The 136,618-nt window shown below is 41.2% G+C and overlaps 1 protein-coding gene across 6 annotated transcripts; it reads right to left on the bottom strand.

The window, feature by feature from the left end:
• Positions 1–22,886: 22,886 nt before the first annotated feature.
• TNRC6A (trinucleotide repeat containing adaptor 6A) lies at positions 22,887–119,226 on the bottom strand. Of its 6 annotated transcripts, none has more exons than XM_043914538.1 (25): positions 118,794–119,223; positions 118,360–118,407; positions 95,000–95,087; positions 87,069–87,090; positions 68,171–68,563; positions 55,709–58,285; positions 54,308–54,484; positions 53,430–53,605; positions 52,287–52,319; positions 50,691–50,771; positions 50,297–50,348; positions 45,724–45,866; positions 45,185–45,331; positions 44,882–45,019; positions 44,280–44,408; positions 43,749–43,826; positions 43,271–43,481; positions 40,245–40,376; positions 32,482–32,640; positions 31,703–31,843; positions 30,263–30,370; positions 28,961–29,182; positions 27,089–27,159; positions 26,182–26,321; positions 22,887–25,713 (listed from the first exon to the last, which is right to left on the bottom strand). In XM_043914538.1, the coding sequence occupies exons 1-25, from the start codon at positions 118,796–118,798 to the stop codon at positions 25,338–25,340; spliced, it is 5,847 nt and encodes a 1,948-aa protein (XP_043770473.1). In that variant the 5' UTR covers positions 118,799–119,223; the 3' UTR covers positions 22,887–25,337. The 6 variants fall into 6 exon arrangements, 5 of the variants coding, with proteins under 5 accessions (XP_043770473.1, XP_043770474.1, XP_043770476.1 ...); XR_006343093.1 differs by lacking the exon at positions 22,887–25,713 and adding an exon at positions 26,517–26,644 and having other exon boundaries at positions 26,222–26,321; positions 118,794–119,226; XM_043914539.1 differs by lacking the exon at positions 52,287–52,319.
• Positions 119,227–136,618: the final 17,392 nt, after the last annotated feature.

The following is a 136,618-nucleotide window of genomic DNA, read 5'->3' as shown; positions in this document are numbered from 1 at the left end:
CTCTATGGCCACCCCCTGGGAGTGGGGGGATAGGAAGGGAAGGGCTGGAGCTTGATTCAGTTGCCAATAGCCAATGACTTAGTCAATCATGTTGTTCACTTGCTCAGTCGTGTCCACCTCTTTGTGACCCCAAAGGGTACCATTTCCTTCTCCAGGGAATCTTTCTGACCCAGGCCCCGAACCTGAGTCTCTTGCATTGGCAGGCAGGTTCTTTACTGCTGAGCCAGTGGGGAAGCCCAAATCAACTATGTCGTTATTCAGTCCCTCAGTCGTGTCTGACTCTTTTCGACCTCATGCACTGCAGCACGCCAGGCTTCCCTGTCCTTCACCATCTCCTGGAGCTTGCTCAAACTCACGTCAATTGAGTTGGTGATGCCATCCAACCATCTCATCCTCTGTCATCCCCTGATGCTACTTCTAGGTAGACAGAGTCTGGTGCAGGTGTCAGGTCATTGTGTGGTGGCCAGGAGAGCGGTCTGGGGAGAGGGACCCACAGGTTGATATTGGTCCCACAGTCTTACCCAGTTTCTCCCAGTCACATCCCCTGCTAGTCTGGAGTCCAGGCTGAGCTCCGTGTGAGGTCATATTTCCTTCCTGTATTTTTTACAGCCTTTTGGAAACACACCTCACCCACTCACACACTATACTCCAATATTGCTGTTTATAGTAACAACTGAAAAGATCAAACCTTAAAAACCCTGAAATAGGTAAGCTATCCTGACAAACAGGCAAGGGTAGTGCAGTGAGCCCAGTTGGGGGATAAAACGAGATACCTTTTTGAAGTTAGAAACTGTGAGACCTGGAATCAAGCAATGTTCACGGCCCCTGCTTGGCAGGAGATGAGATGCGGATGAAACGAGATGCCACTGAGAAGCTCTGGGCAGCAGAAGGTGCTCAGTCCACGCTGGCTCCTTCCCTCTTCCCAGACATAACCCCAGTTACCTGTGTGCTGTCTGCCTTGCATCGTTGCCACTGCGAATTTCAAGCCTTGTACATTCTCTTTCTGATGGCTTCAACCAGTCAACACTGCGTTCTCTCTCTCTCTCTGGCTTTGTTTGTTCCTTCCTCCCAGAATCACGTTTCCTACAAATCTGGGACGTGGCTGGCCTTTCACTCACAGTGGCTGCAGGACAGTGTGCAGGTTAAGAGCCCAGAGACGGGGTCAGGCAGACCCCAACCTCCTTCTGGTTCCTCTGCTCCCAGCTGTGTGTTCTCATGTAAGTGACTCAAGGGCTCTGAACCCAGATTTTCTCATCTGAAAAGGGGGATGTCATAATAGTAATACAGAACCATTTTATCAGAAAGACTCAACAAACTAAACCGTATCACGTTCTTTATAGTTGTTGTTCAGTTGCTAAGTTGAGTCCAACTTTTGGTGACCCCATGGACTGCACACGCCAGGCTTCCCCGTCCTTTGCTGTCTCCCTGAGTTTGCTCAAACTCATGTCCATTGAGTTGATTCTTCATAGTACTAAGATGTTGTTTTTCTTTTCTCTCTCATTATTTCATGAATGTCTAGTGAAGTTTCTGGAAAATTACAAGACCTGAGATGTTACAACAGACTGAATGCAGAAGCGGATGTCAGCGTCCAGCTGTCTTCTATTCAACCAGACATTCAAGAGATTTGCAAACATGTAAAACAATACCAGTCTTCTCACTAAATCTTTCTGGGAAGTCTGGTGGTTTTTCATAAAAATATTATTTATTTAACATATAATGGGTTTCTTACTGTTCTTTTAAAATTGTCTTTAATTGTTTCTTCATTTAAGCATCTAATTCAGTAAGATATCTCTATCTATTAATATAACCCATATAAATGAAGTGAAAGAATCCTGAGACCAAAAAGTCTGAGAATCGCTGTGCTGTGGCAAACTTAATATGAACCTGTGGATCTGGGAAGAGTCTTGGAAATGGTCTAAACCCAAATCCATCCAGTTCATTAAAAGATATGTTCTGATCAAAGTGAACCCGACCTGGGAAGCCTGTTTGCGGCCATAGGGTCTTTGAGAGAAAGTTGTTTGTAACTCAGGAGACCTTGCGGGTCAGCGTATAGTTTGGATCGTTAATGAATCAACAAGGATTCTCCTTAATCACTAAACGCTTTAACAGCAGGTCATCTGTGACAGCGAGGTTGAAGTCTGGAGTGTGACTTCGACACACTTGGAGATTATTGGAGTGGAACGGCATCCCGTGAAAGCCAGCTTGACCAACACTGCCCCCAGCGTGAGTCTGGGTTACAAGAGACGGTTGTAGAGACAGCCCGAGGTCATTGGCATCCTTCCAGCGTGGGGCCAGGGGAGCAGCCCCTGGGTTCTGCTTCCCGGGTTTGGTTAAATCCTGGTTCTACTAAACTAGTGGATCACTGTCCCCTCTCTACTTCACCACACTGGTCCTGGGTGTCCTCCATTTGTCAAATATTTAGCTAGGGTTGTTGTAAGGGTTAAGGGTAGGTAGCATCATCAGCTCAATGAACACGAATTTGAGCAAACCTCAGGAGATAGTGGAGGACAGAGGCGCTTGGTGTGCGGTAGTCCACGGGGTCGCAAAGAGACAGACAAGACTTAGCGACTGAACAACGACAAGGACTGAGTAAAAGGATTATCTGCGGTGGACACTAGCCAGTAACGTTTGCCCTTCCCCCTTCCTGCACGACACGTGTGGCGGGGTGGGACCCCTGGCTTGAGAGGGCGTGTGATCCTGGTGATTTCTCTCTCACTTGCTTAAGACAGGTCCCTGGCCAGAGCTGTCTCTCCTTCCTGCCTTTCCTCTGGTCAGGATGCTGACAATCGAATGGTCTTGGAGGCACCTGTGGAGGCCAGCAGCTGGGGTCCCTGGCAGAGCAGAGAAGTTGCCAAAGGGGAGACTCCCTGGGGACTGAGAAATGCAACTGAGAGGGCTTTATTTCTTCAGTCATGTCGTCACTGGGACTCTGGTGGTAACAGCACAGCCTTCTGTCCCAAAACATCCAAGCAAAGCATTTGCATGGATGACACCATCAACTCAATGGACATAAGTTTGAGCAAATTCCAAGAGATAGTGAAGGACAGGGAAACCTGGCGTGACCGAACAACAAAGCATCTGGAAGAGCTTGTGCCTATGATGGTCACTAAGATTTGCCGTCAGGATCCGGCGGTCCTCCTCTGGAAGGACACACCATTTCTTATCCCTCTTCACTGGAAACACACACACAACACATTCTTAATCTTTGACGGTGCAGCAAAGACATTTCAATTTGCTTTTATTTTTAGTTTTTAAACTTATTTTATTGACATACAGTTGATTTATAATGTTAATTTCTGCTGTACTGCAAAGTCATTCAATTATACATGTTTATATAGTCTTTTTCATATTCTTTTCCACAATAGATTATGTGAAGAGTTCCCTGTGCTATGCAGTAGGACCTTGCTGCTTATCCATTCTATATAATTGTAACGAAGATCATGGCATCCAATCCCACCACTTCATGGCAAATAGATGGGGAAAAAGTGGAAAGAGTGGCAGATTTTATTTTCTTGGGCTCCAAAATCATTGCAGACAGTGATTGCAGCCAAGAAATTAAAAGATGTTTGCTCCTTGGAAGAAAAGTTATGACAATACTAGACAGTGTATTAAAAAGCAGAGACATCACTTTGCTGACACAGGTCTGTCTATTCAAAGCTATGGTTTTTCCAGTAGTCATATGCGGATGTGAAAGTTGGACCATAAAGAAGGTTGTACTCGACTTAGCGACTGAACAGCAACAAATAATAATTTCCATCTGCTCATCCCAAACTCCCAGTTCTCCCCACCCTCCCCTCCGTCTCCTCCCTCGGCGATCACAGGTCTCTTCTCTATTTGACTTTGCTTTCAAACTTCACTCAGTGTATGATCTGAGCAAGTCACTCTCCAAAGATTCTTCATCATCTGCTAAACAAGGAGAAATGGTATTGCCTCCCACACAGGGGAGCTGGTGAGGCTTCAACAATATAATCCATGTAAACTGTTGAAGTTTCTTCTGCAAGGGTGGAATAAATGTGTGCTCTTATTTTAGTGACTGTTTCCAATATTTCTGGCAGAGATGTCTCATAAATTTCCATCTATTGCAATTGTTCTGAATCTTGATCTGGCTGCTGCATCTAGCAGGTGCTTTGCCAGCCAGTGAAAGCCTTCCTCAGAGATCAGTGCAAAGAAACAGGAAAACAACAGAATGGGGAAGACTAGAGATCTCTTCAAGAAAATTAGAGATACCAAGGGAATATTTCACACAAAGATGGGCGCAGTAAAGGACAGAAATGGTACGGACCTAACAGAAACAGAAGATATTAAGATGAGGTGGCAAGAATACACAGAAGAGCTATACAAAAAAGATCTTCATGACCCAGCTAACCACAATGGTGTGATCACTCACCTAGAGCCAGACATCCTGGAGTGTGAAGTCAAGTGGGCCTTAAGAAGCATCACTGTGAACAAAGCTAATGGAGGTGATGGAATTCCAGTTGAGCTATTTCAAAATCCTAAAAGATGATGCTGTGAAAGTGCTGCACTCAATATGCCAGCAAGTTTGGAAAATCCAGCAGTGGCCACAGGACTGGAAAAGGTCAGTTTTCATTCCAATCTCAAAAAGGCAATGCCAAAGAATGTTCAAACTACTGCACAATTGCACTCATCTCACATGCTAGCAAAGTAATGCTCAAAATCCTTCAAGCCAGGCTTCAGCAGTATGTGAACTGAGAACTTCCAGATGTTCAAGCTGGATTTAGAAAAGGCAGAGGAACCAGAAATCAAATTGCCAACATTCGTTGGATCATAGGAGAAGCAAGAGAGTTCCAGAAAAACATCTACTTCTGCTTCATTGACTACGCTAAAGCCTTTGACTGTGTGGATCACAACAAACTGTGGAAATTCTTAAGTGAAGTGAAAGTCGCTCAGTCGTGTCTGACTCTTTTCGACCCCATGGAGTTCATGGAATTTTCTAGGCCAGAATATTGGAGTGGGTAGCCTTTCCCTTCTCCAGGGAATCTTCCCAGCTCAGGGATTGAACCCAGGTCTCCCACATTGCAGGCAGATTCTTTACCAGTTGAGTCACAAGGGAAGCCCAAGAATACTAGAGTAGATAGACTATCCTTCTCCAGGGAATCTCCCCAACCCAGAAGTCGAACCGGGGTCTCCTGCATTACAGGTGGATTCTTTACCAACTGAGCTATCAGGGGGAAATTCTTAAAGAGATGGGAATACCAGACCACCTTACCTGCCTCCTGAGAAACATGTATGAAGGTCAAGAAGCAACAGTTAGAACCAGACATGGAACAACAGACTGGTTCCAAATTAGGAAAGGAGTGTGTCAAGGCTATATTTTGTCACCCTGTTTATTTAACTTATATGCAGAGTACGTCATGCAAAGTGCTGGGCTGGATGAAGCACAAGCTGGAATCAAGATTGCTGGGAGAAATATCAATAACCTCAGATATGCAGATGACACCACCCTTATGGCAGAAAGCAAAGAGGAATTAAAGAACCTCTTGATGAAAATTAAAGAGAAGAGTGAAAAAGGTGGCTTAAAATTCAACATTCAAAAAACTAAGATCATGGCATCTGGTCCCATTACTTCATGGCAAATAGATGGGGAAACAATGGAAACAGTGACAGACATTATTTTCTTGGGCTCCAAAATCACTGCAGATGGAGACTGCAGCCATGAAGTTAAAAGACACTTGCTCCTTGGAAGAGAAGCTATGACAAACCTAGACAATACATTAAAAAGCAGAGACATTACTTTGCTGACAAAGGTCCATCTAGTCAAAGCTATGGTTTTTCCAGTGGTCATGTATGGATGTGAGAGCTGGATAGTAAAAAAGGCTGAGCACCAGAGAAACGATGCCTTCAACTGTGGTGTTGGAGAAGACTCTTGAGAGTCCCCTGGACAGCAAGGAGCTCAAACCAGTCAAACCCAAAGAAAATTAACCCTGAATATTCATTGGAAGGAGTGAAGCTGAAGCTGAAACTCCAGTGCTTTGGCCACCTGATGCGAAGAACTGACTGGAAAAGACCCTGATGCTGGGAAAGATTGAAGGCTGGAGGAGAAGGGGCCGACAGAGGATGAGATGGTTGGATGGAATCACCAACTCAATGGATATGAGTTTGAACAAGCTCTGGGAGTCAGTGATAGACAGGGAAGCCTGGTGTGCTGCAGTCCATGGGGTCACAAAGAGTTGGACATGACTGAGCAACTGAACTGAACTAAACTGATCACCTGGAAACAAGGAGTGTCTGGTTTCCAGTCCCAGGCCCTTCCCTGTCCTCACACAGCCTTGGCCTGTGGTAGGGAGTGGGAACAAATTAGAGAAGGTAGATAATGGGGCCTGCTAGACTTCCCTGGCAGCTCAGATGGTAAAGAGTTCACCAGCAATGCGTGAGTCCTGGGTTTGGTCCCCGGGTTAGGAAGATCCCCTGTAGAAGGAAAATAGCAACCCACTCCAGTATTCTTGCTTGGGAAATCCCATGAACAGAGGGTTACAGTCTATGGGGTCACACAGAGTCGGACACAACTTAGCGATTCAACAACATCAGCTGCGTCTTAGGAAATGTCACCTTGTTCATAGTGCCTGTTGACATCACAGCCATAGTTATTACAGGAGCAAAAGTTTATGCACCCAGCACACAGATCAAGCAAACCAAAAGGCTGGAGTTTGGAGCAGAGAAAGCTTATTGGAGGGTCAATCAAGAACAAGTGGCTCAAGTTTCAAAACATCTGAACTCCCCAGTGGTTTGGGCAAACAGTTTTTATAGACAAAATTTGGGCGAGGGTTGGAGGTGTGTGACTTTGTTCTGATTGGTTGGTGGTGAGGTAACAGGGTGGTGCTCCAGGGATCTTGTGCTCAGTGGAAAGTTACCATCTTCCACCTGGGTGGGAGCCTTAGTTCAAAGACATGGTTTTGTCTGTTCCTCAAGGAGGAACCAAGATCCTGCTTTAACACTGGGCTGTTGTCTCTTGACTGCTCCTCCCTTGTTTCTGCATTCCTTCCCTTTCCTGATTAGCAACTGTTGGAACCTGCCCTTGGGAACTTAGGAATGGTCAAGGAGGCTGAATAAAGCCTATTTCCTACAAACAAGAAACGGGGACATAGAAAGGATTTGTACCCAGGAACTTTACAGGGGGCCTACTCAGTCTCACCCGCCAAATATGGCCCCCTGCTTGTTGTTGTAAATAAAGTTTTATTGGAACACAGTCATGCCATTTATTTGCATTTTGTTTCTGACTGCTTTTGTGCTACAGGTAGACTTGAGTACTTGTGACAGAGACCATGTGGGCTGCAAAGCCTAAAATATTTACCATCTGGCTCTTACAGAAAACTTTTGCTGTCCCTTAGCCTATAGCATCACTCAATGAGTTAGCATCCCCAGAGTTTGGGGCACTAACAGGAAAGGTTTTCATCCCTAATTTTCCCTTTCAGAAGACAATACAGCCAACTGGTTAGGGAAATGTCAGTGGAAAGAATGTAGTCTGGTACCTCTCTGGTAACAAAGATATGTCATTCTCAGAAACCCTCTGAGAGAATTCCCTGACAGGCCAGTGGTTAGGACTCTACCCCCCCCCCCCACCACCCCCACCTTTCTGGGGCTTCCCAGATGGCACTTGTGGTAAAATTGCCTGCTAATGCAGGAGACATAAGCAGGTGCGATCCCAGGGTCAGAAAGATCCCCTGGAGGAGGGCATGGCAACCCACTCCAGTATTCTTGCCTGGAAAATTCCATGGACAGAGGAGGCTGGCAGACTACAGTCCATGGGGCTGCAAAGAATGGGACACGATGGAGGCGACTTAGCATGCACATACATTTCCACTGCAGGGGACACTGGCTCTATCTCTGGTTGGGGAACAATCTCTTAATCCCTCAAGCTACATGGTGTGGCAAAAACAAAACAAAAAAAGCCCTCCAATCTGACCACCAATATGGTTACTTTGGGGACTTCCCTGGTCACCCAGTGGTTAAAACTCTGAGCTCCCAATGCAGGGGTCTTGGGTTCGATCCCTGGTCAGGAAACTAAGATACTGAATGCCAAATGGTGTGTCCTCTCCCCCCAGAAAAGTTATTTTGAGACTTTTAATAAAATATGTAATCTTTCTATATCTTTGTCAAAGCCATTGAAAGAAGAAACGAACAGGATAGGATTGTGAACAAAGCAATCTCTAAATGCTTCTATTACATGTTTTCATGCTTAAAATCTCAAAATAGTAGGCTGAGGGGAAGAAGCTAGATAAAAGAGAGTACGTATGGGATGCTTCCATTTACACAAGATTCTAGAAAATGTAAATGGACCTGTTGTGGCGGCAGATGAACATTTGCCTGGGTGAGGGGATGGCAGGACAGATGGGTATTACAAAGGGGAACAAGTTAACTTTTGGAGGCAGTGGGTCTGTTTATTATCTGGATTGTAGGTCCTTGTACAAGATCCTGCCGTATAGCACAGGAAACTATATTCAATATCCTGTGATAAACCATAATGGGAAAGAATATGAAAAAGTGTATGTATGTATATATTTATAACGGAATCACTTTGCCGTAGACCTGAAACTAACACAGCATTGTAAATCAACTGTGTGTGTGTGTGTGTGTGTGCACACGTGTGTGTGTGTGCATGTGTGCTCAGTCCCTAGTTGTGTCTGACTCTCTGGGACCCCATGGACTGTAGCCTGCCAGGCTCCTCTGTCCATGGGATTCTGCAGGCAAGAATACTGGAGCGGGGTGCCATTTCCTTCTCCAGGGGAATCCCAGGGATCGAACCCAAGTCTTCTGCATTGGCAGGCAGATTCTATTTTTTTGGCAGGCAGATTCTTTACCGCTGAGCCACTGGGGAAGCCCAAGTCAGCTAGAGTGTTGTTCAGTCGCTCAGTCATGTCCAAACTCTTTGCGACCCCATGGACTGCAGCACACCAGGCTTCCCTGTCCTTCACCATCTCCCAGAGCTTGCTCAAACTCAACTATACTTCGATTAAAAAAAAAACTCATATGGAAAAAAAGGTCTTAAAACAAAGAGTCTTTTTATAAATGGGTTCTTATGGCAAAACCCAGACCATCTCAACACGAAAGGGAAGCGGCGAGAACCTCCTTCCAGTCCTTCCCCTACAACCTTGCAGAAGGAGATGGTTGGCCTGCTCTGTTCAACCACTTTGCCCTCCCTGGCTTCCTTTTCTGCTCTTCCCGCTGTGCTCTGGGCCTCATTTCAGTGGGCTCATTTCACGGAGCTCCTTTCTCTCTGGCCTGCAATTAGACTCGGCCAGTGAGAGGCACCTACGGGAGGTCCGAGAGTAGCGGAGAGTGGTCAGGGAATTTGTCCTTCCCCCATCCACACCACCCCCTCTCTCTTGCGGCCTCCCTGTGGTCCTGGCAGTGTCTTCATTCCTCCATGGCCACTGCTCTGCAGAAGCTCTGTAACATAATTCCCTCCTTCTTTCCAGCCTAGGAATAACTGTTCCCCACAGTGACTCTATGACAGGTATTTACTGATCATGCCTACATCTCAATCAACTGTCCCTTTACGAAACTATCTTTGGTTAAATTCTTTGGACTGTGATATCTATTTCAGGCTGGAACCCTGACTCACAAAGTTTCCAACTGTCTGTAGGACAAAGTCCCTATGACACTGTCTGGTGGGACTTTGGGCTTTCCCTGCTGGCTCAGTGGTAAAGAATCAGCCTGCCAGTGCGGGCGCTGCGGGTTCAATCCCTGGGTAAGGAAGATCCCCGGGAAAAGAACGTGGCAACCCACTCCAGTATTCTGGCATGGAAAATTCTACAGACAGAGAAGCCTGGAGGGCTACAGTCCATGGAGTTGCAGAGAGTAGGACACCACTGAGCACATACAAACAAACAAGACCCCACTTTAAATCCTGGGTGATCTCATCTCAAAATATATGTGCAAAGATTGTTTTCCAAATAAGGTCACCTTTGCAGGTTCTGGGGGTTGCAACTCGGGCATATCTTTGGGGGCCACTATTAAACCTGCTGCAATCTGGTAAAATAAATAAATAAAAACAGTTTTTTTGTTTTTTTTTTTTTTCTTTTTTTTTCTGCAGGCAATGGGGAGTGGTATCATTAAATGCTCTCTTAGGTGTGAGCAACAGAAACTCAACTCAAACTAGCTTAAGAAAAACATCGGCTCACACAATGAAATGTACCAAACTTCCAGTCTGGCAGGACCTAGTGTCTCAAATCATGCCATCAGGCCTTTATTTCACTGGCTGTGATTTCTGGTTTTGTCTTCACTCTCAAGCAGCTTTCTTCTTCACCATGGTCCTAAAGGCTCCAGCTGCCATCCATTCAGGTTCAAGTCCAGTAGGAAACAAGGACTTCCCAGCAAATCCGACAACAGTCCTAACAGTCTCTGGCCTGAATCTTATTGGTTCACAAGCCTATTTCTGAACCAATCACCTGGACCACAGAGCTCAAGTGCTTTGTCCCTGTTGTCCTCGGTATTCACTTGCTAAGTCACTAAGTTGTGTCCGACTCTTTGCTGCCCCATGGACTGCAGCACACCAGGCTTCCCTGTCCTTCACTATCTCCCAGGGTTTGCTCACACTCAAATCCATTGAGTCAGTGATGCCATTCAACCATCTCATCCTCTATCCCCTTCTCCTCTTGCCCTCAATCTTTCCCAGCATCAGAGTCTTTTCCAGTGAGTCAGCTCTTTGCATCAGGTGGCCAAAGTATTGGAGCTTCAGCTTCAGTCCTTCTAAGGAATATTCAGGGTTAATTTCCTTTAGGATTGACTGGTTTGATCCCCTTGCTGTCCAAGGGACTCTCAAGAGTCTTCTCAAGCATTACAATTGAATGCATCAATTCTTCAATGTTCAGCCTTCATTATTGTCCAACTCTCATATCCATATGTGACTACAGGAAAAACCATAACTTTGATTATATTGACATAGTCACTTTGTTGGCAAAGTGATGTCTCTGTTGCCCTTGAATTGTTCCCAAAGAAAATAAAGATTGGTATTTCCAGAAGGTGGAGGGTGTGCTGGACAGAAAGTCAATGTAAATCCACTCCCTTTGCTCATTGGTTCATTATGAAAATTGAGTGAACAGTCCTTGGTTGGGGCATAGTTTATGATGGGTTCTCTCACAAACATGTAGCTGTACCCTTCCCCTCTCAGAAACCAAATGTCCCAAATCCTTTCCATGAGAGGGTAGGTGGCCCAAGAATCAAGACAGTCCTTTGTCCTCTTTCTGTAACTCCGCTCCATCACGTAATCACCTGAGGAACCGTACCCTCCTGTGAACCATTCCAGACTCTTTCTAAAATTAACCAGTATAGAGATAGACTACATATATGATCCATTGACTTTATTTTCCCTCAAATAAAAATGAGATTATACTAATAGTATCTTCTGCAGCTGTACTTTTCTTTTTTCTGCTAACCATGTTAGAGATGCCTTTCTGCAGTGGTTTACCCGTATCTTTCTCATTGTCTTAGTAGCTGAATATTCCAGCTTCTGGATAAACTGTAGTTTATTTAATCAGTCCCTTCTTGGAGCAAATACTGCTGATGCTGCCCAATACCCAGTTTCCTCTTTTTTACTAATCACAGGACGTTCACATGGCAAATGAGGACATGACATTCCAAATAAAGCATACAAGTCACAACCTCCCAGACTGGCGTGATCAAGCTCTGACTCGTGGGAAGTGAGCATGGTTGTGGCACCAACATGAGGGTCCTGCCCTTAAAGAGAAGGGGTGTGTCCTCTGCACACCGCTCTATGTGTTCCCCCTGGATGGGATGTGCCCGTGGGAGGGAGCTGTCTCAGGCCATACGGATGAGAGAAACACTGCGCAGATGGAGAAACTCGGGCAAGCATCCCCGACACCTAACAGCCAGCCATAGCCACTCGGTTCTGTGGTTGAAGCTGCTGTTTGGGGTCTCTCTAGTCCAGCCAGTGAGCCTATACATCTAACATGAGGTCTAACCAAAAGCAGGAGCATCACCTGGCCACACCCCAGACCTAGGGACTCTGACTCTGCCTTTTAACAAAATCTCCGGCGGAGTCCTTACACATTGATAGAAGGACTGATCTGGTACCCTTAATGAAGGGTGGTTCCACCATCTGCAGTTTTTATTACAAGCAAGGCTCCTGTGATGATTGTGGTCAGCGTCTTAGACTGGAATCCCTCTAGGTCAGACCCTAGGCAGGGGATTGCTGGTCCACGGAAGACTGATCTTTACAGGAGTTTCTGAGGGTTTTTTGTTTGGCTGGTTTTGATTCCTTTTTTTTTTTTTTTTTAAGATTTTAGAGTATTCTGGTGGGAAGGCCTGCTAATCTCAGAAAACCTTATGTCGCAAAGCTATTTCTAGAAAAAAAGGGAAATCACCATACGCCCCCTGGTGGCTATTTTCTTTATTTACAGACCAGTGGCTAAAAGACCTTGCAACCCCAAACCCGCGAAGGGTTAGGAAACCAACAGCAAACAAGGACTGTGCTCTCAGCGGTCTGGCTGCATGGCTTCAAGGCTACTCCTCACTAGAACGGCTGTAATGGTCATGCAAGCAAAGGGCTGTTTGCAAGAGTATTAACTTTCTAATGCAAGCCTGACCGAAAGGAGTCCTAAAAAGTGGCTAGATGGGAACATAATTGAGGCACAACAAACCACACACCCATAAAATGTCCAATGGATGAAGTTTTTCTTTTTTTGGCCATGCAACATGTGGGATCTTAGTTCCCCAACCAGGGATTGAACCCACACCATTTTGCATTGGAAGCAGGAAGTCATAACCCCTGGACCACCAGGGAAGTCCCAGGATGTGGTTTTTTTTTTTTTTTTAATTGAGGTACAACTGATGTACAATGTTATATAAGTTTCAGGTGTACCACATAGTGATTCACAATTTTAAAGGTTACACTGTTTGTAGGTATTAGAGAATATTAGCCATGTTTCCTGAGCTGTGTAATACATCCTTGTAGCTTATTTATTTTGCACATAGTAGTTTGTATCTCTTAATCCCCTACCCTTGTCTTGCCTCTTCCTTCTCCCCACTAGTAGCCACTAGTTTGTTCTCTAGATCTGTGGGTCTGTTTCTTTTTTATTATGTTCACTGGTTTTATTTCTTATATTCCACTCATAAGAGATATCATACAGTATTTATCTTTCCCTATCCAACTTACTTCACTAAGCACAATAGCCCTCAAGTTCATCCATGTTGTTACAAATGGCAACATTCTATTCTTTTTTATGGCTGAGTAGTATTCTACTGTGGAGAAGCCAATGGCACCCCACTCCAGTACTCTTGCCTGGAAAATCCCATGGACGGAGGAGCCTGGTGGGCTGCAGTCCATGGGGTCACTAAGAGTCAGACACGACTGAGCAACTTCACTTTCAATTTTCACTCTCATGCATTGGAGAAGGAAATGGCAACCCACTCCAGTGTTCTTGCCTGGAGAATCCCAGGGACGGGGGAGACTGGTGGGCTGCTGTCTATGAGGTCGCACAGAGTCGGACACGACTGAAGCGACTTAGCAGCAGCAGCAGTATTCTACTGCAGGCTTCCCTGGTGGCTCAGCTGGTAAAGAATCCACCTGCAAGTGGGAGACCTGGGTTCGATCCCCGGGTTGGGAAGGTCCCCTGGAGGAGGGCATGGCAATCCGCTCCAGTTTTCTTGCCTGGAGCATTCCATGGACAGAGGAGCCTGGTGGGCTACAGTCCATGAGGTCACAAAGAGTCGGACACAGCTGAGAGCCTAAGCATAGCACACTACAGTATTCTATTGTATAAACACCAACCACATCTTCTTTATCCATTCCCTCAATTTTTTGGTGGACACTTAGATTGCTTTCATATCTTAGCTAGCATAAGGGATGAAATAAAATTTGCATTTTAAGGCAAGACAAGAAAAAATAAACATAAATTTTTCTCTCCGTGATTTTGATTATTTGCATTTCTATCTTTACTGGTGACCTTGAGAGCACATCTTTTCATGTGCTTGTTGGCCATGTGCATGTCTTCTTTGCAAAAATGTCTATTCATGTCTTCTGCCCATTTTTAAAAATTAGGTTGTTTTCTCACGTTGAGTGGTATGAGATGTTTATATATTTTGGATGTTAACCCCTTGTTAAATATCATTTGCAGATATTTTCTCCCATTCATTAGGTTGTCTTTTCATTTTGCTGATGATTTCTTTTGTTGTGCAAAAGCCAAGTCTCATTTGTTTATTTTTGCTTTTATTTCCTTTGTCTTAGGAGAGACAGATCCAAAAAATATATTGCTATCATTTATGTCAAAGACAGTGGATGAGTTTTGACATATGCACCTGCACCTATGAAACCAATGACACAGGATAATAGCCACCACCCCCAATGTTTCCTGGCACCCACTCCGTCTCCAGACAATCACTGATACAGTTTTTGTCACTAGTGACTAGTGTACATGTTCTAGAATTTTTTATAAACAGGATTAGGTTGCATGCACTCTTTTTTGTCTGGCATTTTTTCACTCAGCATCATATTTTGAGATTCATCCATGTTATTGGATTTATCTATGACTGTGATAGCTTGATTGCTTTGATTTTTTAATTAAAAAAATTTTAGTGGACGTATAGTTGATTTACGTTTTGTTAAATTATGCTGTACGGCAAAGTGATTCAGTTATACATATATTTATATACATATTCTTTTCATGATAATTTCATTGTGTGGATGTATCACAATCTGTTTTTTTGTTCATCTGTTGGTGGATATTTAGCTTATTTCCAGTTTGGGGTGACTGTAAATAAAGCGGTGTGAACAACAGCATAACTAAACACTTAGGTGGGAAATGGCTGGATCACACTGTCAGGATATTATTTCATTTTGAAAAGGAAGGAGGGGATTTCCTAGTGGTCCAGTGGTGAGGACTCTGAGCTTCCACCTCAGGGGACACAGTTTCAATCCTCAATCGGGAACTAAGGTCCTGCATGCCGCGTGGCATGATTAAATATGAATACATAAATAAGTAAAAAGAAGGAAATGCTGATACGTGCAACAACATGGATGAACGCTGAAAACACTATGCTACATGAAATTTACATTAAGCCAGACATGGAAGGCCACATATTGGATAATAAAGATCATTTATATGAAATGGCCAAAACAGGCAAATTTATAGTAGCAGAAAGTAGATTAGTGGTTTCCCAGGGCTGGCAGATGGAGAAGAGAGGGAGGGTGACTGCTAATGATGAAATGTTCTAACCCTGACCGTGGTGATGATTATACAACTGTGACTATACTAGAAACCACTGGATTTTATGGCATGTGAATTATCTCTCAATAAAGTTGTTAGAAAAAGAAGAAGAAGTGAATGCTCTTGGAATGAAAGTAGATCAATTAAGACAAAAATACAATTAATTTTTTCCAGAAGTTGCAACCCACTGGAGGCATACACTTAAACCAGCTTTAGTTTGTCTGATCACTACTCCTAACTGTTCTACATCTAATAGCTCAACTGCTTTCTGTCATGAAAACAGTCTCACTCTGGAATTTAAGATTCTATGTTAGGGCTCTCTAGGAAAACAGAAACAATAGGACATTTAAGCAATTGGCTTATGCAATTATAGAGGTCAGCAAATCCAAAATCTATGGTGTAGTTCAGCAGTCCAGACACCCAGGAAGAATCAACAGTGAATTTCAAGTCCAAAGGCCAACTGCTGTCAGAATTCATTTCTTTTTATTTATTTATTTAATTTTTGGCTGTGTCCCCTGGCATGTGGGATCTTAGTTCCCTGATCAGGGATCAAACCTGTGCCTTCTGCAGTGGAAGGGCGATGTCTTAACCACTGGCCCACCAGGGAAGTCCCTTTAATTTTCTTTCTATTTTTAAAAAGTCTATACATTTAAAAGTACTCTTACAGAAATATCCAGAATAATATTTGACCATGGCCCAGCTAAACTGGCATGTAGAATTAACCATCCCAGATTCCACCCTGTCTAGTTTGAAACTCTGCTCTCCACCTACAGTTGAACTTCCTGCTCCCCTCCTTCCCTTCTGGTTTTCAGAACCCTCTTCCTTGACTCTTCCAAGAAAGTGCTCTCTCCCCTGTGACCATCCTGGTCTGGGTGGGCTTTTCCTGGCGCCTGCAGGGCACCCCGTCCCCTGTACCGCCCCCTCAAGTTCTCTCCCCACCGCCAGGCACACCCACAGCCCAGCCAACTGCCCACCTGGGGAAGCTAGGTGGCCTAGCTCCTGTATTTGGACTCCCTCAACCCCTCTGAAATGCCATCCTTTGGAGGTCAGGAGCAGAGAAGCCCAGCTGTCCCTGGCACCATCTGGCTCACCCTCCAGTCTCTTGAAATTCTCTTTTCCTGCTTGCTCCAAGGACAGGGGCAGATGGCCGAGGGCCAGGTCACTGCAGAATGAGTTACCCCTCTTTTCTTTAAAAAAAGAGAAAAAAAAAGTGTATTTATTTGGCTGCACCAGGTGCAGTCCGTGAGATCTTTAGTTGCAACATGTGAACTCCTAGTTGTGGCTTGCAGGATCTAGTTCCCTGGCTGGGGATTGAACCTGGGCCCCTTGCATTGAAAGCTTGGAGTCTTTGCCACTGGACCACCAGGGAAGATCTCCCCTCTCCCATATCTTTCTAATGGTCATTCTCATGGAAAGCCTCTTCCTTACCCTGCTCCCTCCCCAACCAGGGTGGAGACCTCCTTTCTTAGCCTGTCTGCCCCAGGGTGGATCCCCCATTGCTTAGCCTGTCCCCAGGATGGAGCTCTCCTTCCTTAGCCTGTCCCCTCCCCCAGGATGGAGCCTCTCGCTGTCAGGGCTGTTCAAGTGCCCTTGGGAGTGAGTGCCTTCTTCCATCTCACACCCCAGGTACCTTAGTCCCCTCTCCGTCACCCTGGTCCCGCCTCTCCAGGGACCCTGCATCCCCGTCCCCCAAAGGGTGCCTCTATCTCCCCAACCCTGAATACACGGACTCATTCAGTTTTCTCAGGATGTCTTGGAGGGAAGGGCTGCTCCCCCCGCTGTGACTGGAGGAGAAGGATGTCCCCAGTCCCGTGTGAGATGCCTGAGGAGCTGGCAGGGGCGGGGGGTGGAGAGCATCCAGCTGTCCCCCACAGGGAGCCAAAGGCTGGCGGGAAGCCAGCGGGTGGACAGTGAGCTGGTAGAGGAGCCGACAGGTGAGGCCAAGGCCGACAGGTGAGGCCAAGGCCGACAGGTGAGGTCAAGGCCGACAGGGCCAGTCCAGCAGGGCCTCAAAGGCCACGGGAAGGAGCTTGCAGTTTTGCCAAAAGCAGCGGGGACCTCGAAGGGTTGGAAGCTGGGGAGTGACTGGATCTGATCTCACTGCAGTCGGATGGGAGGATGACAATGCATGCGTTCTGGAAGGAGGTAAGGTGCAGGGACTCCTTGGAGATACTGAGAGATGCTCTGAAGGGAATAAAACAGGGCATGTGCTAGACCTGGGCTTCTCATCCTCTGTGGCTGGATAATCCCTTCCTCTGTGTGTGTGTGTGTCTGTGGGTCATCCTGTACATTTCAAGGACATAGAGCAGCATCCCTGGTCTCTAACTGCTGGATGCCAGGAGCAGGCTCTCCCCCCACCCCCTTGTCGTAAGAGCCAAAAAGGTCTCCAGACATCCCAACTATCCCCTGGGGTGGGGCCAACATCACCTCCAGTTGAGAACCACTGTTCTGGACAGAGGGTGGGAGGGGCCTATTCGAGAGAAGGTTGGGAAGGCGTTCCGTGCACAGGCGTCTTTGCTTGGAGTAGGATCAGGAGTAGCCAGCTGAACGCCTGGGGAGAGACTGATTCGGAGGAAGAGGTGATTCCCCGGCGTGGGAGAGAGCAAGGGGGTCTGGGGAGGGCTGAGGAGAGGAGAGCAGGCGAGGACAAGGGTGACAGGGTTAGACACGCCAGTTTGCAGGCCATGGTAAGGGGTCTGGGTTTTTTCCTAAGCGCTACAGAAAGTCATCAGAGGGTCATAAACATGCTGGTGATGTGACGGAGCTGAAGCCCCAGAGTTCAGGGGCACAAGGGGACTTTCTAGGGTGATGGGCACGGCTTTTATCTTGGTGGGATGAGGGCTACGTGAGTGCATGCACTCATGAACCCACTGAGTGGTACGCTTTAGAACTGGGCTCCTGCATTGTATGAACATTATGTCAGTGTAAAATATATATATATTTGGCTGCACCAGGACTTACTTCTGACACTCAGGATCGTCAGTCTTTGTTGCAGCATGCACAGTACCTTTTACCTTCGGCATGTGGGGTCTAGTTCCCTGGCCAGGGATCTCAAACTCAGGCCCCCTAAATTGGGAGCGCGGAGTCCTTGCCACTGGACCACCTGGGAAGTCCCTATGGTGGTTTGTAAAAGGACAAAAGGCAAAGCTCACCCTAGCTATCGTGAGGCGGGTGGACAGAGTGGGTGGAAAGCAGGAGACGTCCTGGCTGAGGTCGCGGCGCTGGGGGTGGAGAGATGGTCTGATTAAAGATCTCTTCTGAAGGCCAAGCAGAAGGATTTTGGATGTTAGGGGTCAGGGACTGAGCTAGTAGATGGTCTGATGAGAATTTCAATCCAGAGTGGTGTAATTTCAAAGGCCATAAAAGACCAATAAAAGGTTATTTATCTACTCTTTTTTTTTTTTTTGCCACACCTCCAGGCATATGGGATCTTAGTTTCCTACCAGGGATGGAATCCACGCCCCCTGCAGTGGAGTTCAGAGTATTAACCACTGAACAGCCAAGGAAGTCCAAATTGTTACTCCCAAGGGCACAGGTGTGCTGGTGGGAAGAGCTGTCCCTTGGCCGTGCCGCCTGTCCTTAGTCACTCAGGATGTCCCATTTCTGCCCATCACCTGAACTGCTATGTATATAACTAAGACTGTCTTTATTTTTTAATAAGGGGAGTGCCATCATATTTCTGGGACTTCCTTGGTGGCTCAAATGGTAAAGAATCTGCCTGCAATGCAGGAGATCTGGGTTCAATCCCTGGGTCAGGAAGATTCCCTGGAGAAGGGACTGGCTACCTACTCCAGTATTCTTGCCTGGAGAATTCCGTAGACAGAGGAGCTACTGTTTGTGGGGTCGCAAAGAGTCGGACACGACTCAGCGACTACCATTTCACTTTCATCATATTTATTTATTAAAGTATCTAAAAAATTTTAAAATTTGGCTGCATTGGGTCTTCGTTGTTGCGGAGCACAGGCTCTAGCGCGGGCAGGCTCAGTAGCCGTGGCACTCAGGCCTAGTTGCCCCACGGCCTGTGGGATCTTTATTTCCCAACTAGGGATTGAATAACTTGTCTCCTGCATTAGAAGGCAGATTCTTAACCACCAGACCACCAGGGAAGTCCCTAAAGTTGTCTTTAAATGTGAGTCATTTAAAAAGTAAATCTTGCTTTTCAGGGACTGCGAATCTGGAGAGATCCTGGCTGGGAGAAGGACTTGAATCTCATTGTGCTCCCAGCCTTTCGACCCTCCCTGGAGTAAAAAATGGCCTGATTTAAAAAAAAAAAAAGTAAAACCTGAATGTGTTTATTTACAAGGCAACCTTAGCAAACCAGGGTTACTTGTTATATCTAGCAGGGGGATGATAATAACTAGCCCAATAAAACCAGACAATGTTATTGAATGAAAAATTCAAAATAATGAAATACTTGAAAACTAAATTCCTGAGGAATGGGACATTTTTTCTAATTTATTTATTTTTAATTGAAGGATAATTGCTTTACAGTATTGTGTTGGTTTCTACCAAACATCAACATGAATCAGCCATAGGTTTACCCCTGTCCCTTCCAAGAATGGAACTTCTGATGCTTATGTAACAAGGGCCTATAGTCATGGCTAGGCCTTAACTGTATTCAAAAATCAATTTGTAATCACTTATCTGTGTTTTTATAGGAAAAATATTGAAACAGAAATGAAATTAGTGACTCTAGGAAGTACAAACAAGGGCTTGAAGTCTCTGATGCACACTTGGGAGGGGGTCATTAGATCCCTTGGAGGAGAGCTTGGTAAGCCACTCCAGTATTCTTGCCTGGAGAATCCCGGGGACAGAGGAGCCTGGCGGGTCGTGGTCCATAGCGTCAAAAAAAGTTAGACATGACTGAAATGACTGAGCATGTGGTACGCATCCTTTGCTGAGCGCTGGGACCTGCTTGGGATCCTGACCCAGCACATCCAGCACAGCCAGGAAATCTCAGGACGGCCTTAGGATGGCTATAAACTTTTTTTTTTTTTTTTTTTTCCTTTTTGTTGTGAATTTATTATTTACCCCTTTGCCAAAATCCAATGAGGCAGGGATTCATAAAAATTTTGGGGAGTTCTCTGGAGGCCTAGTGGTTAGGATTCCAGGCTGTCACTACAGTGGCCCAGGTTCAATTCCTGATTGGGGAACAGAGATCCTGCAAGCTGCACAGTGAGGCCAAAATAAAAATAGGTACAGAGTTTTTAAAGAGATCCTCTATAGCAGCCAGAGAATCAGTTTTACCTCTATTACTTTTCCGAGGGACAGAAATCAGGAACTCTAGCATTTGTCCAAAAGCAGTGTTAAAAATATCTGCTCCATCAAGAAAATGATTTGACGATCACTCCTTTAGAAAGAGCTTAATTTACATTTCAGATGGAAATTTTTCTTGGGAGAATTGTAGATTCACATACAGTTATAAAAGAAATAATATAGAAGGGAATTCCCTGGTGGTCCAGTGGTTAGGACGCTGTCCTTCTACAGTCAAGGGCCAGGGTTCCATCAAGGTTTTAAAACACGTCTGCAGTGGGGCCAGAGTGGGGACCTCCTTCTAGCTCCCGGGTGATGCTAGCAGGCAGCCACAGAGGAGCAGGCGCTGTCCCCAGCTTCCTCTCGGGCTGGTCTCCCATGTCGTCCCCCTGGCTCACACTGACGCCCTCCTGGCCTGCAGGACTGATCTTGCCCCACGCCTGGCTGTTGCTTCAATGCCCTTAGGGATCTGCTCAAATGCCACCTCCTCAAGGACATGGGTTTTACTCCAGCTGCCTAGGCCGTCAGTGGTCATGGGAGCCTTTCTCAGTGGAGACAGGGAACGCTGAGTCAAGGCCTCAGGGCGGGGCCCAGTGGATGAGGCTGGGAGTTATCCTTGACCGCCTGTACACACCGCAGACATCCCCGAAGAGCAATTTCTAAAGTGTGGGTATTCTAAGAAATAAAAAAGCAAAAACATTTCTTAAAAAAGGGACTTCCCTGGCTGTTCAGTGATTATGGTGCTGCTTCCACTGAAGGGAAGTGTGTGTTCAATTCCGGCTACTAAGATCGTGCCTGCTGTGTGGCACAGCCAAAAATAAATAAATAAATAAACAGGACTTTCCCTGGTGGTCCACTGGATAAGAATCTGCCTGCCAATGCAGGGGCCTGGCTTAGACCCCTGGTCTGGGAGATCCCACATGCTGCGGGCAACTAAGCCTATGCGCTGACCGCATGCTCTAGAGCCCACACCCTGAACAAAAGAAGGTGCTGCAATGATAAGTCCCCCTCGGTGGCAGCTAGAGAAAGCCCCTGCGCAGCCACAAAGACCCAGCGCAGTCAAAAATAAATAACATAAAATTTAAAAAGAGAAACAGGGACTTCCCTGGTGGTCAAGTGGCTAATACTCCGAGCAGAGGACCCCAGTTCAAACCCTGGTCAGAGAACTAGATCTCATGCCTCAACTAAATGTTCGTATGTGGCATCTGAAGATCCTGTGAGCTGCAACTAAGACCTGGTGCAGCCAAATGAATTAAAAAATATAAACATTTATAAAGGGTGGGTCCTCCATGATGCTATGCCTTTAACTCCTCTGCAAAGACTTCACTCCTCCCCCTGAGCTTTGACAGGTTGTCTCCACCCAGAACTGAATCTATTTTTTGGTTTGTTTTTTGGATAGCTTTTTTATGGCCAGTGGCACTGATTTTTTCATACAGAGTCATGATATCATCTTTTGTCAAAAAATTGACATAAGGAGTTGATTTTTAAAACTATGAAATTTATGAAAATTCAGGTGGTTCCGTGACGTGGTGAAACTGAGCAGGAAGACCTAGTGGGGCTCCTGGGCACAAAAGCCTTTCTGTACCCCCTATTTCTTGTTTGCAGGAAATAGGCTTCATTCAGCCTCCACAACCTTCCCTGAGTTCCAAATGGTTGTTAATCAGGGAAGGTGGAGGATGCAGAGATAATGGAGGAGTAGTCAAGAGACAATACTGCAGCCTTAGAGCAGGGTCCTGGTTCCCCCTCACAGGATACACAGAAGACTTTTGAGCTGTCTGGCAGCTCAGGTGGGAGAAGTTAACAGTACGCTGCCCACCAACAGGTAGACAGATCCCAGACTGGTCGGAATCAGAAAATCGATGGTGCTGACTCCTAACTGTCTCATCACCAACCTCAGAAGAATGTTCACGAGTGGGTCACACCCTCTTTGAACCTTTCATAATTAACTCCTCACTACCCCCTCCGGGTTGGGACAATCTTGAGGGTTATCAGCCCTCTGTGTCCCCCTTTGCCTGGCAAAGCAACCAAATTATCCTTTTCTATTGCACCCAAAACAGATTCAGTTTGGTACAGGACAGAGTCTGGATTTTGGCTGCCAGTCCAGGCAAGCTGACCCCAGCGGATTACTGTCTTCAAGGAGAAGGCAGTGTTGGGCAGGCCCTCAGGGAGCAGCTAGGATGTCTAGAGCCCAGGACACGTCCAGGGGAGGAGGAGCTGTATAGCTCCCGGGAGCTAGATTTGGAAACACATGGCTGGAGGCGTTAAAATGTTTAGAGCAACTCTCAGAGGCGGTTAGTGACTCAAGGTCACTGAGCCAGGGGACTGTCACGGTCAGACTAACCATCTAGGCTAAGGAGCGGGCACTTGAGAGAGATTAAGGAAGGTTTAGGAGGAACATAGTCATTTAGGGACTAGAACTGTTTAAGGACCAGGCAAACACCATACCACTTCTTAATTTTTTAAATCAAACACTTTATTTCCACATAACAAGCGCAAAAAACTCCCAAACACTTTAACAATACAATTAACGCAGTTATGAAGTCAATTATATACTACTCAAAGCCCCAAAAGGTCAATCAGCTTAACGTTCCAAACATTTCCAGACGTGGTTTTTCAAAGCTACCTTTGGTTTTTGGAAAAACCAGTATGGAAGTCAATATACATTGAATGCATTGAACAACATTTGCTTATATTAAGGTGTCCAACAACATTAGCTTACACCTGGCAAGTTGGAGCATGATCTGAAGTCATACGCTGAAATACATACACAGGTTCTGCCCCCGCAGCTCCTGCGGTGAGGAGCGAGGGCCGTGAAGGGGGAAGAAAAAGGCCAGTCCAGGCTGTGGCATTTCTCATTTTGTAACAGAGGTATGAGAGTTAACACTAGAACACTGTCAAGTCATTAAGCTTCATGTTCCAAATGGTCTCTTGCTGAGGCTTGAGATGGGCACAAATGGTGGGGAAGATGAAGTCACAGGAGAGTTTTGAGCAACAAGATCCCAAAGATGCTCAGAGAGGGTAGGAAGGAGCAAGCAACAGTTTCCCATTGTTCTCACATTATTTCAGGGTGAAATTGTGAATAAGTTCGGATAAAATGTTCAAATATTTGCTTAGATTTTTTTTTTAACTCGGTTGCTCTATGAGAACCCTCATACATAGCAACTTTGAAACTTTCGTTATAAAAAAGAGCGTACAAATAAATTCACAAAAAAGAGACAGTTAATGTTGAGCAGCCAAAAAGTCATGGTTTATTATATCTGAAGAAAGTTCATAATTCAAACACAACCAAACTGTACATTTTACAATCACATTCTATTTGTAAACAGTTAAAAGCCACTGACTTCTTTTGCATCTTAGGACACAAACAGTTAGAATCAAGGCAATGAAATGATGGCAAATTCTGTACTGTTAAAATTTTTACCCTTGTTTAGTCTCTCTTCTTTGACTAAGCAAGCATTATAATACCATTTGTGGGCAAAAAAAGGGGGGGGTGGGGAGAAAGAAATTTTAAAAATGGTGTAACTCGTTAGTTTGCAACAACATTTAAAATTTTCTTTATACAACGAACAATTCTGTAAGCCCAATATCTTGGTTACAGTATGCATAGTTACTGATTTCGGCTTTAAGGTACAACAGTTAAACATTAACACAGTCACGAGAGCGGAAACAGAGAGCCACTTGATGGGATTACAAAAAATTATTACCTATTGATTATTAGCAAACCATCATCACTCACTAATAAAAAGACAGCATCTGAAAGCAGAATCTCAAACTCCAGCTTTAAGCATTTTTTTGTTTTTTTCTTTTTTTTTTTTTTTGGCAGAGAAAATTCTTAAACAGAGCAATATGTAGTATCAGTGCTAAAAGTTGGGGTTTTTCTTTTTTCCTATAAGAAACTACAAGGAGTTTTTTTTTGTGTTTTTTTTTTGTTTTTTTAAACTGGGGAACTGGTTTTCCTGAGAACCATGCTCTTTGATTTAGGACAGGAATAGAAAAACAAAAGAACATGGCCAAATGCTGCTCCTTTTTCCCAGAGATAGAAAGCATCTTTTAAATCATCCTCCATTTTTTTTTTTGTCTTTTAATTTTTTTTTAAATGATGGAAGAGTAAACATTTTTTTTTTTCTCAAAAAACAAACAAAAAAATCTGTAAACAAGAAGGCTCAACGTGGGAACCTTCAAAACAAAATGGAAAGCCTATTCAAAGTGCAGGGCCCGTCCTGGGTGGCAGGTGGGCTGCAAGTCACAGCTGTGGCCACAGTTTTTCAAACTGCAGAGTGAAATTCTTTAGTTTTATAACATGAAAAAACTGGTGCAATACTTTCATTTATAGTCCTAAGTCAGTATCATAACTTGATCTTTTAAACTCCACGATACCACAATAAGGTAGGCAAACATCAAGGCATAGTAGAGAGCGCACACCTTAAGAACATCCTTGAGTAAACATTTACACTGGAACGGCTGCCCTCCCCATATTGCCGAGTAGACGGAGAGAACACCCTTCAGTGCAAAGTTAAAAGCTCATACATTATCAGCCCAAAAAACTTGTTTGCAAAAAGAAGAGAAAAAGAATGAATGGGGGGGGAGGGGTAGGAAGGGGGGAGAAAAAAAAAGAGAACTCAAAGGCTAAACATGATGAATATACACAAGTGAGCTCATTCTATACGGCTTAGCATGTATGGCGCTATTTGGGAGTGTAAATAGATAGATACCTTTTCACATTATAATATTGGCCTGCATGATTCAAGTATTCAAACTGATATGTTTCAGGGAAAACAAAGTGGAAAATGTGCAGAGAATAGCTGTTCCCACAGGTGGCCCCTGGCTGCAGGCGGCGAGCCCAACTTAGTGCTCCTTTCTTTCGCGGCTTGAGGTCGAAGTTCGTGAGCCTAGTCTACACTGTTACATGGACTCTCCACCCCCACCCAGGTGGTCAACAGAAAGAAAAGCATTAATGGGGGATGGGCTGCTAATTCCCCGGGGGTCGCTGCTGCTGGGAGGACCCCACAGGCTTGTGGAATAATGTGGGGTCCCCCAGAGGGAAGTGCCATGAAGGTCTCCACAGTTAGTTCCCGACAGCCCAGCACCATTCCAGTGATTGAGATCGGTCCGGCTGGAGAATGAGTGGGAACAGTCGAGGGAGCCCAGCCGGCTCTGGCTGGACCCGAGAGACTGCCAGCTGGGAGAAGGGGTCAGAGACTGACTTTGTGCAAAGAAACGACTGATCTCCTCTTCACTGGCAAACTCAGCAAGAATAGTAGTGTTCCCCAGTACACACCTGGAGGAGAGAGACACAAGTGGGCCTGGTGAAGACGGGGGGCCAGCTGCGGGGTGTGAGCCACAGTCGGGGGGAAAAGCAGAGGGCAGGGCACACAAGGATGCCGAGGGCCCTCCCGCCAGCCCGCGTGCGCCCCAGCGCCCAGGGCTCTCCCGACCCAGACATGCCACCCAGCTCTGCTGAGGCGTCAAGATCACGTCCTGTCTCCTAACTGGCAATTTAAGGGACTTTCTAGGGCCACTTTGATCTGGGGTGATGCGCTCCCTTCTGAACGCTGTCCTTGGAGCCAAAACACAGGAGGCCGCAGCTGCTCTGAGGTGCTCACTGCCGGGCCGCACGTGGCGGCCCAGGGGTGGTGCGCAGGGTCACCGGCCGCACTTCCAGCTGCCCGAGGGGGCCCTAACAAGGATTCCGAAACTGCGACCCCAGGGGCATTTTCCAGGCACCTGCGCAGAACGGGCAACTTACATGTGCAGAGACTTTTGTGCCTTCACTACCTCTTCTTTTGAACTGTAACGGACCAAAGCGTTTCCATGTGGGAGGTTCAGGTGGAATGTTATCAGTGGGCCATGCTGCATGCACAGAGTACGCAGAGTTGAGCCATCAATCTAGGAGACAGAGCCGGGGAGCTGCCAGTTAGACGCACCGCCGCGGGGACCGTCCGGGGAGGTGGTCCCAGGCTGGGACTCTGGTTCTCTCTCTTGCCCAAGGTCCTTCACTCCTGGTGCCACTCTGCACTGGGACTCACTGCTGTCACGGGCACAGTGCCTCCCTCCCCGCCTCCGCTGGTCCCAGAGCCGTACCTCTGTGGCCTCTAGACTCCGGGGCACTCCCCAGATCCCCAATTCTTTAGTTAGCCATTGCCCCTGCTGTGGCTTCAGGTCTTCTCTCTTCCCTGCCCTGAGGACAGGATTCATCAAGGCACTGCTCCCTGGGGAGGAGGGGGGTGGGCTCTTAACACCCAGCCTCCAGAGGAGGGGGTCGTCCAGGGACTAAGAAAATGTTCTCATCTAAACAGGCAGACACGGTTTCTCAAAATGCGGTACAAGGACCACCTGCATTAAACTCATCTGAACGTCCTGAAATGCAGACCCCTGGTCCTAGCCCAGGTCTGCTACATGAGGGTCTGTGGGGTGAGATCTAGAACTCTGGTTTTGATCAGCTCCCGTGCATTTCATAGCGTAAGAACCACAGGATCAGACCACCAGCCTGCCTGAGGTATCCGAAGACCATTCTCTGCCAGGCCTTGACACCTGTTCAGTCCGCTGAGCAGGCCCGGGCAGTCCTCATCTCAGACTCACACCGGCATGGAAACCTTTGCTTCCATGCGACCTGGAACCAGGACACCATCTACCAGGATACCTGATGTTCTTACCTGAGGTGTAAGGTTTTTTAGAACAAGCCAATTTGTTATTCTCCCTGAGCTGCTCTCACCCCAGCTGGAACCTAAAGAAGGAAGAAAAAGGACAAGTCAGTCTTGCCAGACTTTGGCCCGAATGACTATTCAGGACAAACACAGCCCAGTTACACTGCAGAGATCCAGAAGGATCACCTGGGCTCAGGGCGTCTGTCTCCTTCCTTCTTACTCACCTGTGCTTCTACCTGGGGTATGCTCCCCGCAGGCCAGGATGCCACCTCACTCCAGCTCTGACCAGCAGCTAATTCCTGGGGCACATGGCTTAGCCTCTGGGGGTGAGGGGCTCAGAGGGCTGTCAATTCATCACGGTGGGCGAGTGAACCAAAGGCCAGATGCCTTTGGGCTCTTCCCATTTATAAAGCTAAACCTATTCCCTACTTGGGGAATAGCCTAACTTCATGATCATCTCAGGTGCTGGATGACTTTGCACGCACGTCCCACAGGGTGCGAAGTTAGAGGGGATTTAAGAGCCTGCGATCACCCAGACATTCCTTGTTTAGTCTGGGCTACGATAGGGGCTCTGCATCTGGCTTTCCTGTCCGGCCCCAAGGCACCGTCTCCCTCTCCCACCAGCCGAGCTCAAGACATGATCCGGTCACTCCTGTCTAAAGCTGTTCAGAAGAACCTCAGAAACCCTTTAGAAGACGGCTACATGTCACAGCTGAAGGCCGCTCAGCACTCCCTGAGCACCACCCCAACCCTGGCCAAGCTCCGACTTCAACAGGAAACCTTGTGTTTTCCCAGCTCTCGGCGCCTTGGCCTACGCTGTCCCTCTGCTGACGTGGCTGACTCACACAGGCTTCCTGATCCCGCCCGACTCTATCCACCACCCTGAAGGTCAGGGCTCCTAGGCCACCTTTATGACGCCCCCTCATCATGCACCGCCAGGGGGTGAGCTGGCACCCAGAAGATGCCTGCGGCCTGAAAGAATCGCTAACACATCACACCAAGCTAACTTGCATTTAGTAACCTGGAAGAGACTCAAGTGTTCTTTTCACATAATTAAAACCTTCCCTCTAAGGAAACATTTTAAGTTTTATTTCAACCAATCACTGGTCTAAAGATCGGAAATTATTATTAATGAGGTTTCACTACAATTTTCAGCCTGGAGATGAGAAAACTTCGTGCACTTTGGGGACAGGGGAGCAGATGAGCCCTGAGCCATGTTTGTGGCTGTGTGTGCAGTGTACGCTGGGGGAGGCGGCGGGGACGTGATCCCGTGTTAGATGTTTAGAGAAGGAGCAGGGGGGTGGGAATCATTTGTCCCAGGGTTCCTAGGACAGGCCGCTTTAGGCCTGTATGGTTAATTAACAGCACCCCCTTTCACTCTGAACTGTCCCTGTTTAATCAATAAATTTTCTGATAATCCTAAGTACAGGCCAAGCTTTCACTCCAAAACAGGCCCCATCCTTAAAGGCCCAGATGGGCTATCCCCACTGACCCCGGGTTCATCAGATGATACTTCTCCATGTGACGTGGTGTCAACACAAGTCTGCCACATACAGGAAGTTACTACACCGAATGAGATGAGTTCTTGAGCAGCTTCTGAAAGGAGGGGTCCCCATTCTACTAACTTCACTGCTGACGGGTATGTTGTTTCTGGGGAAACCCAAGTAACGTGGGCAAAATTTAAAGTAAAATTGAAGACTCTCAAAAGCATAGCCGAAGACAGTAATGAACTAGGAATCTTATGCTGCATTACATTCTAATCCTACTTTATAGAGGACAACGCAGTAGTCTCCTTCTCAGGTCTGTTAAACTAGACTGCTGGTTCTGGCTGGTGTTCAGTGAATGAACCACAAGAAACCACCGTCTTGCACGTTGTCTTACCTGGGGTATACCTGGCGTCAGAATTTCCCCATCCTCCACCTACTCGAAGGGGAGAATTATCCCACGAAGACAAGGGTGGCTTCTGACCAGTCAGTCCCGGAGGTGGGCGGGACGGAGCAGTGATGTTTTTAGGTGGCAGAGGGACCTTCCACAGCTCATGAGCCAGAGAGGTGTTTGTAACTGAACCAGGGGACCATGTCAATTTGGAATCACTATTTCTGGCTACTCAAAGGAGAAAAACAAAGACGGGGAGAAGGGAGAGAAATGCTTTCAGAAAAGAGAAAATTTAAGTAATGACAGTACCCATTCCTCCACTAAAAGCAGATCAAATAAAAATAAACTTTAAAAAGGAACCTGCTCCCTTGGCTCAAAACAGACTGTCTCATTAAAGTTTTAAGACCTGTGAGACCCTTAGTCCAGCTAACACAACAACACACTGAACACTGCTTTGAACTGCTCCAAAGAGCAAGTGGGAACTCCATAGCTTAACAATCATAAGGAGTCCCTCAAGACTGATACTCAGACCACTGGATTTTAGCATTTTGCGGTTCACTCATGAAAAAAGTAGCCTCGACTCAGGGAGTCAGTCCTCACAGCAGACATTCACAGCATGCCACTGGCCTGCTGGGCTTGTGGCGTACTTCTTCTGATCCTCACACACTCTCTACTGAGGTTCAGAGAGGGTAAGCAATTTGCCTATGGGTCCAGTGCACGACCAGGAATACAGTAAACTAAATAAAAAAGAAGGCTAAAAAAAGCGGGGGGGAGCAGAAGCCAACAGAAAAATTTTATAACTTCCGTCACCGTCAACTGTTTTTTCTACCTGATCACAAGGAGCATGTCTTTAAGCCAGCACATCTCAAACTGTGATGGGAAGACTGCTCACCACCCAGCTTACTACTGGCTTGTGACAGTACGAGAAATTCAGAGTGAGCGTTTGTAAACTTTGAGAGCACTCTGACACTGCTCTAACCCCCAAGGCTGTAATCATTTTTCTAGCAATTTCAAGTTCGGGTTTACTGTATTTTACAAAAGTGATCCGTCTGCAAAGGACTGGGCGTTAAAAAAAATAAAAGGTCCTTCACCACGGATAGTTGAGGACTACTGCTTTGAACTAAATTACATTTAATCTCAGATGAGAGTGGCTATTCAGTGAAACCTGATTATTTTAACAAATGAGGACTGGATACGATACATTTTAGAAGGGGGCGAAGAGTGTCAACACTGCCGCCCCAGTCCAGAACGCACTCCCCCAGCCGCCCGAGGCGACTCCGGGCTGGCCGGGCGGGGGCGTGGGCCCACCTGAAGCGCTCTGTGCTGTGCTGCTGAGGGGAACGCTGTGGTTGGAGGCACGAATGGATGACCAGGCACTAGTTGAAGGCAGCGTGGTGTTCAAGGATGAGGACGACCCTGCACGAGGAAGAGCCCCGTGAGCCACTCGTTAGGGCAGGAGGCCCGGCGTTCGGGACGCAAACGCATTCGGAGAGCCTGCGGCTGAGGAGTGTGCCACAGGTCGGACACAGGCGTCCTCAGGGCCTCGGGCACGGCGCCCACTACGGCAGTCTCCCTCTTGCCTCCACCTGGGCCCAGAGGAGGTCCCTCTCCCACCCGTCTCCCCGTACGTGTCTCTGCAACACCGGCTTTGCTTCCCAGTACCAGGCTCCATCTGCGTCCCTGGTCTGTCTCTGAACTCGTGACTTCTTGCTGGGCAGCTCAGCAAGGCTCCCTGGCACCGGCACCAGCAGTGGGCCAGGCCTTTGTTCCTCCCCACTGTGCCCCATGTTCTCCAGAACCTAGCCTCTCTTCCTATTACTGCAAATCCCCTTGATGGCTACTCTCTAGTTTAGCTCCAGACCCGACCACTCCGTGAATCTCTGCAGCAGTTCCTGCTGCTGGATCCTTTCACTAGCTACAGGACACGAGCGCTCACTGCCCACGTTCTCCTGTGGAAGCAGTGGTCCCAGGTGTTTCCACACACAGCCGTCGCCTAATTCAGCCATTTCAGAATGACGAGGATTCTTATCTCACCACTGTGACCTGGCAAACATCTGTCAACAAACTATGTAGTTGATAGAAAGTGTTGACTGTTTGACATTTCCTTTGTTACAAACTGTTTAAAGGGATAGCGGTGAGGATGTATGTTACAGACAAAGATCTATCCTCCTTCATTTTGCTCACCTTTTCTCTATTGCGTGTGTGCGTGGCATTCCTGTACATGGTAAGAAATTACCCCGTGGTAGGGAGGAGGAGGATTTTATGTGATAATCCATTGCAAAGCGCATCCAAATGCATGGACCCTTAAATTGCTCTTATTTTCACTCTGACAGACCAAGAAAGTTTCTCCAGAGGAAAGTTCTTTAATACCCAGAGTGTGAAAACAAACAATAATATAACATCTTTCATAAGAAAGCCATTTCTTAATAACCACAATATGGCAACTTCTTATAAAAACAGGTAAATACAGTTATTGGAAAGCAAATGTCTGTTGGTTCTTTGGGTTAACGTAACTAAGTTAATATACGTGTTCACCCTATCAAGTGATAATAAATCCTCACCAATTAAAAAGTGGCTGAGAGTCACCTGTGGTGACCGAGAATTCTGTTACCACTATCACAGCCCCTTGGGTGTCAGGCGCTGTGCTGTGCTGGAGTGACCCCTGCTGCTCAGTTTCACGTCTGCCTTGAGCCCTGCTCACACGGCCCTGCACCCTTCAGAAACCGTAAGCTGCACCCGCCTACGTACCACTGTTCCTGTCCCTGAGGTGGTCAACTTCCCGCACAGTATTAATTGAAAGATTGTTTATGACACTGCCAGGAGTGACGTAAGGGTCAGTTTCAGGGTCAATGTTTGGATAACCTTTCCATGGTTCACCAGGGCGAAATTCTGGAAATAAAAAACTTAAAATTAGTTCAGGTTTAATCATCATCTAAAAATCCACTATTAACGATCCCAAAGTTTTATTCCTAAAGTCTATGCAATTCTCAAATATTTCCTAATATTCTCAAATTATTTTTCAACACCCTAACAAGGCTGATTTAATATCACAACTAATATAAGCTATTATTAATGAGTAACTTGTGAATTTTTGCATGAAGTAATTTCTCTGGGTTTATATATTTTTCATATTTTAAAGTTCTTTATTACAGTCACAAAGCTACAGCAACGTGGACTGGACAAAGCAGGCCCTAAGTGCATTTCTGGTGATTCCTCAGTTGGTGGAAATGCTGTCATGTCAGCCCCCAGACACCGCTGGAGAAGAACAATGAACACAGGTTTCTATCATTCTTCGTGCTGGACTAACTGACCCTGCCTTCACAGCACACAGGCACCGGGAACAGGCCAGGTCACTCAGCAGCCAAACCCGATGCTCAACTTCTCATTCTCCATTTCTGTGCTCTCCCCCAACCCTTTGTGTAGTTCAGGCCAATCACACAGAACTGGGGCCAAATCATTCCTATGTCCAGAGGTACTGAAATCTTAATGGAAACAAACTCTCACAAGAGAAGATGCCAGCATCTTACCTGGTGGCCAATTAACACTGCTAGAGCCGTTAGGCGATTTGGCACGTGGCCAGCCATCTCCTATTGAACCTGGAGGACTGGCTGGTGAAGTACTGCTGTTCATATAGTCATAGGGAACAAACGGAGACTCTTCCAGCCTGAAACCACTTGAAATAGCACCTGAAAAAGAGAAAATGGAAGGGAAGTGTGAGCAAAACACCATCACATTTATTTCTTGTAGTCTGTCAAACACAGTAAGAAAACCTTTCATTAGATCTGTGGGTTCCAAACTGTGTTCTATAGCTTAGGTGAAGATGTCAGGAGGAAAAAAGCCCTGAACTTTCTTCAAGACCTCAATCACCTCTCTCCAGTGGGGTCCTGGGCCTCAGTGACAGTATATTCATTGACAGAAAAGCTGAAGGACAGAGGGCAGAAGGAGAGAATGCATGGTGAGGAGGTGAAGGGCCGGCATGGAAAGAGTTTGGGGGGAAAATTCCAGCCAGTGGGTGAGGCCTGCACCAAGACTGGAGGAGGAAAACTGCCACTTCTCAGGAACTGAAAGATCACTGGGTCCGAAAAATAGTAAATGGGAGAGTGAACAACATGAAGGAGCTGGGCCCTGATCTTGAAGGGCAGCGACGACCAGGACATTTTGTCTTAAATGCTTGCAATTCAAAGACCCTGAGGTGGGGTGCTGCGTGTTCTAGCTGCCCCGGCCCCACCACTGCAGACTGACTGATGCCCTGTCTGTTCCCTCAAGCCTTCACAATTGGCAACACCCTAGGATTTGGCAATGAGTTCACTGTATCTAAGGGTTTTAGGAAGGGAAGTCATACTAATACAGTTCCATTTGTTCTGAAGTCACATGTGCTGTAGTGTAGAAAAGAGAAGGCAGGCTAGCACGGAAGCAGGGAGACCATTAGGAGACGCAACAGATGCCTAAACCAGAAAGCAGAATGGGCACTATCGAGATGGACTGGATGGGGAGACTGGAGGGAGGAGGAAGTCGAGAATATCTCTCAGGCTCAAATATCCACCAACTGATGAGTACATAAACAAAACGTGGTACATGTGATCCAATTCAACTATAAACAGGAATGAAATACAGCATGCCGCAACACAGATGAACCTTGAAAACATTATGCTAAGCCAAAAATGCCAGCCGTAAGAGACCAGATATCACATGCTTCCACTTACACGAAATGTCCAATACAGACACATCTATAGAAAACAAAAATGCTAGTGTTCACTTATGGCTAATGGAGGTGGGAGGGATGACACCAAAGGGGTTCCTCCGGGGTGACGGTGTGATGGGCACACAACGCTGAGAATGTACTAAAAGCCACAGAAGTGCACACTTTAAAAGCAGGCCTGTCCATGTAAATTATCTCAGTAAACTTTTTAAAAAAGAGAATGCCTCTTAAATTTCTAGATTCAATTTCTGGAATGGGGAGGAGCAAGGGTGAAGAAAGTGAAACCTATCAGATCCCTCTGGGGTTCTCCCGCCTACAAAAGCTTTTCCGAGTCCCCCATTTCTTGTTTGTAGAAAAAAGATTTCGGCCTCCTAGACCTTCCCTGAGTTCCAAATGGCTGATTCAATTAGGGGAGGGAGGGAATACAGAAACAAAGGAAAGGCAGTCAAGAAACAACAGTGCAGCCAGGCCCTGCTTCCTCCTCCTCCAGCCGGGTGGAGGGCGGTGACTGCAGGCTGAACAGGAGCACCGGACCCCCGAGGATGGACCAGAAGGCTAGTGGCGGAGACTCCTGAGCCACCACTGTGTTATTTCACCACCCATCAGAGGACGGTAACCCCTGCAGTCCACCCCCTCAATCCTGCCTATAAAAAACCTCTTCCCCTGAAAACCACGGCGAGTTGGGCTTTTTGAGCACTAGCTGAACATTCTCCTTGCTTGGCCTTGCATTACACTATTCCAAACTCCGACATTTCCATTTGTTTGGCCTCACTGTGCGTCAGACACGCAAAACTGGATTTGACAACAAAAGGAAAGTCTCTTGTCTATTGGAGATTTTGAAATAGATATGAGGAAAGTTTTGGTTCATGGACCCAGGGCTGCTCCAGCTATGAGCTTCTGGTAAAACACAGGACCTCAAGTCACTCACTGGCGGGCACTAACGCATCCCTGACTTGAATCAGTGATCCCACCAACTCCACTGCCCTCCCTTCTCTGGCGTCCTCATCGAGCTATTACTTTTATCTGTGTGAGCTATGTATCTTAGCTGAATTAAAGTCACTTGGAAATAAAGTAGGATATATAAAGTAGTAGTTCTAAGTAATATAGTGACTAAGCATGATTGCCAAATTTCAAGTGATTAATTCTTATGCAAGAACCAGCAATAATAAAAGCACTCCCTGTCCTCCGCTTGTTAAAAAGAAACAATTTCTACTTATTAAAACTTCATTTTGTTAAAAAGGAAAATAGACGTGACTTAAGTGTTAGCCATGGTCCAGTTACATTCTATCAGTCAATACATGGGAGAACATCAGAAAAATGAAACATAAAATTTATGTGGGAGGTTTTAGTTTAAGCAAATAGAGCTGGATTTACACTGGAGAAATGGCCCTGTCTTAGAGGGAGGGCACTCATGACGTAACAATGATGGCAACAGCAATAACGAGGAAGGCTGAGACCCACTGGTCACTTATGTGTCTAACCCTGGTTGGTGCTTAAGTGCTTCAGAAATATTGCCTTACTCATCCTCAAAACACCACAAGGGGTACTATTATTACTCCCATTGAGCAGATGATGGACTGAAGTTCAGAAAGGTTAAGTTACTTGCCATTGCTAATACATAGCAGAGATAATACACTGCAGTTAAGTGTTGATTCTAGAATCCGTATTTCTTTTGACATTTTTTCATTGTCTCAGCTGCCACTTTTAAGGGAAACTCCAGATGTAATACAACACTGAGAGGCATGTTAGCTTAGAATTCAGGGCTGCTTGATTCAGGTTCCAATGTTCCTTCAATTACATGGCAATTTCACCTTCAATTTCGGGTAATCATCAGTCCAGTGTGTACAAAGCAGCAACCTGACCTTTAAGCCAAGGTTAGTCAAAGTTTTAAGAGAAAATCCAATGAAAAGGAAAGGAATCGATGTCACAAAATATCCTTTTAATACTAAACAGGGGAACATAGATCTGATGTTACTTAAGTTAGAAAACAAGTCTCTCCTAGCTCTTCCTTATTATCTAAAATAACTAAATCCTGTCAATTTTGCTTCCTACATAAACTTTTTTTCTGTAATCACAAAGATTTTGGAATCATTTTGTTGTGGGTTCCCTGTATATAGCATACAGTCAGGTTTTACTTTGGGACTCAATATGAATTTCTTTTAATAAATTAGTTTGACCCACTTAATCAAATTGATATATATTTGGTTCTAGTTCTTTCATATAATTTTATATGATACCTTTTATTTCTTTATAAGCAACAGCCCTCAACTCTGAAATGAACGTATTCCTGCTCCTAAACATTGTACTTTTCTCTGGGCGACGAGGGGCAAGGGGTTTTATAAACTGGTGAAGAAAACAGAATCTTGGGACCATAAAGTATAAAGTATCACAAACACCCCAGAGCCCAGTCCAACCCTCACTGCTCCACAACTCCGGGGTTCAACGTCCTTGTCTCCACTCTGCTCCCCTGGTGTTTTGACTGTGGAAGGTGCACAGAGAAGAGTTAGCACAGAAGGGCTAGGCTGCACATGGCAAAGAGCTCCAAGACCAGCCCTTGACGGTTGCTGGGCTCCTGCAGCTCACAGAAGAGCCTGTCAGCTGCCAGATAAGAGTTCCTTTGCACAACCATGGCCATGCAAGAGTTTCCGATAACAACGGGACTTGTGGTGAACATCTATTCTTCTGTGCATGGGGCCTGGATCATGTTTTTTATGTCTCAACACACAGGGAACCCAAATCAAAATGATTCCGAAATCTTTGCAATCACAGAAAAAGAGAGTTATGTATGTAGGGTCTGCAGGGTGCTAGAGATTGACACATAAGTGTGTTCCAGGACTATTGACTCCTGATAAAAACTGAGGACACGAAGGCTTGAGTGAGCGTCTCTGCTTGGCAATACTTTGTACATGTTCTCACACACTGCTGCTGGGAGAATCAAGTCCAAGAGATCACACTGAGAGGGGAAGACAACAGAAAGCTTCTTTTAGTTTCTCCTGGACTCTCTTCTATGCACCTTCTGCCTTTACTGATTTTAATCTGTATTCTTTCGCTGTAACAAACCATAACCATGAATATTATAGCTTCTCTGAGTTCTGTGAGTTCCCTAGGAACACTAGTGTACCTGGGGATCTCTGACACAAACAGTTCTCTTGACTTTGCCCTTTCTTCTCAGCTCCACAACTATCTTGCTAGCCTGCTAAGCTTCACTAGATGGAGATAAAAATAGAACCCGTGTAAGACTGTGATGCAAGTTATCAGAGCCAGCCAAACATTTCCCACAGGCCTCTCCTGTCTCCGGGCTTAGCCCATCTCTGACGTGAGCCTGAATACTGCGATCAGATCATTCGTCCTTAAAAAAAATGATCTCCACACTCCTCTGCTACTATTAGAAAAACAGCCCGCATTTTCTATAGCATAGAAATACAAATGCCAATAGAGCCAACCAGGTTTTATAAACAAGTGAAGCAAGTTGCCTTTAGAAAAAAAATCCCATGGTCCTTCCTCAAGTAGAAACACAATTTCAGGGAAATATCCCTCTGGTTAGGGAGTATAGAAAAATATTTCCCCACCAGGGGGAGGGGAGTGGGAAGAACCAGAGAGTAAGCAGCCACTCAGCTCGGGATGGTGACAGCTCTGGAGCTTGGCACCGGCAGATCTTTCCATTCTGCAGAGATTCCAGAAATCTGAACACGAAACTTCGTGAACGTTTGAACGGATGCTGGTTCCAAAAAACTTATTTTCAAAATGGTGAGGGTCTAACAGCACGTAACACACAGACCGGCCATTTGGTGATTGCTCCTAAAATACATGAAGTTAGATCCCGATTTCACTCTTATAAGGGAAAAAGAACAAATGGCACCAAAATATTAATAATAGAAATAAAATGATTAGCATTTCTCTTTGTAATGTAAGGAAAACAGAAAACAAAGCAAACACAAAGAATGTGCCTGAGAAGAAGCCTCTAAGTCTCCACCAAGATGAAGAGATGTAGCAAGAGAAGGAAAAGAACCACGGGGCAAACAGGAGGAGTTCAGGGAGAAAATGACAGTGTAAACAACCAGAGTTACTACGATATGAAAAAGCACCTTCGTTAAACAGGCTGAAAAGCTTAAAACACAAAAACACAACCTTTTAAACCCTGAAATTTAGAGGGAATTTAGCCAGTATTTTTCAATAACTATAAATAGAGTATAACCTTCAAAAACTGTGAATCACTATACTGTATGCTTGTAACTTGTGTAATACTGTACATCAACTCTACGTTAAATTAAGAAAAAAGAATAGGAACCTACACTGAAGTAAAAGAAAAGCATCAACTTCCTCGTTATTCTGAAGAGAATGTTACTAGAATATGTTCATTAGACTGCTATGTATACAGGTATAAAAGTATTTATTGTCTAAGCTAATTACTAAAAAATTTAAAAATTCACTGCTCACATTCCAGGTTTATGCAGAATTAAACAATAAAATGCATGGTAAAAAAATGATAAAAAGATAAAAGTTTAAAAAAAAGAGAAGATAAAGTACAAAATGTAAAGTTACCAACTGAATTGAATGAAAAACAATAATAGAAGATACCACCACCCACTACTTGCATGTCTCACGCCAGGCAATGAGACAGGAGCTTTATGTTATCTCATTCAACCCTCAGTAATTCTACGATGCTTCCTTTCCACTTCACAGATGCAAACACTATGCAAGAACTAGGATCAAATTCCAAGTGTGACTTCAAAACCTATGCTAAATGATGACATGCCACTTATACAATGCATACTACACACCGGAATAGCATACCAAGCACTTGAGAATATGAAACATATTATACCTACAACAGCAGTGCGAGGAAGGAAATATTTCATTTTTACAAAGAAACTGAGGCTCAGACACGTGAAGCAGACATGGAAAAATTTATTTTAACCTGAGAAGACAGACAATCAAATGGCAGAAACACTTCTCTGGGTCTCCACAACCTATCTCTCCACCCATTCTCCTCCAGGTTTCTTTATTGCCACTGGCTCCAAGATTCTGTCCTTATTCCCTTCTGTGCTCCATCAGTCTGGGCAACCTCGTCCATATCCACGACATCAACATTCTGATGAACACCGAATCTTATTCCAGCCCAGATTTTTGAGTACTAGGCCTCTACTGGGCTTGTCCATGTTGAGGTATTTTCAAAATATTAACACCACACTCGAAAATCAATCCATTATCTGCCCCAGCAGGCCTGTTTCGTTTCCTACATTTCCTCTACCAATAAACGCATTATTGTCTACTCATCCTTTCACCTAACAAAGGTTTCCCGAATGCTGCAATGCACCCAATGGGACTAGGTAAGCAAAGCACAGACTCACTCCTCCCTGTGATGGAGACAGGCCCAGATGGATACTTACAGAAGACAGACATGCATAAGAGGTGCTATTCAAGCACAAAGCCTGGAGGAGGCTACTTGGGAACGACCCTTGAGCCCAGGGTGAGGTACAAGATTGGGCTGAGGAAGGAGATAAACGGGAGGCGCATTAAAGATACTCATGCATTTGCAGAATGAGCGAAGTCAGTTACCCAGTCCTTTTGTCCTTAATTCCAATGCTCCCTTCAATGCACTCCCTCTTCTCAGGTCTGTTTCCCACTTTCTCTCTCTCTGACTCCTTTAAGCCTTGGGCACCTTTAGGTGGCCACATGCTTCAGGTTTAGAGTGATTCTGCAGGCACAGAAGTTTTCCTTGACTGCTCCATGCCTACTACAGCAGCTGTGCCCTGCTCCTCTCCTCTCGCTCAGGCTGCCAACCCCCAGACATGCCCGTGTGGCAGAACTCACCAGGCTATCCTGTCTCTGAGCTTTTCTCACGCCACCCACTTCATGTTGCTCTTTCTCCAGTCCTTTGGTAAACTCTCGAAGACTCGGCTCAGAGGAGCCCCTGTTTAAAGCCTTTGCAGACCCGCCACACCCATGGTTTGTTATTCCTTACTCACTTTTCCACTGGATTTACATTCTTATACTGTTTCTCCTTTTATATGTATTAATTCTCAGAGCACCTGTCACAGCAAACTAAAGTTGTTCACACGTTTATTTTTGCTACCAAACAATGAGGGCCTTCAGAGCAAGTACTTTTACTTGCATACTCAACTGTATGCACGTATGCACACGTGTATCTATGTCTTCCAGGCGACTGAGCACAGCTCTTGGAAAGCAGAAAATACTTCATTAACATTTACTAAATGAATGGATAAGAAACTGCAGAAATCAAGTTTGTTTTTTTTAATGGTGGAAGTCTTTAATCCCTTATATCAGATTAAACTGAATAAATGTTAAGCAGAACATTAAAACAGTAAAATAAGAGCAAAAATCTAAATGACCATCTAAAGAGGGAATAAGTAAAAAAATAAATGTGCTCCGACCTCTCTTTTTCACAATAGCACAATGAAGGTCTTTCACTTTGTTTTAACTAAGATTCAATAACTAATAAAGCACTTTTCAATAATGAGGAAAGGTTCTTAAGAGAATTTAGCTATGAAAATATATATTTAAAAATGAGGTCTAAATTTGGTATTTGACAGTTTTTAAGAAGTCAGAATATAAGAACGCATCTTATACCATGTTTGCTGGAGTTTTGATCCAAAGATGTATTCACAGAAATGCTGTCCACTGTAGTCCACTTCCTTAGTCTTGACTGTGGCTCTTTAATACTGCTCATATCCATATTTACATTCAAGTTTGAGTTCAAGCCTAAAAATAGATAACAATTTTAAAAAACCACTTTATAAAAATATAGCACATTCTCCTTCTGGTACCACAACTTTCATTTCCTAGAAAAACGTCTGCAGTTAATCTGATGTTTTCAATCCTGTCTAATGTTCCTTAATAAATATCCTGCAAATGTGGCGCAGCCAAATGATTACAGACAAAGGCAAGGCAGGCAGGACAGATACTCTGGGCTCCTGGCCAAGGTCATGCAGAAACGTCAGAAGAGCGAGCCTGCCTAGGGTACCAGAGAAAGCAACACACAGAAATTCTAGAGAGCTAGCTAATACTCAATAATACACATTTTTAAACCACAAAACTGTCAGTACTATACTTGCATTAACTGTGGAAAACTACTCCTATAATTTTGATTATTTTTAAATTCCCTGGCAAAATAAGAGAAAATTCTAAGGCAGTGAAGTATTTGTTTAGCTACTAAAATATATCTCTTTAGGAACTTCCCAAGAGTACCATGCATGAAGAATTACAAATGACCATGTTCAGTTGCTAACTTTTGCTTATAAACAACAATTTTCAACTGCCTGACCCACCAAAGGATACTGTTATTTAAAAGTAAAACTGTCCTGCTGTAAGGGCAGGACTGTACCTAAGGGCGAGACTCTTGTATCCCAAGGTGCAACTTACTTGACTTGCTAGTGACACATATCGGCCTTAGATATTCTCTTGGAACAAAGATGGAAATTTCTATCTTAGTCACTGACCATTAAGCCAGTGTTTCTTGAAGTGTGATCCTGGGCACCATCATCTACAGAATAATCTGAGATGCTTGTTAAAAATGATAACTTTCCAATTCCCTGCTTCTACTGCAGGGCGCACAGGTTCGATCCCTAGTTTGGGAACTAAGATACCACAAGTCATGCAGTAAGACCAAAAAAAAAAAGATGATAAATGTTTTCTTTAGCGGAAGTATGCACAGGGTAAGAAATTAAAAGAATATAAATGGGCACACAATGAAAAATAAGTCAAGATGAGTTCTTAAAAAGTATGTGAGGTTCTATTACTTCTCTGCTTAAATCTTTCCAGTGCTGAAATCTACACTGCATGCCACCAAAAAAAAAAAAAAAGGAAATAAATTTAAAAAAGAAAAATTTTCAGCAAGAGCCAGAACCTTTGTTTAATACATCCAAATGGTTCTCAATCTAAAGTTTCAAAATAAATGGTTTTTAGATACTGGGTCTAGTGGAGAGTCCATGTGATACCAGGTCAAACTTAAAACTTTAATAAAATAAATTCGCTAGTATCACCCCTATTTGGAGAAAGTAATTAAATTTACTGCCCTCTGGACTCACCATTTAGACCCAGTAGTCGGAAAACTTTTTAGGTAAAGGTTTAGACAGTAAATATCTCAGACTCAGTGGGTCACACGGTTCGAGTTCTTTATGCAACTCTGTTGTAGCACAAAAGCAGCTAGGAAATACATTAACAAAAGGGCATGGCTGTGTTCCAATAAAACTTTATTTACAAAATCAGGCAGCTAGACAAATTTGACCAATGGGCTGTAGTTTGCCAGTGCCTGATTTAGACAACCACACTGCTGCCCGCCTGGGTTAAAGCAGACTTCCTTAACCAGGAAAAAGTCTCTTGCTCTACGGCCAGCCAGGACAGGAAATTGCTTATTTAGAAACTTATCTCCTCAGTGGCCCAATCTATATGCTCAGTATGTAATCACACAGTGAGAGTCACTTCCTTTCTAGTGAGACCAAAACCTCTCAATGTACACCTGGGTATTCTTTTATCACCATCCTGCTGTCTCTGGGAGGACATGGCTTCTATGATATTCACCTAACAGACAAAGGAATGTAAAAAGACTGCTAATAACTCCTAAAACTCGAAGTTCCATCAGTGTCCTAGCTGAGTCCATGGTGAAACCAGGGAGAGCTGAGTCATGTATCAGGTCCAGCCAACAGGAATCGGGAGCAGGGACAACAGCAGGCCCAACCTCCGCCCACAGCCCAGAACATGCTAGTTAACTGACCGTCTTCAACAAAGTTGGGCTAGTAACCAAAGAAGCCGGTTTACAAAAGAGAAAGAAAAAGGAAAACGAACAGGGTGTAAATGATCAAAGGTCAAAAGATACTCAAAGGCACAAGAAAAAAAAGGGACCTAAGGAAGGAGAAGACATATAAACCTGAAATTCCCAGAGGGGATAAAAAACCTGGAGACATAATAAGAAAAGAGGGGTTGGGGGGAGCAAATGTAAATGCAATAAAAGCAATTCCTTCTCTCATACCTATTTTTATTATAAACATTTAAACAATAGTTAAAATTTCAGATGTAACTGTTCCAAGTTATTTCTACAAAGCAGCAAAGCTCAAAATTTCTCTGGTGTGCTCTAATAATTTCAGTCCTCCCCTCCCCTTCCTATCCTATAATGAAGATACCTGAGTCTTAAAAAGAAATATATTTATGTTAACTCATTTCAAACGAGCATGCTGCTGTGCTGTGCTCAGGAGTATCTGACTCTCTGTGACCCCATGGACTGCAGCCCACCAGGCTCCTCCGTCCACGGGATTTCCCAGGCAAGAATACTGAGGTGGGCTGCCATTTCCTTCTCCAGGGGATCTTCCTGACCCAGGGATTGAACCACGCCTTCTGCATCTCCTGCACTGGCAGGCGGATTCTTACCACTGCACCACCTGGGCATGGGCTTTGTGAAATACGTGATTTTCTTGAACAGAGACAGATGTTCCTGAAGTATGAAGAGAGACTAATGCTGGAAGAAGCGTGGCCACTCAGAGACGGAGCAGCTGAAGAACCCCGCGGTGCTCATGAGAGAACAAGTGGACAGGTCAGACAGCAGTATGTCAACTTGTGATCACCAAGCACCAGCCCAATGCTTTGGCCAAGGAGAAACCCACCTATAGGGAAGTTGCTGAAAGCATTTATTGGTGATGGCCCTTTTTGCAGCTCAGGTGTCGTGTGGGGCATGACATTTTCAAGGAAAGACTTCATGGCTGGCTGATGGAGTGACTGTTGCTGAGATGGCGGAGTTTGTTGCTTCACCAACAGGTTTGGATCAAGTTGACGAGATTGTTGCATCATCTGCTGCTGCACGCTAAGAGGTCGACCCTTAAAACAACAAAATGATTGGGAAAAGTTGTGGAGAGAAGTCTTTATGGATACCTTCGATCCCCCCTTCATTTTTGAATTCCGCTCCTTCTCATCAGGAAGGTGAAGAATCACTGTCCACCAGTTAGTAAGACCCCCAGGCAGACAGAAGACTTAATAATGTTTTCCATTATATTTTAATAAAGGCATTTCAACTGCCTTGTCACAATGACAATGGAATCGATCTAAGTTGAGTGTGAGCAAAGCAAGGGGAAGGATGGCACCTACCTGCTGGTCTTGCTGCTGCCGGTTCCCAGAAGGCACGCTTCTCTGACTCTGCGCCCTTTGCTGCTGCGCTAACAATCGCTGGGAGGAAAAGTGCAAACAGGTCGTCAGCATCACATCATCACAGACAGGCGTGCCGCAGAGTGACTGTGGCAGAGGGGCCTACAAAGGCACGGCTCCATCTAGTTGATGCCAACACGCCCTGCCTCATCCCGTATCATCTCTCCTTTGGACTCTGGCCTCCAGCCATTCCGCTGAATTCAGTCCTTTGCTCAATCTAAACTTCCACTTCATCAGGTAAATGTTTTCTGGTCATCCTACTCCCACGGCCACCCCAGACTTGGCTGGGCTTGCTCACACCGCACTCTGCCCTTCCAGTTTACCATCTGCCTTCACTTAGAGACCAGAAGCTCCCTGAGGGCCACGACTATGCTTGCTTTGTCTATTGACACTTCCTGCTCAGACTCTAGTGTGGAGTTTACAGTACACAATGAATGTACACTGAATAAGGCTGTTATATTCTATTCTACTTACCTGTAACTGGGAGATCTGAGAAAGCTGGTTTAGTTGGGATAGCTGGTTCAGCATGGCTACCTGTTGAGGGCCAAAGAGCGGATTCAGGCCACCGTTGTTTGGTGCATACTTCAGCAATGAAACTGGAACCTGAGGATCACAGTGGTAAGTTAACTATGTTGATAAAAGAAACTCAAGCTAACAAAACATACTATGTGTTTTAAAATATCAGCAGAACAATTACACTTGTGGATTATTACGGTGGGTGGGGGGGGGGTTGTTCTTTCTGGCTGCATTAACCTATTGTTCCCACGTATTTTCATGAGTTAAGTGAAAAGTGGCAGTGATGAACCCTCGGCCAGTCAAAGCACACTGCTACTGTCATTCTCTCCGCAAGGTACTTTATGGAAGAGAACGGTAGATTTGAGATTTAAATTTTCTTTAACTCATTTGCTGCACCCTACCCACAACCCTTTGTACTAATAACTCATTCAGAATTAGCTGCATCTCAAAGTGGCCAATAAATAATCCGACGACCAACCAGTCATCTCATTCAAATATAAATTTATTTGAGGTTCTACTCCAGGTAAACAGTAGAGAATACAGCGGAAAAGCTTCTTCACCTGAGGGGAGAGTAATGGAGGAGGCACTTGAGCACGGAGATTAGGCTGAGATGAGCTGAGAGGTTGTGCTGGAGGCTGCTGCATGCCCCGGGGTTGTGCTGCTGTGTTCCCAACACCGAACATACTGGGATTGCCATTCTACGAAAACAAACCACCACCACCAAATAACACTGGGATTCTTCAGGGACTAACATCTCATTACCACACACTGTAATACTGATTTAAACACAGCAACTACATGTAAGAGAGCTCTTATTACTTATACAAATCAACAGAGAGCCTGAAATACACATGTGGACTTACCTGTCTAACAGAATTCAAGTTTTGCATACCCAGCCCTGCTATGGAGCCCAGGGCCTGGTTAGGTAGTGCACTATTTGAAGGGGGAAGCTTCATGCTTTGACTGGACATAAACTGCATGTTTTGGGATTCATCTGCTACAATGCCATCCTGATTGGACAGACAGAAAGACGTGCAACACCAGCCAAGCAAACAAGTGGAAGGGAGAAATCATTGCAGCAACAGGAGAGAAGTCACATGACATTCCAGCATCAACAGGAAACAGGTAGAAAACAGAAGAGATCAGATTAGTGTTAATTCTAGAGCACACAAAAAGAACCAAACATATTTTACGGGATTAAGAGGAAAATATAAACACGATCCCTGTGATAAACTGACATAAAAGGACAATGAAGCCCAAGTCCAGTAATACTTGGAACTGGGTTATAACACTTCATATTACACTAAATGTTCTAAACTATTAGTGAGAAATCATACCATTAAGTGTATTGCTTTCTTGGCCACAGGGGTAAAACAAGATAGAAAACAGACAGACAACTTACCTTATCAAAATAAGGACTGCGCTCCATGGAAGACTCTTTGGAAATCTGAGGCCGAGAACCAGGGCCTTTCCCGACCGTTCGATTGTAATCACCAATATTTAGGCTATGTTTATCTATCTCCATTCGTTTGTCTTGTAACATTCCTAACAAATGCAGGAGATTATGTCATCAAGTAGGAAGACAATTAACCTAGCTGGTTTCAGATAAATTTACAACAGAAAAAGAAATACTCACTTCCAAACCAAAATGACTTCTGCCTTGACATGTGAAAAATGCACTAGCATTTAATAAATCTTATATTCCTCACAAGTTAGGTTTAGCAGACACTATCATTTTATTGAACCAAATAACTTGAAAACAGACTAGTAAACAGAAAGGTAAGACATCGCTGGTCATCTCAACTCTGCTTAATTTTATAATAACAACATAGTTTCTAGTAACAAACAGAGACAGCACCACAACAAACCAGCATCCAGCAGATGTCTACAACGTGCCAGGCACTGTTGTGAACACGCATTCTCATTTACTGCTTATAACTCTACTATCATAACCCCCATTCAGCAGATGGAAAAGCTCTTCCCTTCCCTAAGGGCTTGCTTTGCTCTCCTCACTGACTTCTCTGCAATAAATATGACCTCCTCTCATGGTATCCCCGTGTCTAGCAAAAATCTGGGCTCGAAAGAGCCAGCTCCCAGGCTACCATCCTAAACAAGTCTCTAACTTCACATCGTCCCATATTATGCCTGTCCTGAGTCCTCCTCTCTCCACAGCTGAGCCCACTTCTTTGTCTTTCTTTGATGTTGGGATGTGCTCAGTGTGTTCAAGGTTTCAGTCTTTCAACTCTCTTCAAACTGGCCTCCCTTAGGCTTGTTCACCGTCACGGCGACCCTTAAATACCAAGTCTACCCTGACTCGACGCCTGTGCTCACTGGCACATCTTTAACTGCCGGCAGGCACGGTCACTTGGACGCCCCTTCGTCACTTCTACCTGGAGAAACCAAGGACGGTACTGCCCTTCGATCTTCATGGGGCTCAGAGGCGGTGTCTTTACTCTCCTAGTCACACACACTTGAGACCTTGGTTTTCAACTTGTGAAAATTGCAGTTCATTTCCTTGTTCCTTAGGCTCCATCCTCAAATCTCACCCACAATTTCTTTGCAACTGCTGTCCTTCTTTTGAGAGAACTGCTGTTGTAGCCACCACCATGACACACCCACCTTTACAACCTCATTTTAGGTGAGTGGAAAGGAAAAATTTTTAACAAAGGGAAGTATGAGTTGCTCAGTCATGTCTGACTCTTGTGACCTCATGAACTGTATAGCCCACCAGGCACCTCTGTCCATGGGATTCTCCAGGCAAGAATACTGGAGTGGGTTGCCATGCCCTCCTCCAGGGGGTCTTCCTGACCCAGGGATTGAACCTGGGGCTGCTGCATTGCAAGCAAATTCTTTACTGTCTGAGCCACCAAAAAGAAAGTATTCTTCAATAAGCATTTGCAACAAACTCTTCTCTGTTCTCTTTCCCTCTGTTAATTCACTGAAACATCCAAGATAGCCATTTTGAACTCTTTTCCTCACTTTTCACATCTAACGCAGGCAACTCTTCTCTCAAATCTCTCTCCAAGTTGTTCTTTCCTAAAAATCCACATTACTTCTGCCTATCTAATAAAATCTTTTAAAAAAAGGTAGTGTGATACATCCTCTCCCCAAACTATTCCTCCAACCACTCGGCATCACTTCAGAAACCACCTGAGCTCCAAATGTGGCAGCCTTCCCTTGACCAATCATATAAGAAGGCCCTTCAGTTCAGTTCAGTCACTCTGTCGTGTCCGACTCTTTGCGACCCCATGAACCACAGCACGCCAGGCCTCCCTGTCCATCACCAACTCCTGGAGTTCACCCAACCTCCTGTCCATTGAGTCAGTGACGCCATCCAACCATCTCATCCTCTGTCATCCCCTTCTCCTCCTGCTCTTAATCTTTCCCAGCATCAGGGTCTTTTCCAATGAGTCAGCTCTTCGCATCAGGTGGCCAAAGAACTGGAGTTTCAGCTTCAACATCAGTCCTTCCAATGAACACCCAGGACTGATTTCCTGGCCCGTAGCCCTTGGCTAAGTTACTAATGACACGCCTCCTAACCTCCAGGGTCAAATCCATTCCGTGACAATCCCTCTCCTCTTTTCAAATCTCTATTTTCGTTTTGCTGTTGAAAAATTACCCCATCTACTCAAACCTGTTCCACTTCTCCTCGTATCTTTCCTTAAATGCCATTTTTGCCCCAGATGTTGTCTTTGGTCCATCACTCTAAGCCTCTAGTCAACCCCCCCTTTTTTTAACTTTTAAATTTTCTGGCCACACCACGCAGCTTGCAGGACCTTAGTTCCCCAACCAGGGAACCCAGGCCCTTGGCCGTGAAAGCGCAGAGTCCTAACCGCTGGACCACCAGGGAATTCCCTCCACAACCTATTTTTGAAGCTGTACTACCATTAATGTCTAATTAATTACACTTATCATCTCCAGTCCTACCTTTTATAAGCTCCACACCCAGATTTTTTTTTTTTTACTCGTTACTGGATACCACACCACATGGTTTTCATAGCAACTCTGAACTCAGTAATCTTGTCTATCCAACCTATTATATATTTCCTATCTCAAATAATGGCCAGTTATTGGTTTATTGTCTCTCAGCTCCAAATTCACCCTGTTGACTGCTCTCTGAAACTGTATCCGGGCTCTACATTTTCTCCCTTTGCCAGCTGGCACCGAGGTTTTATCAGCAAGGGGCACCGCGGCGACGCCGCCGGCAGAAGTGTTGCCTACTTGCTCTTGGAGGCTTCGGCAGTGCTTCCAGCTTCTCCTGTGCCCTGCCCTCGCAGTTCAGGATGGTCAGCCTCACCCGAGGCCAGTTTCTCCCAGCATCCCCAAATACCTCCAAGCAGCTCTGCAGCCGAGTGTCTATGGTGACAGAGCCCTCCATGAGAAGCTTGTCCCAGCTCCCCAGAAGGGTAGACTGCCGGCAAGCTCCAACAGCACCGCATCCCAGCAAGAAGTGAGTCAGGCAGGAGGCAGAGCCTTGTCCTCACAGGGAGACACACACTCTGGATATGGATCCCCCGCCCTTACCATGCATGGTCCCAGAGGCCTTATCCATCGCTCCTCACAGCACTGTCTGATCAGAGAACTCATTCCATAGCAAAGAAAAGAGTAATAATGCACTTAAGTGGTTTTACCACAGATATCATCCAGAAGTAGCTAGCCAAGCTGAAAGGTACAAGTGGTTACTGAAGACTCAGTTACAAAACAAGCTGACAGACAACATCCGAAAAGGATGCAGTAAGAATCAAAAGGTGAAAGTAGGAGTGGTTTCTCTCACCATTTCACCTAATAAGCAACAATTCTGCTATTATCCATTGCTTATCTATCTGTTAGCTGTATAGGCCATTTTCTTCTTTCTCTTCCCTTTTTGCATTTTTAAGGTGCTGAGGTTGACTTTTACAATTTAGTCTCTAGGTTACTTCTTATATCGGCTATTCATATATTCTTAGGAGGTCCTGTTATTTATCTCTTCCTAGCCAATCTCTCATCAATCTAACAGTAATTCTTTACATCTGTATTAAACTTTCCCTGTTCAAATTACTATATGGTCCCTCTCTTCCACCTGGACTCAGACTAAAACAGTAACACTACTACCTACAAAACCGTCCAGGCAAGAAGGCTGGGAATGATCTTTTACCATATGCTGCTCATGCTCATCCTCTGTAACAAATTGGTTCAAACCAGTTATCAACTTTGACTGATTCTGATTCCTATATCTCCACTGAATTAAGATTCTTCCCATCAACTGTCTTAGCTTAGAGCTATGAAAATTCTTACTAGCAACAGCAACAAAATCTCTAACTGGTTTTCTATGTTTAGTATCTTTTAGTCTTCCTCCGCTGCCAATGTTTTCTGTCCCGAGACTTTCGATCTATAGCCATGATTATTTTTCTAAAACATAAATCCAAATCATTTCATTTTCCTGCTTACAATTCTTTAATCCCTTATTTTCAGAATAAAGTTCAGACACCCAAGCGCCACATGATTTAGCACCTACCTAGTTTTCTAGTGAATCCACCTAGGTACAGCTTTTACTATCACCACACTCCCACCACCACAGTCAATTTATATCTATTCTTCAACTACATGGAACTACCTGCCACTTCTCCAATATGGCTTCAGATGTTTCTGTCATTGTATCTGGGCCTTTGTAAAAAGTGTTCCCTAAATTAAGAAGACTGTGTCACCCAACCTGGATAACTTATTCCTGACAGGACTAAACCTGCAGTAACCAAAGACTAACGGCACCATTAGCTTAGTACCATTAGCTCAGTACAGTGATTGACACTCTAAAAGGCACACCAAATCGCATAATCCCCATAATCTAATGTACGCCAGAAAGGACAGGAACACTGAAGCAGAAACCCACAGCTCCCTCTCCTGGTTGAGATCAATGCTCTTTCAGTTGGATTATGTCACAGGTAAGTCTCCCCATCAATGATGAATACGAAACTCAAGCTGATTTAATTTTTTCTTACCTCCAGAAAGGTCCATCTTATTGCTCTGTACATTTTCTTCTGGCGAGTCTCTCTGAAAAAGAAAAAAGTAGCTTGTTAGTTGATCTTAACTTGCAAACGAAAATAAAAGTGAAGCATTCTACTTTATTTCCTCATTTGTGAAATTTAAGTCGCTCATAAAACCTCATTTTTCATTGCCTAACATGAGAAAAAAATAATAAAAAAAGATATGTGATCAGTATTTTTAGCTATAACTATAAAAATAAAGAAGAACTCATGGAAAATTTTATTCTAACCTCAGCATATTCATAACGACTCAGAGAACAATTAAAGAAAACAAAAAAAAAAATGAAATTAGGGTAAGGTTATGAACCACCATTAAATGGGGAAGAGGTTGCTAAGAAAACATACTTACCGAAAAACTGATATTTGAAAACTGTTTAACAAATGGATTTATCCATGCTTCTTCTTGTTTGTTTCCACCTTTCATCATTCCCTTTGTAAAATAAAAGAGCAGAAAGATGCCATGGCCATCTCTATTTATCTGGGTATAGTGATGGATTAATTAAACTTCAAGACAATTCCCAACTCTCATTTTTAGCCAATAATTTCTCCTCCAATCAACTCTTCTCACAGAGTTGTTAATAATTAAAAATCAACTTATTTGATTTTCAACTTCCTTTGCTCCAGTCCTCTGGTATAGCTGTAATGCACAGAGAAATCTCTAAGGGCAAGCAGTCAGAAGGAAAAGACAGAAGCAAAGGGCCTTGATGACCTACAGAAAGTATACAGGTCCTCTGGATAATGAAGAACTGTTCCTCAGACAGCTTCCAAAGTACAAGTGGACTGTGTTCTAAAAAATTAATTATAATTTGGATTTGTAGTATTCTCACACCAAAGCAAAGTAAAAATAGTCACTAGACTCTCAGGTTAGTCCAAAGAAACCAATTAAAACCATAATTTAATTATGCTATGTGCACTGTACTGAAAAAACACCATATGTTTCCATACGAAAGAGTATTTTAAAATTCCAATTTATGTTGCCAAGAACACAATATCCCCAGCAGCAACTAAAGCTGGGATTCTTCCTACTTGGTGTTGGCTTTCCGTGGCTGGTTGGGGTATAAGGTACGGAAACTACTTGGAAATCTGAGCTGAGAGAACAAATGGTCCATGATTAGCGCTTGGTAGACAGGGAGGCTGGAAGCCATAGAGACCAAGGCCTCCCATAAATGATCACAGAACCACTCTCAGTTTGTTGCCATAATTTCCCTATCCCATTGCTACTACCTGTTCCTTCTGACTGTGGAACAGAACACAGCTTCGTAATTTCCCCTTGAAAGCAGGTCTCTGAAGCAAGCATCTAACCCTTTCCAAGGTTTCTGAAGTTGACTTTGATTCCTTTTCCTCTTTTACCCCACCCCATACTTAACTGGTTGCTAAGATCTGTCTCTTTAATCCCAAATGTCTCTCACATCAGTCCCTTCTGCTAAATATTTATTTCTGCTTCCCAATTCAGGCCGTCCTTTCTAACCTGAATGCAGAAGCTTCCTAAATGAGATCACTAACTTTGGTCTTTCTTCCAATTTTAAAAACCAAACCGATGCCGCCGCCTTTTATTCAATTTGATTGGCTCCACACATTATGCTAAATAAAGTTAAAATTATCTGGCATGGTACTGAAAACACTTTAAGTATCTGCCCCTAATCTAACTGTGGAGTAGACTGTCACCTCTTCCCCCCCACATTCTGTATTTCAGGCTACCACTTTTCCTAACACATCCCACTCCCAGGCATCTTTGAAACTCAAGCTAACACTTCTTACAGCACTCCTCACACGCCCATACGAAACCCTGAGCTCCTTGAAGTATGCTGTTATCCTAGTGTTTCTGAACCCCCAGCCCTAAGCACAGTACCTGGCACACAGCAGAGGCTAAATAAATATTTGCAGTTGCTTTCTAAAAGATTTTTACTAGTAGAAACAAAGGAGAAAGAGTAAAAAGGCTACACACCCTTTCCCTTCTCCTTTTTTTGCCACTCAGACCCTGTAAGGAAAGACAAAGTCACAAAACAGCATGGTCCAGTGGGAAGAACACAGGGTTTGGAACTGGAAGACCTAAACTTAAATCCTTGCTCTGTCACTTACTAGTTATGCAACTTTGGGCAAGCCACCACCTTTTCCAGTTTCAAATTCCTTATCAGTATTCTATCTCAGAAGGTTATGAGGATCAAATGATTTATGCAAAATATGGGAAAATGATTCATAATCTATATGGTGAGGCAACAGGCAACTGCAGCCCAATGAAGAAAAGTCTTAAAAATGAAAGGTCCTAGATTTAGAATCCCAGGCTCAAAAGGGAGGGACCCTGGCCATGAGCTACTGGTATCTGCCTTCTAAGGTCCCTCAAAAAGAATTCATTCTCAAACAGGTTGGAAAAGATATATCAGAATCACCTGGGGGGACTAAGCACATATTTTGAAAATGGGCCCCAAGAAAATCTGACACTAGTCTTCTCAAACCTGGCTCTGCATCAGAAACATTTGGAGAGCTTGTTGAGAACAAGAAACTTGGTCCAATTTCCAAAACAACAGTAGGCCTAGGGTATAGGAGATTATACTTTTAACAAATTCCTTACAATTCTGATGCAGACCCAGGTCTGGAATAAGATTTGTCCACATATAAAAGCAAAACCAAACTCTCTACTCATTCCTAGGGATTTCCGTCCCAGGACCTTACGGAGTGGAGAAGGGACGAAGATGGTGGACGAATAAGGAGCACAGTAACTAGAAGTTAGGGGCTCCAGGCAAGGAAGTGGAATGGGAGATGAACTGGCAGTGGGATGGGAGGCGTCAACATGGAGCTTTGCCCTTCTCTTCATCCTCCCCCCTGCAGCACCGTCCTGGGGTGAGGGGTTGTCCCAGGTAGCACTGGCGGAGAGGGAGGAGGAGAGAGATGCCCAGCTGTAGCAGTGGGGAGGAAGGACCTCCCTGGGGTCCTCGGTCTCTAGGTGGCTGCCCACAGGAAGCCCCACCTAAGTTGGGGACTGCCTGGACTATACTGACTGCCATACACAGGCAGGCAAGCACACTATCTTCTGTGGGGAAGCTACCTTTGGAATTTAAAGTTTCAAGGGCTTTGCCCTTGAAATGTTTACCTTCGAAGACATTTTCTTTGTATATGGTGGCCAATTTAAAGATGAATTAAGCTCTTGAGATGAATTACTATTCCACATTCCAATCTCTACATCCTCTTCCTCTTCCCAGCCAGTGGGGCGATTTCCAGGCAGGGGCATATCATCACCACACCAGCCGTCTTGCATAGATTTTGGCCCTGATTGTGGATTTGTGACAAAAAGAAACATGTTATAGTTAAACAATTTTTTCTGGAGGATGAGCACTCATTAATAGGGCAGAGCTGGGGGACAACCTAAAAACCCTCTTTTATTTCCCTTCCCAGGTTTGCAGGGCAAAAGTGTATGTTATATACATAACTAAAAGCTAAACAAGAATTTATTTTTAGTAAAATTTCCAATAAAACACTTTTCATGCTTTTACAAATCAAAGAGTTCCTAAACATGGGACATTGGTGGCATTCATGTTCGTATTTGCTTAGGGCCATGAGGATGCATGGAATTTTTAAAAATTCATCTTAATACATATTTTTAAGGAGAATGGCTCAAAAGTACAGCATGCAGGTCAGAAGCAGAAAGTATCTCATCACTATACTTGGTCTTTGGAATCCCTACAAGAATAGTAACAGTGTCTATCTGAATATGAAGGGTCCTTCCTGAACTCTGTTCATTTTCTGTGTAGTATTTAGGGACCTGTCTGGTGCCTGAGCCAGACCGCTTGGATATGTGTTCCCACGACTATCATACTCAGTCTCTTGTGCTGGATAGCATGAAAGTTGCTTGACAGTTACAATACTATGTGGATACATTATCAACGCCATAAACGTTAACCAATTACTTAATTACAGACAATAAGATCACCACTGCTATCAAACGGAAACCAGGAATTATCAGTAACTTACCAGATTTGCTTAATGTTTGTGGACCAACAGAGCTGGAACCCCACGTGGATGTGCTGGATGCCGCAGCAATGGGTTCGCCCCAGCTAGGCCCACTGTCTACGGGTTTACCCCAGGCTGAAGTACCATTATCCACAGTTGTGGCTGGAGTTGAAGTCTCCCCCCAGGGCTCACCCCAGCCTTTAGAAAGTGTGGGAAAAGAAGTCATCAGCAGGTTGAAGGGGTAATAAGGAATACTTAGGGAACAAAAGAAGACCTTCACATTTGTGTATTAAATAATGATGCTGTGATGGGCAAAAAGGATGGCCTCTGTTTTATGTAAAGAAGACAAATAATTTTCCATTATTATAATCTAACTATAATTTTTTTTCACCTCTTCTTTCAGAATTGCCCTCGAGGTACACAGCAGATTCTATTGAATAATCTTAATTATGGCAAGTCATCCTCCTTTGAGGATGAATTTAATTCCTAGAAAAGCCAAGTCATTCTGAGTCAAACCTAGTGAAGTAAAGCAGATGATCAAGCTGGGTAACAGTATGTGTATAAAACTTTTACTGTAAGTACAACCTTTCAACATCACTGTTCTGGAAAGTGTATTTAATATAAGACTAATGATAGGTGGGCATCCTACTTGTATATGCTGGACAATGCTTCTTAGAATTTATTAGGCTGTCCAAAGTCAACCATAATCAACAAAGGCAAAGCCAAGCCATATATACATTGTTTTAAAAGACCCTCAACAGCCTTCCCCTTAGATACATACACATTTCTTGTAAGAATTAAATCTAAATTAATAATACTCAGAAAAAAGAATTAGGCGCTGAAACGTTAGTTCAGGAAAACACTTCTGTCTCTACATCCAACGGGATTATTATTCAATGAAACCTCCATTAAAGAGACAGCACATCTCAATGACAACTAATGAAAAATGTCACTGTCACACACACACACACGGTATTCAACATGCCTACTTAAATAAATCCCATCTACAACCAATTACAGTATCTAGATTTTTAGAGGACTGTACTTTTAGATACTTGTTCTATTTCTGGGGATAGTCAAATAATAAAACCAAAACGTAACGGCTCAACTCAGAAGAACTGAGATGAGTAAAGTGTATGGTATCCCACTTGACATCCCTTTTCCAATTCTGCTTTCTATAACTTTCCGGAGAGAGAACGGAGTAGGTGGGATTCATGGCCAATACTACCAAAGGCAGAGCCGTTTCCTGACAGTAACACCTTCCCCATAATCTTCTTCCCTGCAAACTTCTCCCGGATTAGAGTTAAAAAAAAAAAAAAAAAGGTTTGTGTGCACATCCAAAAACAGTAAATTTGAAACAAGGCTCCTGCTCCTGTGAAGTACTATGAAAAACAATCAAGACTCCAGAAAACAAGAACTTACCGGAGCCACTGCTTGCCTCTTTGTTTGAGATGGCACCTGCAGACGGTAGCAACTGGTGTACCTGTGCTTGCTGGTCTGAGCGGCTGCTGCCATTTGGGACATTTTTGTTCCACATGTTCACATTTTTGTAGTTGTATTTGCTGGGATCTCCCCAAGCTGAAGTCCCGTCGTCAATCTCCATTTTGCGACGTATGGATTCTGGGGATGGCTCCTCCCAGCCCGTGGGTTCTTCCTCTTTCGCTGGGGCTGGCATAGGTCCTCCCAGCCAGCCTGTACCAGGAGGTTTGCCTGTTGCTGGCGGGATGCCCCAAGATCCGACAATGTCTTGTTGCTTGTTCCAGTCTGGAGAACTGACTGGCTTTGATGAATCTCCCCAACCTAGAGACTGATTAGACTTTGGAGGGTCTCCCCATCCCTGGGAAGGATTCGGTTTAGAAGATTCGTCCCAGCCTGATGAATTATTTGGATTAATGTTATTTCCCCATGTAAAAGAACTAGTTTTACCGAGTTCGTTCCAACCAGAAACAGACCTATCACTGTCGCTACCTCCTGAGCTAGACTTCTTGTTAGCCTCACCCCAATGGTTACTCCTTGAAGTTTCTCCCCAGTTATCACTGGCAGAGACAGACCACCCTTGGTTTGACTTTTGCCCATCACCCCATCCCTGTTTGTTCTTTTGCGAATCATTCCATGCGGACTTCTCTTCTTTGCAGTTCCCCCACTGATTGCTCTTGACCATTCCTGTAGCAGCAGAGTCATCTTCCCATCCCCCCTGGCAGCTTGAGCCTTTGGAATCTCCCCACCTCAGAGCAGGTTTGGGATCTCCCCACCCCGATACAGATGAGGTATCATTACTACTAGGGCTAGTCTTATCTACACATGCCCCTGAGTTAAAAGTCTGTGTTGCAGAGCTTCCCCAGGCCTCTGTCCCATTGTCAGTCTTTCTCTCCCCTCTAGGTGATGTTTCGGTATCCCAGGCAGTATTCTGCTTAATAGGAGTCTGTCCCCAACCAGAGTTGGACAGGACACGTGGATCTAAGTCCGTTCTGTTCACAATGCTTTGGAGTAACGTGTGCTGATCCATCTTCCTTCTGTCTCTACTCTGACTCTCCCCAGTCCCTTTCTCCTCGAGGCGTCCAGTGCTTTCTGTGCTACCTTCACTCTCCACTGCACCTCCCGTTTTGGCCCACACACTGTTTTGCTCATTTGTCTGAGATGTGGCAGAACCCTGATCCTCTTCCTCAGTAGATTTCCATCCGTTTGTAAACTTCTTACCGTTGCCGTTTGCACTGTCATTGGAATGCTGATTGCTAGGCAGTTTGTTCCATTCCACGCTGGGTATATTAGTGCCAGTGTTTTGTGCAGGAGTTCCCCATCCTCTTCGACTTCCTCCAGAATTTGCACCATTTCCCCAGGATGCACTCTGGGAATTCACTGCTCCAGACTCCCACACGCCTCCTCCTTTATTTGTGTTAACTTGAAAGTTAGTGCCCACAGGCCCGTTTATGCCAGGCTGCATTAGAGTTGCGTTCACAGTGTCACCATTAGCTTGGCCATTAGGGCTTGAACATTTGTCTCCAGAGTAATTAGAACCATAGGCACCCCATGTAGTACCGTAAGAGCCTCCACTTTTTGACTCTCCATTGCTAAGGTGAGAAAGGGAAGTGCCGTTTACAACCGAGGGAGCCTGTATCTGAGGATGATTCATTGTGCTCACACGCCAGGCCCCTGTATTACTAGGCAGTTCATTATTCTGTACTGAACCGGAGTTTGGTAAACTAGAGGTCATAAAGTTAGTAGTGTTATTTGGTCCAGTCATTTCAGTGGTAATATTTTGAGGTTGACCACTGAATGAAACCTTCTGTGTACCACTTACTTCAGATTCACAAGTTTCCTGAAGGCTTCCCCAGGTACCATGGGTGGAAGCACCACCCACTTTAGAGTTAATACTCTGATTGTTAGGCATCTGGCCTAAGGTACTGCACTGAATATTGATGCCAGAACTACCGCTCCCTACAGGCCCTTTTAGGGCAAGTCCGCTGTTCTCTAATACTGGCCAGGCACCATGGTTGCTAGCTGAATTCAAAGTGCTTGGATTTAACCCTCCATTTGATGAAGAACTTACAGTGCCCCAAGCATTCATTCTATTGTTGCTACTTTCTGATTTGCTTTCAGGAGCATCCACAGACACCTGACATGTGCTTATTATGGCTCCGTGGGAAAAACCCCACGGCCCAGTACTGCTTCCATGGCCCACATTATTGCTGCTGCTACCAACCACAAACTTGTTTTGGGATCCAAGTCCAGTGCTGTTCCGAAGGCCATCGTTTTCACCGCCTGCGCTCCCTGAAGCCATGATAGTGATGTGTCGCTCTGATTCAGAACTGGAGGCAGAATCAGCATCCATACATTCTGAAACCAACTCCGGATCACTGCCAGGGACCGAGGGCCATGCTTCTTTTTCAGGGGAGTCGTTCACAACAGCATTCTTACAGTTTGTACTAGAGTCACTTGTAGAAGACACAGGTCCCCGCTCTGAATTTTCATAATGGGATCCTGAAGTATTGTGGTTTATATCTAGAATAAAGAAGAAACACAAAAATGTATCAAGTGTTTGAAAAAAAGATGGATACATTATAAATGTGTATAGCTCCTCAACAAAATATAACACTTGGCAATATAATTACAAGGGCACTGGTTATATCCCAGCCACCAACTTTCCATATTCAATAATTAATTCCACCTAGGCAGGGAATTTTGCTGCTTTGTTCATTTATGTTATTCCAAGAGCATACAGCAGTACCTGGAACATAATAGCTCTCAATATATATGTGAATGAATGAATGAACATATCAGCAAATAAAGAATTTGGAGTCAGGAAGGACAAGGTAGAAATGATTTATTAGGATGATGAAGCAACCTAGGCTTGGGAGGCCCAACCTCAGGAAGGAAGGCGTTGGGATGCAAATGGGAAATGACAAGTGGACAGGCCAAATTTGGTGAAATGTACGAGAGATATATTAGGAACCCTTTTCTATCCACATGTTTTTAGAATAGCTATTTCACACAACTGTTTTGGGTACTATAACAAGTTTATAAGAATTATAAAGACTTTTCCATTATATTTGCACTTCATTAGTGTTCAAATTCAATCTGAAAAATACAGCACACAAGTAGAAATATTGCCTTCATAAAAATGTGTTCAGAGCCATGTTTATTAGAAGACAACAGAAAACGGTTGATACGCTAAAGAACAAAGTTACGATTAAAAATTCAACTGCTGACATCGAAGACATTAATGACTAGTCATATAATCCTATAAACTTAGACTTACTGCTATGTATTATCATCTAGTTATTTTACTGCTTATAATATTTTCCCAAATGCATCACTCTCATTCAGTTTAAAAATCTGGTTAAGTTAGAAATCTTCAGAGATAAGATGCGGGCATTTAAGACTGTCCTCAGGGGGTTGTTCATATTGTAGTTCTTTACTACAATAGTTATCAGAATCATATTTAGTGTAAGTAATACATATGCTTAAGTCATATCCCAGACACTAGGTGCTGTAAGCCCAGAAAGTAAAATGTCACTCATTGTGATGGTATAGTGAAGTGAAAGTCACTCAATCATGTCTGACTCTTTGCAACCCCATGGACTGTAACCTTGCCAGGCTCCTTTGTCCACGGACTTCTCCAGGCCAAAATACTGGAGTGGGTAGTCGTTCCCTTCTCCAGGGGATCTTCCCAACCCAGGGGACAAATCCAGGCCTTTCACATTGCAGGTGGATTCTTTACTGTCTGAGGACCCGGGAAAGCCCACTAGGGTATTGCTGATATGGAAAATCAGATTCAACATGCATCATTATTTCTCAAAGCACAATTGCTAAGCAGCAAAAGGTGAAGTGCTAGAAAGAGTAACAACAACAACAACAACAAAAAGGTGGGGGGGGGGAACTAAACAGAGACAAAAATGTATACATAACTCATCAAACATATATTTTTTCTCAGAAGTTCTCTAAGTGCTTCTGACTTCCACTAATTAAAAATTACTTGGCAGTTCGAAGCTTCCAAGGAAAGCTTTTCATCTTTCAGTGCCCATGAGGAGGATTTTTCTCAGGAAATAAAGCACACAAAAACATCAGTCTCACTAACAGACCAGTGCCTGCACTGCGGGCGATATCATTCAGCACGCTGGAGCACATGCGTTATGTGGAATGCTGTCACTGAATCCTTGAAACAACCCTAGAGTAGGCATTACCTTCACTTTACAGATGAAGAAATGGAGGCTCAAGGGCTGTAGAAAATAAGGTGAGAAAATCAGAATTCATCCTAAAGTAAAAAAGCGGGGTGGCTCAGAACATATCTGGAACTCTAGAGACACCCAGACTGAAGTCTGGACTCTGTGTAGTAGCTGCATGACCACACTAGCAAGACGGGAATACACACAGTACATACGGACTTCTTTACCTGGTTGTTAGTTAACCTAGTTTAATACGTAAAGTATGCAGCTCACTGCTGACTTCAAACAAGTGCTCTATGAAGGGCAGTTTGGTGCAGTGATGCAGAGCACAACTCTCGAAGCCAGCCTGCTTGGGTTTAAAAGTCGCTCTGTTCTTTACCAGCTGTGTGACTACCAGTAAGACCCTCAAAACTTCCTGTGCCTTGGATTCTTCATCTATAAAGTGGGAACAGTAACAGCAGCTACGTCACACAGTTGTAAGGATTAAATGATGGCTATTAAAACTGCTCTGAACTGTATCTGATTCAGATACAAATGAGGGCCATTATTTTTTCACTGATTAATGTGTATCAATGATTATCATAATTTTCAGTCCTATCTCCAAAGTTCTTCATTCCACCATACCTCTCTCATAAAGAGCAAAATTAGAAACCATACAACAACGTGCTTACTTTAAACCTCTACTTAGATATCTCAAAAAGGTGGTTAACTCCACAGGGGCCTCCTCTCAAAGGAAAAAAACAAGCCTGCTTCTTTGCCAGTTTTCTTCATCTTGGTAAGTTTCCTAAAACCTAAGATTTATCCTTGATTCTTTCCTGTGGACAGCTAATCCAGAACATCAGCAAGTCCCAAACCTTCCACTTTTCTCCAAACCTAAAACAATCAAGCCATGGTCTGTAACAAAAGTATTCTGATCTAAGTATTTGCGTGTGTGTGCATTCGTGCGTGTGTCTTGCCACTTCCCATTCAACAGGAATTAGAAAACAAGACTGAGAAAGACAGACAAAACTACCCAAGTTGAAAACAAAGGAATGGACCTGGGATTTAACACTGAAACATAATCAGCATTCCCCTAACAAGAGGGAAAAGACAGGAATCTGTCATCAGTACAACTATTCAACTTTGTGCTAGAAGCACAAACTGATGAAATATGACCCCCAAATGAGGTCAAGATAGTAGAAAAGAAACAAAAAGGGTTAATGTGTAAAAAGCCGGTTTTCCTATGCACCAAGAATAATCAATAAGAAAATGGGATGGAAAAGGATCCTAATTATAGAAACCACAAAAAGTATTAAGGAAGCTTTGAAATAAAGTTAACAAAAATATTCGATTAAATTTTATTGCAGGTCATAGCGCATAACCTGATTAAGTATAAACTCGCTCCTCAATAGGAAGATATAACAATGTTCCTTCTGAGTTTAATTTAATTATAAAAAATTACTAACAAGAGTCCGTAATTTGATTAGAGATATAAAAATTTTTAAACTCACATAAGACAAATAAGCGGATTTAAAAACTTTTATCATGCACTAGTTAAACAGCACTGTCCTATCAGAGTATGTAAGAACAGAAAAATTAATCCAGAAATGGGCCCAAGTATATTATCTAAGGTTATATGCCAAAGGTTAGCTTTTTTTTTTTTTCCAAAGGTTAGCATTTTAAATCACCTAAAGAAAAGGAATATTCAATACTTTTAAAGATTTCTTAAATGAGATGACCTATCAAAAGTAAATCCAAATGATTCAAGTGTTAAAGATGGAACCATGAATTTGTGAATGAGAATTCTGTATACCTAAAAGCAAAGAAACCATTAAAAAACAAAACAAAACACAACACTTGATTACTTACAAGAAAGGTAAGGTTGTTTTCTTTTTTTTTTAATGTCTGAATACATCAAAAGCAAAACGTCCCAGAAAACAGCAGAATACACTTTGCAAACCAATTCTATTATCTTTAATGGTAGTGAAACTTTCTCACAATCTGGCCATAACCTAGTTTGGAGGGGGGTTATGGTCCACACCTGCCTTTTGCTGTGTATGCCCATGTATTTTAGGAAAGTAAGAGATGCCATCAGTAATTATTAGCCAAAACTCCATTTTTAATCTGGAACATAACTTGATACTTTCCCAAAAACACAAATTAAGAGGCAACCTCAAAAAACTGCATTTACCAACCATAGGTCACAAAGACCACTTTTTGTTATGAAAAACACTTCAGCTTAGATAGAAAAATCTGAGTGTGTGGGGGGTGAGGGGATGGGGGGTCGGGGGTGGTAAGGGGGAGTGGGGTGGACAGACATTAGCCTGACTACAGTTATAAAAAATGCAGGACTCCTCAGTGATCACAACTAAAACATTTCAGAGTCAGAGACTACTTCAGAATTGAAAGAAGTCAAATAATACACTTCCCTCACACACAAGGCGGCCAGAATCCATCATTACAAATGGTCTGGGAGATAAACATACAGCAACATTAGTAAGCAGAAGATGACAGTCGCGCGTCCCCAGGAAATTGGGAGGAGCAGTGAGACTGTGGGAGCAAAGTGGACAGTTCCATTTCACAGTGTAACGCAAACACAAAATTTAAACCAAGATTTGGAAGGCTGCATTTAACTGGGAAAAAAACATCTGAAATCTAAAACCAGCACCCTACTCTCATACAAAATTATGATAGGAAGACTGAGGGCAGCTCTAGTACTATACCTCAAAAAGAATATTAAAAAAAAAAAAAAGGATATGCAGAACCTAGAAAAATAGTATAGATGAACTTAACTTGCAAAACAGAAATAGAGACACAGACTTAGAGAACAAACATATGGATACAAAGGGGGAAGGGAGGCCTGGGATTGGCATATGTATATTACACATATGAAATAGATAACTAATGCTCTGTGGTGACCTAAATGGGAAGGAAATGCAAGGAAGAGGGGATATATATGTATACATGCGGCTGATTGACTTTGCTGTGCAGCAGAAGCTAACACATTGTAAACCAACCATATCTCAATTTTTTTAGAAGGGGGGTGGAGTGGGAGGGAATTCCAGGCAGTCCAGTGGTTAGGACTCTGCTTTCTCACTACCAAGGGTCCAAATTCAACCCCTGGTTGGGGAATTGAGATCCCGCAAGCCAGGAGGCATGGCCAAAAGGAAAAAAAAAAAAAAGAATATAGCAGTGTATTACACAGCACCTATTCAGAAAGAAGATACATGGGGTAAAGCAAAGACTGGTGAGAATTCAAGGGAACTGCATAATTCATTCATGAAGAATTTAGATCCAGGAAAATTCATACATTTTTCTAAGTTAAATATGTATCATGTAACAAATGAAATAGCCAAACATATGCTTTCTGCCTTAAAGACTTTGAATCTCACCAGAAAGAAAGGCCTTACAGCATTTCCAGGAAGTATGAAATGTTATCATTTGGAATACGAGAGAACTTTAGAGGCACAATTTCAAATAGCACTTGAGTGAGAAAGTGAAAAGTGTTTTCCTTAGTTATTCTAATCTCTAGTCCAGGGGCTGGCAAAGGTTTTCTGCGAAGGTCCAACTAACAAATACTTTAGGTTCTGCCAGCCAGATAGTCTCTGTGGTGACTGCTCTACTGCAGCAGCTGGAAAGCAGCCATAGGTAACGTGTAAATGAACAGGTGTAGCAGCCTCCCATAAAAACAGCCTGAGAGCCTGGGTTAGACGGTTAGAGACAAAAGCAGTACCACAACCGGATGCAACGCAGGGATTCTGACTGGTTCCTGGCCTGAGAGATGGGGTGAGGGTGGTGGGACACAGCTACAGAAGACACTCCCAGGGCTGCTGCTCTAGACTAGAGGCTGCGTGTCTGAACTGAGTCAGTGGTGGGAGCAGTGCAGAGGAGGGAGCAAAGCCAAGCGCTGTTCTGGACTTAAAGCCAGCCGGGCATGGTAAACCAGTGGCCTGTGAGACATGAAGAAGAGGGAGAGTGAAGCATGATTCTAAGACTTCTAGACGAGTGAGTGGATGAATGGGGGTGCCAACCTTTCGAGCAATGGGATCCAGAATGAAAAACCAGTATGTGGCAAGATAATTTGAGTTCAATTTTGAATATGTTGAGTCTGAAGGGCCCAACATCAGCTGAAGACATCCAGAAGACATGAAACCTAAAACTGGGGAGAGAGATGAAACAAAGCCATGGGAGGGAATAAAGTCTGCAAACTGGTCAAAGGAAAATGAAAGAATGAAAGGGCTTTAAAAAGGAGAACGTGGTCAATGATTTAAAAAAAAAAATGTAGATATCTATTAAGATAAAAATGGGTAAGTCTGGTTTTTTGGAGGTTTTTTGGTAAGTCTGCTTTTTAAACCACAATTAAAAATAAAAAAGTCTGGATTTGGCATTCAGATCAGTGACCTTAGCAAGAGCTATTTTAATCAAGTGAGCAGAAGCCAGATGACAGAGGACTGAAGCAATGTATTAGAGAGTCCAAGTATAGATTATTTTTTTAAGAACTCTAAAAGAAAGTAGAGAGAAATTCTACAATAATCCCAAGAGAATGGGAGTTTAAAGGAATTTCTTTTAAAGATTATAAAGACTTAAACATGTTTACAGACCATGGGACACACTTAGAGCAAGAAGTCACAGGACAGCAAGGATGTACATTTACTGCACTAAAAAAAGACAGTTGAGCACAGGTAGATGGACAGTATTTTAACCTTTAAACATTTCTGGTAACTTTAATATTAACAGTTTTTCATTAAAACAGCCCCAATTTTTAGTAATTCACCATTATACTTCACATTTCTTTAAGTTTCTTAAAAAGAAAGAAAGAAAGAAACACAGGAAAATCTATAGCATTAATACAAAAACACTCACATACCCCTCACCTTAGGAAATATACTACTAACATAATAGAAAACCCCTGTGTACTTTCTCTTGATTATATCTCATTTCTCCCACAGTAGGTAACTGAGAAGTAACCAAACAAAATGCTATATTTGAATTCATTCATATGCAAGGCATAATGTTGTTTTGAAAGCTTTATATTTTATATAAATGTATATGTATGTGTATGTGTGCTAAGCTGCATCTCACTATAAACTAAAACACATTCTTGGTACCATCTGCAAAATTCTGAATACAAACTACATATCACAGGATACTGCTGAAAATATCCCTCTTTTGCTTAAGGGTGACTGTGGTGTCATAGTTGTATAGAAGACTACCTTATTCTTTAAAAAATTGTCTGGAGAAGTAATAAAGGTGAAGTGCAGTGAAACTTAAGGCACATGCGTGCATGTGTATGTACATATAATGTACTGACAGCAGCTGGATTTCAGTGGAGGGTACATGGGTGTTTATGGATATATTTAATTTTTCTGAATGTGTCATGTCGGCTGATGATAAAATGTGACCTGGGACACTCTGGCCCACAAGAACAACACTGCCACCAGCCCTGGTAAAGCACAGTAGTCCCCCCAGATTCAAGGGTTATTTGGGGAGTAGTAGGGTCTTACACCTTAAGGCTTTAAGAAATCACCGCGAGAGTGATGACTGAAACCATCACTAAGTGTGCATGGCCCAGCCACAAACTGGCAACTCCACCTGCAGAGCTGTGTGGTTTGACCAGCGCAGGGCTCAAAAGAAACTTAAAATTAACATTGGTCACAGTTGCCGTGACTTCTTTTCATCCTTCACTCTACTTACCTGTAAGCCTATGAAGGATTTAGTTGTGTGACCTCTAATTTAGATTAGACACTAGCCCTCCGCTTCACTGCAGTGAATAAATGAGAAATGCATTCCGTGAAGCCAAGGCAAGTGTATCCAGCACTCCTCATCTTTACTATGTAAACTTTTAGGTAAATTTCTGTGTGCTACTGTATGTATCAATTTAAATGTCAAATCTACTCCATCACCTCTCTCTGGTCAGAAAACTAAAAAGGTCAAATACAAATAGACGCAGACAGTTAAGGATGTGTTCCCACATTTCTGAACTACTTATAATTTCACAACACGCAATTATCAGGTTTCTCGGCTATCGTTCATGCTATTTATGCTGTCCAGTACACTGCTCTTCATTGATCACTAGGCTATTTTCTAATCTGTAAAATGAAAATTAAACATGTTAAAACAGTGTGTGGGTCACAAGCATCCCCTAAGGGTTATCACTATATTATTACTGTCACTATTATTTATTATTGGCCCTTCAGGAGCCAGGACTGACCTAAGAAGTCCTCTCTAATAAACAGATACCCAACGCTCCATTATGTTTCTATTATCATTTCTAGCAGCACCTACAAAAAATATTTTAACATAAATATGAAACTATGCTGGTAAAGGGGGATTCACAAATGTTTAAAAAAAGACAAAAGCACAAGTCTGGTTCCCTTGAAGAATGCTTTGCTTGCATCTTCTGCATTCTGTCTGGGGATTTAATTCTAAATTTTAGTCAGATTGCTGTACCCATCTTGTTTCCATCTTAAGTCTCCACATTAACACTGTCCACCTTTGTGAACTTGTTTTAGAAACAGGCGGGATATCTTTCCTTCTCAGCCCCCCTTTTTTGAAGACTTCTTCCTATGTCCACATCTTAGGCTTCTTTTCACCTGAATGTATACCCATAACACTTTTGGGTTTCTTGACCCATACCAATCTTTGAGAAAATTCTTGTACTCCCATTGTTTCCACTTCAAAAACAGCTTTGCTCTTTCATGTCCCCAACTGAAAAAAGCATATTCAACATGTATTTCCTAAAGTTACTATCCCACTTTCCTGTTTGTTAAATATGCCACCATTGCTTAGCCTGCAGTAGGTACTCAAGAATTTGCTGCATAAATCATCTCTCCGAGGTCTTAACCACAATGACGCTGATGACTCAGTACAACTGCCTCCAACCTGACTTCTTAGAGGAACTTCAAATCAAATTATTAATTGCTTGACATCAGATGTAACATGTCTCAACCAGACTCTTCCTCCTGAAAAGCACAGGTCCTTCTAGAAAAGTCTCAGGGAAGATAATTCATTCAGTGCCTAAATATCTGACCCTAAACTAGCTGCTAACATGTCACATAGCACAATCCTCAAGGCAACCTTATAGACTGGGCGCTACACTTCACAGATTAGCAAAGGCGGTCTGATAAGTCATTTGGCCAAGCTCACACAGTGGTAAGTGTGTAGGGGTAAGTATTAACTCAGGCTGATGATTTAAGTTTGTATCCTTTCCAATAACTCGCTTCTCTAATTACCTATGCCAGAAAATCACACATGTGTCCTCTGCCTCCTCACCTACCACATCCAGTAGGCTGCCAAAGCACCGCATGGTTGCTACGTGCACAGCTTTGGAGTCAGACAGATCTCAGTGTGAGTGCCGGCTCTGCTACTTATTAGCTGTGAAATACTGGATGATAAAGTACAGAGCAGTTCCTGCCATGGAAGAGAGCACAGAGGCAGAAAGTGAGCAACTCTACCTGGGACAGTTAGGAAAGGCTACTCAGATGAGACTCGGACACACGGAGCAATTAAGTGACCTGCTAAGGTCACATGCTGGTATATTGTGGAACCAGGGCTTAAAAAACCAGGTCCATTTGGCTCCAGAGACTCGGGCTGCTTACTGGTCTGCTACTGCTTTCATGTGTGGGAACCTTGATTATCCTCAATTCTCTACATGGCTTGGGATAAAAGCATCAAAACAGTTCAATAAATGAATGGACAAACCAATCATCAGAACACAGGGAAATAAACTGGACTCTGAGAAGACTGTAATCACATACTGGACTTATTTTCTGCCTCACCATCATTAATGAGCTGAGAAAGCCATTCTGGGATAATAACCAAATGCATGTGCTCCGAACAGAACTTTCATGGGTGGTGGTCTTTTTTTACCACACGTGGTAACTGATCTCAGGTCATTCTTGTCTTGGTGCCTCAGTTTCCTCTACTGAAAAGCAGAGGTAAGAACAGCTGACACCTCACTGGGTTGTTGAGGATTAAATGTAGTTAATATGCACAACTGGTTAGCATGTAACTTTAGCTCTATAAGCGTTTACTAAAATGGGTTAAGATCTGAAGGGAGAGTGATAGTTAACTTACAGGAAACATTTTAAGATTCCCCATTCACAAGTTCCTGCATAGAATTCTTACTTTACAACCCAGATACTGATGAATACAAATACATCACCAAATAGGCATGAATTTATAAACTTGCTACACTGCTAACGATGATAGTTGGAGTCTCGTAAGAAATGCCTTCTCTCACCTGACTGGTTTTTGCTGATCTGCACCTCTCCGTTATTTTGTGGCTGTTGATTTGTTAAAGCACTGCTTTCTGACTGGCTGCTTAACACTTTAACAGCAGATCCCAGGTTTGCTGCTATGACGGGAAAATGCTGACCCCTCTTTAGAAGCTGCTTATGCTCCTGGTGGCGAAATCGAGGTGGAACTTCCCGGGGGTACCGAGGCAAGGCCTGTGGTGGCGGCTGCGGCTGCGGCGGCTGCTGCGGTTGCTGCTGCGGCTGTGGCTGCGGCTGCGGCTGCTGATTGTTGGCTGTGGCTCGCTTGGCATTATTATTAGTGCTGGTTGCTGTGGAAGTGCCGTTATTAGAGTTGGCAGGCTGAGGCTGGCTTACACTGGGCTTTATCTGTTCTGGCACTAATCCCAACAAAAGAAAAGGGGTGGAAAAGATTAGCCAGTAAAGTGTACCTCCATTGCAAGCCATCTAAGCAAAAAGGCCCCAAGGAAAACAATCCTAAAGGAACAGGCTCTTTATGTGTGCAGGGGTATCTTCATTCACGGGCTCAAGTTTTCTCGGGAAGGATCACTGCCAAGCATCAGGTTTTGACTTCAGCTACCTACCTATCCGATAAAGGAATGGACAGCTATCAGCATTCCCTGTCTTGGATGACAGCTCAGCTCACCACCTCTCTCCCTTGTTATCTCTGATTAGAGAACAAGCACTGATCATACAACTCTCTAACTCACAGTAACTAAAAGAACAAAGATGACAAAGTTTTGGTAATCCCTAATGAATCCTCAAGTCCCGTGTGACTGTTCTGAATTTGCCTCATTCTTAATGTGTTTGATCTCTAGTTTTCATCTTTGAAAGATAACACAAGAGTAAGGGCAGAAAATAATCCTGCTAGTTCCCTTACAAAAAGACAAAGTTAACATTGTTTTTTGTTATTAAAATGTAAAATCTGAATCAAATAAGAAAAATTCAGAAGAGGGACAAAATGCAAAGATCATACGATGAAATCTGTGAGACTAACCTAAACTAGAGAAATAATTTGAATATGCTTGCTTAAGCAAATTGGAGAAACAACAATCTGTCTACTGTACAAACAGTTGGAAACGACAGTGAATTTTTGGACTCCTAAAAGAGATTAAATAAGTAAACTGGTAGAAATCCTCTAAGCCAGGGAAAATATACCCAATCTCTAAAACTAGAGAGAGGCAGCACGGTCTATGAACTTTTGGTGCCAGACAGCCACAGGTTTCAATCCCAGTGCTGCCTTTAAAAAACTGTGTCCCTGGACAAGCTGTGTAAACCCGAGCCTGTGGTCTCCTCTGTGAAACAGCGTAACACCTATTCTCAGAGAGCTATCCTAAGGTTGAGTATGTTAATAATGTTTACAGAGCACCAAACATAAGGCGAGGCAGCACACCCTGGTTTACTGTGCTTTGCATTATCACACTTCAAAGATACTGCATGTTTGTACGAAAAGTGTGTGGCAACCCTGCATCAAGCAAGTCTCTTGGCGGCATTTTTTTTTCCAACAGCATCTGCTCACTTTGTCAGTCTGTTTCACCCTTTGGTCATTCTCACAGTTATTTCCAACGTTTTCATTATTATTATATTTGTTATGATGAACTAAGATCAGTGATCTTCGATGTTACTGCTGCAAAAAGATTGGGACCCGCAATGGCTCAGCTAATGATTAGCACTTTTAAAGCAATAAATTATTTTTAAATTAAGGTATGTACACTCTTTAAAGATATAATACTACTAAATATCTTAGACTATAGGACAGAGTAAGCATAACTTTTATATGCACTAGGAAACCAAAAAATTTGTGACTTGCTTTATTGCAATATTTACTTTACCACAGTGGCTTGGAACCAAATCTGCAATAAAATGCCTATACCTAGTGTCTATTTTTTAATGACTGGCACAATACCACTTTATATATTTGTAGCAATTTAATCAGCTTTGCAGATGCCACTGTCAAATAAACAGTGATTCATGTCCATGTGATTGGTGAGGACACTGAGAAAACTTCAAGAGTTAAGAGCAACAGGCCTAAAACTAAAACAGCCTCACCACTCACGAGCTAGGTTATTTCTGTATCTTTTTCCTTGTCTATGATATAGACAGTGCTGGTCTAATACCTAGCATAATGTAAACACTCAGTAAACAGAAGCCATTACTGCAGCCCAAATAAAAGAAAGATTCATCAAATGCCTACAATGTATATGATTCTGTGATAAAGCACTGGTTACCTAAACTGTTTCCAAGTCACTCAACTTCCTCTTACAAGCCCTCAGATCTACAGCTGCTTCTCATTCAATGGTCTAGCCTCACTATTGTCTTCTTTCTCTGAACAGCTGGAGGATTTAGTTTATATTACTGATACTTACACTAATATATGATCTTGACCTCTTATTTTTTAAAAATCTGACTTCGACTTCTCTAAAGTAATACAAAAAAACTGTAGTTTAGGAGGAATTCCTTAGGTTACAAATATTCCAACTATTGCTTCAAAGTCCATCTATTTTTGATGACTGAAAAGCCTCTTATTAACAATTTGGGCCCAGTGTATTCTAAGTCTAATTACTTGATGTATGAAAATTTTGTCCCACTAAACAAGTTAATGCTCTTAGAATATTAACAATAATGTATATTCCTTTGTCGTGAGGAAAATAAGGAACTAGAATATTCTAAAATATATCTGAAACCAAGAGGATCAAATATATATTAATTATGATATTATAAGGCACATAAAAACTCTTAAATCCGCTTTTACATGCCGAGTATTGAGCTCAGTATGGTATCTGGCAATTGAATGTAACCTTAAAGTTTTACAGTTACCCACTGCTAAAAAGTAAGTTTGTCCACCACTTTATTCCTAAAGGGAAAAGACTGTGAAAACAATTTAATACCCAAACAAGATGTTATTTATGTGAGATAGCAACAGGGAAGTATTCTTTAATACATTCAAGAAAGCAGAAGATAACTGACATGAAGACATGTACAAGAACCCTAATGCTACTGCAGAAGTGAGCGGGAGTTCAGAGGCAGTATTACACTGGCCACCCGGCACCCCACACTTACCTCAAAAATTCAAAGAACTCCTGTATTTTTCATCAGTAAAGTGCCATAAGAAAAAGAGGCTGAAATGATAGATGCTAGTCTCTAGGGCCAGAAAACTTCAGTGACGCCAGCAAAAAACATTGAGACGTAACTACTGACTATAAAACTAAATAATCTGAAGTAAAATCTCAGATGTAAACATGGGATGTCTCAGTAAAGAATAAAGGAGCTAATAGTGCATGTAGGTGTGCCAGGGTATGGGTGGAGCTGCTGGGTAACAGAAATAAATATGAGTGATTTTGGCTACTGTCTACGTGTAAAGTTCAGATTAATTATGTCAGTAAATATGTAGACCATCAGAAGAGGGAAAAATGACAAAACCATTCAATAGACACAGAAAATGCAATAAAGAGAATTATTTTAAAATTGTGCTTAACATGAAATACAAAATGAAATGCCAAGCATAAGCCTCAAAATATCTATAATCACAATAAAAATGTGAATGGTTAAATTAACTAGTTAATAAAGACCATAAAAAGGGTTAAGAAAAGAAAAAACAAACTTAAGGAATACACTTTGCAAAAATCACTCCTGAAACAAAACAATTCAGGAAAACCGGTGGAAAAAAGTACAGAGACAGATACACTAACAAGAAGTGCTAACAAAATTTAGATGAAAGCAGACTTTAAAAATTCAAAGGGAAAGCATTATAAAGATTTTGCATATTGATAAAGAAACCAACTAAAAAGAAATAACCAGCTAAGAACCTTTATATATCAAATCTTAATATCAAAAAATGTAAACCAAGTGGAGACAGAAAAGAAAAACTGGGGGAAAAAAAAAAGGCAAAACCATGCACCTTGAAATCAGGTTAACACCTTTTTTGACAATTACTCATGAAATAGGAAGTGCATACACATACCATTCAGCACTAAAGAAAATATCAATGAATTATAAAAAGTAGGAATAATACAGGTGATACTTCTGGACTACAATGTAATCACACTAGAAAAACGAGCAACTAAAACTGCCTTATTCAAATAAATCTTGAGTTGAAGAGGAAATAAATACCAGGACTCTAGAGCTATCAAAAAAAAAAAAAAAATCATGAAAACAATACACACAATAAATTTTAAGACATGACTAACCCAGGGAATGAGAATGTGAAGAAAAAAACTCAAGTTAAAAATCCAACAAAAAGAAGAGGTAAGAAATCAGTAAAAACAGAAACCAATGACTTTTAATGTGAATCAATAAGCAAATAAAGATTTAAATATATGACACAAATATTTTTAAAAGACTATAAACAATATATGCTATAATTTTACATTTTGATCTGAAATATTTTACACTGTTGACTCAGTAAGTTTTTTGAAATGCAAAACAGTAAACCAATAAATCCAAGGCATGATTCTATGAAAAAAGTAAACAATCAGTTAACCTAATTTTTTAAAAATGTAAAAAATGAGATGATTTCTAAAATTAAGATATTTCTTTAGGCTCAACTTATAAATAATTAGAAAAACTAGAGGAGGGAATTATTTACCACAAGATTCCAGAAGAGGCAGAAAAAATAGACTAATTAGCACAAAAGAAATGAAATTATTAAATCATCCATCAGGATCAGATAGTTTGATCAAAACTACCATGCATACTTCATTTTTTAAAAAGCTAGCACACTGTTACAAAACATATCTCTAAATCAAAAGCTATTCAAATTGTTATAGGGCACAGCATAAGATTGAATACCAACACTAACACTAATACATCAGACAAAATTTTAGTAATCCCAAACAATGGGGGAAATAAAAGAAGAAATATAAATAGTACCGGGGGAAAAACACATAACTTCATATATAGAGAGACTGTAAAGACAAGATACTATGTGTAATATACACCAATAAAACAGAAAACCCGACTAATGGCTTGGCAAACCTTTTCTGTAGAGGGTCAGACAGTAAACATTTTAGGCTTTCCAGGCCGTACAGCCTCTGTTACAACCACTCAACTCGCTGCTGTAGCACAAAAACCAGCTCCAGACAGCACGTGAATGAATGGGTGTGACTGTGTTCCAACAAAACTTCACATAAAGAAGCGGGCAGTGGGCCAGATTTGGCCTGCAGGATATAGTTTTCCAGCCTCTGCTCTACAAAATGTAGTTTCCCAAAATGAGCTCACAGAGGAGTATTAGATCCTATGGTGTAATAACGGGGGAAGGCATTAAAAGATCCTCCAAGATCTGCCTCTAAAAAAGCACCTGGCCCAGATGACTTAACAGGGAGTGTGTGTGTAAATAAAGTCCTCAAGAAACATGTATCTGTCCTATATAAACTGTTACAGAACAAAGAAGTACAGGTTCAAAAGACTGGCTGGATTCAAATTCTGGCTCTGAAACTTGGGAGCTACATGACCATGGGCAAGGTATCTATGCCCTCTGTACCTTTTCTTCATCTGTAAAATAAAGGTAAATATTAATACCTACACCTGTAGGGTTTTTGTGAGGCTTTAACACAATAATAGATGTAAAGAATTATTAATAAAAACTGTATCTGGCACATGGTTAGTATGCAATAAACATTAGTGATTAGTATTACCATTTAGGTAAAAAAGGTAGATGAACCCCAGGTTTCTGGCCTGGAATTTGAGTACAGAGTGGTACCATTTACAAAGATATGAAATAGAGAAAAAATTAAATCTGGGATGTATGTGTGAAAGAACGAGTTTAACTGGTTTTTGTTGTTGTTGTTAGGTTTATTACTGTAGGACAACCATTCTTGAACTTTTTGGTTCAAGACCCCTTTACAATTTAAAAAATATGGAACACCAAAAATCTTTCATTTATGTGGGTTACACCTATAGATATTTACCATGCTAGAAAATTAAAGAAGTTTAAAAAATATTTATTAAATCATTAGGAAAATCCTTTTTATATTAAAAGTTCTTTTTTCGAAAAAAAAAAAACTATTTCCCAAAAAAAGAAAAAAAAAAAAAAAAGCATGCATTGTTTTTTATTTTTGCAAATCCCTTTAACATCTGGCTTAACAGAAGGCAGGTGGATTCTCACAACCACCTCTGCATCCACTTGGTCGTGATTTGCACATTATGTACCCTCTAGAAGACTTCGCCACACACTCATGAGAGAATAAGTGAACTAGACAAATAAAGTCTTTCTATTATCACGGAAACAGTTTTAACCTTGTGGGTCGCAAGAGAGCTTCAGGGAGCCTCTCATGTGTCCTCAGATAAACTATGAAAACCATTGCTATAGAAATGCTAACTGATTGGAAGCAAGATGATTCTGGAATTCAGTAAAAGTCTGAACTAAAAATATGGGTTTAGCTTTCAACATACAGGTAGAAAAAGAAGCTATGAAGCTGTAAAATAAGAAATGGCAAGACTTAGAATAGGTTAGACTCATCAATTCAATCATGCAAAAGCCCAATTGGTCTTCTTAACTGTTGATCCCACCCCACACTGTTTTCACTCTTTTACCAAACCTCTGCCCTATCTTATCCATATTTTTAAAGTGCTCTCAGAATTAATGCAAAGTCTTTAACACAGCCCCTGTTAACCACTTTTCCAGATTCATAACCCTGCTATATCCACATACATCTCCTCTTCTGCATCAAATGTCTGTAGTGTTCCAAAAGGTAACATGCTGTTTTATGACATTCCTTTCTTCAAAGTATTTCTGTCCACCACCTTTCCTAGGAAACAACCAGTTGCCCGCCAGCTTCTCCCTCTCCCAGACTCAGCCAACAGTAGAAGTACAGTATGACAATGCCCCCCACTCCCACGAAGCTCTGGGGCATCTCTTACACTGCAATGTGCTCTTTAAGCACAGGTTTCTTATTTCTTCTTCCTTTCTCCACTGGTGTTCCCAGAACCAAACACAGCAGACGGTAAAGAAATACTGGCTGAACAACAACTTAAGAGCTGTCAGCATATATGAGATGACCGAATCCAAAGAACAACGCAGAATGATACTGAGGATGAAACGCTGCAACATCAACGTTCAAGAGGTGGGATACTCAAGAACCAATGAAGGAGGACCGAGTGATCAAGAGAAGTAGAGACTAAGGACAGTGATGGTCACTGGCTAAGTCACTGCTGAGTAACTCACTGGTCACAAACGCCTGCTCTAAAAGAGACCTAGAGCCAACATCCAGAAAACAAGACAAGCCTAGTCAATATGCTTGTTAATGTGGAAAAGACACTCTAGTTAGCCCTAACAATACAGTATCCACAATACCAGATAAGTATTCTGAAGAAATTTCATTCAGCTAGAATAAAACATATTCACTGCAATTGTTTACTTTTACATTTTTTTTTGGCCATACCATAACCCAATTTGTCTTTTGCAGTTTAAAGGAGATAGGCAAAATTTGAATTGGCCCAGAAATAAACAAGCATTTTAATTTTTAAAATGGAAAAATTACTCAAGAAATAATTTAAATCCACATCTTCCTGAACTGTACTCCAAATCAAGACTCTGTGAAACAATATTACAATTAAATTATTAACTTTTGCTTTTTCCTACTTTCATCCTAATTTTCTGGCATTTTTAAATGTAAAAACATAATTTCATTCTGTAAACCTAAAACTGTTGCTAAAAAAAAATCTATTAATTGGAAAGAAAAACCCATAGCAATAGTCTTACATTCAAATAAAAAACCAATAAAAAACAATTTAATATCCAAAGTTCTAAATATACCAAGCTCTAAATTTGTAAAAATAAGTTGTTATGTACTCCTATTCCTTAATGACTGAAATTATCATATATGAATATTTGCTTCTTTAAGATAACATTTTAAAAATTTAACATTTTAATACATTTCAGAAAAAAATTAAAATGAACTTTCCTTCAGCTATCTACAATTTAAAGAACAGTTTAAATACAAACCAGCCATCAATCACCTTGTATTACTACCAAACTCACCAAAACATCAATTAATACATCTTAATACCTCAAGATCTTCCTTTATTATCCTTTTGAAGTTTACAAATCAGCTTTGCATAACTGTTTTCCTATTGGCTCTACACTGCCAATTTTCTAAAAGTACAAGCATAAATAACAACCATAGTATACAAACTGCCATTTTAAGACATGGTTTCATTTTAATAGAATGAAGTATTAAATGAAATGGATGTTTGGAAAATAAAAAACCACATACAGATTTGCATTTGAATTATTCAAAGGACTGAAATAGTTAAAATTACTAAGCATCTATAAAATATAGAGTGCTTGGGCAAACTTAAATTAACATAGAATTACTATTTCCAATCTCAGTATGTATCATTATATGGGAAAACAAAAGTCAACCTCTTTGAAAGCAAGATAGCATATACCAATGAAAGCTGGTCAGTTAGAAAACAAAATCGTTAAAATATTTTTTAAAAATTTGTGTCATCTATAGATTAACAGTCCTTAAAACCTTTATTACAGGGAATTATTTTATGCTCTTAAGAGCCACAAAATAAAACAACTTTGGGAAGAAAAGTTAACATGTAACAAACTAGTATATTTAAACTTCACTGTTTATCAGGCAATACCATGTATAATATTTATCTTTCTCCCTTATTACTGTTTCTAATATGTAATTATAATCTCTTTAAACCTAAATTCTCAATTAATTATTCTAGTTGTACTAAAATAATAAGGTAGCTTTCAATAACATTCACTTTAAAGAATCTGACTCACATTCAGAGAAAGTGAAAACAAATATGGGCAATAAAATAAAAAATCAATTATTTCAGCTTTCCTGATGAATAACAGCAACATTATCATATTTGCAGTCAAGAGTTTCACAAAGCACAAACCTGATAAAAACTTCATAGTAGATTAGAAAATTCTATATATTAAGAAATTCCAAAAATAGGTGTTTCCGATTTTTGTTGCTTCCCCACTCTGCAGCTTTCAGAAGAAAATGGAGGAAAGGCATAATGTCATTTTACTGCTACAGAAATACTGCTTGCCAACTATCCCTATATATGAGGCCCAATAATTTGAATTCCATCTTCTTTTAAGAATGAGGTGGGAAGGGAAAGAAGCAGCTAGCTGAAAATGTGAAGAGCGATTCTATTCAATTATAATGAGCTTATAAGTCAAATTTATTAAAAACATGGCCAAACACTGTACTACTATAAAAATCATTTCTGCTATCATTAATAAGCATACTGGATGATTTAACAATATGGATTATACTTCCCCTGTATAATACACATTCTTTGTCCTTTACTAACCTGTCAGTTTTAGAACGCTGAAAGGCACAGAGGGGGAACTCTGTGCTTTTCGGTTGACAAACACGCAGTGCTAAAATCTTCATTGTGGATAAATGGCTGCAGTTTTAACTGCCATTAGCCAATGTGCAAAACAGCTAAATGCTTGTCAATGCATTAACTTCTCCTAATCCTTAACAAGTTGAACTGAATGGCCGCTTGAGAACTTGAAAAATAAGACTTAAAAACTAGTGTTAAATATAATAAACTGTATTTATATTTCATACAGGTACAAGCAAATCTTAATTTATTTTTCTTTTTTTGTCACATGGGATCTTAGTTCCCCAACCAGGGGTCCAATCCTTGTCCCCTACATTGGGAGTGTGGAGACTTAACCACTGGACCCCCCCAGAGGTCCCAAATCTTAGCATTTGTTTAAAGGTTCCTCAGAAGAAATACCAAACAGCAAGATATAAACAATCACTTCAAAATTAGATCCCAAATTTAAAACAAACATTAAATTGAATTCACTTAGGTGTTTTTTTTTTTTCTTTTTTTGGCCATGCCAAGGGGCATGTGGTGGTATCTTAGCTCCTCAAACAGGGCTCAAATCCATACCTCCTGAAGGGCAAATGCAGAGTCCTAACCACTGGATCGCCAGGGAATTCCTGAATTCCCTCAGTTTTAATTCATTTCAAAATCCCAGAGAAATCAGAAATACACCTTTTCCTGGTCTTAGCTCTGCTGCTTCAAAGAACTCTTATCTTCTTACCCAAAATCTCCCATCTTAAACTACCAACACAAAGAGAAACAGAACTGATTTGTCCTTCTGCAACCCTCTAGGTTTTGGTGACTGAATAAATTATTCTGCCAAGCTTCATTAATGAATTTCTGGATGAAATCACCCTATTAACAAATTCTGCTCTTCAGCAAAACACCGAAAGAAGGTACATCTGTTCTAAAGTACAGATCTTCTTTAAGAGGTAGAGAAAACCCACACAACATTTACAATACGGTAGTCCCAAGATCTTTGGTTAATCTCTCCATCATATCTTGCCCAAATGTGTAAGATGCAGAGAAGTGGGAAGATGAAAGATTTGTTTTTCAGGCAGAGGCTCATGCTTAAAAAAGAAAAAAAAATTGCTTACTGTAATTTTTTTACAAAGGGACCTCTACTCAAAATTTGGTAATAACCTAAGTGAGAAAAGAATCTGAAAAAGAATGGATATAAATACATGTATATGCACAAACTGATTCACTTTGCTGTACACCTAAAACTAACATAACGTTGTAAATCAACTATACTCCACTACAAAATAAAAATTAAAAAAAGATTTACTGCCCTCAAGTCTCTTCTTCATATAACTAACAATTCTAGAAGTGATCCCCAAATTTAATTAAGGTGCTATGGAGAATGGGGTCTCACAAACCAAACCAAAACCAGGTTCTTCAAGCCTCACAGATTCACTAAATCAGAATCTTCATTTTTAAAAATGTATCACGTGGTTCTCATGTCTGAGTAAATTTGGAAAACCGTTCTACTAGGTACTGTAGCAACATTTACAGAACTTTTGTTTTGTGACTCCAAAGGGGAAAAAAAGGGTAATACCTAAAAATTCAATTAGAAGTCAGTAACAGGAACAACAGAAGTCCCAAGCATACTGGGGGAAAAAAAAAAAAGTTCACAAAAGTTGTATAACAGAGGAACTGTCACCATCACTGATACAAACTATTTAAGAAATATGGGATGAAGAAATTATTTTTTTAAATTAGAAAAAACACTCCCGTATATATAAAAATGAAGTTCAGAAAAATTAAACAGTTAATACTATACAATGCCGTTGTTTTTAAACACACGTAAGCCCTCAGGGGTCTGACACTTAGGTATTTCTCCCTGGAATCTCATCCTAATCTCAACCTAAAACATATGATACAGTCCATAATTTTAGAATTTTTTTCATCAAACACATCAGATGGAATGTTAATGAGCTTATTATACAGAGAGCTCATGTAAATAGAAAACAAAAACTTTAAGCTCAAAAAGTAAATGGGTAGAGAAGAATGGATAATTTTTAAGAGCAAAAAAGTACAAATAATAACATATAACACTCCATTTTACCAACAAACAGATTTATATTTAAATCAAAGAAATAAAATTCCAATTTTAGCCTGACAAACTTATAAAGATCATATATCCCACCCTCATATTCCTTGCACTATTGCAGAAACACTACTGTGATTCACCCATGTTGGGCTGGGTTCTACTCTAATGAGAGGAAAAAGCAAGTCATCGTCTGGGTGAGGAGGAACTCTGAAACGACTGGGGAAACTACTAGCATGATGTTTCAAGGGACTGAAAGGTTGCTAAGATACTGTAAAACCACAGCTGTGAAGTTAAAACTTACCAATATCAGCTGGATACCATGCCATTTAGTATCCCTTTATCCTCACATGATTCTACGCATTTGAATTATTACCTCAATTTTACCAGTAAGGCAGCTAAGGCTCAGAAGAAGGTTGCCCATGATTAAACATCTAGTAAATGGTGGAGCTAAAACTTAAAACCAAATCTGACCTCCAAACCAATGTTCCTTGTAGTATACATTTTCATCTTAAAAAGCTACAGATCAAAAATTTCTAACCAGTGTTTATATTAAGTTATTATATACTCAGCATTAACTACCCTCCAGGTCCTGTGATTTATGTTCTATATATCATTTCATTCCCACATTAAGTAGCCTAGATTATCTCCTTTTAACAGAGTCAAACCCAAGGATAGAGGTTATAGTACTTGCTCAAGGTCGTAGAGATAAGAACTACAAAGGCAGGATTCAAGTCAAAGTTTATCTGACTCAGAAGATTGGACTTTTAACCACTATGCTTGGTTTACGCAAAAATTCCAGGATTACCTTATTAGATTACCTTATTTGTTTCTGGCAAAATGCCGCCTTTAAATATCCTTTTATCAGGTGCACTTTCACTAAGGCTACTGGCACTGAGGGAGAGCTCTTAGTACGCATTCAGAAGCTCAGCTACTATTCTCAATAAAGGCGCTCAGTCGCCAAGTCGTGTCCAACTCTCTGCAACCCCATGGAGTGTAGCCAGCAAGGCCCCTCTGATGGGATTTCCCAGGTAAGAACACTGGAGTGGGTTGCCATGGCCTCCTGCAGGGGATTTCCCCTACCCAAGGATCGAACCTGTGTCTCCTGCACTGGCAAGTGGATTCTTTACCACTGAGCCACCATATAAAGTGAAATTATCATATATAATGTGTTTTTTCCTAGTCTGGAGTTTTCCCTTATAAAGTTAGTATAAACTGATTAAGCTACTCTTGCTAATCCATCCCAATTTCTACTCCAAAATTTAAACAAAAAGATTCCTAACTTGTTTTCTTTGAAACTGAAGACCTAATTGTTGCCCCGGCATAATATCTCAGGGCTCAGGATACAAACCCAGGATGCTCCCACAAGCCACCAACAACTATAGGCTCATTAGTCTCTGAATCGCGTTTCTAACAACAGTTTACTTTGTTAACTACATTAATCTCCACTTTTCTCACATTCATTTTGTCTCCTTTGTCCTGCTCCAGTCTCATCAGACATCCAAATACACAAAATCATTTCTACTAATTTTAATAATTTATTATTATTTATAAGCAAACACATCTACATTTGGCAGAAATAAAATGGTTCTTTTCTAAAAAAAAAAAAAAAAGTGGGGGGTTCTTAGCATTCTTTATAACCTCTTGAGTCCATAAATTTAGATTTACATGTATAAATCTATATAAATCATTTTTCTTTCTTAATAGGAGAAAAGGAAAAATTGTGACTGATATACCCCAAAATAATCATTTTTATTGGCTCCCATGAAATAAAAGGCCATTTTTCCCACCTCCTGTTAGTGCACAGCTAACAAACCTTATCTGTTATACCGCTCAAACACATTTTCATAGAAACACATTCACCATTAGTAAATTCTTAATCAGTAAGAACCTCTGCTTCCTCAAAGAGGTCAGCACCCATTTGCCTTCAGAATTTCTCATAAAGCCAAAGTACTATCATGGCATATCTGGAATTAGAACTTGGTCTTCCAAATATCACCTAATACCTGCCTGTAGTACAAAAGTCGTTATCTGTACATTGCACACTGCAAATAAAAACACTGAACTAAGTCCCAATTCTAAAAGCAGACCTTCCCAACCTGTGGGGCACAAACAGGCTACATAGACGCTAGGGGTCAGACTCTCTGGGACTGTCATCTTCAGCTGAGAGCAGCCTCTTCTGTTTACAATAGCTCCACAAACATCATTTTCTACATGTGCCATTACGTGAACAAGGTCAGGCAACGTGCTTCAAGTCACAAACTATTTGGGCCTCAGTCTTCTCTGAAAATCTATGCGGTACAGTGACCTTTTATCAAGCCACCAAAGTTCCTGAATTTCATCATCGTAGGAAGCTTTGCAATTAAGAAACTTAGGATTTCATGGAGAAAATGGACTGCTAAGCTGAGATCACAGGTAAATACATTTACCTTTACTAGAGTAAAACATGGGGTCCCAAAGAGTTGGACACGACTGAGCTAATGAACTGAACGGAACTGAAAGTAAAACAAGGATGAGAATGGTAACACAGTGGGAACAGGAACTTGGGAGTTTGTTTTATCCATGCACAACAGTGACCACAACAGTGCGTGAAACAGGGTGGACCCACAATAAATGTCTCACGAAACGTTAAAAATTCTTGAAAAACCAACTACCTCACATATCACAAAGCTGTCAAAACCCTTCTAATTAAAAAAATTATGCTGGTAATACAGTTTTTCTTTCTTTCTTTGTGCTCAAATGGGAAATACCATATACATATGGGAATATGTGTATACATATACTTTCATATACTATTAAAAGACCTTTCTGTAGTATTTTTAAAAGACGCATTGCTTTAGTTCATTTGCTGCATATTAAAGCATGGGCAATGGTGCAGCTCTCCTGTTTTGTCTTCCATGTAACTAACCACAGGGATGTTTTCAAAGAAAACAAAGCCATAGACACCAATAGGGTTAGTAGTCCAATCCTTACTCAGACATTAATCAGCTGCATAACCAACAGGCAAATTACTTAAACTTCCTTAGTCTTGATTTTATCTGTAAATAGTGATAATGCTATCCACTCTCCTAAGGCTGTTGAAATGATTAAATGGAGGCTTATACTGCACTAGTACACACTGAGGAAGCCATTCCCATATTAGTTTTTAAATATCCAGTGCATGAAGTCTCATGGTTCCCAGCCTGCGGCTCCGGTCCCTTCACTGGGTCCCACATATTTCCCAAAATTCAATAGCTAAGAGCTGGTTTCACTCTTAGCACATCAAGCTTTTAGGCCTGCTGCAGGACAGTGCTCTGCATCACTGGTGCCCATTCACTGTTAGTGATTAGATATTTAGAATCTCACCTTGATAAAATGAAGCAAATGTAAAGCACCGTGCATGCTACACAGTCAGTGCTCAGAGTTACCGATCCTGATGTCTCCAATATGAGGTGACAGGCAGCTGAGCTAACAGCTCTTGAACATTTTGATCACATCCTAGATCAACGGATTTAAGTAACAAAATTGTGTTTGACAGAAAAACAGAAAAGATTAGAAAATAATGGTTTCTAATTGTGGCAGAAACAAAAATGTTTCAAATGTTGATTTAAGTCTCATGAGTTTTAAATTAATCTGGAAAGAGAACAGCAGTAATAAACTATGCTTCCCTATGTGATCATCAGAAAACAAAAAATCTGTCCCAAATTTTCTCTGTTCCTGCTTCCATCTGAAAGCTCCCCTTATCTCCTTTAGAGCACTGGGGATTACCCTTCTCTAATCAGCTTGCTGATGAAACCACCTGAAGAAAGCCCTGGCATGATAATATACAGACAGACAGAAAAATAACTATCAGCTGACAAAAATTAACAGTGCTTATTCTTTTGTAAGGAATGTACAATCCTTCGTATGCTTCCAAAACAAGCCAGTGTCAGAGCTGGAAAGCTTTTTTTTTTTTAATGACCTTTCTCTCCAGAGTTCCCAATCACTTCTTCCTTGCCTTCACAGTGTAAGGTCCACAAGATATTCATTCATTCCTATATCTCATCATAATTGTTTCAGCCCTCATTTCCCTGCTGTTTCAAAGAGATACTCAAATACATACTTTAAAAAGGAACTTCAAATATTCAGACATTCCAATACTTATGCTCCTCATGGTTTTTCAGAGTTCAAGTCACAAGAATAAAATTTTCAAAAATGTCATTATGTCACTCATAAAGGTCCACACTTCTGTGAGATGAACCACGAGTTCACCGCACCAAGAAACAAACATCCTATTGCTTTCATATAACAAAGCTGGTCGGGATCTGAATCTGACACCTTCCTAAAACCCAGCTTTTATGCAGCCCCACAACTGAATGACACCAACACTGGCAGGTGCTATCTAATCGGGAGTGGCAGCAGCCTTAGAAAAAGAAATCGCTCGTGAAGGCAGACTTCTAAAGGAAGTGCCGGGCCTCATCAGTTATGCTCAGTCTGAGCACTAAAATCTTGACTCTAACAACGAAGGAGGAGGCTCTAGAGCTATGTGGGCCAATAGAATTTTAAATTCAGTTCCTCAGCAGCATTAGCCACATTTCAAGTACTTAAAAGCCACATGTAACTAAACTTGGGCTTTATACACACTCTATAATACAAAAAGACAAAAATGATGCTGACAGTATAAACTATAATCTTGAATTAAGGTGAATTCTCATGAGTTTTAAATGTTGGCAATCAATTAAAAATTTAAAGGATATCAATAAAAACGCTGTGTGGAGACCACAGGAGATCAGGGAGAAATGATAGCTAAACAAATTATCTTGCACTGGGTCGTAGATCAGAAAAGTTAACAGAAGAAACAGTAAAATCGAAATACCGTCTGGAGTTCAGTAATACCGATCAACTCATGTCAGTTTCTTAGTTTTGACAAAACTACCACGGAAGTGTAAGAAGCGAATAATGGGGAACTGGGTGAGGTATATATGAGAACTCTCTGTACTATTTTTCAACTTTTCAGTAAATCATAAATTATTCCAAAATTAAGCTTAGCAAAAATCAACTGTGAGCCAAACCCGTATTACAAGACTTCAATTTGTAATCTAATCACTGCAAACCCCAAACCATAAACACCATACAGATATTATACATACCACGAAAACAGATACACTTTTCGTGAATCAGAGTATGACCAAGTATGAAAGGAGCTGCCATCCAAAGAAGGATAAAGTGAGTGAAACAGCTGGCAAAACAACCAAGTATTTTGAAGTGACCTTCATGCACTCAGCCTAACATTCTCAGAATTGTAGAAAAAAGTTTCTTAAAAAAGATTCAAATATGTTCATGTTTCATGTATGGATGTGAAAGAAATGACTTCTGTTTGGAGAGGATATAAACAGCAGGCACTCAAAGATCAAGCTTAAAGAAACAAATATCCATGGACCAGTCAAAAATCTAAGGTTAGAATGTAACTTTGTGCCCCAAGTTTAATACATGTCACAACATCTTAAGAAATCAGAAAGGGAAGGATCAATGGCAGTCTGGAGGGATCCATCAGAAAATAAGTTCTGAGAGGTTTAGAAAAGCTGAAAAGGCATCCTTGGCTAAGAAATGGGATCAAAAAGAAACAGAAACAGGAATGAACATAAAAAGATAAGAAGGATCTGAAAATTATGAAGGAGTGATGGGAAACAAGCTGGCTAGAGAGGTCGGATTAAAGAGGGCCTTGTAAGTCAATTAGGAGTTTGGTTTCGAAGCAAAGTAACAAACACAACTCAACACTCCTATCCAAGGGAGTGGTGCGATAAAAGTGGAATTTTAAGAAAACTAATTTGGTCATGTTCTTACTAAAAGAAATTTTTTTTTCTTGCGACCACATTGTGAGGCTTGTGAGATCTTGGTTCCTTGACCAAGGATGGAACCCGTGGCCCCTGCAGTGGAAGCACAGAGTCCTATCCACTGGACCGTCAGGGAATTCCCCATGTTAATTAATTAATTTGGCAATGCTACTCCCTACATCATTCCACATCCCTGTAACTTAGACATCAGGTTCAAGGCCACAGTATCACCTTCGCTCTCTTCTGCTGTCACCAGCTGCCAACGCTCTCAATTACACCTCACACATCGGTCATCCATCCCCTACCTCTACTGCCAAGACCTCAGTTCAAATCCCCATTACTGTCTCTATTCCTTCTCTGCCCTCTTTGGAACTGCTTCTATTTGGTGACACTAGACACAACTGACAAAGAAATATTCCTAAAGCACAGCTTATGACCATGACCTTTACATGGAAAAATCAGCACCAAGTCTTCCGGCCCCCCCACCTCCGTGCCTACCTTCTGCCGTCTCCCTTTAACATTCCTGTACTCATTCTCTGGCTATTCCCTCTTCTTGCTCACACGCCTCTTCTGCCCAGGGTCTTCTGTTGGCACCATCTTTCAAATCCCTGCCCATATTTCAACCAAACTTTCCATGTAAGTGACTGATGGATTTACAAGAAGAATGAAAAAACAAATGGTGATGTCACCCTCTTCTTGAGCTCTTCCTTCAGTGGCTCCTTTAGTACATTTAGCATACAGGGCCCTCTTTGGCCCCTACCAACCTCTGTCAGAAAAATCCTTTAACCTTGCCCACTCAGCACTGGGTACTTACTTAGCGCTCCTGGGATACCACTAGTACACATTAACATCACGTTATTTCTTGTCTCTATCTCTTCAATCATGCTGATCCCTCTGCCATTTCATCATTTTCCTTGACTGGCTATCTCATCTTTTGAGACTCACAAGCTCAAAAAAGGTGTTCCTTAACTGTGCTTGTTCCCTCTCAAACAACTGCATCTAAAAATGTGACCTTAACCAACTCCTTACATAAACCTCTAATAGAAACAGGCAGTTCGGAGTGCAGATATCGGTCAAATGCAGAGATTATACTTTTGGTATTAGCTTAAGTAAAAATTCACAATCTCTAGGCCCAAGAAGTTCAGCATCAGATAGCGTATACCTTTCACTAATTTCTAGGAGGGTGAAAAAATTCTGATTCAGGATCTGAGAGGAATAAAGTTCCTGTTTCCTCACCACCCTGAAGTCTTTTGCTTGGCATGTACTGGGGGCTGTTCAACCTCACCATAAGGTTAGCAATCTAATATTCTCAGAGATAACATAGAATGGATGTCACTGTCTGCCTATAGGAAGGAGTGGGAGACAACAATATACACAGAACAAGGAATAAAGCCCTAGAGGTAGCTCCAGACAAGATGACTTTTAGACGGAGGACTACAGGAAAGGTACGTGTGTTCAAACACTCAAATCCAGGGAGTATGTTAGTAAATGGTGTTTAAGGAGATAGTTGAAAGGTAGGCCTTAAGACAGTGTATTTTTAAAGTGGTAATATATACTACAATAACCCATAAACCCCAAAAGGAGACTCCAAGGTGATGTCACTGCAGAAGTCTGCCCCCACCCCTCTGTTCCTTTCACGCTCTTCTCTCTCCCATCCTGGAGATGAATAAAAATGCATATCAACAACCTTGCTTTAATGAAAAAAATAATAAAAAATAGCTTTAAACAACGTACCTTTGATTTTTTGTTCAGTGGCCTAAAATAAAAACAAACAAACAAAAAACAATGTAAATATGAAACTGAAAGAAATGGATTGTTATGATAAAATGTTCATACATTACTATTACATAAGACATATACACTTTTATTAAATAAGGAATTCGTCATTTAGATGAACTGCATAGGAAAAGATATGCAAAGAAAGCATGCTTTTCCCACAGATGTGCCCCATTGTCCCTGACACAACGTTTATTAATTTAAAAAAATTCTCAAAATGTTTTAGGTACAAAGTGGAGAAGACACCACTGTATGACAGTATATAATAAAAAATGGAACTGCACTTCTCTCATCGTTTAGTTTTAAAATTATTTTTATATAGCTGTCACCATTACCTTTAATGGATCTACTGAACTCTGCATATGTTTAAAAGGCTTCAAATTTTCTTATTTCAAGTGATAAAAGATAAATCATGTTTTCTGGAAGAAAAGCTGCATATAACTTCTTTGGCCAAACTAGTAACAAATTTATCTCCTGGAAGTTAGGCTGCTGAAGTTAAACATAGCTAACAATTAGGTATTTTGGGGTGGGAAAAATTTTGAAACATATTTGTCTCTTCCTACACATCTGACAATTCAATTCAAATGACTGTGTTCTGAAGCTAAACTGCAGTGGGCCCTGCTTCCCATGCCTGCCCCTACTTGCACTGTGTCTGATACAACACGGGGAGGGGCTTGAGCACAGGAGGACTGCCCGAAGGTGCCTGGCTCAAACTTCAAGGGCCTCGATAAGAACTGATTACAAAGGCCACAAGAGAAAATCAAGTTTTTGATTATGCCCAACTGCGTAGGAATCCTAAAAAAAAAAAAGATACAAGGATCGGCAGATAGGCAGGGAGGCAGGGAGGTGAGGGAAGACTGAATAATTAGTTACTGAATAATCAGGAATTGTTTCTAAATGAAGATAAGCGTTTTTATTAAACTGTCATAGGACAGGATAAATAATTTTGCTTAATCACAGTAAACTGTTGCCAAAAACACCATTTAAAAAATTATATCATTATGGAACTACATGGTAACACACTGTATGGCAATTACTGTAATACTGAAGCCACACCAAACATGAACCTTTGCCTAGAAAGGCAGAGAGTAAATCAAGGCACTTAATTGCTTTACCAAGTTTTAGAGGACTAGTAAAAAGTAAAATAATGGAGGCTCATCTTTACTTTATATGGATTTAAAATTTAAAAGAAAAAAAAATTGATGGAAAGACAATGGCAAAAGACCAGTCAACTAGCTTGAACATTTATTTCTGGGAGAAATTGTTTTTAAAATCTGGCTGTAGAAAAATAGAACTCAGTACCTGAATACTTTCAAGTGTTATAAATATCATGTCAAACAACAAGATAACATAATTTTCTGAAACAAAATCTACACAGAAATTATTCTGCATTGAAAACAGACTTTGTGTACTGTTTTGTGGGGATTTCTATCTTTTTGTTTAACTCTCCTGGTTTCTTCCACGGCTTATTTCCAAAGGAAACCAGGCTACAGTACATAGAAACCATGGCCATATTACTAAATCTCAAGACATGCAGTATTGCTCTTCTAGGCCTTACAACGTAAAGGGTATCTACTATGGCAGCTCCTTTGGGGGAAAAACCTCTATGTTGCTTAAAAACAGTGGTTAACCTCATCCAAGTATTGTGTCATCTACAGACAACAGCACCAAGGAGACACTCAAAGGAGTCTGCCCATCGGAACACCAACTAATACAGTGAAAGAATGTTAGTTACCAGAACCCAAGAGCTCCTGATGAGGAGCAAATGGAATGATTCAAACAGGTTTTTGTGCTGAGTTGGTCCAGGGACCCTGTATATTACACAAACTATTAAAAAGAAAGTTTTCCAACTGGGGGTCAGTGATTTTAAGAGTATTTGTCTGCAGTGCTCAAAATGAGGCCACTATCCCCATGTGGTTACTGACCACTGAGATAGAGTTAGTGTGAGCATTTTTTAAAAAGGTAAATTATCCCGTTGATAATATTTTATACTGATTACAAGTTAAAATAGCAATATTTCTGATATATTGGGTTACAGTATATTAAAATTAACTTCAACAATTTTTTTGTTTTTACTTTGAAATGACCTTGTCATTCAAATGACATCTACGTCATTTAAATCTACGTCTCAGTTTCCCAATCCCTCAAATGGAGCAGGAGGGGAAAAAAAAAAAAACTGTACTGCTTACCTTTCCAGGGCTCTCATGAGGCTCAAGTAAAATATAAACCTTTTCTGGACAAATAATACTATTTATTCAACGTGAAGTATCATTGTGGATGATACTTCTTGTACAACAGAACTAAAGGATTCAGCAAACTGAGAAGCAAAAGTATTTCTATTTTGAATACGGGTTTTCTTAAAAAACAAACCAACCAACCTGAGCTGCGACCCCGCAGCAACCAGCACCACTGTCTCAGGGCGCCAGTGAAGGCGAGGGGCAGACGCGCCAGGGCCGTGCCCGCTGTTGTTTCTGCCAGGCTCCGCACAACTCGTCCCAGCTCCTCGACCCTTAAGTGCACCTCAGCGGCTAAGAACTCAGGGTCTGAAGCCCAACGGCCTCATTTTCACTCCTGGCTTCACTGTGAACAGTGTAACCTTGGTCAAAAATTAGTTAACTTCTCTAGAGCTTGGTTTCCTCATCTCTAAGACAGGAACAAAACACCTGCCTCAGACTTGCTAGGCTAAAAGGACTGAACTCACATCAAGGGCTTGGGGGAAGAGGGGGCGAGCACGTGGGGCGGCGCCAGGCAGACAGAAAGCATTCAGCAAACAGGACCGAGGGTGGCGACCTCAGCCCTGCTGGCCCGCGCTCTGGCGCCGTGCTCTCACACTGGGAAGGGATCGGACTCAAACCCACTCCCAGCTCCCAGGTCTTGCTTTTTTCCCTTTCAAATCATCTAAAATGTCTTAACAGTGCCAGGTAAGATTCCCAGTCTCAGAACAAAATGACCTTTGGGAGACAGGACTAGTAAATACTAAAATTTCCAAAAAGGAGGAATGAAATTGGAAGCTTCCTACAATCTACTTCTCATTTAAACTCAAAATGAGCACATTAAATCCACAAAGCCTTTTATAAAAATCCCTTCAAGCTTTTAACACAGTAACAGAAACACTCATGAATACTGACTTCTACACATTCTCAACCAAAACATCCCAATTTGCCTTGGTGCTTCTCTCCTCCAACCCTCAACCATTATATGCTTTCTAGGAACTATAATTACATGTTTAAAGTAAAGTTGATACTAAATTATCCCTCTGTAATTAACCTGTTTCTCATCCTCCTTTTTCTTCCTCACTACATTTCCCTCAAGATTCCTTCTAGAAATTTCTAAAACCAGAAACAAGAGAAATTCATACTAACAACCTATTGCTACTATTGTTGTCCTTTTCTCACATACAGAAACTACATTCTTGTGCTGTATTAAATTATTTTCTGAGCCTAGAATCAGAAGATAAGCAAACAGCCATAATTCTTTGATGTGAAATAGAAGGCTTAAAAAAAAAATCATCTAGTCATTGATTTCTGTTATTAACTAGAGATGTACTGGGACTGAAATATAATAAAAACCATGCAATTTTGTGTAAAAAAATTTTATAGAGGAATTTAAAATATTTAAATTGATAACTAATAGACAAAATTAGAAAAACTATCATAGTATAAATAGTATAGTGAGCTTTGTCTGATTGTTTATGTAAGGAATTATGTTATCTAGTTTCTCATTTAAAATAGACTAACTCATAGTCTGAATTTGAATTTCTATTAAATTTAAGTTGCCACAGTGGCAATTAGGAACTGTTAAATCTCTTTTCTGTATTCATAGCATTCTGTATTCATTTTAAAGATTTATTAAATACCTTATAAAAACTATAATAATATTTCCAGCTTTAAAGTTCACCTTTGGTTGGTAAAAAATAAAAGTACAAGATAAAGTTCTGTACCAAAAGGATAAAGCCATGGCACTGAGTTTTTGAAAACCATCAGCTGGGGGAAATAGAAGATTTCTATTCTATTCCTGTTCCATCACTCTGATGGTGACACTTAACTTATTTTAATGCTTGTGTTCCTTACACACAAACTCACTGAATTAAAACAGATAGTATCTGAAATCTTTCTCAGAAACAAAAATACGTAGTCTTTTAAAAAGTGTACACAGATTACATAAAACAGACAGATTCTTTTTACCATAGTGAATTCGTGTTTTCAACATTTATATAAACAAGCTCATCTCCCTGACTTATGGAGATGTCTGTCATCTACCTGGATACACCTGCTGGCTCCTACTACAGCCAAATACAAGCTTAAGGAAAGGCAGAATTCCTGTGACTCACAGTCTTTCATATGGGCTGTAAGTGTGCCAACTTGGGTGATTTTTCCTTTTGTTTTGTTTTTAAAGAACTATTTGGTAACAGCCTACAGAAACACCAGCTGTCCTCATTTCACCAATGGGTTGTATTCAAATTCAGCTGTAAGCCAGTTATGTGGGATTCGGAGAACAGTCTTATTTACAGTGCCAGTTCAGTCTACTAAGCTTAGCATTTATTAGCAGTATTAAATATTCTTTATTTTATGTTCAATCCCTAGATACTACTGTGTATACAGAATACATAGCAATACCCTATCAAAGCTGAAGATCTGATGAAAGGAAAAAAACCCTCCTCATATCTCTAAGCCTCTGACAGTGGTTTCAGTGGGACACAGCTGGGGTGAGGGATGAACCATACCGTGAGACAGGGATGGAGCAGTGAAGAGTATGAAGAACTGTCACTTCAGATTTTGTGAGAGGCCAAATGCCACAAAAATCATCATTTGTGCGTTAAAGACACTGACTTGGTGATTCAGATTTGGTGATGAAGAATGTAAAGGTAAACTTCAACGACTGGAGTCATTATTTAAACATGCGACTTTAAAATTATACTCACATATTTTAAAAATACAGTATTTAAAATCTTAAAGGTCCTCATTACAAGAAAAAAAACATGATTAGATAGACTTCTTGTGGTGATCACTGCACAACAGACACATATCCTGAATCGTTATGCTGTATCCATGAAACCACTAAAACAGTTCCCAGGTGGCACTCGTGGTGAAGAACCCACCTGCCAATGCGGCGGACCTAAGAGACTTGGGCTCGACCCCTGGGTCAGAAAGATCCCCTAGAGGAGGAAACGGCAACCTGCTCTAACATTCACGCCTGGAAAATTCCATGGACAGGAGAACTTGGTGGGCTACAGTCCATGGGGTCACAAGAGTCGAACATGACTGAAGTGACTTAGCATGCACTAAAATGCTGTATGTCAACTATTCCTTAAATAAAAAACAAAAACAAAAAACAGAATATTTAAAGAAATCATTTGAGTAACTCCTCCTTTTCTTAGAATCTCCTCAGTAATTAGAGTGAATTCCAAATTAACATGTTTCATTATACAATAAGGCCTCCTGTCGTTTCACATACATCCTAAACTTACCAGCTAAACGTTGAACTCTAGAAGCAGGGATCAATATGGCCTAATGCCATCACTCAGATGCTTGCCAAACTAATGATTCTACACAAAGTGCACCCTAGCATCTTTCTCAATAAATCTCAAGTTTCTTAAGACTCTCTTTTGGTTAAGTAATTGGTCTTCAAACAAGGCTTCCTCCCAACTTTAGACTTACAGAGATACAACTTTTTTCGTAACAAATCCTGAGCAAAGACTGTCCTATATCAACAGGCCTCTGACAGAGGCCTACGGAGTCACCAAAGCCAAAACTATATACTAGGAATCATCCGAAACCTTACCTACCAACCACCAATGCATCTTTTCCCCTCACTCCTGAGTAACCAAAGGCCAATAATAAGGGTCACCTATTAAATCAACTCAGCTCATCACTCACTCAGTGCTCTGTACTCTGTCCTTCTCCAGTTTACTGGCTTCACTGTAACCCAAACTCTGCAGTCCACAACTGAATTATATTTCCTTTCCCCTTTCTGTGTATCCCCCAACCTGGTTAAACTTCTCCTAAGATTCCCTGGTGGCTCAGGCAGTAAAGTATCTGCCTACAATGTGGGAGACCCAGGTTTGATCCCTGGGTCGGGAAGATCCTCTGGAGAAGGCAATGGCAACCCACTCCACTACTCTAGCCTGGAAAATCCCATGGATGGAGGAGCCTGGTGGGCTACAGTCCATGGGGTCACAAAGAGTCAGACATGACTGAGCAACTTCACTTTCACTTTCAAGATGTATTTAGCCACTCAATCTAGAACCTAAGGGTCAATCTAAATTACTCTTCCTTCACATCCTTTAAACAAACGTTATGGATGCTTTTAATAGTCCCTTCACTATTATCACAGTCTCTAGTTTCTACCCAACCCAATTCTACACTCAGTCAAGGTTCTAAATACAATTCTAAAACAGAAAATTTTATGTCACTCTACTAAAACGTCTTTGGCCACCCAACGGTCAAAATGAGAGAAGTGCCAACAGCTATGACCAGCCTCTCCAGTCTTGTCCCCTGACATTTCTACACTTGGCTTCATTTCCACACTTGGCTCCTTCCCTACCACTCCTTCCAATCAAAACCCATACTTTAACACATACAAACTATGGACACTTAATTCTCAGTTACTGCTGGAACCATTTTCCATTCTGCTCCTCATTCACTTGGTTCATTTCTATTCTAAGAAAATTCCCGTCTCTCTACCCCATTTCAGGCTGAGTTAAACTCTTCTCTCTGCGCTTCAGTAGCTCCCTACCTGCCATAGTTTTGTACCCTGAGTTTTTCCCTACTAAATAATGGGGAGATAATTCTGTTACTATAGTTTAAACCCAGTTGCTACTACAAAAAGATATATATTTAAAAATTAAAGTCATAAGTTTTCATTAGAATACAGAAATGGAATAGTATCTTCATTGGGTCTTTAAGAACATTTTTAAGTCCCTGAAACAATATAGTAGGAGATGAGTGCACTTCTCAGTTAACTGTCGTCAGCCTCCACTATTAATCTGTAAAAATCTTTACAGACATTTTTTATTTTTCTGCAATTCGTGTTGCTTTGGTTATAATTTTTGATTAATGTACTGGCTAAAGATTTTTTGCAGCATTTATGCCTTAGGCTTATTTTTAAATATCCTTTGATTACAGCAGGATACCATGAGAAACTTTTTTTTTAGGTAATGAACCTTATGTTTCTTGTGACAGTGGTTATGATATGATTCTAAGCATGCTTCATAACTCACAGAACTGTACCCCAAGAAGTGAAAATTCTACTGTATATAAAATCAATATAATTAAAAATAAACTTTAAAGTATAAAAAAAATACATATATACCCTAACAAAACCTTCAAATTAAAAAAAAAAAAAGAGCCTAGGTACTAAATAAACAGGGAAAAGAAAACTGAGACTATTTCCTATTATATTTATTACTACTTCCATTATTATTTCCTATTATGTGTACGTATTACATTATCTTATTTAATTCAACTCTCATTTTACAAAACATAAGGAAACTAAGGCCAGAGAGGCTAAATAAAGTTGAAGGTTACACCCTTCTGTATGCTATGTGTGACAGCCAGACTTCAACTCCTCTCTAGAAAGCTACAAATTCCATGCTCTTCTCACTATAAAATGATGTTAAGTATTATGAAAACCTAGGAACCCCTAATTGAAAAAAAGACCTATGAAAGGACTTACCTTTTAAAAAAATTATTGGCAAGATCAAATAACTATGCATTAAATTGTATACACATTAATGTTTATGAATATTCAAAGACATTAAATATTAAAATGAAACACCACTGAAGTTAAAACATTAAATCAAATGCTTTAAGTAATCCAATAAGAGTAATTTCTTTTTAAATCTATGTTCAAACTGCTTAATATAAGTAATTAGTTTATACATATACTACCTTCTTTTGAGCAGCTTCCTTCTTTTTCTTGTCGTCTTTTTTCTTTTTCTTTTCTTCCATCAACTGTTCTTCTTCTTGCACTAAATCCCTGAACCACACAGTTGCAATTAACTTTCCCAAAATGAATGAATAACAGTAATGTTGCATATAGATTCATATTCACTCTTACTAGAAGATATGGCAAATTATTAGTTTATCATTCATTAATATAAAACACAACTTAAAACCTCAATCTAAGTATACAGCCACTGAACAGTACTTTTCTTTAGTAAGTCACAAGCAGTAGAGCTTTAATGTTATAATAAGGAAGATAACTTAAAGTTAGCAAATTTTACATTGGCAGACAAACAACTCCCTCCAATTCTAGAATGTAAACAACATCTCATGAGCAGAGTTATCTTGTTTCAGTAGCTCATGGCAATGCCTGGAACCACCCCTCCACCCAACCCTCTCCAGACCAGTATCTGGCGTATTTTCAGCTTTCCTTGCTCTAAAAACTTGATACTTATTTTTCCCCCAAACTTTCAACTTTTTATTTTCTACTGGGGTAGAGCCAGTTAACAATGTTGTGATAGTCTCAGGTGAACAGTGAAGGGACTCAGCCATATATATACACACATCCATCCTCCCCCAAACTCCCCTCCACCATCCAGCCTGCCGCATAACCTTGAGCAGAGTTCCGTGTGCTATACAGTAGGTCCTTGTTCGTTACCTATTTTGAATACAGCAATGTGTGCATGACTTTCCCAAACTTCTAACCATCCCTTCCCCTCTGGCAACCATAAGTTGTAAGTCTGTGAGTCGCTTTCTGTTTTCATACCTTTTTTTAGAACACAACTTATTCATAAAAAGATGACTTGTATTTTAGCATTATACTAACTTCATATCCTATAAACATTCAAAACTATTCTATCAACACTTGGGAAATAATCCATATTGCACTAATATAAGTTTGTTTCAGTTCTTAAAATCAGAAATGTTCAAGTTTGGCAATAGAACTTTCGGCTCAGGATTTCAAGATGAATGGGCAAATGTGTTTGTCTCCTCCTTTCTGCTCTCACTCACCAAAATGATAGGGGAAAAGGTACTAAATCTATTCACAGCTGATGAATGAACAAGAGCAAAGGAAGCTACAACCTAAGAATAAACACAGAGAATGTGTTTAAACACATAAATGGCTGGTGGTGCAGCTCCAGAGAGGCTCCAAGATTAGAGCTGGCTCAGCACAAATAGGCACGGAGTAAAGACTGCGTAAGGAATAGAAAGGCCCCAACTATTCAAGAACTGCCATCCAGTTTGCATTCCCAGATGGCTACATGGCCGCAGGTAGCAAATGCATTTAAATTCAGCCTATAGCCAAAAAAAAAAAAACCCCACTGAAGTAAAGCCCAACAGTCAACACCCTTCGTACACACGGGGCTCCCCATTAACACTCCTCCAGCCCTTTCAATGTAGGGGGCTACTGGGTAATGAAATCTACACAAAATTGGAGGAAACAGACTCGTTACCTACGTTAATTACTAGAATCTAAATCTTCATTCGTGATATCAATGGACAACCAAAAATCACAAGACATCTGAAGAAAATCAACACACAAAGGAAAAGTACCTAATTCTGCCCTTGAGGAAGATTTCCAGAGGGGTCATTATCAATACCAGGCAGAGATGGTTCAAGAAACAGGAACTAGACACTTGGAAAACTGTAAAATAATTCATTAAGGCTGGAATGCATATGGCAGTGGGGATGCAGTAGAAGATGTAATGAGAAAACACAGACAAATACATAAGAAACTAGAAGGGCTGCTACAGGTACACTCACACTGAGATTACCCAAACTTAAGCTGGCTCTGTTGACGGATGAAATTGAGGAGCTGTAGGGAGACGGTGAAAAACGAAGAGTGACATTATGTAAAACTGATGATAATCTAGTAAAGCTAAGTTTACAGCTGCTAAAATCAGAAGCTGGGAGAGGAGGGTGATAACTGTTGCTGTCTTTCATTCCATTTTGTTCAAAGTAGCACTGCCTTGTGGCTGATCAAGCCAAGTGTAACCATGATTCACTCGCTAGCATTCTGGGTCAGGGAGGCAGTGAAAGCGAACAAGCTTGCACACTATAATCCTAGAAGTCAAGGCCTGAGACAGCTATAGCATAAGAGGGAAAAAAGCATTTTAGTAAACAAAGGCAAATAAATTACATCATTGTCATGTTATTCAACCACAGCTGTTTACTAGCTCTACAGACTTCAAACTCTTTCAGCACTAAGAAGAAACGGGATAAATTACCATGTGCATCAGTTTCATCACCTTTTTATCAGGTTTCAGTGAAGAATGCTTTCTTAACACATTTGAGTAAGCACTCAAATGCCTAGTTAGGAACCCTCTCACCAATTCTCAGTGAAAGACTGTATTCATTCAACTTTTAAGATATTTAGGGTCACTTATGCAGAAACATCAGGAATCGTTAGCATTTGCTCTTTGTGTTTGCCTGTGAATTGTAGACAAGTCCTTGTTCTGTAATTTTACTCTATAGGATGTTCCTTTACTATTTACCTAGAATTTTTTTCATCAGTCTCAAACTTCATTTTGAAGACCTTCTGACGACATTAACAAGTGTCTTGCTGACCAAAAATGACCTCTTTAGTACTTAAGAGATGCACCATTTTCCCTCATGAGACTATTACAGTATCAGCAGACACCCAAAGCATAAGAGAAACAAAAGCTCTCTTCAAAACTGTCATTACAACAAACCCTACTTTCCCCACATCTCCTTCAGAAAGGCAACTGGAAAAAATACACACACACACACACACACGCCCACCACCACCTGTGCCCAAAGACTGACTTCCAGAATTTAAATGCTAACAGAAATTCATTCAACATATGAGTCTATCGTTCACCTTATTTATCAAAAGGAGTTAAGAGTTGATGGATTTGATAGGTCTACATTGTCCATCATATTTGATATGAGCTCCACAAAGAGAACAGTCTAGGTAGCAAAATCATTCTCCCCTTAAAAGTTAGCAGCAGGACATCTCAAAATGCAAGTTCTGGGTCTAGAAATGAGAACAAACCTGAGTCATTAGAACATTACAGTGACTGTGCTGGGCACATTATGGATATTTTCCCATTTGTCACTTTTTTAAAATGTTAGGGACAGATTGCCCTCCTATAGATGAAGAAACCGAAGCTCAGAAAGGTTAAGGGACTTGTCCAAGGTCATACAGCTAGTATGGAGTGGAGTCAGGATTCCAATCTAGGTTCTCAAAGCCATGGTCTTCGCTTTCCCCTACACCCTAATACTTCTCAAAGTCAAGGACCAACTCTCTTTTCAGAAGCGACAGAGAATAAAACCTTTTCTTTTAAATGGGTTAAGTGAGAGATCTTCTCACTTCTTCAGACTGTGTGCATACACAATTCTTTTATTTCCCTCCACCTTTTTTAAGAACACTTGAAAAAGAATGTATTGGGTTGGCCAAAAAGTTCCGTCAGTTTTTAAGTAAAAGACACATTTTTCGTTTCACCAAGAATTTTACTGACCAGTGTATTTACCATTTTGTTCCACTACTTTCTGCCATTTTTCAAGGCAACTTCATAATCCCATCTTCCCAAAACTTTTCTTCTTTTTGAGCAAAGAACTGTTCCAGGTGCCTTTTACAGTCTTCCAGGGAAGTGAAAATTTTTTCATAAAGAGAATTTTGCAAAAACCAAAATAAAAGGAACCTGAAGATGCAATGTCTGGTGAATATGGCGGATGAGTCAGAACTTTCCAGCCAAGTTGTACCTGGTAATCAAAGAAACATGTGGTCTTGTGTTACCCTAATGGAAGATTATGAGTTTTCTGTTGACTAATTCTGCACACTTTTTGTCAAAAGCTCCTTTCAGTTAGTCTAACTGGGAGCAGTTAGGCTTCCCTGGTGGCTCAGACACAAAAAATCTGCCTGCCAGTGCAGGAGATGCAGGTTCGATCTCTGGGTTGGAAAGATTCCCTGAAGGAAATGACAACCAGCTCCAGTTTTCTTGCCTGGACGATCCCATGGACAGGACAGAGGAACCTGGCGGGCAACCATCCATGAAGTTGCGAGAGAGACATGACTCAATGGCTAAAACAACAACTGGGAGCAGCACCTGTTGGAATTAATTGCTTGGTTTTCCGAAAGGAGCTCATAATAGAGAACTCCTTTCCAATCCCACCATAAACAAATCACCTTCTCTGGATGAAGACCAGCCTTTGGTGTGGCTGGTGGTGTTTCATTTTGCTTACCCAATGATCTCTTCATTCCACATTATTGTACAGTATCCACTTTTCATCGCCCACCACAATTTCTTTTAAAAACAGGACATTTTCATTGCGTCTAAGTAGAGAACTGCACGCAGAAACACGGTCAAGGTTTTTTTTCCGCTTAACTTGTGTAGAATCCAAACAGCTAAGTGATTAACACAGTCAAGGTGGTGTGAATGATTTTCGACGCTTGATTTGGATATTTTGAGTACACTGGTTATCTCCCATATGGCATAGCATTGATTGTTCTCAATGTCTTGATTTGATCACTATCAACTTCAACCAGTACTGCAGGGTGGAGCAGCATCCAGTGACAAATTTCCAGCATGAGAAACTTTACAGACCACTCTTGATACATTAGATCAATCACAGCACCTTCTCCATGCACCGCACAAATCTTTTTCGCATTTCAGTTTTTTACCTTTCTTGAAATAATAAACTATCATATGCTAAAAGCACTGCATTTTTTCTTCCATCTTCAATATTAAAATGGCTACACAAAACTCGCCAATGTTGGTAAGTCTTTCTTTTTTTAAATGCACACTGATAGGACAGCTGTCATAACAGACTCTTACAAAACTGTTTCCAATGAAGTTAAAGACAACTAAGAACTACTAGAATCACTGTATAGGAAACTGAATGAAGTTTCTGGCCAACCCCATACTACAGGAAATTCAAAGTACTGGAGTTCCAAACACCATGCAAGTATAATCAGGAGTAAGAACAGCAAGAGAGTCAATGACAAAGACTGAACAGCCACTGGTTTTAACAAGAGGGGACCAAGCACTGGTGATACTTAGGACAGCAATTCTAGTATTTTTTATTTTGTGAATGTTTGTGGGAGGGCAATGTGGGATAAACAACTAGTGAAGAGCTAAAAGGTCCATGGTTGAGGAGTTCAAGTTTTTTTTTTTTTAAGAGAGAGAAACATGAAGGTAGCTAAAAAGCTTTCAGAAGTGAGCAATAATGCTTGTCAAAAAAAAAAAAAACTCATGAAAAATTCAAGGTGCCTGACAGTACAAGAGAGGCTATGTATTCATATTCGCCTGTATGTGTATAAAATGACTCTAAAAGAACACCTAAGACACTAACAGTAACTGGGGGAGGGGGCAGAAGGAACTAGGCATGTGGGGGAAGGGAGAGCTCAACGTATAAACCTTTTCATTCAATTTAAGTTTCTCAGCCATGTGAGTAAGTATTCAAAAACTTAAATATTAAAAGTTTTCCAGTATTAACATTAAATTTCAATATTTAAACAGTAAAAGGCTGTTCTCTGTTTCTGGTTTGCTGGGAGATCCAGTCATGAGTGCATGCTATATTCTGTTAAAATTCTTTCCTGTCACCACTGAAATGGTTATAGAATTTCTTACTTTTGATCACTGATATGATTAACTCTGTTGATGGATCTTCTAGTATTGAACCAAGCTTTGCGTTTCCTAGTATAAAGCCAACTCAATACTTTTTTCCAAAATAAATTGCTGGGTTTTCTTTCTAATAAAGGCAAAAAAACTATACTAATTTCATTGGTAAAAATGATCAGGGGTAATAATATTTAGTGCTGGCAAAAATGAAAAATTAAGAGGTTCTCTCTTATATTAATGGCAGAAATTACTATAACCTTTTGCAGAGTATTGTGGTAACAGTTTTAATAATTAGAGTTACACATAATCTGGGACTTCCCCAATGGTCCTTCCAGTGGTTAAGAATTCGAGCTTTCACTGCAGGAGGCACGGTTCAATCCCCAGTTGGGGAAGAATGATCCTCCATGCCATGGGGTGCAGCCAATAAACAAATAAAGTTACACATAATCTAACCAGCCATCCCATGCTTCAGAATGTTTCTTACAGTAATAAAGCACTAGTACACAAGGCCATATGCATATGAGCGGAAAACTGAAATGTCCACCAGTAAAGAAATAATAGCATAGCACATTGCACTGAAAATAAGTTGACCTGTTTGTTGATTTGAAGGAATGTCCCTAACATTGTTAAATGAAAAAAAGCAATTTGTAAAACTGTGAACAGTGTTAGCTCATATTTGTTAAAAGTTGTCTCTTTTTGTATACCCTCCTGAACTAGGAACATCAGAGGAACCTCACAACTGAACCAACTATTTACAGGAACTGTTAAGTTTTTTAAAAAGAAAACCCCTATTTAAAATATTATGGTAAACATGCACTATTTTTGCAAATTAGCACCAAAAACGAACGCTTTTAAAACCACCATGTCTAGGATTTGCTTTCACTACTCTAGGCTGCACTCCATCCTCCCAAAAACAGGAAAAGAGTAAAAAATGAAACAAGATTGACAAAATGTTGACAACTGCGGAAACTGGGTAATGGGTACAGAAAGCTCTTTATTCTGTTCTATTTCTGTGTATGTTTGAAAATTTCCATAATAAAAGACAAAAACAATAACAAGTCTCCACTCAAATGAGTAAGGCAGCAAGGTGCGAGATTAGAGACAGATAAAAGGAGATGAACCTGTGAACCAAAAATCTTGGGAAGACAAAGGGCAAGACAAGTGACCTTAATGGCAGCAAGTCTGGGATCCAGAAGGCCCTTCCTGGACCTGCTCTTCCTGATTCTTCCTTGTCAGCTTTCCCTTTATTCCCAACATGAATATCATTCAAAGCAATCACTTCTAAAGGACACTCCTGTAAACTGCTGTTGGACATGAACTAGCAAGGACCTCTGATGAACAACTTGGAGGTATCTGTTAACAGTTAAGTTTTAAACGTCACTAATCAATTTCAATCGAAGCCTCTACAAAAGAAAGTGTACAAAAATAGATACTGCAAAATAATAGACTAAAAACCAATCAACAGGGCAAAGTTAAACCATAATATACTCACACCATGAAATATTACACACTAATTAGTTTGTTTTTAAAGGAGGGGAGGTACAGATTTCCATGGTGTGCAGGAAAAAGTTCTTATTAGCATAGCAGGTTGAGACCACGATGCTGAGAAAGGACTGCAAGACTGGCCCCTGACTGGGGTCAAGGTACTTAGATTTCAGGGAGGTTCCCACCAATCCCAAATTAACATACAAGCAACATAGGTTTGCCAAAAGCCTACTTTGTTTTTGGCGGTTGGGAATTTTGGTACATATTAGGCAGAAGGTACCTACATTGTTGTGCAGTATTGTTGCTCAGTCATCAGTCGTGTCTGACTCTTTGCAACCCCATGGACTTTTTTTAGGGGCTGGCTGTACATGGTAACTACACAATTAGCCCCTGAAAAACAAACAAACAAACAAACAAAACCCCTCTGCACTGAATTTCTAATGAGCTTTCCTGGTAGACACTTAAGACATGTTGTCATAATTTGATGCTAGAGAAATTAAGCACATTCTGTGTGACATCACAGGGACAGAAATCTTGGAAGCCGGCTCCTAGCTCCTCCAGATTTTGACCATCGTGCCTTTTCCCTTTACGGATTTTGTTTTTTATACTTTCGTTCTTGTGATTCACAGCCATGAGAATGACTATATGCTGAATCCTGTGAGCCTTCCTAGTGAATTCTTAAAACTGAAGGTGACATTGGGGACCCCCCGACAAACATGGCTTTATAAGAAAAGATCTCTAAGACACACTGCTGAGTTGAAAAAAAAGGTCAAGGTCCAGTTCAGTGTATATCATTTGTTAGAAAATAAAAAAGAAAATCCCATTTTAAAAAGTGCATATCCACAGCATAGCAAAGAAGCAGACCCTCAAGGTACCTGGATGATCTGACTCACTGCATCCAAAATTATTTAATAACAACCCACACAATGTTTAATCAATAAATCAGTCAGGATGTGCTTGGGGATTCCTATAAGTCAAGCAGTCTGCTTTGTACTAGGAGAACTCTAGTAGAATTCATTGTTTTAAACTATAATTTTGTAGCAACAACAAATGAACACGCCTGAAATATGGAAACAAGAAATCGTGAAATTTCTGGTAGAGGCTATAAGCAAGTTTAGGAAAACAAGACATGCGTATGAGCTGTTACAGCTAAGGAAAGCTTCAGGGAGAAGTAAGAAGTTGATCTGGGACTTAGAAAAGAGTCAGGATTTCTACAGAGACAGACAGGGGCTTTTTCAGGCAAGCAGCACAAAACGGCATGGACACAGCGAAGTACGGAGACCTACCAGCGAGGCAGTATCCGGAGCCAGTGCTGACTGGGACAGAAAAAGGGAGAAAAAGCGCTGGGTAGAAGCAGGACACAAACCTGCAGACAGGGTGAGAAGACTGTGGCAGTAATCCACGTGGAAGTGCAGTGTCCCGAACCCTGATGGGGGCAAGTGGAAATGAAAAGCAAAGAAGAAATCCAAGGTAATCACAAGAGATTGAAACAGTTGACAATATCAGTAAGATCTGACAAAAGAGAGACAGGCTAATGACAACTCCAGATAGTAGAAAGCAAAAATTTCTAAATAGAAGCTCTGCTATTAGAAATGATAATAGAGAAGTGATAAAAAGTGAAAGTCACTCAGTCACGTCCCGATTCTGCAACCCCATGGATATACAGTACATGGAATTCTCCAGGTCAGAATACTGGAGTGGGTAGCCTTTCCCTTCTTCAGGGGATCTTCCCAACCCAGGGATCAAACCCAGGTCTCCCGCATTGCAGGCTGACTCTTTACCAGCTGAGTCACAAGGGAAATAAGAGAAAATAGAGGGTAACTTTCCATGGCACTCAACTAGCCTATCAGTCACAAATCACTGTAAGGCAGGTCATCTTCACACAGAAGCCAACTGTATGTTACAAATTAGTTATGAAAATAATTTCACATCTCCTGCAAAAAATGTTCACCTACTTTTTCCCTTACTCTGTTTTTCCCTTACTGTTTTCTCCCAGCCTTTCCCTATCTGCCCATCAGCCTTTCCTTTTCCCCTCCTTCTGTCCTCCTACATCCAAATTAATCACCAAAGCCAGCCTAGTACCACACAAGAGGAAGTTGCTGGTAACCTACAAAGCTGTAATTTCACCAGACAGTAGAGACAGAAACTGAATGTTGCAAAAGAGGTTAAGAGTGATCATATTTTCAAAAATGCAGCCTTGATATGAAAAATACAAGGCAGAAATGAAGTTTTTTGTTTTTAAAAATAAGGGAAGTGTTAGTCACCCGGTCGTGTTCGACTCTTGTGATCCCACTGACGGCAGCCCACCAGGCTCCTCCGTCCATGAAATCCTCCAGGCAATAATACTGGAGTGGATAGCCACTCCCTTCTCTAGGGGATCTTCCTAACCCGGGGAACGAACCGAGGTTTCCTACATTACAGGCAGATTATTTACCATCTGAGCCACTAGGGAAGCCCAACATAAGGAAGACCAGTACTTATTTGGAAATAGAAAAGGGGTTAGGGAACAAAAGTACCAGGGAAGGTAATAATCAATGAGGTAACACGAGAGAAGCTTGTTTACAGGTACAGGCAGTTCATACCTGCAAATGCTGGAGTCATTAAATAATATTGACATAACCACAAAATGGAAAAATATGCTGCTGTAAAACAGATGAGATCTCCATGTTGCGACATGAAAAGGGTCTGGAAGGTACACAGTTAACTGGGAAAAAAGGGTTCAGTATGCTACCTTCCATGTTCAAAGTGGGGAAGAGATACATTTCCCCATGTGCTTGTATCTGCACAAAGGAATTCTAGAAGCACACACACAGAGAAACTAATAAAAATACCTATTCGTGACAGAAATATGTGGGGAAGTATATTTCTATATAGCATTTGATTTTGAACTATAAAGCACAGTTCAAAGCCAGCATATCTTCCTTTCAAGAATGAAGAGTAAAATAGGATACGATGAGGTAGCCATGAAGATCCAGATGATACATAGTTTGGAATGCCTAAAAAAGTAGGAAGCTGAGCTTAAAAGGGGGTTCTATTGGCCCCATAATCTGAGCAATAAAGTAATACTAGTAAAGGATTACAAGTGTTACAGCACAAAACAATGGTAAAATCCAATCCAAAATCTGGTTTGCTAAACAACTCTCCTGAATCCACTCCTCTTTTGAGGCTTAACTTAATTACTAGTTCCTTCATAATTCTTTCCAACTCATACAAAACTCACTCTTGACCTCTAATTAAACAATGCTCTTTTTCTAATTATTTCAGATGTCAATCTCACTCTTCCAAATAGAACTAATTACTGCTCTGGGAACAAAAACCAGTTCTACTTGCACTGTACTCCCCCAGCACCAGGTACTCCAATTAAATACCAATTCCTGCTTCCCTGCCTTTTACTAACACTATAAACCCATCCACCACCACACATGCACTCTTCCCACTCTTTCTTCTACCGACCTTCTACTTCTTTAAGGACCAGTTTAAATCCAATCTATTCAAGCAAACATTTCCCGGGCAGCACAGCATGTGGTTAAGAGCTCTGGCTCTGAACCTAAAAGAGAAGTGGGTTTAAATCTCAACTCCACTACTATAAGCCAACTTGTTTAATTTCGCTAAAGCCTCCATCTCCTTTATAAGAGGTCTTAAACTGTACCTCCCTCAGAAGTGTCTTGTGAAGATTAAATTAAGTAATGCAGAGGAAGCGCTTAAGAGATGCACCTAAGTGTATACTAAACATCAGCTCCCAGAGACTAGGTACAAAACACTGCACTAAGTTAATGTTAGTATACAAAGAAGATTGTGACCAAAGAAAAGAGAGCATACAGTAGAAAATGGAAACGGCACACCTCCTAGAATGGTTATCTTCAAGAAGGTAAGCGGTAACAAGTGTTGGCAAGGACACGGAGAGAAGGGGAACCCTTGAGCACTGTTGGTGGGGATGTAAATTGGTGCAGCCACTAAGGAAAACAGTATGGACGTTCCTCAAAAAATTAAAAATACAACTAATAATGATCCAGCAATCTCACTTCTGGGATTTATATTCAGGAGAAACGAAAACAGGGTATCAAAAAGGTACCTGCATTCCTATGTTTATTGCAGCATTATTCACAATAACCAAGACAGAGAAACCACCTAAGTCCATCAATGAATGAAGATGTTGTATATACATACAAAGGAATATCATTCAGCCTTGAGAAAGACTTCTGCCATTTGCAACAACATGGATATGAACCTTAAGGGCATTATGCTAAGTAAAATTAGAGAAAGACAAATACTGTATGACTATCACTTACATGTGGACTCTAAAAAAAACCAAACTTGTGGTTACTAGTGACCAAGGAATAGGAAAATTGAGATGTTGTTAAACAGGACTTCCAACTAAAGGGAATAATAAATTTGCAACTAAGGGGAATAAGTTCTGGAAATCTAATGCACAGAATGGTGATTACTGCCAATGATACTGTGTTGTATGTTTCAAAGTTGCTGAGAGACTGGGTTTTAGATGTTCTCAGCACAAAAAAGAAACGATAATTACGTGACCTGAGAGAGGTGCCAGCTAATACTTCTGTGGTAATCCTACTGGAATACAGCAGACCCCTGAAGAAGGCGGGGATTACAGGCACAGACCCTATGCAGTCGAAAAGCTGCACAAAACTTTACAGTTGGCCCTTCAAACCTACAGTTTCACATCAACAGATTCAACCAACCACAGACCATGTAATACGACAGTATGTATTTAGTGAAGAAAAAAAAATTCACAGATAAGCGGGACCATACAGCTCAAACCCACGTTTTTCAAGGGTCAACATGTATATAAATATTTCCAACCAGCAAGCTGTACATATTAAACTTGCACAAAGTCAGACATCAATCATATCTCAATAACACACACACACACACACACACACACACACACACACACAATATGCACTGAGAAAAGAAAATGGAACTGACTTTGTCAATCGTACCTTAATAAAACTGGAAAAGTAACTTCCCCAGTGGTCCAAAAGTTACGAATCCGCCTGCTAATGCAGGGGACACAGGTTAAAGCCCTGGTGTGTGAAGATCCCACATGCCTTGAAGCAAATAAGCCCATGGGCTACAACTACTGAGCCCGTACTCCAGAGCCCATGCTCTGCAAAGAGAGAAGCCCAAATAACAAGAGAAGCCCACACAGCTCCATTAGAGAAATCTTGAGTGTAGCAACCAAGACTCAGTGCAATCAAAAGTAATGTTTTTAAAAACGGGAAACAAATGAAAAAGGAAAGATGGAACTGGATATATAGAAACAATTATTAATGCACAATTCAGAATGAGGCAGGTGCCAAAGCAAATAGCTCAAGACTCCCGATTTCAGACCAGACCACACCAGGTACCAAAAAGATGTCACAAAAGAAAACTATAGATCAACAATCCTTGAGACCAGAAACTCAAAAATCCTCAACAGAAGACTAATAAATCGAATTTAGCAACATATAATGGGAACTATATGCTATGCCCAAGTGAGATTTATCCCAGGAATGCAAAACTGGTTTAACATATGAAAATCAATGTAGGGGCTTCTCCAGTGGCTCAGTGGTAAAGAATCTGCCTGACAATGCCAAGACACTCAAGTTCGATCTCTTACCCAGGAAGATCCCACATGCCAGAGAAACTTAGCTGGATTTAAAAAAAAAAAAGAAAGAAAGAAAATCAATGTAATATAACATTAACAGAACAAACGATAAAACAACATGATCTCAATAGATACAGAAAAGCATTTGACAAAATCCAACACCCTTTCAAGACAAGACAAAAATGTTCACACCAGGAATAGAAGGGAACTTCATTAATCTGATAAAGGCTATCTACAGAAAGTCCACAGTTCACATTGTACTTAATGATTAAGACTGAATGCTTTTTCTCTAAGATGAAACAAGACAAGGATGTTCACTTTTACCATTCCTATTCAACATTTTACTATACGTTCTAGTTAGGAAAATAAGGCAAGAAAAATAAGTGGAGGAGGCTCAAAAGGAAGGGAATATATATAAATGTATAAAATTATGACTAATTTGAGTTGCTGTACGGCAGAGACCACCACAACACTGTAAAGCAATTATCCTCCAATTAAAAAAAGAAAAAGAAATAAAAGGCAGTAAGAATGGAAAGGAAATTATATAAATTAGTTCACCACAGCTGCAGGATATAGAATCAACATACAAAAATCAATTGCATGACATGATACAACATGTATGAACCTTGAGAATATTCTGCTAAGTGAAATAAGTCGGTCACAACAGGACAAACACCATGGTTCCGTGCACATGAGTTACCTAGAACAAACTCATTGAGACAGAAAGAATGGTGGTTCCCAGGGTGGCGGGGAGGAGAGAACGGGGAGTTATTGTTTGACAGGTGCAGCATCTGATCCACAGGATGAAGTCATGGAGGCGAACGGCAGGGGCAGTGGGGCAGTATCGTGAATGCGCTTAACTTCACTGAGATGTGCACTCAAAAATGTTTCAGAAATAATAGCAAATGAAACAACTCACAAAGGACTAATCTCCAAAATTTGCACGCAGCTCATGCAGCTCAATACCAGAAAAACAAACAACCCAATCAAAAAGAGGGAGAAAACCTAAACAGACATTTTTCCAAAGACATACAGATGGCTAGCAAACACAAGAAAAAATGCTCGATATCGCTTATTACTAGAGAAATGCAAATCAAAACTACAATGAGGTATCACCTCACACCTGTCAGAACAGCAAACATCAAAAAATCTACAAACAATAAATGCTGGAGAGGGTGTAAAGAAAATGGAACCCTTTTACACTGTGGGTGAAAATGTAAGCTGATACAGCAACTATGGAGAACATGGAGATTCTTTAAAAAAAAAACTAGGATTAAAACCAGCCTGACTCAACAATCCCACTACTGGACATCTACCCTGTGTGTGTATTTGTTGCCCAGTCGTGTCCGACTCTTTGCGACACCATGAACTACAGCCCGCCAGGCTCCTCTGTCCATGGAAATTGCTGGGCAAGAATACTGGAGTGAGTCTCCATTTCCTTTTCTACCATACATCCTGAGAACACTACAACTGAAAATGACACACGTACCCCAGTGTTCATGGCAGCACTATTTACAACAGCTGGGACATGGAAGCAACCTAGATGTCCATCAACAGGTGAATGGATAAAGAAGCTATAGTACATATATGCAATGGAATACTACTCAGCTATAAAAAGGAATGGATTAGAGTCAGTTCTAATGAGGTGGATGAACCTAAAGCCTATTAAAAAAGAATGAAGTCAGAAACAGAAAGACATATCATGTGTTAATGCACACAAATGGAATCTAGAAAGATGACACTGATGAACCTATTTGCAAGGCAGCAATGGAGATACAGACAGAGAGAACAGGCTTGTGGACACAGCGGGGGAAGGAGAGGCGGAGACAATCTGACAGTGCCATGGAAACATACACATTCCCACATGCAGACAGAGAGCCAGCAGCAATCTGCTGTCTGACACAGGGACCTCAAACCAGTGCTCCGTGACGACCTCAAGGGCTGGGATGGCGCAGGCAGGTTCAAGACAGAGGGGGCACGTGTGCACCTATGGCTGTGACTCATCTTGATGTATGGCAGAAAGCAACACAATATTATAAAGCAATTATCCTCCAATTAGAGATAAATAAGTTTTTTTAAAAAGTTTAAGACAGCAAATTGGCTGTGCCAAAATTTTAAATGTCTGGGCTTCAGAGGACATCAAGAACGTGAAAAGGCAACCCACAGAATGGGAGAAAATATCTGTAAATCATTAATCCAACAAACGACTTGCATCTAGAGCATACAAAGAACTCTTGACAACTCAACAATAAAATATAACCAAATTTTAAATGGGCACAGGATTTGAACAGACATTTCTCCAAGTCAAATACACAAATGGTCAGTAAGCATATGAAAACATGTGCAGCGTTATCAGTCATTACGGAAATGCAAATCAAAATCACAATGAGATACCACTCACATTGGTGAGGATACGGAGAAAATGAAATACACTGCTGGTGGAAATGGAAAATGGGTGCAACTGCTTTGGAAAAGCTTGGTGGTTCCTCAGAAAGTTAAAACATAGAATTACCATATGCCTCAAAATTCCACCCCAAGGTACATACCCAAGAGAACTGAAAACATACATCCACACAAACACTTGTAAATGAATGGTCACAGCATTATATTCATCATAGCCCCAAAGTGAAAGCAACCTTAATGCCCACCAACTAATGAATGCATGGATAAACCCAATGTGGTATAGCTACACAATGGATTGTTTTTTTCCCATAAAAAGAATGGAGTACTAATACATGCCACAACATGTATGAACTATAAAAACATGCTTAGTGAAACAAGCAAGACAAAAGGTTACATATTATGATTCCATTTATACAAAACGTCCAGAATAGGCAAAACCATACAAAGTATAGACTAGTGGTTTGCCAGAGGCTGGACGTGGCGTGAAGGGGGAGTGATCAATAGTAAGCATGGGTTATTTTTTGAGGGGCGGGGGGAGGGGGTATAAAAAATGTTCTGGAATTAGGTAGCTGTGATGATTGCACAGTTCTGCAAATAAACTAAACCACTGAATCATACACTTTAAAAGGGTGAACTTTATGCTATGTGAAAAGTGTTAGAAAAAAAATTTTGAGGGAGAAACTGAAGACGACATTCAGAGGACGACGAGCCGAGGACAGAGCAAGAGGTAGAAGGGATAAAGCTAAACAGATAAGCTTAGCACAGACAAGAGTTTAGGCTTCAATTCCAGAGTCACTAGGGAGGCGGCGGCGGTTTCTAAGAAGTACTAAGTGACAGGCTGAGAACCGCAGCTTGAGCATGATTAACTTGCAGCAATGTAGAGAAGGCACATTTTACATTCCCTTCTATCTTTTCAGTGAGATTCTCATTTATATACCTCACATCATCTAGGGACTCACAGGTAGAATATTAAGTAAAACACATTTCTCTGACACCCTTGCACGGTCAATTAACACAGCAACAAATAAGAGATTTGCTCAGTTGTGTCTGACTCTTTGTGACCCCCACAGACTGTAGCCCACTGGGCTCCTCTGTTCATGGGATTCTCCAGACAAGAATACTGCAGTGGGTTGCCATTCCCTTCTCCAGGGGATCTTCCCGACCCAGGGATCAAACCTGGGTCTCCTGCACTGCAGGCAGATTCTTTACCATCTGAGCCACCAGGGAAGCTCCTAACACGGTGAAGTAATGCTTAAAACACATTTAAAATTAGTGCATATTTCACACCACACAGCACTATGTCCTAGTGTTTTATGGGGATACTCCAAAAGAGTAAGAGAAAAAAGAGACCAAAGTCAACAAAACACAGCTATCAAAATTGTAAAAGATATTCAGTATCACTGCAGCAAGCCGTTCAATCAATGCTGGCTGACTCAAAATTACTAGTAAGAACAGCAAAACAAGTGACTTGGTTTCATCGTGTTTGTTATTATACAAAGTCTAATCAATTGCTGTTTGCAGAAAATATCTTGTAAGGTTCAAAGTATAAAATTCCTTAACCAAGTTTCAATCTGTTTTAAACATTCCATTTGAAACGGGAAGTCAGCTGAGTCATGGTCACACAACACACCAAAATTCAAAATGCTTTTTCCCTGTTAAAAGAGTAGAAACACAGATTTCTGCTTCATAATCAGCTCACACAGAGTATGCAATTCATTTTAAAAATAAGACCACCTTGACAGGACATTTAAACTATATCGTTGGCCCTCGAAAGCCCAAGTTCCAAATTCAGATTCAATCAACCAAGGATCAAAAAAAATTCCAGAAAGTTCTGAAATGCAAAACCTGAATTGCTATACATGGGCAAATGTTCACATAGCATTAACACTGTATTTACAACTACTTACACAGTATTTACATTGAATAAAATATTATAAGTAACCTAAAGATGATTTAAATGTAAGGGAGAAAGTGTGTAAATTATATGCAAATACTATGCTATTTTATGTGAGGAATTTGAGCATCTTTGGATTTTGGAATGGGCTGGGCTGGGGGTTTTGGAAACAACTCCCTGAGGGTCAACTCTTTTTTTCACATTGTTGCTCTTTGAGGGTTTTTTTGTATTTTTTAGAGAAACCATGCCTTAATCAAATGTTACTTTCTCTTTTTTAAATCTTAAAAATCTCTTTATTCACATTATTCAGCTCCTCTATCATACTCCCTATGACACAATGTTTCTTAATATTTGGGGAGCCACAAATCTTTGAAGCAGTCTAAGGATTTTTTTTTTTAAGCATACATTCAGTTTTTTGAACTATTTCATACCATCTGTGGTCCCTGCGGAATTCAGGATGAGAAACTGTTCCAGTGGCACAATGCCACTCTAATTTCAATGGGGGCATTCTTTTGAAGAAAGCATATCACAAGCCCAGCCCAATGTTTCATTTTCTTACTAGGGTTATCAGTTTATTACAGGTGAAAAGCCAAAAACACACAACTTTTATGTCTAACAATAAAAGAGTTATCTTCAGAATAACCTTTCAAAAAAGCTACAATCATTACAGTTGGCCAATTTAAAAAAGACTTGTAATTATTGTAACCTCAACTATTTAAAATTATACCTCAGCTTCAACTAATTGTTTGGCACATCCTAAAATGAAAAAAACAAAAACAAAACATTGAGTTAGTGTAAAGGTAAAAGTACTGGGTAAAGTTTCAGTTAATTTCCTTCCAAGTGGTGGAGGAGGGCACCTGATGTGATGTACCCACAACAAACACGGCATCTACATGACACTGCTGCCAAAAAGGCTTAACCTGAATCTGATCATACAGAAACCACAGCACAGATCCAAACCGAAGTCCGCAAAAACAGCTAGTCCGGACTATTCCAAAATGTCAATGTCATGAATGGGGAAGAAATGGATAAGGAGCTGCTCCTCATGGAAGGAAATGAAGACAACTAAATGCAACCCTGGATTAAGGAGCTGAGAAAAAAGAAGAAAATACATTTTAAAAGACATTATTAGGACAACTGGAAAAATCTGAATATGAACCAAATAGTACTGTAACAAAGCTAAACTTCTCCAACTGTGATCTATTTGATAGCTGTAACGCAGAATGCCCTTGTTCTTTCTTTAGGGGTGACAGGGCATGATAAAACAAATGTGGCAAAACTGGTAAACCTAGGTGGAGATACAAGTGTTCACTGCACTCTTCTCCCTGCTTTTAATTAAGATTAGGATGATTTTTATAATTTTTTAAATGGAAGGACATTTTCTTGATTTTGAGAGAGAAATCATAAGTTAACCTGACCAGAATATATACAGTCATATTTATTTAAGTCTTTCCAATTGTGGACAATACTTTTGAGATTGTCATGAAACGGAGCTGTAAAGGATGGTAACTTACACTCACTGATTTATTTCAGACACCAAAATTCACAAGAGATTACAGGATGGTACTCAGATTTTTTAATGTTTATATTTAAAATTTCCATAGAGGGTTGTTACACACTTTAAAATTAAGCTTACCTTTTATAATTCATTTATTCTACCAACTGATGTACCACACAGCTTCCAAATAAAGCTAGAAAGAAACCTATCAATATGAAATTGCTGGCCTACAAAGCACATTGCAGGAGAGCAACACAAACACTGAACACAATCAGAAGCTTCTCTCCCCAAATAAATTGGGTGAATTCCAAGAGCACCTTATCTAGGGAGTTCACAGCTGCTTTCTCTAGTCTTTTCTTAGTTAGCACGTCCCAGGTAAAGGTGTCTCAGATAAAAACATTCCAGTTTAGATGCTACATTATATAGTATGCAGCATCCTTAACTTCTCTCATGTGATGGCATTTAATGGTTGGTTTTAGGGGAGAAAAAAAATCAGCATGCCATAAAGCATGTAACTTCTACTTTAGACAACACACACTACATTAAATTAGCAAAATGGTCCCAAAATAGTCTATTGGGGTAATTATTCTATTTTCAGAATAGAAAGAAAAAACCAAAGTTACCTTTTTTCCTATTGTGCAATATAAAATACTGCCTAGCCTGAAGGTACCCTAGAGTCAAAAGGTCTGTTTGAATCCCAGATTTGTCACTTGTTAGAGACTATAACCTTGACCACAGCTTTCTCACTTGTAAAATGAAGGGATCCAAATATTGGCTGGTGTTATGGTCTAGATCTAAATACACAATGATTCTATCATTTTGGCTTCCTATATATATGTGTGTGTATATATATATAATTTACTTTATGTACTTATATATATTACATAATTTATATATAAATTTACTTTATATAAAATATACACACATGTATATTTTTTAAGTCAGACACATTGAATTAGAAGGGATTTTTTTTTACAACCATAAACTGTAATTTATCATCTTTTTCCCCCAAACCTCGATGTCTGTTCTCACTTATTTTGTTCAGAGGCTGGGTCAATCTTCCCTTTACCCAAAATGGAAACCCCTGTCTATTTAGTGGATTTTTTTAAATTAAATTTTTTAAAAATTAAATTTAAAAAAATATTTTTTAATTAAAAATAAATAAATAAATAAAAATTTAGCTGCATCACGTCTTCGCTGTGGTGCACAGGTTCTAGAGCTCGAAGGCTCAGTAGCTGCTGCCCATGGTCTTAGCTGTCCCAAAGCATGTAGGCTCTTAGTTCCCCAACCAGGGGTTGATCCCAAGTCTCCTGCACTTGATGGCAGATTCCTAACCACTGGATGGCCAGGGAAGTCCCAAGACTCCTCTCACAATTAATCCCAGTAAGTAGGTGCCAAACCCCAGATTCAACATCTTGAGTAATCACACTCCTGCTTTTCTACTACACTTTATTAAGGTCGTCCTCACCTCTTGCCCATATCACTAGTTATCATTTTTCTATCCTATCACCACCCGACCTAAAAGCTTCATAGCTTCCCACAATGTAAGATTTATGCAAAATATCCTCCACCGGATATTCAAGAAACTCTACCCCTGCCTCCACCCTTGCACACCAATCCAACTGAACTACTTACTGCTATTTCACAATTCTCTATAGTTTCTGGGGTTCGTACCTTTATTTCTGCTGTTGTTCCTACACTGCCTTTTTCTCTGCCTTTTAAAACGGATTCCATTCTTTAAAATTTAGTTCCAGTTGTGATCTCCCGTATCTAGACATTACAGTTCTGTCTTTTGAATGCCAGGATACTGACAAAAAGTGACAATTTTAATGGCCGACAGTAAATTAAGAAAAGAGAGTTGACCTCATGCGGGCAACCAAACTTATCCACTGTGCCAATTTTATTTAACTGGCTCTGGCTACCTGGCACACCGTCTCCAGGGCTTGCAGCTGAGCAGAGGAAACGGAAAATGGCAGCAAAACGTCTGCCATTCATTCAGAGACTGGAAGAGCTTCCAAACAGGGGGTCTACACAGTGGGAATGTGGAGTCCCACGGTATTACAAAAGATATTGAACACTTACGGATTTAATGTTAAAAATCCACGTTTGGTTATACTCAGGAAACATGAAGATCTAGAACAACGGGGGTGATTTCACCCCTGAGGGGACCTCTGGCGATGTCTTAAGACGTTTTTTGTCACACCTGAGTGAGTACTCCTGGCCGATGCTGCTGCACATCCCATAATACACGGGGCAGACTTCACAACAACAAATGATCTGGTCAAAATGTCAACAGTGGGTCTACTGGTTAAGACTCCGAGCTTCCAGTGCAGGCGGCACGGGTCTGATCCCTGGTCAGGGAACTAGGATCCCACATGCCTCGTGGCACAGCCAAAAAAAGAGGTCCGCAGTGCCCAGGATGAGAAATTCTTATCTAGGAGTGCTGCCTGTATATGTGGGTTCTGCCTCCCCAAACATACTTTCACTTTTTTTGGAGGTGAAGAACCATGCCTCTTGTGAGGCAACACAGTACAGTCCAAAGAGTAACATCTCCTGCAGTTACCAGTGGTGTGGCCTCCTGGGAGTTACTTAACCTCTCTGTGCATCAAAGTCTTCACCTGTAAAACAGAGACGGAGATCCTGAAAGCACCTACCTCAGAGTTTCAGGATCAGATGAGTCGATGTAAGATCTTCCAAGTATGCCAGGCAGACAGAAAACATCCGCTAAGTTCAGCTACTGCCATTCTTGCTTCCCTAGTGCCTAGTCTTGCATACGGAATATAAGATGGGCAAGAAATGTTTACTCACTGAATGTGGGATAATGCCTTCCTGGGGAGGCACAAATGGGTAAAGAAAAATATACTCTCCTTATTTGGAAAAAAAGCAGCACAGTGCTAAGGATGGAGTTGAAAGGAAGCATTTGCCCACCTAATCTTCTCTCTCCCTCCTCAGAAAACTTTTAACCTTTAGGAAATGTTCCCCTCGCACAGGGACCTTGGTATACACTGGCCTATAACATCCTTTATATTTGTTTTTCCTTTTCATGCCTTCTAACCAATTAAAGATCTTTGAATTTATGATGGAATGTTATCTTCTTTTGACCCTTGCATCATTTACCGGGTGTTAGTTATTCATGTGCCCATTACAGCCTTCCTCCTATAATCTACATGGAGTCTGTGGCCAGGGACAACACTTGACTCCTTTTTATAAAACCCAAGGGGCCTAACAGACCTTGGCAACTGGCAGGCCCAAACCTCTCGCTTTACAGATTAGGAAGAGAGGCTAAGTGATTTGCCTAGAGTCAAGGTCATATTGTTAAGTGACAAAGCTGGGATTCAAACTCTGATACATAGGTGATACAGACTCCAAGTTCTATCCAACTGTAATAGCATACAGAAATTATACCTGTGGTAGAGACAATTTTTAATTACGTTCCAGAAAACCTCCACAGGAATTATACTGATAGTTACCTGACAAAGCAAAAATAGAAAGAGAAATAGACTGACACTCCAAGCTCCTTTCTGAAAGTGTATCTTAAAAACTCAACCTGTTTTATTTAATGGTTTCATATCTTAATGTCAATAGCTTTTAACAACAAAACTTAAATATCCAGTTGTTTAGTCAGCGACGTCAGGCTTAACTTCCTTTAAATGATTGTAATTATTTTGAATAACAGAATATCTCTTCTTTGCTAAGTCAATGACGACTATCCTTCACCGACTGAACAGATTCTTTAATGACCAGTTTAACAAATTAATATCTATATAACCCCAAAGACCAGCAATTTAAAATGATTCTACATGCTGAAAAAACATTCAGATGATTTGAATTGTGACTGTTAAGACCTCAATACAAACACAAAACTTACAATCACCAAGCACAAACTACATTAAGACCTGAGACAGACAATTTTTATTTTATTTCGTTCAAGTAAAAGCTGCTCACTGATTAGGTTAATCTAGAAGTTTCTCTCAGTGTCCCAATATGATGCAAAAAAAAACGGCGAAAAAGAAAGGAAAAGACTGTAAGACCAGAATATGAATGTGAAAAAGAGTTAAATGCCTTGATGCTTAAGCAATTACAGCTCAATAAAGCTCGACATTTTCACAGGGGCATCGTTTAAAAAACAAAAAAAACGCTTTGTGGTGATGATTTAAGTTACCAGTGCAAAAGCACTCAGGTCCAAGAGGAGTGAGAACCACTTACTGGGGACAGATTTTTAATTATTTTACCACCTGATAAAAGGAGCACACACCGAACGTAGATATAAATGTATTTCAAAAGAAAACAAAACGCAGTCTATGCTCGGTAAAGTTCAAGGGCAAAACTGTTTCCAGTGCAACAGAATCCGCCTGACTACAATGTGTTGGGGGGGGGGGGGGAAGCGAAGACATAGTATCTTTTTATAAAGGCAACAATTTGAGTTACAAAGTAATAACGGGGAAGCCAAAACAGTTTGACAGCCCGCCATAAGGGCCGCCTCAATCATGAGTCACACAATGCCTGCAACCATTTACAATAGTAATTAATGCACAAGTCCCCTAATTAAATTCTAAATGGGTGAGAATGCTTTAACTAAGTTTACAAGAATTGCTTTTCGCTGTTTTTTACCACCCCCCCCGCCCCAGCCCAAGAAAGGAAAACACGCGTAATTACGCATCTCCCCGCAATTCCTCCATCCAGTATTCCCTCCAGCCTCTTCTCCGTGTCTGCTCCCTGCGTGCGGAAGAAAATGACACGGGAGAACTTCTAAACCCAGCAAGGGCGAGCCAGGGTGGAAATACACGATTAATGAAATGGGGTGAGAGGCGGAAAGCGCGCCCATCTTACCTGCTAAGATTCCTTTCTACGTCTTTGGTAGCTTTAGCTTCCAATTCTCTAAAACGGAAAAGAAAAAGGGGGGGAGAGAAAGAGAGAGAGAGAGATGCGCGTGAAAACGGAGCTGCCGCCGCAGAGGCTCGCGCCGGGGACGGATGGGGAGGGGGGAAGGGAGCCCGGGGGGGCTCACAAAGCTGCGGGGCTGCAGCCCCGACTGCGGTCAGGCGGCGCGGGCCAGCCGCAGCCCCCAGCCGGGCCCCAGCGGCACAGCGCGGCCCCTCCGGGCCTCCCGTCCGGCCTCCGCAGCGGCGCAGCCGGCGCCCCCTTGGCGGAGGCCCGAGGTCTCGGGGACGCCCGGCGCCGCCGCCGCCGCCGCCCGCGATCGCGGGCCCTGCGGCAGCGCCCGAGGCTCCTCCCGCCCGAAGGGAGGCCCCCGCCCCGCTCACCTCATGTGTGTAAAGTGCACAGGCAAGTGGGGCGCGGCGAGTGAGGCTCGCGAGCCTCAAGCCCTCCGTAGCGCCGCGGGGAGAGGCCCGAGCCGCTGCACCAGCGCCATTTTCTACACCGACCCGCTGCCGCCGCCGCCGCCGCCGCCGTCGCCGCCACCGCCGCCGCCGCCGCCGCAGGCCCCAGACCGGAAGTGAATGCCCCACTCGGCAACCCCTTCCGGGGGTGTCGCAGCCACCGGCCTCAAGATGGAGGCCCTAGCAACTAGACCAGCAAACTAGGCAGACCCTTGGCAACCGCCCTGGCCCTGCGCGGCCGCGGGCCGGACCTTCCTGAAGCCGGTCACAGCCTCGGAGGTGCCCCGCACAGCGGCTTGGGGGCCCACCGAATCCCGAGCCTACCCTTTCTCGGCGCAGTCGGCTCGGATTCTGACATGAGTTCCCTCCCCTTCTCCTCCTCCTCCTTCTTTGCTGCGACACAAGTTTCCTTCCCTACTGCCCGGCCCCTCCCCCACAGAAACACACCAAAAAAAAAAAAAAAGAAAGAATCGCCTAAACCGCAAATTCCATCCCTGCCGCAGCATGATGAGCCCGCGCGGCTTTTGAAATCCGCCACTAGCAATGATTTTTGACCTTGGGCCAATTATTTAACCTCTCTGCTTCTCTGTTTCCTTCTCAGGTAAAGATTGCATACCCGAGGATGACTGACGTTTAAAAGCGACTTTTATCCCTCGAGTTAGGCTGACCATTTGACTCAGCAATTCCTCTTGCGTGAACTTCTGTTCAAAAAATAATCCTGGGTAGCTACAAATATGACACCATCGTGATACTAAGTCCGGCGTTGATGGTAGTGAAAAATTGTGACGGCGAAAATGTCCAACATTACGAGGTGGCTTTAAAGACTGAACTACTGCATGTGTTAGGATACTGTTAAAAATGATGGTAAGGAAGCGTAACAGCAGGAGGGGAAATGGTTACAATAGAATAAGTGAAAAAGCAAGTTCCTCAGTAGCTCACATGGTGAAAACATGTAGATAAAGATACATACGTATAGATAAAATATATATATATACCTACCTGTAGATACAAGATACATACTTACAGGTAGATACAGTCAGATACATACGTGTGCATATGTGTGTATTCTTTCAATCCTCTCACAATGTTTTTTTTCCTCCCCTAAAGATGACTCTAACTCTGTGCTTGAAATCCATTCCTTCTCAGAAACCTCACTATACCTATCATCTCATGTTCCTCTTTCGACTGACTTTGATCCTTTCACTGCCTTTAAAACATGCCTAAGTGTCTCCCATTTAAAAAAAAAACAAAAAACAAAGCTCCCTTGACTTTCCAGTTCCTGTCCTCTCTCAGGGAGATGTGTAATGTGTGCTAAATCGCCTCAGTCGTGTCCAACTCAGCGACCCCATAGACTGGAGCCTGCCAGGTTCCGCTGTCCATGGGATTCTCCAGGCAAGAATACTGGAGCAGGTTACCATTTCCTTCTCCAGGGGATCTTCTCAACCCAGGGATGGAACCATGCCTCTTTCCTACCCTGCATTGACACGGGGATTCTTTACCACTAGCGCCACCTGGGAAGCCCTAGATGTGTAATAAGTTAATGAATAAGAGAATGAATGAATGCACAGAAAGTCCTAAAGCATATGTACCAAAATGTAACTGATGATATCATGAAGTTTTAAATTTTCTTGTCAATATATCTTTTTCTCCATTTTTATACAATGAGCTTGTCAAAAAAAATTTTTTTTAATCTCTTACAAAATGTAAAATGTTGTTGTTTAGATGCTAAGTCGTATCTGACTGTTGTGTGACCCCTTGGATTGTAGCCCTCTAGGCTCCTCTGTCGGTGGGATTTCCCAGGCAAGAATACTGGAGTGGGTTGCCATTTCCTCCTCAAAGGGATCTTCCCCATTCAGGGATTGAACCCAAATCTCCCGAGTCGCCTGCATTACAAGTAGATTCTTTACCATTGAGCCACTGGGGAATCTCAATGTGAAATGTAGGGGGCACCGAATAAATCTTACTGACTTTCCTTTTCTTGCCATCATCGCTAAGTTTGATTCATCCATGTGTATATTTGGTTTGGTTTTCTTTTATTGTTCTTTCTACTGAAAATATTAAAAATTATATTACAGTATTTCTTTAGGAATTAAAAAATTAGAACATGTATATATAGAACAGTATGCTTTCATACCAAGTTTATGATAATTTTCCATAAGAGCATAAGGCAATGAAAACAGCTGTTAAGATTAGCTGATTTTTTTTTTTTAATTAGACTTTCTTAGGTTTGAATAGGACTTCTCTGATAGCTCAGTTGGTAAAGAATCCGCCTGCAATGTAGGAGACCTGGGTTTGATTCCCTGAGTTGGGTAGATCCCCTGGAGAAGGAAAAGGTCAGTATTCTGATCTGGAGAATTCCATGGACTGTAGAGTCCATGGGGTCAAAAAGAGTCAGACATGCCTGAGTGACTTTCATTTTCAGGTTTGAATAAGTCATTGATTCTCAACTGGGGCAATCTGCTCCCCAACCCTCACACAAAGATTTAAAATTTCCAGTTTCTGAGTATCACAGTGTCTGAGTATCTAGTATCAACCAGATACTACTGGTAAAGGCCAGGGTTTCTGTGAAACATTCAACCCTGCACAGGAGATTCAACCCCCTCCCCCTAAGAGGAGGGTATGTGAACCAAAATACCAATAGCACCCAAGTTTGAGAAACCCTGGAACTAATTCCCAGCTCCAGGGAAGCTGAGAAGATGCAATTTCTTGAAGATCTTTTCAGAGTGGTTGACAACCCTCCAGAGCTGCATTATGAAGTCCTGATAACTACTTTTTGTTTATCTCTTAAACTTGGTTCATAGGGGTAGGTCAAAGAAAGCTTCAGAAAAGCAGCGCTGATTCCTTATCAGAAACCTACTGTGACTTCCCTGGTGGTCCAGTGGTTAAGGCTCTATCTGTTTCCAGTGTAGAGGGTAATAGTTCAGTCCTTGGTTGGGGGAAATTCCCCGTGCAGTCAAAAAAGGAAAAAGAAACTACTAAGGGATCGTCCTTAATATTCTTTCCCTTTATTAATAATTACTCTGTCTATTGAATGTCCCATCACCATACAAACATATTCTAGTAAGTTCCACAGAAAGAAAAAAATTCACACAAAACAAGTTCCAGATACCTCATTCCTCTCCAACTTTTTTTTGTTTATTCTCTTAGGAGCAAAACTTCTTGAAAAGGTGTTCTACACCAGCTGATTGCAGCTGCTCACCTCCTTTCCCAGCCCACTCTAACCTGTCACCCCCACTTCCCACCCCAAATCACTCTTACCAACATCAGAAATAACCTTAATTGTCACTAAGCTGTGTCTGACTTTGTGACCCCATGCACCAGGCTTCCCTGTCCTTCACCATCTCCTGGAGTTTGCTCAAACTCATATCCACTGAGTTGTTGATGCCATCCAACCAGCTCATCCTCTGTCACCCCCTTCTCCTCCTGCCCTCAATCTTGCCTAACATCAGGGTCTTTTCCAGTGAGTCGGCTCTTCGCATCAGGTGGCATATTGGAGCTTCAGTTTCAGCACCAGTCCTTCCAGTGAATATTCAAGGTTGGTTTCCTTTAGGATGGACTGGTTTCATCTTCTTGCTGTCCAAGGGACTCTCAAGAGTCGTCTCCAGCATTGCAGTTCAAAAATATCAATTATTCAGCACTCAGCTTTCTTTATGGTCCAACTCTTACATCTATATGGGAGTACTGTAAAAACCACAGCTTTGACTGTACAGACCTTTGTCAGCAAAGTGATGTCTCTGCTTTTTAGTATGCTGTCTAGGTTGTATTAGTAGCTTTTCTCCCAAAGAGCAAGCGTCTTTTAATTTCGTGGCTGCAGTCACCATCTGCAGTGGTTTTGGAGCTTAAGAAAATAAAATCCACCAGTTTCCACTTTTTCTGCATCTATTTGCCATGAAGTGATGGGACCGGATGCCATAATCTTAGCTTTCTGAATGTTGAATTTTAAGCTAGCTTTTCCTTGTGGCATATGCAATCTAGTTCCTTGACCAGGGGTTGAACCCAGGCCCCCTGCATTGCAGGCTCAGAGTCCTAGCCCCTGGACCGACAGGGAAGTCCAAGATGACCTTGAAGCTCCCCAACTCAATGGTAACATTTCTATCCTGATCTTAATTTACTTCTTAGCTGTATTTGTCACAACTGATCTGTCCCACTGTCTTAAGAGAGCTTCTTTTCCTGATTGTCTTGGCAGCATATTCTCCTGGGTTTCTTTTTACCTCTCTAGCCATTCATTTTTTGGGGTATCCTTTGTCATCATCTTGCTTTGTACCAAAGAAATGTTGATCTCCAAAGCTCCCCTACCCCTCTCTCTCCTGGGATGGATAATTTCATCCTTTCTCTTGTTTTTAAATACTATTTAAATGCAGATAACTTTCAAATTCATATTTTTAGCCCATATCACACACGTATACTCCAGAAGCTAAAATGCCAGTCTGTCTATGCAAAAAGTATTTGTCAAGCTATATATGTTCTAGGTGCTATGCCAGGGGACAACTCTGAGCACTATAGGAGCAGCTACTCCCATGTGTAAAGTCTAACGAGGCAGACTATTTATTTTAAGCAAACTCAGAAGCTCCGGGAGTTGGTGATGGACAGGGAAGCCTGGTGTGCTGCAGTCCATGGGGTCACAAAGAGTCAGACATGACTGAGCGACTGAACTGAACTGAACTAAAGTGTATAATTACAAACTATAACAAGTGCACAGAAGGAAATGTATGTTGTGCTGAGAGAGAAACAAAGGAACATTACATAGAGTGTGAGGTCAAAGAAGGTTTCTTTGAAAATGTAATGTTTCACCTGAGAACTGAAAGATAAGGGGCAGAGTGTGTTAGTGTTGTGGTGTTTGGTCATGTTCGGTCATGACTCACATAACACAACTCATATAAGTAAGCCAATGCCATTTCCTACAATAAAGCGTGTTCTCTAGATTAAGTGAATATTGTTACATGCCTCATGACTAATGTTTACAGTTTGATAATTTGTATATAACGTTAAATATGCCTTTCCTACCATAACGTTTTTCTATTTCTGGAAAAATCGGTAACTGTGTCAGGAAATTCTTGCTTCTTCTTAGCATAGTAAGAGACAGAGGCTGTTTGAAATTAAATGTAAGTACCTTTTCTCCATTTGTCTCTCTTCCTTGGGATTTTTGTTCCTTCGGTTTCTGAGGTTACCAGAGCATAAATGTTCTTCAACCCTCTTTTTCTTATACAAGAAGGGTAATTGGCTAACCTAATCCTTGGAAAATTATGTACTTGAAAGGGTTTTGTTTTTCTCCCAAGTCTGTACCAGATATCATCATGAACTATATATGTACTTTTTAGATGAAGCTCACTCAAAAGATTTTTAAATTTAGAAAAATGTCCATAATAATGTATAAATAGATATTGAAGACATGAACATGAATGAGATTTCCTGGACAGAGTATATTTGTTTTATTTAACTAAAATCTATTTGGTACTTAACATGTGGCAATTGATGGGCCAATTATGCAGCGTTCAAAGTGCTTTAAAAATATTAATTAATCATTATTGTTGTCCTCACACAGCCCAATAAGGTAGGTATGTTATTCCCATTTTACAGATGAGGATAATTAACTTGTACAAAGCCACCTAAATAATAGGTGGTAAAATCAAGCAGTTTGCTTTCAGAGCCTAGATCACTAACCACTACTTTGTAAATCTGTTTTCCTCAACTGAATCGGACTTTGTAGCTCCCTTTGATAAGAAATATTTTGTAACACCACCCCCATCAGCCCTAAATGATCATCATAGGTAGTATAAGTTACTTAACATATAATTTTAAAATCACATAAAAGGACATCTGAAATAAAGAGTCAAAGAAGTGTAAGTAAAATAAAATATAATAAAAGGTCTTTTACTACGTAAATATTTGGCAATTGTCTACACCGGAAGACTCAGTAAAGTTGGCAGATCCTGGCACCTATGTGTTGAATCGCACCTGCCAGTGCTGCCTGACAGCAGAGTTGAAATAACTACTCACACACCAAAAAGTGTAGTGATGCTGGAGATGCCATTTATCTGGAAGAGAGAACAATTCTCAGTCAAAGTTCTCAACAACTAGAAAACAAGTCTCTTTCAATTTAGGGGAACATTGCATTACTGAAAATTTAAGGGTATATTAACACTGGGAAAAAAAAGAGGTCTCTGGATAATTACAAATGTGCCTTTTACTCATGAGACTGTCTGGATGGGGGGTGGGGGTGGGGGGGAATCCTACATTTTTTTTTTTGAATCCTACATTTTATGTGACTATCTCAGGTGGCTTAGTGGTAAAGAATCCCTCTACCAATGGAGGAGATGTGGGTTTGATCCCTGGGTCAGAAAGATCCCCTGGAGTAGGAAATGGCAACCCACTCCAGTCTTTTTGACTGGGAAATCCCATGGACAGAGGAGCCTGGTGGGCCACAGTCCACGGGGTTGCAAAGAGCCAGATATGACTGAGTGACAGCCCGTGTGTGTGTGTGCACGCACACACACACACACACACATCCCTGTTCAGCCCCTCTCCACTGAATCCTGCCTCTTTGCGATGACCCAGAACTCTTCAGTGGTTCCCCCGACTCCTCTGAGGAGCGGAGATGAAGGATTACCGTATGGAGAACTAAGAGCGGAGGAATGCTACTCCAGTGACAACCTCGAAAGGCAGGATTAACAGGATTAAGTGTAGTGTAATGGGAACAAATGATGCTTCTCAGACTGACATGTCAACATTCAGCCTTATACCTTCTCTGTCCCACTCCCCCCACCACACACAAACCTGTTCCCAAAAAGACAATTTCCCACAGAGAGTAATACCTAACAGTAAACCGTCCCAGACAGAAACTTGAATTAATTTTGATTCTTCCTTCCCTCCCATCCAATGCATCATTGTTATTTTGTTTCCAAACTTTAGTTTCCCCTTCTGCCACCCCCACCCATAACCCTGAAAATGCCACAGGTTCTCTTTTCTTCCTCTTTGTTGCGGAATAGTTTAAATACAATAAAATGCACACATTTGAAGTTAAAAAATAAAAGATGAGTCTTGACAAATAAACACGCCCTGGAAATTCCCTTGTGTTCGTTTTCATCACTCACCTGTTTTCCCTTCACCCCACATGCACACCTGACACCCAGAAACCACTTTTCTGACTTACCTCACCATGGATTAGCACTATCTACTCTGGAGCCTCATATAAACAGGGTCATATGGTATGCATATATCCTTTTGTGGCTAGTTTCTCTTGCTGAACATATCTGAGAGTCATTCACATTGTTGCATGTGTCAGAAGTTCACTCCTTCTTGTTATTGAGAGTCATCCCATTAAATGAATGTACCACGGTTTGTTTATCATCCTCCTGCTGACTGATACTTGGGTTGCTTCCAATTTAGGGTTATTGTGAATAAAGCTGCTCTGAACATTCTTGTATGAATCTTTTTTTTTTTTTTGGACATGGGACATATGTTTCTCTCTCTCGGATAAATAGCTAGGAATAGAAATACTGAATCACAGGATAAGTGCATTCATAACTACAGAAGAAGCTATACAATGTTTCTGAAATGGTTACAACAGGTTACATTTCCAGTCCCAGAATGATTTCACTTGAAATCATTCTCCATTTAGCAGCCCCAGTGATTTTTCTCCAATTGAGAACTTGATGATCGTACTCTCCAGCTTAAAATATTAATTCAAAGGCTTTCCAGGGCTCTTGATTCAAAGCCTAATATCTTTAATGTGGTTGGCAAGGTCTTCCAGTGCTATCTGCAGTCACCTGCCTTTTTTCAGACAATTCAAACCAAGAGCTCTTCTTTTGCTTTCTAAAAGGTGTCCAGGTCCTTACCCAGCATGCTCCTTACCATTCTTCAGCTCTCCACCCTATGTCACTTCGTCAGGATAGACTTTTCTGACCACCACCCACCTTGACTTTATTGGGTCTCCCAATCACATATTCTAAAGACATCCTCTACTTCTGCTTCATGACATGATTACATTTGTAACGTAGTACTTCCATCATTATTTGTTTAATTTGGGGGAAGGGTTGTTTGATTTTTGATTCTCCAGTTTCTCTGTAAGATCCAGGAGAGCAAGGTCCACATCTGCCTTGTTCTCACTATATCTTTTGTATCTAAGCAAGTTGCCTAGTATATATTAGGTCCTTAATAATACTCACTGGATAAAGGAATGATTTTTCCAGGCTTGCCTACCTCCCTCTATCCAAATATTCACATTGCCACCAAAGTGATTTCCTAACAAATAAGTCTGATCAGGTGCTGCTGCTGCCACTAAAAAATTCTTAAATTAATCTCTGTTCTTTATAGAATATAATCTAAAACCCCTTGCTTAGCAAAAAAAAAAAAAAAAAAATGCTCTTCAAGAACTCTTACTGTGTAACTACCCTGTTTCTTAGGATTCCTGCTGTGTGTTCCAATGTCACTGAGCTATTGCTACTTTCGCATGTTTTTCAAAGACTCTGACTTGAACATGTTTCCCTCCTATCATGTCTACCTAACAAACTTTTACTTCAAATCTCAGCTCAAATAGCCTTTCATAAGCCTTCCTAGGGATTCTCTGGACCTCTTACTAATATAGATACAATTCATGTGTCAAAATTAACTTAGACCTCACTGACTATTTCCCCCTCTTATCTGGGCAGAAACTCAGCTCTCCTATAAAGGACCCCTTTGGCATTTAGGACTGGAATCTTACATGTTCTCATGAGATAACTCATTTTATCCAGGCACTGCTGGCATGTAAGGCCCAGAAGAATGGGGACTCGTTGGTAGGTTTCAGAGTTGTGTTCACAATACCTAGAGTGGTGCCTGGGAGGTATTAAACATTGCTTTAATATTTATTGAGTGATGAAGAATGAATGTTGTCTTTATTCCAAGCAGTTCCACAAGGTGAGTCAAGGAGCATCATTGTTCTCCCAGGTACCAGCTTGTTACCATCTTGACTACCAGCAAGAACTAGATTCTCCTAGACATCTTCTTACTTTCTTAAGTCTGCCGGGTTTTGCTTTATCTTCCAGATACAAGCAACATCCTTTCATAAGGCTTTTGTTTTCCACCAGATCCACCAGGCACCTTGATTGTTTTGTTGAGGATAAAGTGGGTACTTCTACCTCTTACTAGGTCTCTCAACATTCACTACTGAAGTAATCAGCTACTGTTTCTCTTTTTCTCTGAATTGAAGAAATGATAATGGCACCTGCTTTGCGTTGAGGGCAAACCTCTTTTACTCTCAGTTCATTAATTTTAGTGAAGAAGTGCTGCACAGAACACTTCTGAATTTAAAATTTTCTTATACACACTGACCAAATGTAGGGGCTTCCCAGTGGTGCTAGTGGTAGAGAATCCACCTGCTAATGCAGGAGACATAAGAGATATGGGTTCAATCCCTGGGTTGGGAAGATCCCCTGGAGTGGGAAATGGCACCGCACTCTAGTATTCTCGCCGAGAAAATTCCATGAGCACTCTAGTATTCTCGCCGAGAAAATTCCATTCCAGGCTCCATGAGGAGCCTGGTGGGCTACAGTCCTGGGGCTGCAAAGAGTTGGACACGGCTGAGTGACTGAGGACAAACACAGTGTTAAAATAAATAAATATATTAAGGGATATAACCCTTTCAATAAAGTAGGAGAGTATATGTCTGGAGAAGGAAATGGCAACCCACTCCAGTATTCTTGCCTGGAGAATCCCATGGACAGAGGAACCTGGTGGGCTACAGTCCATGAGGTCGCAAAGAGTTGGACCCGACTGAGCAACTATCACATAGGTCTGCACAGACACAAATGTATATTGTTCATCATTCATTAAACATTAGGTGAGGAATGGGAACTTCAACATCCACTTCCAGCCAAGGTGAAGCAAACAAAGCTCTATTTACCCTCCCTTCTGAAAAAAACTAAAAATACAAATAAAATTTATGAAACAAGAGCTTTCAAGACACTGAGCATCAACGAATGAAAGACAGCGATCCCTGGGACTTCTCCGGTGGTTAAGAATCCATCTTTCAATGTAAGCGACTCGGGTTCAATCCCTGGTTGGGGAACCAAGATTCCACGTGCTGCAGGGCTACTAACCCTACAAGCCACAGCTAGAGAGCTGATGGGCCGCAACTACGGAGTCTGTGCACTCTAGAGCTGCGCTTCACAGCAAGAGAAGTCGGTGAGCCTCAACTAGAGAAAGCCCTCAAGCCACAACAAACACCCAGGGCAGCCAAACAACTAAGAAAGTGATCCCTGGGAGATGGAAACAAAGGAGGTGAGCCCTCTGATTGCCCAAGATTGCTGCTTGAGGATAGTTTCTAGGCAATAATACCGTGGAACAGGGAGGGGAGCCCAAGCAGAGTGGACTCCCTGAATTGAGGCAATGAAGCTGAGAGTCTGGAGCAGTAAAGTGCAATCAAAGTGGCTAGATTGTGAGATCAGACTGCCAGAGAGGAGAGAATCACACGGGTGGAGTGCTCTAGAGATCTGCAGAGGGTCATACTGGCCGCTTTGGCTGAGAACTGAACGGTGCCTTCACATCATGGAATGACTCAAGACTGGGAAATATTGGAAGAATTGGAAGGAAAATATATAGACTCACAGAGTTCCTGTTCCTATTAGTGCAGAAAACCTCGGGCATCAGGTGGAATTCTCAGGAGCGTTTTGCATTAATATTGGGACAAAGTTAGGTCTAAACAAACTCTAGTGCTACCCAGCAAAGTTTTTTTAAAAAACCACAGCTCTGGTGCTACACAGTGAAGTTTAAAAGAACTCTCTAAAAGGTTCAAGGAGTTTGTAGGTAACTACATCCCAGAAGAAAATTTAGGACCACTTATATGAATGCACAAATATTCAACATCAAACAAAGTAAAATTTACAATGTCTGGCATCAAATAGAATATTGTCAGATATGTGAAAAAGTAGGAAAATCTGATCAAAATGAGAAAAATTAATCAGTTGAAATTGACCCAGAAGCGGCATAGATGCTAAAATTAAGAGGAAAGGACATTAAAACAATTATAACTGTATTCCAAATGTTCTAAAAGTTGAGATGTGCAAGGTATTTTTAAAAGAAGATCTAAAGTAAATTTCTGGAAATTAAAACTACAATGTCTAAGAAAATATGCTGGGTGGGGTTAACAGCAGATTAGACCTTGGAAAAGAAAAGCTTAGTGAACCTGAACACAAAGCAACAGAAACTCTCTAAAATAAAACAGATTGGGAAAAAGACTAAAAATTAAATGAAGAGAATCAATGAACTGTGAAAGAACTTAAAATGCCTAATATGTATGTTATTGGAGCTTCTGAAGGAGAGAAATGGGGGATAGAAAAAACTGTTGGAGAAATAATAGTAAATTTTTTCCAAATTGGATGAAAACTATAAACCACAAATTCAAGAATATCAACAAACATAAAACCCACCCCTCAACATACACATACTGTGATGAAAATGACACCAGTACAATATAATCAAATCATTTAAAAACAATCATTAAGAGAAAAATCTTAAAAGCAGCTAAAGAAAAAGATATTATAACCAAGGAATAGAGTCAGATGACAGTAGATTTTTTTTTTTTTAGAAACAGTGCAAACAAAAAGACAACATATTTCAAGCATTAAAAGAAAAAAATTGATCAACCTAGAATCCTATTATCTGCAAAAATATTTTCAAAAGTAAAGAGGAAATAAAGACTTTTCAGGCTTAGAAAATCTGAAATAATTGTCACCAGCAGATCTGTACTATCAGAAAGAAAAGTGGTAAAATGAAGTCTTCAGACAGAGCGAAAATGAGCAAGATAGAAATCTAGATTATATAAATGAATAAAGAGCACTGCAAATGGTACCTATGTAGGTAACTCATAGATAAATACGAAAATATTTTTTCTTGTTATGTGGAGACCCCAGTTCAATTCCTGGGTCGCAAAGATCCACTGGAGAAGGGATAGGCTACCCACTCCAGTATTCTTGGGCTTCCCTTGTGGCTCAACTGGTAAAGAATCCACCTGCAATGCAGGAGACCTGGGCTTGATCCCTGGGTTGGGAAGATCCCCTGGAGAAGGGAAAGGCTACCCACTCCAGTATTCTAACCTGGAGAATTCCATGGACTGTGTAGTCCATGGGGTCGCAAAGAGTCAGACATGACTGAGCAACTTTCACTTTGACTTCATCACCCAGCATCATCAGATATCATTAAAAGATAATTGTTTAAAACAAAAATGAGAAAAATGTATGGTGGGGTTAACAACATATGTAGAAATAAAACGTAAGACAACAATAACTCAAAATCTGGAAGAGGAGAAATAGATGTACTGTTGTAATGTCTGTTTACCAAGATGTATACTATTGCTTAAAGGTAGAATAAGATGAAGAAAGTAAATGTAAACCCTACAGCAACCGCTAAAATAACACAATAGTTAACGGAGATTAAGCCAACGAAAGAGTAAAATGGTGTAAGGTAAGGGTTCAGTTTTACTCTTTTGCGGGTGGATGTCCAGTTTTCCCATCATGCGTATGTGCTAAGTCACTTCAGTTGTGTCCAACTCTGTGACCCCATGGACTGTAGCCCGTCAGGTTCCTCTGTCTAATGGATTCTCTAGGCAAGAGTACTGGAGTGGGTTGCCATGCCCTCCTCCAAGGGATCTTCCTGACCCAGGGATTGAACCCTTGAATTTTCTGTCTCTCACAATTTGTTAAAAGCCTGTCCTCCAAACATTAAAAGTTCTTGGCATCCTACAAAGGAGTAAAATGAAGTCACAATAATTACACAACTAAAAGTATACAGAAAAAAAAAAAAAAGGAAAATGGAAAGAAAGAACAATGGGACACAAAGAAAACAAATAGCCAAAATGTGAAATTTAAATTTACTAGACCACATCAGATGTAAGTAGTCTAAGCACCCCAATTAAAGGCAGAAATAGAATAAAAAAGAAGGATCCAGCTGTATTCTGCCTATAAGCAACCCCCTTTAAATACTAAGACACAGACAGGTTAAAGGCAAAGAGAAGGAAAAAATAAACTAGGCTAACACCAATCCAAAGAAAGCTGAAGTGTTTATATTAATATCAGCAAAGACGTTAGAGCAAAGACTATTACCAGGGGCAAAGGATGATCCTTTTTTAACGATAATGGGCCAGTTCATCAAGAGGGCATCACAGGTGGCTCAGTGGTAAAGAATCTGCCTGCAGTGCAGGAGACACAGGTTCGATACCTGGTCTGGGTCAATCCCACACGCCACGGAGCAACTAAGCCCATGTGCCACAACTATTGAGCCTCTGCTCTGGAGCCCAAGAGCTGCAACTACTGAGCCCATGTGCCACAACTACTGATGCCTGCACGTCCTAGAGTCTGTGCTCCGCAGCAAGAGAAGCCACCGCAATGAAGTCGGAGCACTGCAACTAGAGAGTAGCCCCCGCTCCCTGCAACTAGAGAAAAGCTTTCACAGCAGCAAAGACCCAGCACCGCCAACAATAAATAAATAAATAAATTTTTTAAAAGAGAGGAAATAATAAAGATCAGGATGGTAATGAGTGAAACAGAAAACATTTCTGTTTCTATTGTTTCCCAATAAACAAGGGAAAAATCAATGAAACAAAAAGCTAGTTCTTCCAGAAACCAGTTTTATCAGCAAAATTCATAATATTTTAGCCAGGAAAAAAGAAAACACAAAGTAGTAATAAACAGAAATGAATGAGATGATAACGCTACAAGTTAAAAAGACGTTAAAATGACAATAAGTGTATGAGCCAGTTTATGCCAAAAATTCAGCAACTTAATTAAAATGGCCAAATTCCTTGAAAGACAAGCTACAAAAACTCACTCAAGAAGAAAGAGATGACCTGCATAGTCCTTTATCTCTTTAAAAATTTGACTTCGTAGTTAAAAACCGTCCCATGAAGAAAGGTCCAGGTCAAGATTGTTTCATTTATTCCAGTAAATATTTAAGAAATGAATAATATAAAAATCTACCAAACTCTTCCAGAAAATTAAAGAGGAGGAACTATTTCCCAATTCCTTATTAGAAGTCAAAATTACTCCAGTATCAAAGGCCAAGATATTACAAGAAGAGAAAACTACAGACCAACATTTCTAATGAACACAAATATGGAATTTAAAGTGTTTTTGCAAAACAAACCAAACTGTATATGAAAGACAATATTCCACAACCAAGTGGTGTTTATTCTAGAAATGAAATCAATCATCATATTATAAAACTATACAGAATCTGCCTGCAATGTGGGAGACCTGGGTTCGATCCCTGGGTTGAGAAGATCCCCTGGAGGAGGGCATGGCAACCCACTCCAGTATTCTTGCCTGCAGAATCCCCATGGACAGAGGAGCCTGGTGGGCTGCAGTCCACGGGGTCACAAAGGGTTGGACACGACTGAGCAACTAACCAGAGCACACAAACACAGCACAGCATATCAGAAAAGCCATATAGTCATCTCAATAGGGGCAGAGAAAGTTTTGGAGAAAAATCCAGTATTTGTTTCTGATTAAAGAAAAAAATCTCACAGCAAACTATGAATAGAAGGGAATTTCCTCAACATGATACAGGGCACTTAAATTCTACAACTAACATGAGAGTTAATAATGGAATACTGGATATTTTTCTCTAATATTAGGAATAAGACAAAGATTCTTGCTTGAACCTCTTCTATTCAACATTGTTCTGGAGGTGTCAATACAAAAGACTAGAAATGAAGTACAACTATCTTTATTCACTCTCGATGCAGAAAGTTCTATGGAATCTACAAAAAATGCTACTAGCTTTAGTAAATGGGTTTAAAGGCAGCATACAAAAATCAGTTCTACTTCTATACAATAGCAATGATCAATAGGAATTTGGAATTAAAAATGGCAACTATTTTCAATGGTATCAAAATATGAAATGCTTAGAGATAAATCTGACTAATTGTGCAAAATCTATACCCTGATAACAAAATATTGCGGAGAGAAATTAAAGAGTACTTAAATAAATGGAGAGAGAAGTGGTGCTTACAAATTGGAAGACTTGGTGTTATTAGGATGTCAGTTACTCTAATTTGATGTATGGTAGTGGTTTAGTTGCTAAGTCATGTCTTACTCTTGTGACCCCATGGACTCCTCTGTCCATGGGATTTCTCAGGCAAGAATACTGGAGTGGGTTGCCATTTCCCTTTCCAGGGGATCTTCCTGACCCAGGGAGCAAATCCAAGTCTCCTGCATTGGTAAGCGTTCTCCTGCCATATAGGCAGATTCTTTACCAACAAGTTACCAAGGATTTCCAGTTTGATGTATGTATTTACTGGAATGATACTAAAAATCCCAGCAAGATTTTTTGTTTGTTTGGTAAAAATTGACAAGTTGATTCTAAATCTCATCTAGAACTATAGAGGACATAGAATAATGAAAATAACCTTGAGAAACCCTAGCAACCCAACTTCAAAACTTATTAGAAGGCAACAGTAATAGTGTGGCATTGACACCAAAATAGATAAATAGATAAATGTACCAGAACAGGAAATCCCAAAACAAATCTATACCCATCTGATCAATCTATTTTCAGCAAAGGGTACAAAGATAATTTTTTCAATAAATTTGCAAAAAAAATAGTACTTCAACCCATTCCTTATATCATACATATAAATTAACTCAAAATGGATCACATGCCTAAATATGAAAATAAAAACTATGGAACCTCGGGAGTAAACATAAGAGAAATCTTTCTGACCTTGGGTTAGGCAATGATTTCACAGTCACCAAAAACATAATCCATAAGACATCAAAATTAAAGCATATCAGCGCTTTAAAAGATGCTGTTCAGAGAGAGAATGAAAAGCCACAGACAAGGGGAAAATATTTGCAAATCACATAAAGAATTTATGTCCAGAATACATAAAGGAGTCACAAAACTCAATAAAAAGAAAATAACCTGTTTTTTTAAATAGGCCAAAAATGTGAACAGACCTTCAGTAAATAAGATATACACACACTCAAAAGATTTAGCAGTTAGAGAAATGAAAATTAAAACCACCATAGGATGCCACTGGTGAGTGAAGTCACTCAATCGTGTTCGATTCTTTGCGACCCCATGGACTGCAGCCCACCAGGCTCCTCCATCTGTGGAGTTTTCCAGGCAAGAGTACTGGAGTGGGTTGTCATTTCCTTCTATACGATACCACTAGACACCTATAAAAATGTCCAAAAACAAGGCTCATAATACTATTGTTGGTAAGGAGGTGAAGCAACTGTAGCTCTCATACACACCGATGGTGGGAACATGAATTATTCAACTATTTTGAAAAACCATTTTGATAGTTTTTTAATAGGTACTTACCCAAAAGATATAAATGCATTTGTTCATACAAAGACTTGTACATGAATGTCCAGAGACATTTCCTTTGTAAAACTTCGAAACTAGAAAGACCCAACTGTCCATCAACAGAAGAATGCATAAACAGACTGATTAATATATATATAGTACAATATTCTTCAGCACTTACAAGGAATGAACTACTGATATGCACAACATGGATGAAACTCAGATCCAAAATAGTATAAATTGTATGATTCAATTTGTATAAAATTCTAGAAAATGCAACTTATTTTATAGTAATAGAGTAGAATAGATCAGTGCTTGCCAAGGAATAGGGGAGATTCAGGGAAACAGAGAGGGCAAGATTACAAAAAGACAAAAGAAAACTTTTGGGGATGATGGATATGTTTATTATTTTGATTGTGGTGATGATTTCACAGCTGTATACATATGTCAAAACTTCTCAAATTAGACACTTTAAATATGTGAGTCAATAAAGCTGTTTTTTTTTTTAAGGTTTGGCAAAGAACAGTATGTTTACATAATTTCAAAACACCTCCCACAAAATGCTTCAAAATGTAAAAGGAAAATGAGTAACTTTACATTGGAGAAACCTGAGACACCCCGTTAGTGATCAAAGTGAACATCATCGAGAGATGGTAACTTCTCAATCTAGCACCACGTGGTAGGATGCAATAAGAACACAGCATCATTTTGTAGGGTTCCTGTCAAAGATGAGTAACTTGAACCTGATCATGAGGAAACCTCAGATCAACTAAATTGTGGGGCATTCTTCAAAAGAACTGGCTTGTAGTTTTTTTTACGTGTCAAGGTTATAAAAATCAAGGAAAGGCTGATGGAAGGAGACCAAAGAGATGCAGCCACCAAAAATAATGCTCAATTCTGAACTGGATCCTTTCCCTACAAAGACATCATTCAGATAATTATGGACCTGAAGAGTTCGAGGATTAGATGATATCGATGTTAATTTCTGATTTCAATCATTGTATTAAGTTATACATGAGCGTTTCTGAGCTCATGGGAAATAAACTCTCATTTACTTTAGGGTGATGTGGCATGGATTTGGTTCTATTTTCAGGTTGTGTTAGCAATTTACTCTCAAATGGTTCGGTGCAGGGGTGCGAGTTCTTTCTCTGTATTTCCAACTTTTCTGTTAGCTTGTGATTGTTACAAACAAAAAAGTTCTACTTACTCCTTTATTACTGTATTTGAGATCTCTGTGGAGTAGATTCACAGAAGTGAACTAGCTGGGTCAAAGGATTTGAACATCCTTAAATGTCAGCAGTGGCCACAGGACTGGAAAAGGTCAGTTTTCATTCCAGTCCCTAAGAAAGGCAATCCCAAAGAATGCTCAAACTACCGCACAATTACACTCATCTCACACGCTAGTAAAGTAATGCTCAAAATTCTCCAAGCCAGGCTTCAGCAATACGTGAACCGTGAACTTC

Source organism: Cervus elaphus, chromosome 10 (assembly GCF_910594005.1).
Source record: "Cervus elaphus chromosome 10, mCerEla1.1, whole genome shotgun sequence".
Lineage (NCBI taxonomy): Eukaryota > Metazoa > Chordata > Mammalia > Artiodactyla > Cervidae > Cervus > Cervus elaphus.
The sequence above is the reverse complement of the archived record's forward strand: the minus strand, read 5'-3'. Positions and strand labels throughout refer to the sequence as shown.

Coding starts and splice junctions, on each gene's coding strand:
- TNRC6A (XM_043914538.1), bottom strand. Junction 87,091..94,999: donor AGGAAGCTGCTCAAAAGAAG/GTAGTATATGTA, acceptor TTTTTATTTTAG/GCCACTGAACAAAAAATCAA. Junction 25,714..26,181: donor GCACAAAAGTCTCTGCACAT/GTAAGTTGCCCG, acceptor TCTCTCCTCCAG/GTGTGTACTGGGGAACACTA.